The 116,827-nt window shown below is 37.9% G+C and overlaps 1 protein-coding gene, 4 long non-coding RNA genes and 2 pseudogenes across 6 annotated transcripts; 6 read left to right on the top strand and 1 right to left on the bottom strand.

The window, feature by feature from the left end:
• The first annotated feature begins 19,489 nt into the window (after positions 1-19,489).
• LOC142626327 (protein FREE1-like) lies at positions 19,490-25,326 on the top strand (annotated as a pseudogene).
• Positions 25,327-41,466: 16,140 nt separating this feature from the next.
• Positions 41,467-44,216, top strand: LOC142623255 (GDSL esterase/lipase EXL3-like; annotated as a pseudogene).
• Positions 44,217-51,859: 7,643 nt separating this feature from the next.
• LOC142624097 (GDSL esterase/lipase At3g14820-like) lies at positions 51,860-55,326 on the top strand. 2 transcript variants are annotated; one of them, XM_075797602.1, is made up of 5 exons: positions 51,860-52,187; positions 52,416-52,492; positions 52,623-52,847; positions 53,667-53,922; positions 54,995-55,326. In XM_075797602.1, the coding sequence occupies exons 1-5, from the start codon at positions 51,908-51,910 to the stop codon at positions 55,186-55,188; spliced, it is 1,032 nt and encodes a 343-aa protein (XP_075653717.1). In that variant the 5' UTR covers positions 51,860-51,907; the 3' UTR covers positions 55,189-55,326. The 2 variants fall into 2 exon arrangements, with proteins under 2 accessions (XP_075653717.1, XP_075653716.1); XM_075797601.1 differs by having other exon boundaries at positions 51,861-52,187; positions 52,416-52,546.
• A 3,428-nt stretch (positions 55,327-58,754) lies between these two features.
• Positions 58,755-81,992, bottom strand: LOC142623184 (uncharacterized). The gene is made up of 3 exons (XR_012842069.1): positions 81,749-81,992; positions 80,348-80,409; positions 58,755-58,996 (listed from the first exon to the last, which is right to left on the bottom strand). It is a non-coding gene; the product is annotated as an uncharacterized LOC142623184 (long non-coding RNA).
• Positions 81,993-92,803: 10,811 nt separating this feature from the next.
• On the top strand, positions 92,804-94,825 carry LOC142623240 (uncharacterized). The gene is made up of 3 exons (XR_012842086.1): positions 92,804-92,907; positions 93,600-93,834; positions 94,370-94,825. It is a non-coding gene; the product is annotated as an uncharacterized LOC142623240 (long non-coding RNA).
• A 54-nt stretch (positions 94,826-94,879) lies between these two features.
• LOC142623238 (uncharacterized) lies at positions 94,880-95,727 on the top strand. The gene is made up of 3 exons (XR_012842085.1): positions 94,880-95,033; positions 95,337-95,453; positions 95,542-95,727. It is a non-coding gene; the product is annotated as an uncharacterized LOC142623238 (long non-coding RNA).
• A 148-nt stretch (positions 95,728-95,875) lies between these two features.
• On the top strand, positions 95,876-97,080 carry LOC142623584 (uncharacterized). The gene is made up of 3 exons (XR_012842170.1): positions 95,876-95,988; positions 96,226-96,394; positions 96,701-97,080. It is a non-coding gene; the product is annotated as an uncharacterized LOC142623584 (long non-coding RNA).
• The last annotated feature ends 19,747 nt before the right edge of the window (positions 97,081-116,827 follow it).

Genomic DNA, 116,827 nt, shown 5'->3' on the forward strand with positions numbered 1-116,827 from the left:
TTTGGGAAAATTAACATTTGAAGTTATCACATTTAAGAATCAAACAGAAACTTGGTTAAGTGCAGTCCTCGGACCATAAACCTTGTGGAAATTGATGTCTTGTCATTTGATAAACAGAACCTTAGTTATGCCGGGTCTTCGGACCTCCTACTTTGGGAAAATTAACATTTGAAGTTATCACATTTAAGAATCAAACAGAAACTTGGTTAAGTGCAGTCCTCGGACCATAAACCTTGTGGAAATTGATGTCTTGTTATTTGTTAAACAGAACTTTAGTTATGCCGGGTCTTCGGACCTCCTACTTTGGAAAAATTAACATTTGAAGTTATCACTTTTAAGAGTCAAACAGAAACTTGGTTAAGTGCAGTCCTCGGACCATAAACCTTGTGGAAATTGATGTCTTGTCATTTGTTAAATAGAACCTTAGTTATGCCGGGTCTTCGGACCTCCTACTTTGGGAAAATTAACATTTGAAGTTATAATTTTTAAGAATCAAACGTAAAATTGGTGAAGTCTTATCGTCGGACCACAATTTTGATCAAGGTTATCTCCTTATTATGTCTGGATGTTGATGCGTTACTGTTTATTAAACTCGGACCTTAAGTTCCATATCTTTAAGTGTTAAGCAATTTTGTGTAAGGAATGGTCCTCGGATCTTACATCCTACTAGAAACAGTGTTGTGCATTGTAAGGGTTTAATCATTATATGAAGTCCTCTTTTCTTTTCAATCAAGGCATTGTTTAAATATATTAACCATGTCACTTTTTATTAAATCTTTAATGATGTACATAAGATTATGTGAAAGTTATGATTGTGCAATCCTTGGAGTTAGATTTGTTTACTCTGAGAAATTTTGGTTATGTGCTAATGGCAATATTTATAACAAATACAAAGAAAAAGTAAAGTAAAGTATAACAGATACAACCCAAGTGAAAAGCAAATGAAATTGTTCTTCATTAATCAGTTAAATATGCATTACATAGATAATTCAAAAATGGAAAAAGAGAAGCCCTAAGCTAAGTCCTAAGCTTTTGGAGGAGGCTCATGCTGAGAGGTACTAGTGCCCTCGGTCTTTCTCAACTCCAGCTCAAAGGGAGTCAAGATCTGCTTTCCCTTATCTGCTGTCTCCGTTGGCGGGACGTTGGGTTCAACTGTTTGGCTTAAGTCCTTCTCTGCATCCCCTCCTCCTTCCTTCTCTTTGTTGGAACCAGAAGGTTCTGTAGGATCAGGAATTTGCTGTGGGACCACCGGAGGTAGGGCAGGAAGAATTGTCTCAGGGGTAGGAGTAGCAGCAGGAGCCTCTTCAATCTCCTGTATTTCTAGGGGAAGCCAAACGTTCTCGGACTTCCTCAAATCCGAAGATTGGGGAACTCCTGCTGCGTTTAAAGCTTCCCCCCATACTTTTTGACAGTATTCGCGGCATAAAGCCGCGAACTCCTCTGTCAGCTGCTCCTCGGTGGTTGCTACCCCTTCATCAAAACTTGCCTGCTTGGCAGCTTGAAAAGAGAGTTGGAAGGAGCTGGCTTCTTCCTTCATCAGCGCCAGTTGCTTCTTCAGATCCGAGCACTCCCTTTGAGCTTGGGAGAGCTCTTCATCTCTTACATGAAGGAGCTTACGCTGTCCTTCTATCTGGGTCTTCATAGTCTTCAAGTTTGACTCGACCCCATTTTTCTCTCTCCTCAGATCTGACACCTCCGAGGTCAGCTTCTCGTTCTCAGCAAGGGCTGTACCCAAGGACTTCTCAGTCTCCAACCTAATTTCGAGCTCAGTTCTGGCTACTTTCCGAGTGTCTTCAATAAAATTTTCAGCTACAAAGACCTCCTGAATAGCCTGTAACAAAGTATGATGGAGTTAGGAATAATAAAAAACAAACTTACCTATAAATATTATTAAAAGTGGAATCTTCCTAAAAAAGGAGAAAAACTTACCAGCGCTAAGTCTCTTTTTAGTGAGAGGAATAGTTGTGGCTGACCCATCTTTTCCAAGGTCTCCATGTCCTTGGGCAGCAGAAGAGGGCGTTCCAAGTCCTCGGCCAGGTGGTGGGCGTGGCCTTGTTGAACCGCCCTTATACTGGACTGGCAGGAGATGGGTGCGCCGTCCAGCTTTAGATCAAGGGACCAGGTGGTCGGTGCTCGGCGCACTTCAGCCTCGTCCCTGAATTCCCCGATTTCAACCGAACGGGCTCTACCCTTGCCCTTGTCCAGCTTCTGTTGCTGGGCCGATGGGAGTTGTTGGCGTGGTTTCTTGGGGTTTTTATTAATCGTCCCCTCATTATCCCCCTTCCTCTTCTTCTTGGGATCCTCGGCTGGCAGTTTTGGCTCAGGTGGAGGAGGAGGAGGTAAAGCTGGGGGAACTTGGGACGTCCCCGTTTTCTTTTTATCTGCAACCTTGGCAGCCCTATTGGTGAGGAGACCCTCCATTCTTCCCATGTCTTCTTCAAATTCGTCCTCGGGAAGGGCAACTACAAACCCTGCAATTCTAGAGGCCTCGGTGGCTTCTTCCTCCTCGTCGGAAAGTACCACAAACTGGTTCTCGCGAGGTCTCTCGGTGTCTTCGAGATGGAATTGATCTATCTCGTCGTCAAGAGTGTGTGAAGAAGACACCTGCTCTTCTGGAATGACAGTTGTTTGTGAATGCACAGCAAGGGGGATTGCTGCTATAGGCCGGTTGTACAAAACGGTGTTGGGAGCGTCCGGGGGTTCGCGGTCGTCCAGAAAGTGGGGCCGAGCTACGTTTATCCTCCTTCGTCTTTGGTCGCCCGCAATTATGGCGCTCTTTATCTCCTAGAAGTCCGAGGAAATGGGATTGTACCCTAGAATGAGGTGAGCAGCCCGGAGTTGTAAGTCTTCACTAACGAACACTTCAGAGCGAAGTACTCGGTTTAGATCGGCAATGTTACAGTGACTCAGACGAGGACGCACGTGCTGCTTATCTGCAAAAAAGACGTCAAAACAAACAAATCTGGTCAGATTCACACAAATATTTAACAAATTTAAGTAAATATGAATACGCATTTCTGTGTGTGTTAGGAGAAGTTGTGTTGTGGGGAGATTAATCCTACGGCGTCGCACCTGGATCCCCCCACTCAGGCGGGGCGGTGGAGGCCGTCGTGCCGGTTCCGGACACGATCAAGTAGTCGTCCTTCATGCCTTTGTTTGATTTGGGCGGACGGGAGATTAGCCTAACGGTCGGGACCGAGATTTAATATAATAACCTACCTTAGAAAGTTTATGGGACTCATATAGGAACACGACATCGTGCCATGTGAGGTTTAAACCCATCTGCTCGTTGAGAGCATCTACACTACCTAGAACTCTAAAAACGTTTGGGAGGCATTGATCGGGACACAACCGGTGGTTGCGAAGGTATTCCCTCATTACGGGTTTCATTGGAAGGGTCATCCCACCCTCTATAAAGGCTATCATAGGGATGATAACCTCTTCCTCTTTCCTAGAACCGGCCACGGCTTCTGCCGGGCAATATTTTAGTCCTACATCGCTGGGAATACGATATTTAGCCCTAAAACCCTCCATCCCAGCGACGGAATCAACTAGACACTTAAACCTACCCATTAGAAGAGAACGAAAGGCTAAACTTTAAAGAAAAAAATGTTTACGAAGACAGCCGAGGACTGTATCCGAGGAGAAAAGGTTAAGAACAGAGAGAGCAAGAACTTACAAAGTTGGAGGTACGGGTTTCCACGGTTTTCTGGTAAAGAATGATTGTAGGTGTTTTGATGGGATTGATCCCTGATGAATTAAATGAAGGCGCAGGTTCCCGAAGCGTCACGACGTGCGAAAAGGCGGCCTCAAAATTATATTTGTCCCGCCTAAAATTTCGCGGAGTAATGAGGGCCGTTGGATGCCCATCTCACCGTTGAACGTGAGGGACAAAGTGTAACTGGCAATATTAAATACGCGCGTTGTTCAAAATAAAACCGCCAAATGGCATCTTCTGGGACGCGAAACGATTTCCACACGTACCATTACTAACAAAGTGAGTGGAGTAGGTTCTCGTCGGATCAAAACCCTATTTTTCTCCTCGGACGTTGAAAATTAGAGTTTTGAGGGGCTATTGTGGGGGGCTAAAAGATCCTGATGAGAATGTGGGCCTTTTGGGCCGTGTTAAGGAAGGCCGACCTGCTACTGGGTTTAGAATTTGTTGGTAATATGGGTCGGCCCATACGCCGAGGGTCCGAGGATCCAGCCGAGGGTGAACTTATCCTCGGACGGACACCGAAGAACTCGGGGTTTCGCAATAAAGATTAGGGGATGGCACGGTTAAAACCAATGGTTAAAAGGGGTAAACCCTAGAATGACCCAGAAGCACTGGTGTTGAAGAAATGTCAAAGATAAAGGCTGCTACCTCCACATTAAAGACCCTGCACCTACCACCCTGGCCGCATTGATGGGGAAGTGACACCTGAACAGTGGAAGAGAAACTTCTGGTTACTATTCAAAGGCAGTGGGAAAAGAAATATCTAGGTTAAAGGGGAGGTAAAGCAACACGTGTAAAAGGTATTCAAGAGAGTAGTATTTAAGGAAGAATCTAAGACAGAAAGAGGGGGATCGCCCTCTTTGTAACCTAAAAGAAAGAGAAAAAAGAGAGAGAGAGAAATTATATAAGAACAGTTCTCGGCTTACGTCCGAGCAGATTGATTTATAGCATTCTTTGTTGTTTTTAAGTGTTTATAATCTTTAGCTTGCTATTTAATCCTCAAACACTTCTAACCTGGGTTTCAAGCCCACACTCTACAAATTACATTGTTTAAGGCTCGTTGGGCCTGAGCCCGTAACTGTTCTTGGGGCCAGGTGCAATTGTGCACTTACAGGTATAATACTAGTATAAAATAAAAGTTGAGTTTAAAAGTCATGATTGCGCCAAGTGGCAACTCTCACTAATTAGAAAATTAATTTTATGTTATTTAGGATATATTTCCTCAAATTAAGGGATACTATTAACAATTGTTTAATTTAGGTAAAACTTTATCATTTAAATTTCAACAAATTTAAATTCTATTCAAACTAAAAGTCTATTATAAAAAACACAAAACTTTAATTCCAAACAACAACCCAAGTTTTCTTCATAAAAAAAACTACATTTTGACTTATATCCCAACTAAAAGTCTATGATCAATATTATAAGAAAAAATCATTAATAAATTAATTTTTTATTATATAATTCCTCAAATTAATGGATAATATTTAGCAATTGTTTAATTTAGATTAAACATATCATTTAAACTTCAACAATTTTAAATTATATTCAAACAAAAACTTTATTATCAAAAATTCTAAACTTAAATCACAAACAAAAACCCACGTTTTCTTTCTAAAATATATAAACAACCTTTTGACTTCTACTCTAACTAAAAGTCTATTATCAACATCTTAGGAACAACTAATTAGTAAATTAATTTATATGATTTGTTATGATATATTTTCTCAAATTAAGGGATAACATTTAAAAAATATTTCATTTAAATAAAACTAAAACTCTGTCATCAAAATTTTCTAAACTTAGATACCACATAACTCACGAATCATATCTGTAGAGGCATTGGGCCCAGTAATTTATGAAGGACGGCCCAACGAAGTCTTTTGGGCTAGAAACCCAAATCCGAAAACATCAAAATGATCGTGGAGTATTTAAATGTCCCAAAAACGCCCGAGGAGTAGATTTGTTCTCGGAATATTAAGCCGAGGACATAGGAAGAGAAGTTTAGTGCCCCCGAGTTAGGTTATAAAAAGTCCTACAACTATGGGGATACACGGTATACGTGGAGGACAATAGAAAGAGCGGTGGAATGTCTAAAATAAAGCTGCTACCACCGCCCATACATTAAAAGCTCTGTAACTGATACGCTGACTGTATAGATGGAAGGGTGGGACCTGAGCATAGGGTTTGGAACTTGGTCCCTAATCCCAGCGGGCTTTAGGGAAGAATGGATGGGACAAGTATCCAAGGATCAGGATTGCAACCAGAAAGTGGAAGATGAGGAAGAGAAGAAAAAGAATATAAATAGAAGGGAAGGCATACGAAGAAGGGGAGGCTTTTTTGAGAAAGAAAAAGTGTATGATAATCAATATTTGTATCCAAACTTGAGAAATACTATTATAAACTATCCTCGGAAACAGTCCGAGGAGGAATTCTCAGTCTTACTCTTTGCAAACGATTCTTTGTTTTTGTTCCATTGGGCCCAAAGCCCGTTCTTTTTATAATTGTCTAAGCCATCCTTGAAGTCTAGATTACAAACCCATCCTCTACAAATTCATTGTTAAGAAAGGCCTTTCAAGCCCATTTCCTCCCAGTCGTGGTTTGGGAAATTGAATTGTGTCCTTACAATTGGCGCCGTCTGTGGAAATTTAGTCTTTAAGGAAGTTTAGGACATCATGGTAGGATCAGGACCACAACGCAGCGCGGAGTCCGTGGGCTCTTAGCGTGAGGATCAATCCTTGCATCCTGATCACGGAGAGAATCGAGAAGGAAGTGTACATACTACACACACCATCAGAAGTGCTAGTCATTCGCAAGGAGGAAGCAGAGTTCCTTATGAAAGAAATGCCAGGGCCATGCAGAAGGAGATTGACGGCCTAAAGAGGAGATTGCACCACGAGAGGCGAAGGAGAACTCCTCCGGTCTCTGACCCCTCTTCGGAAGGATCCGAGGATGACAATTACGGGCAGAGATCCAAAACTCCCCCAGGTGAATATGTCTCTTCCGAAGAAGACAATCTGCATGGGAGGCGTGGCAGAGACTACCCCCCTAGGGGCTTGGGAAATGACGCAATGGGAAGAGCGTTACACCAAATCTCCAGGTCACCCTTCACGCGCAGATTGGAAGAAGGGAGGTTGCCTTGGCGCTTCACACAACCGGCCTTCACTCTTTACAATGGTCGAACGGATCCAGTGGAGCACGTAAGCCATTTCAGCCAGAGAATGGCAGTGCATTCCAGGAATGAAACTTTGTTATGCAAGATTTTTCCTTTTAGCCTAGGGCCCGTAGCCATGAGATGGTTTGACGGCTTAAGGGCAGGCTCCATTGATTCTTTCAAAGAGCTTACTAGAGCATTTGGTTCTCGCTTTATCACGTGCAGTAGAGTTCCTCGTCCATTGGATTCTTTACTATCCATGGCCATGAGGGAAGGGGAAACCCTGAAAACGTATTCGGACAGGTATTGGGAAATGTTCAACGAAATTGACGGAGACTTTGACGATGTAGCAATAAGGACCTTCAAGGTCGGCCTACCAACGGAGCATGACTTGAGGAAATCCTTAACGAAGAAACCTGTCAGAAGCGTACGTCGACTGATGGATCGCATCGACGAGTACAAAAGGGTTGAGGAAGATCAGCAGCAGGGAAAAGGCAAGGCGAAGGTTATCCCACAAGAAAGGAGGGATTTCAGGTCGGACAGATACAAAAACAATAGGCCTGCGCGGGATTTTTCCAGGCAGGCTGGTCACATACCCCCACAAGTGGTCAACACCGTCTTCAGGGAACCGGTGCAGCAGCTGTTGGAGAAAATAAGGCATGAGCCTTTTTTCAAATGGCCAAATAAAATGGCAGGGGACCCTTTGAGACGCAACCAAAATCTCCATTGCCATTATCACCAGGAGAGAGGTCATACCACCGAGGATTGTCACACTTTGTGGAATCATTTGGAACAATTGGTTAAGGAGGGAAAGCTGAAGCAGTTTCTGTACCAACCCAACGGGCGAGGAAACCAATCAGGAGGGGCAAACCACGATGGTCCTTCATCGAGACCTCCTCTAGGTACTATCAATGTCATTTTTGCAGCACCTGGTAGGACTGGCTCAGCTCCTTTCAGAGTAATGTCGGTGGCTCGAACATTGGCCGAAGAGTCACGGGATCAGCCGAAGAGGATTAAGACAAGTATCCTGCCAGTCCTAAGTTTCTCTGAAGAGGACAAGATGGGGACAATCCAGCCTCATGATGATGCCTTAGTGGTAACCCTCAGAATAGGGAACTATGATGTAAAGAGGGTAATGGTTGATCAAGGCAGTGGCGTAGATATCATGTACCCTGACCTATTTAAAGGCTTGAAGTTAAGAGTTGAAGATCTTATGCCATATGACTCACCTTTGATAAGCTTCGAAGGGAGAGCTGTCGTTCCGAAGGGACAAATTAGACTGCCTATGCAATCAAGTCCAGAGGTGGTAGACGTAGATTTCATCGTGGTCGATGCTTATTCTCCCTATACGGCTATTGTGGCGAGACCTTGGCTGCATGCGTTAGGGGCTGTTTCCTCAACCTTGCATGTCAAAGTCAAATTTCATTCTGGAGACCAAGTGGTGGAGTTACTTGGGAGTCAGTCTGTGGCTCGACAGTGTGTCACGACTGCAATTCTGCGTCGACCAAAACCAGACTCCTCGGCCTCAGCTAACGGAGAAGCGTAGCAATCAAAGTCTCTTGCCACAGCCGAGGTAGATGAAGCGGTATGTGAAGAATTGGAGAAAATTCTCATAGACGATGATCCTGAGAAGTTCTTCCAGGTTGGAGTTCAATTGCCGCAGGAAGAGAAGATTGAGCTGATTTTATTTTTAAAGAAGAATATGGATGTATTTGCTTGGAACGCGTATGAGGCCCCTGGGGTTGATCCGAACTTCATATGTCATCATTTAAAGGTCAATCCAACTGTAGTACCGAGGAGGCAACCACCTCGGAGGTCCTCCAAAGAACATTCCGAAGCCGTAAAGGAGGAAGTGCTCAAACTCAAAGAGGCAGGTGCTATCAAAGAAGTGTTTTATCCTGAATGGTTAGCCCATACGGTGGTGATGAAGAAGAAAAATGGGAAGTGGAGAGTTTGTGTAGACTTCACAGATTTAAACAAAGCTTGCCCGAAGGACTCATTCCCAATGCCTCGGATTGATCAATTGGTTGACGCTACTGTTGGACATCCTCGGATGAGTTTCCTTGATGCTTTCCAAGGTTACCACTAGATACCCTTAGCCGTTGAGGACCAGGAGAAGACTGCATTCGTCACTCCAACAGGAAATTATCATTATAAGGTAATGCCCTTTGGTTTGAAAAATGCAGGGGCTACCTACCAAAGGATGATGACGAGAATGTTTGAGGCCCAGCTAGGAAAAACTATTGAGGTATATGTGGATGATATGGTGGTAAAGAGTAAAGAAGTTTCTGTACATCTAGAAGATCTGAGCAACACTTTTCAGAAGCTAAGATAGTATAAATTGCGGCTCAACGCCTCTAAATGGTCTTTTGGTGTGGGATCGAGCAAGTTTCTAGGATATATGATGACTCACCGGGGGATTGAAGTAAATCCTGCTCAGGTTAAGGCAATAAACAGCTTACACCCACCTCGGAATCCTAAAGAAGTGCAAAGACTAACAGGTATGACTGCTGCTCTCAACCGATTTATATCTCGGTCCGCGGACAGATGCAGACCTTTCTTTCAATTATTGAATAAATGGAAGGGTTTTGAATGGACCGAGGAGTGCGCGGTGGCTTTCCAACAGCTAAAAGAATATCTCTCGCGACCGCCAGTTATGTCTCGACCGGAAGTTGATGAAATTCTGTTCGCATATATCGCAGTGGCTAACCATGCAGTTAGTTTGGTTCTTATCCGAGATGACAATAACATCTAGAGACCGGTTTATTATGTAAGCAAATCTCTGCACGAGGCCGAGCTGAGTTATTTGCCACTGGAGAAAGCTATTTTGGCAGTGGTACATGCTACACGAAGACTTCCCCATTACTTCCAGTCTCATACAGTTGTTGTTCTTACACAACTCCCTCTTAAATCAATTCTGCGAAGTGTAGATTACATGGGAAGAATTGCCAAATGGGGAACTGTCCTAGGAGCTTTCGATATCAAGTATATGCCTCGCACCTCTATAAAGGGACAGGTCATCGCGGATCTTGTGGCGGAATTTGCTGAACCTTCGTTAGAAGACTATCAAGAAGGCATGGGTAAAAAATCAGTAGGCATGATTTCGTGTGAAGGGCCTCCATTATGGAAAGTCCATGTTGATGGAGTAGCGAATCAGAGGGGATCGGGTATAGGACTAGTTTTGATATCCCCAGAGGGAATTACTTTTGAGAAATCTTTGAGATTAGGATTCTCGGCCACCAACAACGAAGCAGAGTATGAAGCCGTCCTCGCAGGGATGAACATGGTTCATAAACTGGGAGGAAAGACGGTGCAAATGTTCTCGGATTCACTATTGGTGGTAGGCCAAGTAGAAGGGAAACTAGAAGCAAGGGATTCCAGAATGCGAGAATACCTAACCCAGGTCAGGTATATGCAATCTAAATTTGAGTCTTTTTTACTATTGCATGTATCCAGATGTGGCAATACCCATGCCGACTCATTAGCCACGCTCGCAACATCCTCGGCACAAAGTCTACCACGAGTTATCCTTGTTGAAGATCTGTTGAAACCCACTAGGACGGACGGTAACTCCACTCAAATTCTCCAAATTAGGACTGGGCCTACTTGGATGGATCAAATAGTAACATTTCTCAGAAATGACATCCTGCCTGGAGAAAAAGCTGAAGCAGATAAAGTTCGCAGGAAAGCCACTCGTTTCTGGTTATCCGAGGACCAGAAATTGTACAAACGTTCCTTTTCTGGACCATATTTGTTATGTATACACCCCGAGGCAATGGAGCTACTTTTGGAAGAGTTACACGAAGGGATTTGTGGAAGTCATACAGGGGGAAGGTCTTTAGCTCACAGAGCCCTTACTCAGGGCTATTGGTGGCCAAATATGCAGAGAGAAGCGCAAGATTATGCAAAGAAATGTGACCAATGTCAAAGGTTCGCTCCAAATATACATCAACCAGGGGGAGTCCTGAATCCTCTATCTAGCCCATGGCCTTTTGCTCAATGGGGCTTGGACATTGTCGGACCCTTCCCCAAAGCAACAGGAAACAGACGGTGGCTTCTCGTAGGAACAGATTATTTCACCAAATGGGTTGAAGCTGAGCCATTATCAAATATCAGAGACGTGGAAGCAAAAAAGTTTGTATGGAAGAATATCGTTACCAGATTCGGCATCCCTCATACTCTCATTTCAGATAACGGTTTACAATTTGATAGCAAAGCCTTTCGGAAATACTGCTGTGATCTGGGCATTACGAATAGATATTCCACTCCTGCTTATCCCCAAGGAAATGGGCAAGCCGAGGCTGTCAACAAAGTAATAGTGAGCGGACTCAAAAAGAGGTTGGGTGACGCCAAGGGGAGGTGGGTGGAAGAACTGCCACATGTCTTGTGGACGTATCGAACTACACCACGAAGATCCACAGGTGAAACACCCTTCGCCATGACTTATGGGGCCGAGGCAGTAATACCCTTAGAAACTGGGTTCCCAACCCTGAAGAAAAGCTCATTTATTCCAGATAGCAATGATGATCTATTAATGAGAAACTTAGACTTAGTTGAGGAACGGCGAGAAAACGCCATGGTTCAACTAGCTTATTATCAACATAAGCTCAAGCAGGGGTATGATTCTCATGTGAAACTTCGACCTCTTGGACCGGGTGACTTAGTATTAAGGAAAGTTCTGGGCACGACGAAGAATCCTGCGTGGGGAAAGTTGGGGCCCAACTGGGAAGGACCTTATCGTATTACTTCGATCGCAGGAATAGGGGCCTACAATCTGGAAGATTTGGACGAACGTGTTGTACAACGTCCCTGGAATGTAAATAATCTACGAAGGTACTATTACTAAATAAAAGGCACTTCGGCCGTTTTTTGTTGTAAACTACATTACATTCATTATCTTCGTTCGTCTAAATATCAAGCTGAAGCTTGGTATGCCTGGATCCTCGGACCACATACCTCGTCTAAATTGATATTCTTTACTAAGTGTTAAACAGAACCTAAGTTACGTTTGATCCTCGGATCATCTACTTTGGGAAAATTAACATTTCAATTTATTAGTCTAAGTATCAAGCTGAAGCTTGGTATGCCTGGATCCTCGGACCACATACCTCGCCTAAATTGATATTCTTTACTAAGTGTTAAACAGAACCTAAGTTACGTCTGATCCTCGGATCATCTACTTTGGGAAAATTAACATTTCAATTTATTAGTCTAAATATCAAGCTGAAGCTTGGTATGCCTGGATCCTCGGACCACATACCTCGTCTAAATTGATATTCTTTACTAAGTGTTAAACAGAACCTAAGTTACGTCTGATCTTCGGATCATCTACTTTGGGAAAATTAACATTTCAATTTATTTATCTAAGTATCAAGCTGAAGCTTGGTGTGCCTGGATCCTCGGACCACATACCTCGTCTAAATTGATATTCTTTACTAAGTGTTAAACAGAACCTAAGTTACGTCTGATCCTCGGATCATCTACTTTGGGAAAATTAACATTTCAATTTATTTATCTAAGTATCAAGCTGAAGCTTGGTATGCCTGGATCCTCGGACCACATACCTCGTCTAAATTGATATTCTTTACTAAGTGTTAAACAGAACCTAAGTTACGTCTGATCCTCGGATCATCTAATTTGGGAACATTAACATTTCAAATTTATTTATCTAAGTATCAAGCTGAAGCTTGGTATGCCTGGATCCTCGGACCACATACCTCGACTAAATTAATATTCTATACCAAGTGTTAAACGAAACCTAAGTTAGGCCTAGACCTCGGATCATTTACTTGGGAAAAATTAAACACTTCTTTTCTTTTTGTCAAAGACGTCAGATCTTTGCATATCTAAATCAAAAGACTATATGCCTTATTTTTACATAGTTCAACTAGAGATCCAAAATGAAGAATCAAATACTTAAATGCGTCATTTAATGTAGTTCCCGGCACAATTAAACCTTCCTGGATTATCAATTTCAATTCAAATTGTTGCTATTAACTTTGGTAAAGAACAAAAAGATGGTATTTATGGAATGATATGATCAAAACAAAGCAAAAACAAAACATTCGTACTTATATTAGATTCCAAATAGTACTTTTTCAATCACACTTAGAAATTACACTTAAAGATAAAATAAAATAAAAATAAAATAGAGAAAGGCAGCAAGGATTCATTGTTTCAGCTTGATCTTCAGAGGGCCTTTGGGGTCTTTAGGAGATGGAAACTGAACCGAGGACTCAACGGCAATTCCTTTGCCTTTGGGATCATCTATCAAGGTTATTGGATTAGCTTGATCACCCAACTCATCCTTCGAAGATTCCTGAAGGTCACTTGAGGGCTATATGTCTTCAAGCGCCTTTTCTTGTACTAGATCAACTTGCTTAGGAGCATCTTCAGGAAGAGTTGAATCTCCAGCCAAATCACCCCCTTATCCTCGGATGATCCCTAGGCAGCTTCTTGGGCAGCTTCAGGAATGGTAGAAGCTCGAATTGCCGGAGGATAGTAGACACTCTCCGCTTTCCAAAGAATGGAAGAAGCATCAACCCCAGCTTGGGAAAGTGCCTCATTCCACACTTGGAGGCAGTAATGCCTACATACCTCGGGAACCTGAGCCTTGAAAGTTTCGGTGACCTCCTTCACACCTATATCATAACCGTCTTGTTCGGCTTGGTCCCTTGAGATCTCGGCCTCTTCTTTTGCTTTATCAACCTTTTTCTTCTCCTCAAGGGCTTCCTCTTTGCCCTTGATGGCTTTCTCTTTGGCCATCTCAGACTCGTTCAGATCTTTCTTAAGATCCTCAACGAGCCTTCGTGCTGCTGAGAGGTTATCCTCGGCTTGATGAAGCATTAGGCATTGATCCTCGGCTTGTTTAGTCGTTGTTTTCAGATCAGCCTCTAAGCCCGCCTTATTACTCTCGGCCTTAGCCAATTTTGCTGTGACCTCCTGCAGTTTCTTCTTGTGAAGGTCCGAGATCTTTTGGGCGGTTTCACGCCTGGCTTCCTCGGCCCTCAGAGACTTGTAGGAACTGATGGCAATCTCTTCTGCCCTATGGGCAGATTGAACGGCCTACGAACAAAACACATAAAGTTTAGACACGTATATATATATATAGGAAATAAAAACAAAAGCCAAGGTTTTTAGAGAAAGAAAACTCACCATTGCAAGCTCCTTCTTCAAAGTCATGAAGACGGTGTGGTCCCTTTTCTTTCTAAGCTCAACCATATCCTCGGGGAGTAACAGCGCCTGCTCCAATGCATCTGCGACGCATGCAGCTGTCCCTTCATCGAAATTTCTAATGGACGCATCCACGGTAATGACCTCGTCGTCCATAGACATGTCAGGAAGCCATACAAGGGCGCGCACGGCCACCTGTTGGTCGGTTCTTCTTTCCGACCTAGTCTGCATGGTACGGGCCTGCATTCCACCCTTTTCCACCTCGGGCTCCTTGGAAACAGAGCCCTTTCCTACTTCCACCACTTCCTTCCCTTTCGACTGATCCCTTTTTCTTTTGAGATCAGCTATGTTGGTGCGTTGAGTTTGGGAGGATGGGGGAGGAGGAGGAAGCCTCGTTTCAGGGCCTTTGTCAGCACCCTTTTCTTGAGTCCGAGGGCGCACCTCTTTTGAAGGTTCTTGGACTCTAGGGCCCTTGTCAGCGCCCTCAATGACATCTTTTAGGCTGGGCTTAATCTTTCGTTGAATGCCCATATTGTCAAGTTCTTCAGTAGTAACCTTTGAGATTTGGGTAGAGGTGTCGAGGATGGAAGTTGAATCTTCAGGAGAGTAGGGTTGATTAAAAACCTCAAATTCGTCCTCGGAATCTGGTACCTCAACTATTTCTTCTTCTTCTTCTTCCTTTACAGTAGAGTGGGAAGACGCAGCTTCACCAGAGGTTAATTTTGTGGAGAAAGGAACTGTGGGAATCCCAACTAGAACAAATTGTGGTGGTTGGATTGGTTGGGTGACCAAAGTACCTTGAGGAATGGTAGTCCCCTCCGGTAGCAAGAAACCCTCAACGGCAACGCTAATCCGAGGAAGACGAGGATCGTGGGCTTTAATCACGCACTTCGGCGCCTGAAAAGCTTTAGATATCGGAGTGTAGCCGAGGATCAGATGAGCCGCACGGAGTTGGCCGTCGGTATGCACGAAGATCTCGGCTTGTAGGATCCTATCCAACCGCCCGAAATCAACAAGGTTAGGATGACGATCCGCTGCGTGTGGATCTGCAGAGTTATCCAAGTAAAAGTGGGTAAGAATAAGTAAAAAGCCGAAAGATAATAGTATGTAAAAGAATCTTCACCTGGAGTCCCTTCCCTTGTCGGGCAGGGGAGGCCGTCGTGCCAATTTCCTGATACGATCAGGAAGTCGTTTTTTAGGCCCTTATTTGATTCAGGCAGACATTGAATTAGCCTAACTTCTGGGTATCTAGACTTTAGGTAATATTCATCTTTTTTGCTTAGGTAATGGAGGTTATAAACCCAGTTCACGTCGTGGTAAGTGAGCCCTAGGTTCATCTTCTCATTTAAAGCATCTATGGAACCTAGGATCCTAAAGACATTTGGGGTGCACTGGGTGGGAGCCAATCTAAAGGCCCTAAGATAGTCCCTAGTAATAGTTCCCATGGGGATTTTCATTCCCCCTTCGATGAACGCAATCATCGGGATTACAACTTCCCCCGTTTTTCTTTTTGTATAATACTCTTCCTCGTTACAGTACCTAATGGATACATCCGAGGGAATTTTGTACTTAATCTTAAACTGCTCCATTTTTTCGTTTGAATCCACCAGGGACGCAAATCTACCCATTCTTTTTGAAAAAAGGAGGTGTGAAGAAAACTAACTACGCCGAGGATGAAAGATACAGTGAAAAAGAGAAGATGGGAAGGAAGAGAAACAAAAGAAACAAAAAGCTGATAAGGAGGGGAAAGAGTATTGAAGAACTTACTTTTAAAAAAAGAAGAAAGCACGGTCACCTCGGACGGGGTACTTGATAGACAGAGAGAGAGTACGGGGAGATGGAAAGTGTGGCAGGTGTAGTGTGAAGAATTTTGAAGAAAATTAGTATTTATATGTCAAAAGGTGTTTTGAAGCGGGCGAATTCCCGCCTCAACACAGGAATCGCTCTCGACCGTTGGATATGTGTCATATCAATGAAACGTGGGGGACATAGAAGCGCCAATAATTAATTCGGGGGCGTTTCGCATACCGAAGCATCGGGAACACGCGATGGGTAATTCAGAAGTTATTTCCGTGAGCAGTATTCCAGGATTCTGCAGGGTAAAAAGGTCTTTTAAATCGAGATCCTATTTTCCTCCCGAGGTGAAGAAAAATAAAGAATCTCGAGGGGCTATTGTAGGGGCATTGGGCCCAGTAATTTATGAAGGACGGCCCAACGAAGTCTTTTGGGCTAGAAACCCAAATCCGAAAACATCAAAATGATCGTGGAGTATTTAAATGTCCCAAAAACGCCCGAGGAGTAGATTTGTCCTCGGAATATTAAGCCGAGGACATAGGAAGAGAAGTTTAGTGCCCCCGAGTTAGGTTATAAAAAGTCCTACAACTATGGGGATACACAGTATACGTGGAGGACAATAGAAAGAGCGGTGGAATGTCTAAAATAAAGCTGCTACCACCGCCCATACATTAAAAGCTCTGTAACTGATACGCTGACTGTATAGATGGAAGGGTGGGACCTGAGCATAGGGTTTGGAACTTGGTCCCTAATCCCAGCGGGCTTTAGGGAAGAATGGATGGGACAAGTATCCAAGGATCAGGATTGCAACTAGAAAGTGGAAGATGAGGAAGAGAAGAAAAAGAATATAAATAGAAGGGAAGGCATACGAAGAAGGAGAGGCTTTTTTGAGAAAGAAAAAGTGTATGATAATCAATATTTGTATCCAAACTTGAGAAATACTATTATTAACTATCCTCGGAAACAGTCCGAGGAGGAATTCTCAGTCTTACTCTTTGCAAACGATTCTTTGTTTTTGTTCCATTGGGCCCAAAGCCCGTTCTTTTTGTAATTGTCTAAGCCATCCTTGAAGTCTAGATTACAAACCCATCCTCTACAAATTCATTGTTAAGAAAGGCCTTTCAAGCCCATTTCCTCCCAGTCGTGGTTTGGGAAATTGAATTGTGTCCTTACAATATCATATCATATACTATATATATAATAATGAAAATTGAGTTTAGAAACCGTGGTTGTGCCAATGACTACTCTCACTAATTAATTAGTAAATTAATTTTATATTATTTATTAGGATATATTTCCTCAAGGTAAAGGATAATATTTAAAAACTATTTAATTTAGGTAAAAGTTTATCATTTCAATTTCAACAAATTTAAATTCTATTTAAATTAAAAGTCTATCATAAAAAATTATAAACTTTAATCTTAAACAACGACCCACATTTTCTTTCTTAAAAAAAAAAAAAACCTCATGTTTTGACTTTTACTCTAACTAAAACTATTTTAAGAACAACTAATTAATAAATTAATTTTTTTTATTTGTTATGATATAATTCCTCAAATTAAGGGATAATATTTAGAAATTTTTTAATTTAGATAAAACTTGTCATTAAACTTCAACAAATTTAAATCCAAATCAAACTAAAAGTCTATTATCAAAAATTCTAAACCTAAATCCCAAACAACAACCTACATTTTCTTTCTAAAAAAAACATCATTTTGACATCTACTCGAACTAAAAGTCTATTATCAACATTTTAAGAATAATTAATTTATATTATTTGTTATATTATATTTCCTTAAATTAAGGGATATCATTTAACAACTATTTAATATAAATAAAACTAAAAGTTTATCATCAAAATTTTCTAAACTTAAATACTAGATGTATGTACCTTTGACTTTAAAATCAAGGGAAATAATTGTAATATCTAGTATATATGGAGTAAATCTCAAGTGATTTTCGGAGTTTAAAAATTAGTCGATTGGGTTTCATCTTGATGGATAATTAAGTTATAGACTTATAGCTAGTGTATTAAAAACTACTTTTCCCATTCTATTTGTGTTTTTGTTAAGACAAAATAGATGCTAAATAAAAACTTTTGAGTAGGGCTGTCAATGTTTGGCCCAACCCGCGAACACGTAACGAACTCAACATGGGTTTTTGCGGGTTTGGGTTGGGCCTTAATAGGTTTGGGTCATAAACGGGTTGACCTGAAAGCGATACGATAAGAAACGGGTCATAAACAAGTCAACCCGCAATAGACATGTTTGACATGTCAATTTATTTGTGTCAATCCGAAATGACCCATTTAACACAACCTATTTAAAATAAATATTCATTTTATTTTAAATGTGTCAAATACTTTTTATATCCAACTCATATTTTAAACTTAAAAAGAAAAGTAAGTAATTATATAAACTTACAATGGATATAATTGGAAATTGAAACTTTACAAATCCTAGATCTCTAAATCCTACAAATCCTAAAACTCTAAACCTTAATATATTTTTGTAAAGAACTTATTTCTAGATAGATATTATATGTTTGTTGAACTATATTATTTTGAATGTGGGTTGAAGACTTGAAGTATATACACTATTTTTGGGATGTAAAATAAATTTATTTCTAAATAGATGTTATATTTAATATTAAGCAAGTTAAAATAAGTTGGGTAACATTCGTGTCAACTCAACACAACCCGTTTACTAAGTGTGTCAAGTGAGTTGAGTTAGGTCAACCAGCCTTATTAACAAGTCAGGTTAGGGTTGAAGGATCATGACACGATTATTAAATGGGTCGAGTTTAGGTTGAGTCATTTAGTCGAATACTCCTATCTCAACACGACACAAACTTGACACGCTAACCCGAATTGACACCCGTAGATATTGGAGCGGTAGTCAATTGGGAAAGTATGGTAATTCAACATGGAAAACTTGCAAATTAAGTTGATTTTCTGTCATTCTTGCACATGAGATATCTAACAATACAGAGATGATCTTGATGTACAATTATTGTAGTACCTAGACAATCAACTCAATTTTATGAAAGTAACAACTGTTATGATCACTCATGCATGGTTTGCGGTGAATTTGTGTGCAAAGTTGGACCCTCAATATAGTTTTGGATACAAAAAGTTGGTTTGGCTCAGTTCTTTTGCGAACTTACCTTTTGTCCTTCTAAACATTAATTTAATTCAAAAAAAATATTATCTTTAAATTTAATTGATTGATGATATTGTCATTGATTTTTTATCATCTTTAAATTTTACAAATATAAAGAATATAAAAAAATAATATAACCTAACGGTAAATTTATTAAAATTTGTATCAAATTAAAAAATATCAAGTGATATAAAATTACTTAAAATTATATCAGATATAACTTGAACCCGATTCCCTAAAAATTATTATATGTATACGTATATATTTTTTAATTCTTGGCAATGACGAGTTGAAATGCTTACGGTGTAAGCAAGTTTCGGAAAAATCCACAACGTTCAAGGAATCCGAGTATTGTTCTACAAACCAATTGACTATCGCCACGTCTTCAATATCTAATAGCTCAGCCTAGACCCGGACTGGGCAGTCAACGAAAATTGGCGCGAGTCGGTTATAAACGATCAAATCCGTGTCTCTCTCTCTCTCCATAAAAAAAAAAAAAAATTTCCGTGTCTCTCTCTCTCTTCTCTTCCCCTGAAGCTTCAACCTCACTCTAAATTAATCAAATTTCAGAAACTCAAAAACTTTCAAACGTTCAAATTCCTCATTCTTCAATATAACCAAAAGCGCAAAAACTCGTTGTACTTGAAGAAAATTCATTGACTTTTTCTTTGACTTGATTTGATTTGATTAGAATTTCAAAGATGCAACAGAGCGACATCAACAACGCTTCAAATTACCAATACTATCAACCTCCTCACTCCCATTTCCAAAACCCTAACCCTAACCCTAACCCTAGCTTCGATCACGATCTCAATCCAATGCCTAATACGTATGCCTCTGCTCCTCCGATTCCATATTCCGAAGCCGATTTTTCCTCTGCATACCCTCCATATCCCATGAATCCACAAATTTATGATCCTTCGAGCTATATTCACAATTTTGATCCCAATCCGCCATTTTCGGATAACTCGTATTCGGCCCCATACGCAAACAATTTCGCACCATCGACGCCGAATTACGATGAGGTTATGGGTGGTAGAGTTTATGCTTATGATGGTGGTAATAGTGCCGGGTCTGAGGACTCCGGTAGGTTAGCTTTCGACGATTATGGACGGCCGATAAATATGTCGGGTCCGGAAGACCGGGTTGGTCAGGGACATTCGGGTAAGGTTATCAAAGCAATCCCGAAGACGGAGATGGAGGAGGAGGAGGATGTGAAGAACGGTGTTCGGAAGTTTCGTGTGTAGGTGTTGGCTGAAAATGGTGGGCAGAGCGATATGGATGTGCTTTGCCAGGTTTGTTTGAATTTAATTTTAATCTCTCTAAGTGTTTCTTTATAATCTGTGTGGAAAATTTGAATTATGCGTTTATATGTGGAAAATGTTTGAGCAAAAAGTTTATAACTTGAGAAATTTATCGAATTGACTAATCCTAGTGTTGGATTTTGGATTTTGATTGGTATATTATATGCAAGGATTTGTGTGAATCTCTGTTTATCCATTTACTGTCGATTTAAAAATCGGATTATCATGTTAGACTTCTGATTTAGTTGACGACTTCATTATAGATTGGCTAATCGTGGTGTTGGATTTTGGATTTTGATTGTTGTATTATATGCAAGGATATGTGTGAATCTCTGTTTATCCATTTACTGTCAATTTAAAAATCGGATTATCATGATAGACTTCTGATTTAGTTGATGACTCCATTATAGATTGGATTGGATGGAATCCGAATGCTTGATCCTGCCACCAGTCGGACATTGAGAATATACCCACTTGAGACAGTGACGGCATGGGAAGTAAGTTGGTTGCTTTAGAGATTTTTGCGCGAATGGGCATTTGCTAACTTCAAAATAATATCTTGAAGAATTTCTTTGGGACTTAATTGCCTTCTCATATAGGTTATTGATGCATCAGTCTTTGCGTTTTGGGCCAAAAGTTCTATTGACATGGAACCAAGATGTATTGGGCTGTATTCAAACAGCTACACTACAAATGCCATTCTGGACATGGTGACGGCAGCAGTGGCTCAGGTTAGGGGATCTGACAGTATTTTTTTTTTTTTTTTATACCATTTAACATTGTGTTTGACATGGGCATAAATACAAGGTGATTGTTTGTATAAGACCAAAGAAAGAGAGCGAGATGCAATGATTTACTCATGTAAGCTTAAATTCACTCTCTTTACTGTTAAGCAGCTCAAGGAGATGGGTGGAAACAACAAACCTTCCAACTCTTTTAAGGTGTCTGACCACTTGTTGGAGAAGAAGAAAGGCTTTGGTGATTGGATGAACTTAGTAAAACCAGGGAATGAGGAGAAAGATCATTGGGTAAAAATTTACTCCTGCTTTCAACATTTTATGAATTTGCTGAAGATATGCACGGTCTTACAACCTGCTTGCATGCTAAGGCCAGCCTATTACATTCTCATACCAATATTATTTGCATATTTGTTTAGAATCTTTCACATGGTTTGAAGTTAATTATACATTTAAGCTCCATTTTTTTATTTATTACAAAATAAATCAATCTTGTCAATCAACATGCATTTACAGGAAGTGGCTTGAGTATGATGTATTATTCTTTTATTTGTTGTCATTGGCAAAATCTTGTTGTGTTTTGTTGTTGTTGTGCCTGTATGTTGTTTTTCTCCCCCTGTTACACGTAAATTTGAGGTCATTTTATCCTGTTAACTGGGGTTGTGCCCAAATTTGTGCTTGTTAATGAATTTCTTTACAAATGATTTTTTTTTCCTATTAATGTGCATGTCTGAATATAGTTTTTGTTTTGCATTAATAATCAACCTCTGTTGATATTTTAATTCATTATTTCTCTTTTTCCTTCTTTTCTCAACAGGTTCCTGATGATGCAGTCAACAAGTGCTCAGCATGCAGCTTAAATTTTGGAGCTATTGTGCGAAAGGTTTTAGTCATTACCAATTTTGTTTACTGCCAGTGGCAGGTTTTGCTTGGATTAATACTCATGCTTTTTATACACGATACTTATAGAACCTTTTCCCATCTTTAGCATCACTGCAGGAATTGTGGGGATATTTTTTGTAATATGTGTACCAAAGGTAGAATTGCTCTCACTGCAGATGACCAAGCTCCACCTGTTCGAGTGTGTGACCAATGCATGGTATGAATTTGTGATATTATTGGTTCTCCCTTTCATAGTGTTTTATCTAATTTTCCTAATCATTTTATTGAGAAACAGTTGGTTTAATAAATCAAATGATGTTTTAAAAAAATTATAAGGATTTGCTGATAGTATATTATGTTATGCTCCATATATTATGTTATATATGGCAGTATTAAAAAATTATAAACATGGCTCAAGGTCTAAATGAAGTATTTTAGAAATTAATGGATGTATAACAAAAACTGTGTATCAAAACTTTATAAATATGTAGTAAGATTAAAAAATATATGTTAATCTTGTTTGACCCTTTTGTTCTATTTTCTGCCCTTTAAATCTCACAGATTTTTGGGTTAGGTTTTGCTTTTCTGAACTTGTGTATAGTGTTGCTGCAATTGTGAACCTAACACCCTTGTAAAACCATTTTAAGTTATATTATGCCATAGTGGTGCAACCATTGCTGTTTGCTTCTCATGGACTAAACCCCAATCCTGAATCTAGTCAGCTTCATCACAAATGCCCCCTTCATGCTGCAATTTATTTCATGAATTCCATCTCAATTGGCACGTTCAACTCATTTCAAATATTGTATTTTTTGGTGTTCTTTTACAGGCTGAAGTTACTCAAAGGCTGAGTTATGGGAGGGAAACATCTGAAGGAAATGCTAGAATGCATAGTCACGAAGATCTTGCAAAGAAGCTTCAGGTGATATGAGATTGCAGTATTGCTGCAATATCTTTGCTTCCATTTTGATTTTGCATTTTTTTAACCTTAACTTGAAGCCTAGGAGCAGTTGGGTTTTCTTCTTATTTTGAGGTTCTTTATAAGTTGCCTTGTGCAACCCTCTACAGATGTTTTTCTTACAACTGAATGGTTGATTTCCAAAGTTTCCTCTAGAGCAAGGTAGAGGTGACTTTTGTGTTTCAAAGCAATGGTTGCATTTAAGAAAGAAATAATAATTGTGTAGTAGACTAGCAGTCATGTCTTACAGTTGGATTATAAGTTCTTGCCAGTGGGAACTATACTTTTGTCTTCTTGCCATAAATGTAGTAGTGTTTTATAATTAAATTGGCTGTTTCTGTTTATAATGCTTAAATTATGAGGATGATAGGAAGTGCATCAGTATTAATAGATCACTAAGCAATGCCAGCTAAATCAGTGGGAAATTTCAGTTCATGAGGCTGATTTAATATGATACAGATATTATCAAGGAGTAAAGCTTTCATGAAACCATGATTGGGCTGAATAGATACTTGATGTACCTTTGTCTTCACAGTAGCGTCTTTTGTATTCAACTGACATCAATTGTGCTCTAAAAATATGGAATCAACTTTGATAACTCATATTTGTTATGTAGCATAGAGAAAGTGATGTCAGAAAAGAAGTCACATTACCAAATTTTGAATGTGTGAGACATTACTTTTGAATATTCATGTTTACTAATGCATACTTGTTTTTCATGTGGTTTGTGATCTGTAACAGGAGGAGATGGGAAGAAATCGCAAGACATCAGGTAGTCATCATTGTTGAAAATTTTGTTATAAGAAGTAGCAATGTGGATAGCAATCTTCTCTTTGTTCTACTTAAACAAAAACCGGGGTTAGGGGGGAGGGGAATGAAGGTCGAGGATGGAAAATGAGAGTTTTCCCTTGTTTGGTGTGGTGGAAATGAGGGAGGACGGAAAAGGGGGTGGGTGGAGTTTTCCACCTGGGCCCATCAAGAAACCTTCCTCTTAAGAGTCTATTTGGGATCCATTTATTTTGTTGAAATTGAAAATTTTTCGCTGAAAGTATCATAGATAAAGGTAAAAGTTAGCTGAAATAGTACAGTGAAATCTATGAATAGTACCAAAAGGTGCTGTAGGGCCTATGAATAGTAACAAAAATAAGCTTAATAGTAAAATATGTTGGTTTTTTAATTTGGAGCCAAACACACACTAAATTGAGAGGAAAAATGGGGAAGAAAATGTTTATTACATGGACTTTACAATTTTGCCCCTTTAAACTATTGATGTAATAAGGTATAATTGTAAATTTATTCAAATCTTATTTTCTATCCTTTTACTTTTTGATCCTCTCTACATGAGGGAAAATTTGAAACATTTTATATCCTTACAGTTTTTTATCATTCCTACATTTTTTATTTGCTCACTTTTCCATTCTCCCAACCACACAAGGGAAAATTGAAACAGTTTATGTCCTTTCACTCTTCTATTATTCCTACATTTTCTATTTTCTCACTTTCAATCCTCCCAACCAAACAGACCCATAGGAAAATGTTCCTCCACTCCTCTGTTGGTGGCACCAGGCAGGGTTCATGGTCCAAGGCCTACAAGATATATTGATAGTTTTCTAGATTTCTCTACTATCTGATCTATACAAATTTGGCCTCAGATCTATTTGGTGAAATATTGTTATTCCAGATGGTTGTGTGAAGCATAATTTGTTGGTCATCAGGCTTAATGCAATCATTAGTTCTGTGTCTTTCAAAGTATCTTTCATCTGCCCACTAAAGTATATGAACTTTTACAGGTTTAAAGTCTGATGGACCTGGGATGCAGATGAGCGAGGTTGCCTGTCCAATTTGCACTGTCCATTTGAAGGTTCACTATCCTTGCCACTTTCTTATTGCTGATTATTATCATGTACCTTTGCCCTTTATTAGCTTCTCTTTTCTTTTCTTTTTTCCCCCTTCTTCCTTGATGAAAGTCAAACTGCTTTCGTCAAATGGTTGTTTTAACTTCTAAATATTTTAATAGATTGTGTGGTAAAGTTTTCACCTCTATTTTGGCAATAATCTTGAAGTGTTTCCATTATGTGAATGCTTTCTTCAGGTTCAGGTTCCGAGCTCTGGCTCTGAGACTATAGAGTGCAGCGTTTGCCAGCATCCGTTCCTTGTGAGTGCTCATTAGCCAGCCATGCCTCTTTAATTCTTGACATCAATACCGACTGATATACCACAAGAGTTCATACTCCATACTTTCCTCGTATGTAGTTAATTTTTTCAGCCTTGTACTATGTATATTTTGTTCGATAAAAGTTATCAATTTCGCCCCATAGCTATTTCTGATAGTGTCCCTGTATTCATTTTGAGATCTTTGTTCTTTACTCTTTCGAGGGTTGTATGAATGATAACGTATATTGTTAAATTATTTTTTATTTATTTTTGGCGTTCAATGTTGGAGTCTTTTGTGTGTGGATACATGTCTGCCATTGGATGAATGAATTTGGTAGCTCCAGGTTTTTTTCGAGTTAAACTCACCACTCGACACTGGGCCGAAGTAACTCTCACAATCGACACTGGGCCTAAGAAGAGCAATGGGTATTGGTGCACTTTTAGGCCTACAAAAGAAACCAATCCAAAAATGAAAACAAAATGATGCATTTTCTAGCGGTAAAAACAACCAGTGTAGTTCCTTTTAAGAGGAGATGAATGAGTGAGACAACTTACTAATAACAAAAACAATGAATCCGGTGATAGTAAAGTTACAAACCAAAATGAGCTCTTCCAGAGTGATTTCTGATCAAAGGGAACTTTATAAGTGATTGGAGGGAGAGAATGTGACCAATCGTACACAAAGGAGGGTAGAGCGATTCCTCTTTGTTGAGCAGTAGCTGATCTAATAATAATATGTAGGTCTCTGAATAGAATCCTCTTTGTATATTACTTTTTATTATTGCTTTATAGATTTGGTGACTTATTTGATTTTGTGGTGTGAACGGTGAACCATCCGAATTGTGATCGCATAAGTTGGTTAATTGGTAACAAATTGATAAATTCGTGGCATACTAATCTTTGGGGTCTAATAAGATTTTTCAAGTTTCACTATGATGTTTTTCAATCTATGAAAGCTGGAATTATTGCCCCAGAGAAGTTGAATACAGATCTAATGGGTAAGAGACTGGGAGGGGTGAGGTTCGTACGGATCAATCGAAATTGTCCTGATGAAAGAACCATTTGAAAAAAAATAAGGGAGGTAACACTTTCTTTTTTTTACCACTCACTCACAGTTAGCTACATCGTATAGTTGTGAAAATAGGTGTAAAAGTAGCTGTGGCAATAAAATTTTGAGAGGAACTTTGTAGCCAGGGCCGACTCAACAAATTTGGGAGCCTTAGGTGAAAAGTTTAGGCAAGGCTTTTTTAATTGTTTAAATATTAACTAAATAATATTTATTTAACTTTTGATTTTTTTTTTTTGATTTAGAATCTATTTATCATTCTCTTTGAGATGCAAATTTATTAATTAAATTTTTACATTCAAGTTTCATCAACATTTCCTTTTACCATCACTTAATTTTTTATTAAACATTTATAATTAAAATAAAACATGATCTATAATAGAAAAATTATAAATTTTCTGGAATAAAACAAAAATTTAAGTATAAAACAATAAAACCTGGCTTATCAAAACACAATTGCAACGTTAGAAAATAATATGATCACTTTACATTCTAAACCTACACAAATAAAAAAAAATTTATCACATAACTTAGCAAATTAATTTTAATATAAAATATATTATCCTAAACTTATAATTTTATTAAATTAAGATAACACTCCTAAACTTAGCAAATTAATGACTTTCTAAATGGATGGAAAAAAAGCAAAAAAAAAAAAAAAAATTACTAGATAGTCATAGTCTAGATGTAGTCATGTAGGTTGAATAAATAGAAGCACTAAAATAAAAACAGGAGACCGACCAACTCAGTATTAACTATTAAAGCTCGAATTAAAACAAAAAATATATAAAAATTAATTTTCAAAAATTGCTTAATTGTAAGAAATGTGTAACTATAGTCTACAATTCACATGGGTTCTAATAACTCCTACAGATTGACATGATAACTCATAGCATAAAAAAAAGTGGAATGCTTCCCAGCCATAAACATGTACACTTTGGACTTTGGAGAAAAATATTAAAATTTTTAAAAGTCTAATAAAAAGACCTGTGGTGGTGATTATGACTTTTTTTTTTAAAAACCGATAAATTTATTCAAGAGTAGTTTTGTAAACTTATATATTTTTATAAGACAGAAAAGACAATAAAAGTTTGACTTTTTAAACAGGACAAACAAAGTGGGACGAATGGAATAATATGTTAGAAATTAGACACTATTTAACTTAAAAACTTAAATCTATGAGTTTAAATTCAATCATATTTAGTTTCTCCAAAAAAAAAAAAAATCAATCATATTTATATTAATTTCTCAATTTTTTTTTTTAAATTTCTACCATGTAGGAATTTCACTTATTTGTGTATGCTAACAAAATTCATCTACTAACTCAACCATAAGCAAAAGATCAACGACCATGAGACTTACTATCTATTCACACACACACATACACACACATACACATATGTATGTATATATACCGTTCTTACCAAAGTCTTATTCCTATGATGTCAAAAGACTCAAAATAGTGCACGTTACTACTAATTTTTTATGAGTTTAGTTAGCAGTTGCCTTTAAGAAATTTGTTAATAGACAATTTTAGAAAAAAATTGATACTACTTTCACGTGAAATATAAAAATGTGTTAAAAAGATTAATTGCTTTTTTATTTTTTCATATAAAGTTTTTAAAAAATATTTCATAAATTAATAACTTTAAAGAATTCGTTTTTTTTTTTTTCATCTTATATATATGATCTAAGCATAATAAATAATGATTGAAATCTTTTGTTATGCTACTAACCAAAATTTAAAGAAATCTCCACCTTACACCTAGTTTTGTTCCATTAAAATCAGGGCCATCTTCACTATTAAAAAAAAAGGATTTGAGGTTTGAAAAACAGCTACTATTCACATTGCCCATTGAGCCTCCAATTGATCTAAAAATGTTAAGGTGATCAATTACCTATCCAACCCCTAGCATAAAATTTAAATGAATAAATGAAGGTGCCCGAACAAAATTTTTGATTTGTTAACAAACTGTTTTAAAAAGGTTTTTAAGTTTTTATATATGCTATTTTTATGAAGTTTTTGCTATTTTTAAGAGAATGCCATAGTTAACTGTCCTCTTGAGCACAATTTTTTAGGAATGGGGATGGCTTGGATTTAAGTCCAATATCTGTATGGGTCAGCCAGTTACGGTTAAAGAGTGACCGGTCTCACAAAGTTAATGAAAGTAACATAAATACTAACAACCTCAATTTCTCTAACCATACAAACTTAAATGTATAGTGATTCGAAGGATCGTAGCTTGATGTAACACATTTAATTATAGTAGTAGCCCGAATGCTGTCCAGCGGTATTATTAAAGCTGCCAACTTTTTTTTTTGCTAAACAAAGGTGCCAACTTATTCGATAATGAAAGCAACATAAATATTGACATACATTTCTCATACGGTACAACCTTATGAGTGCAATTAGTGAATGTATATCCAAATAAAGATTGTCAAATGTAGTAGGATTCAATAGCAAAATTGAGCATAAAAATCCAGTATTGAACTTGGATTTTCTTGCTTTGATACTGTAAGTGCACAATTGCACCTGGACCCAAGAACAGTTATGGGCTCAGGCCCAATGAGCCTTAAACAATATGAATTTGTAGAGTGTGGGCTTGAAACCCAGGTTAGAAGTGTATGAGGATGAAATGACAAACTAAAGATTGCAAGTACTTGGAAACAAAAAGGAGTAATGTAAATAGGCCTCCTCGGACGTAAACCGAGAGCTGTTCTTATATTATATCTCTCTCTTTTTCCTTGTTCTTTTTAGGTTACAAAAAGTTTCATCCCGTTTCTGTTCCAGGTCCCTCCTTAAATACTCCTCTTTTTAATACTTTATCCACGTGTTGCCCCCCAATTCCTCCCTTAGCCTAGATATTTCTTTTCTTAGTGCCTTTGAACAGTAACTAGAAGTTTCCCTTCCACTGTTTAAGTGTCACTTCCTCATTAATGCGGCCAGGGTGGTAGGTGCAGGGTCTTTAATGTGGAGGTAGCAGCCTTTACCTTTGATATTCTTCCAACATCGGCGCTTCTAGGACATTCAAGGGTTCTCTCCCTTTAACCATTGGTCTTGACCGTATCATTCCCTAATCTTTACCATGAAGTCCCGGGTTCTTTGGTGTCAGTCCGAGGGGAAAAGCATCCTCGGCTCGGTCCTCGGATCCTCGGCGTATGGGCCGACCTCGAGTATCAACAAGCCCTAAACCCAAGAGTAGGTCGGCCTTCCTTAGCAAGGCCCAATGGCCCATATCCCTATTAAGATATTTTTACTCCCCACAATAGCCCCTCAAAACTCTAATTTTCGACGTCCGAGGAGAAAAATAGGGTTTTGATCCGACGAGAACCTGCTTTACACACTTTATAAGTGACGACACGTGTGGAAATCGTTTCGCGTCCCAGAAGATGACACTTGGCGGTTTCATTTTCGAAAACGCGCGCATTTATTATTGTAAGTTACTCTTTGTCTCCCACGCACAACGGTGTGATGGGCATCCAACGGTTCTCCTCACTCCACGAAATTTTAGGCGGGACAGACATAATTTTCGAGGCCGCCTTTTCGCACGTCGTGACGCTTCGGGAACCTGCGCCTTCATTTAAGTCATCAGGGATCAATCCCATCAAAACAACAACAATCATTCTTCACCAGCAGAAAACCGTGGAAACCCGTACCTTCAACTTAGTAAGTTCTTGCTCTCTCTAGTCTTGACCTTTTCTCCTCGGATACAGTCCTCGGCTACCAATACAATCACTCTCCCTTTTAAAGTTTAGTCTATCGTCTCTCTGTAATGGGAAGATTCAAGTGTCTAGTTGATACCGCCGGCGGGATGGAAGGCTTTAGAGCCAAATACCATATTCCCGGCGACGTAGGGTTAGAATGCTGCCGGCAACGGCCGTGGCTGGTTCTAGGAAAGAGGGAGAGGTTATCATTCCTATGATAGCCTTCATAGAGGGTGGGATGACCCTACCAATGAAACCCGTAATGAGGGAGTATCTTCGCAACCACCGGTTGTGCCCCGACCAATGCCTTCCAAATGTTTTTAGAGTTTTAGGTAGTGTAGATGCTCTAAACGAGCAGATGAGTTTAAACCTCACATGGCACGATGTCGTGTTCCTATATGAGTCCCACAAACTCTCTAAGGTAGGCTATTATATGAAATCTCGGTCTAGCACCGTTAGGCTAATCTCCTGTCTGCCCAAATCAAACAAAGGCATGAAGGACAACTACCTGATCGTGTCTGGGAACTGGCACGACGGCCTCCTTGCCCGGTTCGGTGGGGGGATCCAGGTGCGACACCATAGGATTAATCTCCCCACAACACAACTTCTCCTAATACACACACAGAAATGCGTATTTGTATTTACTTAAATTCGTTAAATATTTGTGTGAATCTGACCAGGTTTGTTTGTTTGATGTCTCTTTTGCAGATAAGCAACACGTGCGTCCTCGTCTAAGTCACTGTAACGTCGCAGATCTAAACCGGGTACTTTGCTCCGAGGTGTTCGTTAGTGAAGACCTACAACTCCGGGCTGCTCATCTTATTCTAGGATACACCCCCCTTTCCAAAGACTTTCAGGAGATAGAGGACGCCATTATTGCCGGCGACCGAAGACGAAAGAGGATAAACGTAGCTCGGCCCCATTTTTTGGACGACCGTGACCTCCCGGACGCTCCTGACACTATTTTATACAACCGGCCGATAGCAGCAGTCCCCCTTGCCGTGCACGCACAACCAGCTGTCATTCCAGAAGAGCAGGTGTCTTCTTCACACACCCTTGACGACGAGATAGATCAATTCCATCTCGAAGACACCGAGAGACCTCGCGGGAACCAGTTTGTAGTGCTTTCCGACGAGGAAGAAGAAGCAACCGAGGCCTCTGGAATTGCAGGGTTTGTAGTTGCCCTTCCCGAGGACGAATCCGTAGAAAACATGGGACGAATGGAGGGTCTTCTCACTAATAGGGCTGCCAAAGTTGCAGAGAAGAAGAAAAAGGGGACGTCCCAAGTTCTCCCAGTTTTACCTCCTCCTCCTCCTCCAGCTGAGCCCAAACTGCTAGCCGAGGATCCCAAGAAGAAGAGGAAAGGGGATGATGAGGGGACGACTAATAAAGAGCCCAAGAAACCACGCCAACAACTTCCCCCGGCCCATCAGCAGAAGCTGGATAAGGGCAAGGGTAGATCCCGTTCAGTTGAACTCGGGGAAATCAGGGATGAGGCTGTAGTGCACCGAGCACCGGCCACCTGGTCCCCCGATCTAAGGCTGGACGGCGCTCCTATCTCCTGCCAGTCCAGCATAAGGGCAGTTCAACAAGGCCACGCCCACCACCTGGCCGAGGTCCTAGAACGCCCTCTTCTGCTGCCCAAGGACATGGAGACCTTGGAAAAGATGGGCCAACCACAACTATTCCTCTCTCTAAAAAGAGACTTAGCGCTGGTAAGTGTTCCTCCTTTTAACAATATTTATAAGTAAATTAGTTTTTGTTATTCCTAACTCCATCATGCTTTTTTACAGGCTATTCAGGAGGTCTTTGTAGCTGAAAAGTTTATTGAAGACGCTCGGAAAGTAGCCAGGGCTGAACTCGAAACTAGGGTGGAGACTGAGAGGACCTTAGGTACAGCCCTTGCCGAGAACGAGAAGCTGACCTCGGAGGTAGCAGAGCTGAGGAGAGAGAAGAATGGGGTCGAGTCAAACTTGAAGACCATGAAGACCCAGATAGAAGGACAGCGCAAACTCCTTAAGGAAAGAAATGAAGAGCTCTCCCAAGCTCAAAGGGAGTGCTCGGATCTTAAGAAGCAACTAGCGCTGATGAAAGAAGAAGCCAATTCCTTCCAACTCTCTCTCCAAGCTGCCAAGCAGGCAAGTTTTGATGAAGGGGTAGCCACCACCGAGGAGCAGCTGACAGAGGAGTTCGCGGCTTTATGCCGCGAATACTGTCAAAAAGTATGGGGGGAAGCTCTAAACGTAGCAGGGGTTCCTCAATCTTCGGATTTGAGGAAGTCCGAGAACGTTTGGCTTCCCCTAGAAATACAGGAGATGGAAGAGGCTCCCCGCCGCTACTCCTACCCCCGAGACAACTCTTCCTGCCCTACCTCTGATGGTCCCACAGCAAATTCCTGATCCTACAGAACCTTCTGGTTCCAATAAAGAGAAGGAAGGAGGAGGGGATGCAGAGAAGGACTTGAGCCAGACAGTGGAACCCATCGTCCTTTCAACAACGACAGTGGATAAAGGAAAGCAGATTATGACTCCTTTTGAGCTGGAGTTGAGAAAGACCGAGGGCACTAGCACCTCTCAGCAAGATCCTCCTCCAACAGCTTAGGGCTTAGCTTAGGGCTTCTCTTTTTCCATTCTTTTCTTTTTTTTTTTTTTTTTTTTTTTTTTTTTTTTTGAACTTATCTATTGTAATGTATATTCAATTTGATTAATAAAGAACAATTTCGTTTGCTTTTCACTTGGATTGTGTCTGCTTTTACTCTATCCCTTTTATTGTACTTATTACAAAAGTTTCCCATTAAGTCATATCAAAAGTTTCTCAGAGTATAAAAATTTAACTCCAAGGATTGCACAATCGTAACTTCCACATAATCATGCGTATATTACTAAAGATTTAATACGAGGTGACATAGTTAACACGCTTGAACAATGCCTTGATAAAAAAGGAAAGAGGACCTCATACAACGATTAAGCCTTTATAATGCATAACACTGTTTCTAGTAGGATGTAAGATCCGAGGACCATTCCTTACACAAATTTACTATATACTTGAAGATATAAAACTTAAGATCCAAGTTAATAAACAGTAAGGTATTAACATCCAGGCACAATCAGAAGTTAAATTTAATCAAAGTCGTAGTCCGAAGATAAATCTTAAACAATCTTTCGTTTAATTCTTGAAAATTGCAACTGTAAATGATAAGACATCAATTTCCACAAGGTTTGTGGTCCGAGGACCATACTTAACTAGATTTCTGTTGGGTTGTTCAAAACAATAACTTCAAATGTTAATTTTCCCAAAGTAGGAGGTCCGAAGACCCGGCATAACTAAGGTTCTGTTTAACAAATGACAGGATATCAATTTCCACAAGGTTTGTGGTCCGAGGACTACACTTAACCAAGTTTTTGTTTGATTCTTAGCAATTGTAACTTCAAATGTTAATTCTCCCAAAGTAGGAGGTCCGAAGACCCGGCATAACTAAGGTTCTGTTTAACAAATGACAAGACATCAATTTCCACAAGGTTTGTGGTCCGAGGACTACACTTAACCAAGTTTCTGTTTGATTTTCAAAAATTGTAACTTCAAATGTTAATTTTCCCAAAGTAGGAGGTCCGAAGACCCGGCATAACTAAGGTTCTGTTTAACAAATGACAAGACATCAATTTCCACAAGGTTTGTGGTCCGAGGACTACACTTAACCAAGTTTCTGTTTGATTCTCAAAAATTGTAACTTCAAATGTTAATTTTCCCAAAGTAGGAGGTCCGAAGTCCCGTCATAACTAAGTATCTGTATAACAAATGACAATACATCAATTTCCACGAGGTTTGTGGTCCGAGGACTACACTTAACCAAGTTACTGATTGATGCGTAAAAATGGAAACTTCAAATGTTAATTTTCCCAAAGTAGGAGGTCCGAAGACCCGGCATAACTAAGGTTCTGTTTAACAAATGACAAGACATCAATTTCCACAAGGTTTGTGGTCCGAGGACTACACTTAACCAAGTTTCTGTTTGATTCTCAAAAATTGTAACTTCAAATGTTAATTTTCCCAAAGTAGGAGGTCCGAAGACCCGGCATAACTAAGGTTCTGTTTAACAAATGACAAGACATCAATTTCCACAAGGTTTGTGGTCCGAGGACTACACTTAACCAAGTTTCTGTTTGATTCTCAAAAATTGTAACTTCAAATGTTAATTTTCCCAAAGTAGGAGGTCCGAAGACTCGGCATAACTAAGGTTCTGTTTAACAAATGACAAGACATCAATTTCCACAAGGTTTGTGGTCCGAGGACTACACTTAACCAAGTTTCTGTTTGATTCTCAAAAATTGTAACTTCAAACGTGAGAGCTAGCCATAACTTTGAAATATTAATTGACAAAGGCTTATTTGATTAATAATAATACCTTCTAAGATTATTTACATTCCATGGACGTGGTACAACTCGTTCATCTAGGTCAGCTAGCCTATACGACTCTATGCCTGCTATTGAAACAATGCGATAGGGGCCTTCCCAGTTAGGTCCTAGTTTACCCCATGCTGGGTTCTTAGAAGTGCCTACAACTTTCCTTAATACAAGATCACCAGGTGCAAGTGGCCTTAGCTTCACGTGGGCATCATATCCTCGTTTTAGCTTCTGCTGATAATAAGCCAATTGGACCATAGCTGCCTCACGCCGTTCCTCAAGTAAATCAAGGTCTTTCTCTAGAAGTCCCTGGTTATTCTCGGGGCTAAAAGAACTTGTCTTTAGAGTAGGAAAACCAGATTCTAGTGGTATCACCGCCTCGGCTCCATAAGTCATAGAAAATGGTGTTTCTCCAGTGGACCGGCGCGGTGTGGTCCGATATGTCCATAGAACATGAGGGAGCTCTTCTACCCATCTGCCTTTCGCATCATCCAACCTCTTCTTGAGCCCATTGACTATGACCTTGTTAACGGCCTCGGCCTGCCCATTCCCTCGAGGATAAGCTGGGGTAGAATATCTATTTATGATACCCATGTCACCACAATATTGCCTAAAGGCGTTGCTGTCAAATTGAACGCCGTTGTCTGAGACAAGAGTGTGCGGTATGCCAAATCTAGTAACAATATTTTTCCATATAAATTTCTTGGAATCAACATCTCGGATATTGGCTAATGGCTCAGCTTCAACCCATTTAGTGAAATAGTCTGTTCCCACGAGCAACCATCTTTTGTTGCCAGCAGCTCTCGAAAATGGCCCGACAATGTCCAGGCCCCATTGTGCGAAAGGCCAAGGGCTAGACAGAGGGTTAAGAACCCCTCCAGGTTGGTGGATATTAGGGGCGAACCTCTGACACTGATCACACTTTCTGGCATAGTCCTGAGCCTCCCTCTGCATATTAGGCCACCAATAACCCTGAGTCAGGGCTCTATGGGCTAAGGACCTTCCCCCAGTATGACTCCCACAAATTCCTTCATGCAATTCCTCCAGCAACGATTCTGTTGATTCAGGGTGTACACACAACAAATACGGTCCCGAAAAGGATCGTTTGTATAGCTTCTGATCCTCGGACAACCAGAAGCGCGGCGCCTTTCGACGCACCTTTTCTGCTTCAACTTTGTCTTCGGGAAGGATGTCATTTTTGAGAAAAGATATGATCGAATCCATCCAACTAGGACCAGGCCTTATTAAATGGATGCGAGGTGCGTTAGTAGCTATAAGAGAAGGTTCTATCAGATCCTCAATGAGAATCACCCTTGGTAGACCTTGAGCCGAGGATGTGGCCAGTGTAGCCAAAGAATCTGCATGAGTGTTTCCACTCCTAGAGACATGAGCTAAGGCAAATGAGTCGAACTCAGCTCGCTGACGCTTGACCTGGGCCAAATATTCCTGCATTCTGGAATCTCTAGCCTCCATGGTCCCCATGACTTGGCCGACCACTAATTGAGAGTCCGAGAACACATGGATTTCCTTGCCACCCATCTTATGTACCATTCGCATGCCTACCAAGACTGCTTCATACTCGGCCTCATTATTAGTAGCCGAGAAAGCCAATCTCAAAGATTTTTCAAAGACAATTCCTTCAGGGGACATTAGAACAAGTCCAACGCCAGACCCTTTATGATTAGCAGCCCCATCCACATAAACTTTCCAAGCCGAGGGCGATACGGCTGTGATCACACCAACTGATTTTTCACCCATGTGCGCTACCTTTGAAGTTTCTTCTAACAATGGTTCAGCAAACTCTGCCACCAAATCAGCGAGGACCTGACCTTTCACCGAGGTGCGAGGCTTGTACTTAACATCAAAGGCTCCCAAAATGGTTCCCCATTTTGCCACTCTGCCAGAATAATCAGCACTACGCAACACAGCCTTGAGCGGCAACTCGGGTCAAAACAACCACGGTATGAGATTGGAAATAATGAGGAAGTTTGCGCGTGGCGTGGACTACGGCCGAAGTGCTTTTTCCAAGGGCAAATAGCGCACCTCGGCTTCATTCAAGGACTTACTAACATAGTAGATCGGCCTCTGCACTCCATCTTCATTCCTTATAAGGACTAGACTCACCGCATGAATAGCCACGGCCAGATAAGCGAATAAAACCTCGTCCACCTCAGGGCGAGATAAAATGGGTGGCCGAGATAGATATTGCTTAAGCTGTTGGAAAGCCGACTCACAATCCTCGGTCCACTGAAACCCTTTCCACTTGTTCAACAACTGAAAGAAAGGACGGCACCGGTCAGCTGACCGAGAAATAAATCTGTTCAACGCAGCAATCATTCCGGTCAATTTCTGAATCTCCTTTGGGTTCCGAGGCGGCTGCAAACTTTGAATAGCCCTAACCTGCACTGGGTTCACCTCTATGCCCCTATGAGTGATCATATATCCTAAGAACTTTCCAGATCCCACGCCAAAAGAACACTTGGAGGCGTTAAGGCGCAACTTATACTTCCTCAGCATTTGGAAGGTGTCGGCCAAATCTGTCACGTGCGAAGGTACCGTCTTACTCTTTACCACCATATCATCCACGTATACTTCTATGGTTTTCCCCAGTTGCTGTTCAAACATTCGGGTCATCATTCTTTGATAAGTAGCCCCAGCATTTTTTAACCCAAATGGCATGACTTTATAATGATAGTTCCCCGTTGGAGTAATGAAAGCAGTCTTTTCCTGATCCTCTAATGCCAAGGGGATTTGGTGGTAACCCTGAAAGGCGTCCAGGAAACTCATCCGAGGATGTCCGACAGTAGCATCTACCAATTGATCAATCCGTGGCATTGGGAATGAATCTTTAGGACAGGCCTTGTTCAGATCAGTAAAGTCTACACATACTCTCCACTTGCCGTTCTTCTTCTTAACGACAACAGTATGAGCCAACCATTCAGGGTAGAAAACTTCTTTGATAGCCCCCGCCCTTTTGAGTTTAAGAATCTCTTCCTTCACAGCCTCAGAATGTTCTCGGGAAGATCGCCGAGGTGGCTGCCTCCTCGGAACAATGGCCGAATTGACGTTTAGATGATGACAAATAAAGTTCGGATCCACACCTGGAGCCTATTAGGGTCCCCATGCAACTACATCTAGATTATCCTTCATAAATTTCAACAACTCCATCTTCTCTTAGTGTGGCAATCGTATGCCAACTTGAAAGAACCTCTCTGGATCGTCGGTTATTACAAACTTCTCTAACTCCTCGCAAACAGCCTCATCTTCTGTCATCGCTCCAGGTGCCTCCGGAGCTGTTAATTGCTATGACTCCTGGATGGGCAAGGTTGATAACTCGACTTCGACCGACGAAATGCGCGGCGGAGATGCATTGCCCGGCCACTACCCGACCGCCGAGGATTTCCTCAACATGTTCCCCCGAGGGAATTTAACCTTAACGTGCAAGGTAGAGGAGACGGCTCCCGGGGCGTGCAGCCATGGCCTGGCGAGGATGGCTGTATATGGAGAGTACGCGTCAACCACAATGAAATCTACTTCAACCGTTTCTGTGCCGGATTGAACGGGTAAACGGATCTGTCCTTTTGGCACAACGGCTCTCCCTTCAAAGCTAATAAGAGGTGAGTCATAAGGAGTTAAATCTTCCAACTCCAACCTTAACCCCTTAAATAGATCAGGGTACATGATATCTGCACCGCTGCCCTGATCTATCATCACCCTCTTCACGTCATAATTCCCTATTCTGAGGGTAACCACAAGAGCATCGTCATGGGGCTGGATAGTCCCTACTTTATCCTCCTCGGAGAAACCCAAGACAGGTAAAGTGCTCTTTAATCTCTTCGGCCTGCTACCCACATCCTCGGCCTGCGAATGGGAAACCGCCATAACCCTAGTAGGACCTGAGCCTGTCCTACCAGGTGCAGCGAAGATAACATTAATCGTCCCCAATGCTGGCCGAGATGAACTATTCCTCTGGTTGTTTGAACCAACTTGACTGACTTGCCCAGTGGGCTGACACAAGTGCTGCTTTAACTTTCCCTCACTGACGAGCTGCTCTAGATGGTTCCACAGGGTTCGACAGTTCTCAGTAGTGTGACCCACATCCTGATGGTACTGACAGAAAAGGTTTTGATTTCTTCTCGCAGGGTCACCTGCCATTTTGCCGGGCCATCTGAAGAAGGGCTCTTTACGAACTTTTTCTAATAACTGATGCACTGGTTCTAGGAACACAGTATTTACAGCCTGGGGTGCTGCCGAGCCGGATTGTCCGAAGTAATCCTTCCTCGGCTTGTTGTTGTGATATCTGTCCGACCTGAAATCCCTTCTCTCCTGCGGGATAACCTTCTCCTTTCCTTTTCCCTGTTGCTGGTCTTCCTCTACCCTTTTATATTCATCAATACGATCCATAAGACGACGTACGCTGCGGACGGACTTTTTCGTCAAAGACTTTCTTAGGTCGTGATCAGTAGGGAGGCCTACCTTAAAGGTATTTAGCGCCACCTCATCAAAGTCGCCGTCTATTTCATTAAACATCTCCCAATATCTGTCGGAGTATGCTTTCAGTGTCTCCCCTTCCTTCATGACCATGGATAGCAATGAGTCCAGTGGCCGAGGGACTCTGCTACAAGTAATGAACCGAGAAGCAAACGCCCTAGTTAGTTCCCCAAACGAGCCCACAGACCCCGACTTGAGACCGTTGAACCATCTCATAGCCACAGGTCCCAAGCTGGAGGGGAAGACTTTACACATCAAAGTCTCGTTATGAGAGTGCACTGCCATCCTTTGGTTGAAGTGACTCACGTGCTCCACCGGATCAGTCCGGCCATTATAGATGGTAAACGTGGGCTGGGTGAACCTCCTGGGGAGCCTCCCCCTCTCAATCCTACGTGAAAACGGAGATTTAGAGAGTTGGTGCAACGCCCTACTCATGGTATCGTTGCCTAAACCCCTAGGACGAAGCTTCTTACGTCTGCGGATTGGCTGGTCGTTCTCCTCACCAGAGGATGTTGCACTGGTGGGGGAATATGACCTTGAACCGTAGCCATGTCCCCCATCCTTCTCTGAGGAAGAACTAGATGAGGACGGGGAAACCTTACGTTTAGCACGGCGTAACTTCCTCTTCAAACGATTGATTTCCTTCTGCATGGATTTAGAGCCCTCATCGTGGGTAGTGCTACCCCCTCCATGAGTATGGCTAGCCCCTGGATATTCTGTATGGACGCTTCCCTCACGATCCCTACGTTGTTCAAGACGTTCGAAATGATCTTCAGGTTGTGATCCTTGTGACTCTGCATGATGAGAGCCTAAGCCTGCCATAATATCCCTACTACTTCTAGACTAGATTTCCCACAGACGGCGCCAATTGTAAGTGCACAATTGCACCTGGACCCAAGAACAGTTATGGGCTCAGGCCCAATGAGCCTTAAACAATATGAATTTGTAGAGTGTGGGCTTGAAACCCAGGTTAGAAGTGTATGAGGATGAAATGACAAACTAAAGATTGCAAGTACTTGGAAACAAAAAGGAGTAATGTAAATAGGCCTCCTCGGACGTAAACCGAGAGCTGTTCTTATATTATATCTCTCTCTTTTTCCTTGTTCTTTTTAGGTTACAAAAAGTTTCATCCCGTTTCTGTTCCAGGTCCCTCCTTAAATACTCCTCTTTTTAATACTTTATCCACGTGTTGCCCCCCAATTCCTCCCTTAGCCTAGATATTTCTTTTCTTAGTGCCTTTGAACAGTAACTAGAAGTTTCCCTTCCACTGTTTAAGTGTCACTTCCTCATTAATGCGGCCAGGGTGGTAGGTGCAGGGTCTTTAATGTGGAGGTAGCAGCCTTTACCTTTGATATTCTTCCAACATCGGCGCTTCTAGGACATTCAAGGGTTCTCTCCCTTTAACCATTGGTCTTGACCGTATCATTCCCTAATCTTTACCATGAAGTCCTGGGTTCTTTGGTGTCAGTCCGAGGAGAAAAGCATCCTCGGCTCGGTCCTCGGATCCTCGGCGTATGGGCCGACCTCGAGTATCAACAAGCCCTAAACCCAAGAGTAGGTCGGCCTTCCTTAGCAAGGCCCAATGGCCCATATCCCTATTAAGATATTTTTACTCCCCACAGATACTATGTTATATTAACAATTTTTTTTTTGAATGTGTAAGCTATTAAAAAATAATAAATTTAATTGTTTAACTATAGTTATAGCTATTCATCCATTAAAGCTATGATGTCATGGGATACCCTAATCGAGGTCCCAAATCCTTTATAATATGTTAGAAATTTGACACTATTTAACTTAATACTTAAATCTATGAGTTTGAATTCAATCATATTTAGTTTCTCAAAAAAAAAAAAAAAAATTCAATCATATTTATATTAATTTCTCAATATTTTTTTTAAAAAAAAATTCTACCATGTAGAAATTTCACTTATTTGTGCTTGCTAACAAAATTCATCCACTAACTCCACCATAAGCAAAAGATCAAGGACCATATGACTCAGTATCTATTTACAGATGTGTGCATAGTTCTTACCAAGGCTTGTTCATGTGACGTCAAAACGATGCATATTGCTACTAATTTTTTATATATGATCTAAACATAATAAATGACGATTGAAATTTCTTGTTTTGCTATTAACCAAATTTTTTTTAAAAAAATCTCCACATCACACTTACGTTGTATTTGACTCGATGTTAAATGTTTTACAAGTATAAAATATTTTCAACTATTTAGTTGCGTTCTATGAAATACACTAAAAAATAGTTTTAGTGTTTGACTTGCATGTAAAATTGTAGTTGAAAATTATTTAGATAATTTAGTAATCACCCCACAAAAACCCAGCAACCACCCCACAAAAACCCAAAACCTTATCCATGCTGAAAATTGATTTTAGTTTAACCTGGTTTTTTTACCCACTCAAACACCCTTAAGGAGTAAAATATTTTACGTAAAGTTTTTTCACCCGAAAGAGACACACTCCTACTTTTGTTCCACTTAAATCAGGGTCATCTTCTCTATTAAAAGAAGGATTTGAGGTTTGAAAGAGAGCTACTTTTCACATGGCCTATATTCTGCTAACATAACGAAAGTACATAAATACTGACATTTCCCTACCTATACAAGTACAACCTATTGTGAGTTACGAGTCCAATAAATAGGCTACACGAGAGATAGTCATGTGAATGCAAATTACAAGTTCTACACTGTCAAACAAGATTTAATACTTCTTTTTTCCGTTCCCCATAAAACTCTTAATTATAACACAATGCAGTTTCCCTCATCAAAACCTCTTTCTTGTTCCTATATAATTATTTTCTCAATCCTCCTCGTGCTCAACATTTTCCATAACACTACTGGCAGCACTACAAGGCTGCCTAAGAATGAAACAGTTCCCGCAGTAATAATCTTTGGAGATTCAATAGTGGATACAGGCAACAACAACTACATTGAAACTGTGGTTAAGTGTGATTTCCCACCATATGGGAGAGATTTCATCGGTGGAAAACCAACTGGAAGGTTTAGCAATGGAAAGGTCTCAGCAGATTTTGTAGGTAGTGTCTAGCATTCACTTTTCGTTTTACTGCTGTTTCCCATCATATATAGTACTTTTTGGACTTATTGTAGAGTCCTTACAGCAAGTGAATTGGAACAGTCCAGGAATCATTGTAATTTTATGACCAACATCCAAAATTTACAGTTTAAATTAACCTCCCCCTCCACCCCCAAAAAAAGAAAAGAAAAGAAAAACCTTTTGAGGATCCAATACATAGTACAGTTATATCAATCACCATTTCACATACATTGATTGAATGCTCTATAATATTTTTTCCTGAAAATTTCTTGACACAAACTTTCAGCTGAAATATTTGGTGTTAAGAAGATTCTACCGGCTTATCTTGATCCAAATCTTCAGCTTCAAGACCTCCTTACTGGTGTTAGTTTTGCCTCTGGCGGTGCAGGATATGATCCTCTCACTGCTAAAATTGCGGTAACCTTCTCTCTCTCTCAACCTCTTTTTTTTTTTTTAGTCCTATATATTGTAACAATTACTTATTGTGATTTTCTTTTCAATGATCAGTCTGTCTTATCGTTATCGGATCAATTAGACTTGTTCAGAAATTAATAAAGAAGATAAAGGAAGCAGTAGGAGAAAGCAGAACAGCTACTATCCTGTCAAAAAGTATATCCATAGTGTGCACAGGGAGCGATGACATTGCAAATACTTATTTTAATACACCGTTTAGGAGAGCCCATTATGATATTCCCGGATATACTGATCTAATGGTTAGATCAGCCACAAGTTTCTTGCAGGTATGTTTATAAAGACACAATGCCATTGCAATTTGCAAACATGTACATTAATTTGGTCATGCATGGCCGTACTTGGATCTTAGACAAACATGTCCAGTAAATTTAAGTGTGCTGTGCATTAGCTGACATCGTCAAGCTTTAATTTGTGCCAAAAAAATATAATGGGCAGGAACTTTATGGACTAGGAGCAAGAAGGATTGGAGTATCAAGCGTACCATCAATGGGGTGCGTGCCATCACAGAGAACAGAGGCTGGAGGCATACTGAGAGGGTGTTCTGAGTCTGCAAACCAAGCAGCAATTCTCTTCAATTCAAAGCTCTCCTCCCAAGTGGATTCCATCAATAAAATACTTCCAGACGCTAGGCTTGTTTATTTAGATATCTATAACCCGTTGCTTGCCATCATCCAAAACCCATCTCAATATGGTAATCACCACCATCATTTTTTAATAGTTTTGATTCACTTGGATATTGGGTATTTTATCCAATGCTTCAGGTACACAATTGTAATACAAAAATAGTGAGTCTAATCATCTTCCAATTCATGATGGGAAAACTCTCATTAAACACATCTTTTATACATTTCTTTCTTTTATCGTACCACATAATATTATATATGTGGCTGATCTTAATTAATATGTTGAAAATCTATATAGCTGAAAAAAATATACCTTGCATCGGGTATATGTTTTCCCACCAGCCATGAGAGAGGGGAAACATATACCGTATACCATTGTTATTAATACCGTTTCGGACCCCGTTTCGGTTTGTCTAGTGGAATGGAATATTTCGGTACCGGCCGATTTCGGCGTACCGTTTTAAGGTGTTTCGGGTTCCTAAAAATTAAATTATATATATTCTTGTAAAACATAAAATTGTCAATTCTAATAAATAAATAACTAAATTTCAAATAATACAAATCATTACTCATTACATAAGCCCATAATAATTAATAACTAATAAGCCAACAAAATTTATAACATAATATTAGCCATCAAATAATAAATTTTTTTTTTTTTTTTTTTCCATAGGCCAAATCACGTACCGGCCGGAATTCACATCTCGGCCGGAATTGGCCGGAATGGCCGGAATGGACCGGAATGGCCCGAAATTTGGCCCGAGGTGGAACGTTAAGTATCTCGGTACCGGTTTGCATACCGGAACGAAAAATTCCGGCCGTTCCGGCCGGAACGGAACGGAATCAATAACAATGCCGTATACGAGTATATCTTCTCTTATAACCGACCTCAAAACTTTGAAATTAAGGTTTTGTTGCTGTTATTGTATCTTACCACATGATTTTGGTTTCTCAAAAGTTGGTATGTCAAATTGTACTAACATGAATTGATAATTTAGTAGGTGCACTGTAAACTTAATCCAGTGACGGTAGATATAGGGGGTTATTTAATGAATTTTTTTTAATCCTTTGCTTATGGATTTAGGATTTCAAGAGGCAAACAAAGGATGCTGTGGCACAGGGAACATAGAGGTCAGCATTTTATGTACCAGTTTTTCACCAGAGACATGTACCAACGCCTCTGAATATGTATTCTGGGACAGTTATCATCCCTCAGAGCTGGCCTCTAAAATCCTTACCACAATAGTCTTGGATGACTGTATCTACAAATTCTTCTGAGGGTAATCTGTCAAATCTCTTTCTTGGCCAGTTATTATTAATTAGAATTTGAAGTGAGTCCAATCTATGTTATTGCTATGCTTAAATTGGGACTATGTATTAGTATTTCTGCAATGTTCCAGTCTGTCAAAGGATTTTATACATGAGGTTCTCATTTCATGAGGGCAGCGATACTAATTATCAGTATTTCTGCAATGTTCCAATCTACTAGATTTTTCTTTATTCATGATCATGAAAATGTTAGGTAAACTGAGACTGTGTCAACAATTCTGCAATGTTCCAGTATGTCGATGGATTAATCTATACATGAAGTTCTCTCAGCTTCAGGAGGAAAGTGGTTTTTAAACATTTGAATAAGTATTGAAATTATCTACTAGATTTTTCTTAATTCATGTTTATGCTATGCCCCGTCATGTGCTTTGTGTGTAGGTGGTAGTAGTAGGCTAGTAGCATTTCTTACGCTAGTGTTTGAGTGGGTGACGTGATTATGCAAGAAGATTAGTACAATCACATTTAGAGCCAAGAGATTATCTTGCAAAAAGGAATTTACACGAGTTTAAATTTAATAAGAGCACTTAGAAAAGGTTTTTAAGGTTTTAGATAAGAGACGTAATTAAACCTCCTATTCTGCGATACTTTGCTAGTTAAGCCAACATGAAACACCGACAGACCATTAATTTGTCTAATATTATACTAAATCAAATTTATCCAAAAAGCTTACTAAATTGAAAGGATTTAATTGACTCACTCTTTTTGTATACTATTTTTAGATATTATGTACCATCATGTACATACCTTTGGACTAAGGGGGCCATGGCCCCCCTTGGCCCCAATAGAGTTTAAATCCTATTGAATTTTAAGGATTTAATTGACTCACTCTTTTTGTATACTATTTTTAGATATTATGTACCATCATATACATACCTTTGGACTAAGGGGGCCATGGCCTCTCTTAGGAGTCCAAATCTTCTGTCCCACTTTTCCTGCTCCACTCTATACTCCACCAATAAAAACTTGCCACGTGTTCACGTAATTAATTAAATACTACTATTAAGTAATAACGGTAGCATTAATAAGTCAATAATGATAGTATTTAATTAATTAGGTAAACACGTGACAAGTTTTTATTGGTGGAGTATAGAGTGGAGCAGAAAAAGTGGGACTGAAGATTTGGGCTCCCCTCTTAGCCCCAATAGAGTTTAAATCCTATTAAATTTTAAAATTTTAAGAATTTGACCTTAAAAAATAAAGAATTGGCAGGCTAAAAAAACAGTCTTTTAAGGATTTTTTTTAAAATTTTAAAAATGTAATGTCTTCTAAAAAAAGAAAGATTATAAAAAGATTATATGAATTTTATAAAAGTTCCACTTAAATTCATTATTTTTATGAAAATACTAAATGAAAATTTTTTAGTGGTTTTAATATAATTCTATTTAAGGCATGTGGCTAAAGAAAATACCAAATAAATTACATATTTAGCATGAATAATAAAATAATATTTAAGGTTTTTTAGGTTTTGCCAACCCATTTTCAACAATGCACTCTCAAATCATGTGTTTCATATCCTTAGTTTTCATTATTTTATTGAGTACTCAATTATTTTCATATATTTATTGCCTTTTTATTTATTTATTTTTTTTACTTTCTAGAATTTAGTTTATTGATCTTTGACTCAGGACTGAACACAAAGTTACATAAGATGTCAATAGAAAAGAGATTCGAGTTTTTTTTTTTTTTGTGAAATTGTGTATATTGTATGTATAGAAGTGTGAAACAATAATTTCCCAATTGAAAGTATGAAGTATCATTATGTAACTTTCTAAGGTAAAAATGGACTAACAATTGAAGTGACAACACAACTAAGAGAGATGAGAACACGAAAATGGATTGGGGAGTGCACTATTTACCTATATCTCGTAATCATCATAAAGAATCAAAGATGACTACAAATTGGACATAACATAAAGAATAATTATTGTTTCACATTTCTTGACCTACACAATTTATACACAATATCTAAACACATACATGACATTTAGATATAATATAGGCAAAAAACCCATTTTAGTCCCTACATTTCCACCCGATTTCCACTTTGATTCCTAACTTTTTTTTCCATTGATTTTAGTCCCTATCTTGGAAAATACGTTTTGTTTTAATTCTTGACGTTACATCAGAGATGAAAATTGCACAGCTGGCAAACGAAAAAAATTAAAAAAATTAAAATAATGCCCATAAATGCCACGTCATTTTTTAAAAACAAAAAATTAATTTGTAAATTTTAACTAAATGAAAAAAAAGGAAAAAATTGAAATAAAAATAAAAACCCTGAAAAGTAAGAAAATTCAAAACCCAGAAGGAGAACAAGAGCAAGAACAAACCCAGAAAATTCATAACACTGTCACTACCAAACCACTGAGATTCATACCCAAACCCACTACCGAGCCACAAACAACCACTAAAATCCATACTCTTCAGTTTTGAGAGACCCACGTAAGACCCAAGGTCCATACCCTTCAGTTCTATTGAGCCACAAAACCCACCAACTAAACCAACCCAACAACCATCGAAGCCAACCTAGACAGCATCGAATCCAACCCGGCCAACCCACCCATGGCGAGCCACAACCACCCCACCCACGACGAGCCACGACCACCTCACCCATGGTGAGCCCGACTATCCATGAGCAGACACTAGACCACGGCAATTTGAATCCCACCTACCCAAAGCCTCCATGCTGATTTGTGCCACGCCGATCTTAGGCCCAAAAGCCAATATTGAAAGAGAGGAGAAGCTTTCAAGGTGAGAGGAAGAGAGGAGAGAGCGTGGCAGAAAGAGAGAAACTCTGAAAGTGAGAGGAAAAGAGAGAGTGAGATTAAAAAATAATTTTTTGGGTTTGTTCTTGTTCTTGTTCTCCTTATGGGTTTTGAATTTTCTAGGTTTTTGAATTTTCTTACTTTTCTGGGTATGGTGGATTCCGGAGTGTTTGGTGGTGTGGGGGTTTGAAATATGGGTTCGAATTTAATTTTTTGGGTTTTAAATTTGCTGGGTTTGTGTTTTGTTGATCTTGTTCTTGCTGGGTTTTAAATTTGTTGTTCTTGTTGGGTTTGGTTTTTATTTTTGTTTTTAATTTTTTTATTAAGTTAAAATTAATAATTTTTTTTTTTTTAAAATTTAGATGCTGATGTGGAAAGCCACATGGACACAATGGGCATTATTTTAATATTTTTAATTTTTTCCGTTTGCCAACTGTGTAATTTCCGTCTTTGATGTAACGTCAGAGACTAAAAAGAGACGCATTTTCCAAGATAGGGACTAAGATCGGTAGAAAAAAAAGTTAGGGACCAAAGTGAGAATTGGGTGAAAATGTAGGGATTAAAATGAGTTTTTCACCTATAATATATGAGGAGTGTGAGACATTAATCAAAGCCTAACAAATATCTTCTCCTTTCCGTGAAAGTGAAATCAATAATTTACACGAAATAAATAACGCTAGTGTCATATAAAATGGTATAACTTGTATCACAACTCGTACACGTATTAAGATAGAGTGATAAATATATGTCTCTACCAGGGCCGGCCCTAGACATTTTGGGGTCTAAGGCAGGAACTAAAAATGTGGCATTTTTTATACCTATATATTAATTAAATTAATATTTATTTAATATTTTTATATTATAATATATCTCATTTAAAATCTATTTTTCTTGGTTTTTGATATGCAAATTGACTAATTAAATTTTTGTATTAAAGTTCTTCCAACATCTCCTTTTCAATCTATAATATAGCTAATTCATTTAATCTTTCTTGGGACATTGTTGATCTTAGATATGATTTTATTAATTTTAAATTTGAAAAACTTCTTTTTGCAGAAGCTACAATAACAGGTATTGAAGTTCATTATCAAGATTTGTTGTATTGCAAAATTGAACATCATTGTTATCTTGCAATTGTATCATTTCATTATCTTCTAATTCTTTGTAGTGAATTTCTTGCTCATTTGTGATATTTTCATCTAAATTTTGTGTTATATTTTATTTATTACTAATAACAAATTTATCCATTGATCCTTTTTGAGACTCAATTAATTTTTTTTTCTTTTTTTAAGTTTTTCATATCCAAATGCATATTTTCTAGTAGACATTTTTAATCAAACAATATATTTATAAAGACTAAAATTAAAAATAACTTTCAAGTGTAGAGTAAATGAGAAATAGAACTTGATTTATATGAAAAATATTGTTGTAGTTTCGCCGAACAATAACAAATTTTTAGCAATCTTAACCTGCATAAATAAAAACTTATTTAATATATTACCACTAATTAAAAAAAAATGTATATATATAAAAAAACACAAGATTAAAATTAAAAAAAAAAACACAAGCATAACAAAAATTTAAACACAACTATAACATTAGGCTTATTAATTTATAATACCCACCCACAAAAAAAAACACAAAACAAATTACAAATCCTATGTATAACCAAAAAAAAAAAAAAAAAAAAGAGGCTGAATCAGAAATCAGAATCATTACAAATGCAATACGGCAGAATCATTAAATAAAAAGGCTGAATCACTAAAAAACAAAACCTTGAAGCTGAAGGCCCAAAACTTGAACTTGAAGGCCCAAACCGGACCCCAAAATCCAAATATCTAGACTATACCTAATTATTTATACCTGATTCCTGAAGATTGAAGAATGAATATCAGAAGATGAAGCTCACGGCTCACGGCTCACGGCTCACGGCTGTACTGATGAGGGAGGCGGAGAGCAGAGCAGATTCAGAGAGGTGGCGAGGCGGCGACAGCGAGGCGGACTGTACAGCTGTACTGACGACGAGGGAGGCATCGAGGCGGAGCCGCGGAGGGCGGAGGCGGTCCTGTTGAGCTTGAGCAGAGCAGATGAGAAGTGAATCAGTGATTCAAGTGAAGTAGTGAAGTTAACAGGGGAGTGAATGAGAGACAGAGTACAGAGAGAGGCAGAGAGCAGAGAGAAACTGAGAAAGGTAAAATAAATTTTTAGGGTTTGAATTTTTTTTATTTGTTTTGATTTGTGATTGTAGTTTAGCCGGATGATTTTTGGTTTGTCCAGATACAATGTTTACCGGATTTGGTAATTAATCTGATACTAATTTTTTTTTGGTTTAAATCTGATACTAAATTTTTTTTAAAAAAATCTGATACTAATTTTTTTTTCCCCCTACTACCCTTATATTTTAAAATTTGAGGCCTCCCTTTCCCTTGGGCCTTAGGCAATCGCCTATCTCACCTAAGAGAAAGGCCGGCATCATCACACCTTTATTATTCCTAACTCAAATTCATAACTCATCACATGCATGAGTTATGGCATAGATGGTACCATTTTATGCGGCACCCGCTCGAATTAATGCCATGGATATCAGTAGCCTCTTGTCTCCTGCTCATTAAATTCACCATATGCGTAGATAATTTGGGTTGGGTGGACTGTACTGTGGGTCAAGCCCACTTCTTTGTCAAAGCTCATTAAATGAGATGGTCTTTTAATCCATAATATTAATGTCAACATGCTTTTTTGCATTGGGAAGTTGTTTTGGGCTTGCTCTAAAATAGTTGGCTAAAAGAAAAAATAGTTGGCCACATTTATGAAGATGTGAGTAATCAGTAATGGCCTGTGCGTGTCTAGTGCGCTGGAGAAGAAGGAAAAGGCCGAAGAAATAAAAGAAAAGTCATTATTGAACATTTTATTACACGCTAACCATGTTTTTAGTGTATTAATTAACATGACTCTCACCCCGGAGCCTTATAAACTGGAAAGCTATCATTCCATTTAATTCATGAGGCGATAGTAAAGATTAAGGGTTATGTTAACGAATATTTTTAGGGTCTATTTGGTTGGAAGGGTGAAATTGTGAGAGGATAGAAAAAATTTTAATTTTCCTCTTTTTGGTTTGGTTGAGAGTGAAAATTTGGAGGAGTAAAAAAGTTGAGTTTGTATAAATTTACTCATATACCCCTGTTAAAAAATTATACATAATTAAAATAAAAAAGTGACAAGCAACCCTAAAAAAAAGCAATCAATTAAATTTATTAATAATTAAAAATCACGTCTAGTTAAGCAATAAATAAATAAAAGAGAAAAGAAAAGAAGAAAAACAAAACAAAGCTCCATGGCATAGCTCCAGAAAATTTAAAAAAGGAAGAAGAAGAAGAAGAAGAAGAAGAAGAAGAAGGGCAAACGCCAAATAAAGCAAAAACTGTTTTTTAAACAATAGAAACGTTAAGTAGCCAAAGGCTATTTAAGAAAAAAAAAAAAAAAACAGCAACGTTAAGCCCCTGTGCAACCTGTATATGGTCATTTTTGTGGTTTAGCCATCATATTTCTACCACTAAGTTTTCTCTCCATTTTGGGAAGAAAACCTTTTGATAAGTTCAAGGATAAAACACCGTCTTACTATTTATTTTACTTCTTTTCTACTCAACCAAACACACTGTCAAAAAGTTTTATTTTCTATTTTTTCCCTAGAGTTTTCCATTCACCGTATTTTACCTCTAAACAAACACACTGTTTGAGTAATTGTTAATAAACCATAATAGAAAAGTTTTTACATCACTTTCATAGGAAATATAAAAAACCGTCAATAATATTTATTTTTTTATCATTTTCTCAATAAAATGTTTATAAAAATAGTTCCTAAATCAATACCCTTAACATTTCCCAAAGACCTAAAGATGAATTAAGGGAACTGTTAGCTGGTGTCTTAAAACAATTGTTAATAAATCATTTTATAAAAGTTTTAACATTATTATTATGAAAAATATAAAAAATATAAAAATAAATTAGTAATTTTTTTTTATTTTGTCATAAAAAATTTCTAAAAATATTTCCTGAACTAATACCCTTATTAGATTCATTTTTTTACCTTTATACTTTAATCCTTAAGACTTTCAAAAATTTTACCACCACAAAGTGACAGTTTACCTGGCTCCTTATAGCAGAGGATTCCAATTCCTAGTGCTCCAAAATCCACACCGGGAATATGTATATAAAATGCCAAAATGGATTGTTCTTTTAATTTTTCATGTCCGCACTCCACACCCTCCCTCATTCAACTGAAATAGGCGCCGCTTAACGAATTTGACAACTTCTTCTACCTTACCAAAATAACAAGAGCACGTAACCATGCGTGCACTCTACCTTAAAATTCTAACAACTACAACATACTATTTGCGTCCATTAAGATGCTGGCAACAAACTCAGGTTTATGGTGAAAGTTTCAGCATTTACAATTTTATCACTGATTTTTTAGAATTTTCTGTTGAAATCAGAATCCAAGCTCGAAGGTTCATCAATGGAGAAAATGAAAAACATGCAGAGAGAGAGAGAATGAACATTATAGAGCTTGAGAGAAATGAATTCTGTGTATATTAAATATCTTGCTCTACTTCCTTATATACCAGAAGCAGAGTAAATAACTGACCAACAATCAAGTCAACCTATACAATCAATACAAACATGACAAGTGCCAGATACACAACTAACTAAATGTGCTCTGTAAACTACACCGTTTAATGCTCTACAACACTATACTACTGTAGCTTAGTACTGGCTGCTATACACAAAAAACAAAACAGAACCACTAAACTAATATCTACAAGATATTCCAACCTTTAACAAATATCTACAAGTCTCAAATATCTACAATCTACAAGATATTTAACATTTTCTCTTTTCGTTGTTCTTTGTAAACTTGAAGAAGAAAGTAGATTTTCATATATTAGAATGAACTTCCAACCTGGAAATTCTGTTTCTTCTACTTCATTCATTATTTTCTCTGTCATTATATTTTTCCTTAATGATGGATGTGCCATGATACTACCTAAATATGAAACAGATCAAGTTCCAGCAGTTTTTGTATTTGGAGATTCAATCGTGGATACAGGAAACAACAACCATATCAATACTTTAATAAAGTGCAATTTCCCTCCATATGGGAAAGATTTCCAGGGAGGAATACCTACTGGAAGGTTTAGCAATGGAAGGGTTCCCTCAGACTTCATAGGTAGTCCCAAAACTGCTCTAGCTATTAGATTCTGCTAAATGGACTAGCCTTTTATTACACATGCTATTAATTATTGCTGCACATAATTAACTAGCTAGTTAAATACAACTATGCACAGTCTGTGAAAACACGATTTCAGTCTATATACATACACACAATATATATGTGATAATCATTACTCTTACACACAAAAATGTAGATTTTAAGAGATTTTGAAACATTCTTCAGCTGAAGAATTAGGTCTCAAGGAGCTCTTGCCAGCTTATTTGGACTCAAACTTGCAACTTCAAGACCTTCTTAGTGGCGTAAGTTTTGCCTCTGGTGGTGCAGGATATGATCCTCTCACATCCATGACGATAGTAATTCTTGATCTTCCCTTTTTTTTTTCTTATTTTAATTCTAAATTTCATGACTAGCTTATTTCTTCTATATCAGTCTGCCTTATCATTGTCAGATCAATTAGAGATGTTCAAGAATTACATAAAGAAGATAAAGGCAGTAGCGGGTGAAGACAGAGTGGCCTCTATACTATCAAAAGGAATATACATGTTGAGCATAGGTACTGATGACATGGCAAATACTTATTTTGTCAGGATGTTTCAGTATGATATCAATTCTTATACAGATCTAATGCTCAATTCATCTTTAAGTTTCTTGCAAGTAAGTTTCTGAAAACATAAGGAGAATGTGATCTAGATACACTTTATTAGAAAAATTGGCTAGCAACTCATGGCCACTATTGAATGTTAGCTAGCTTTGATATATCATGTTAATCATATGTTAAGATAGATGCGGAAGTGAAAGTATAAAATAGAGAACACAAGAGTTCCGTGGTTCAAACCGTCTATGTTCACGGAGGAAACTCTTAATTAAAGATTACATTTTAATTATATGAGTGTAAAATAAATTTTGTGTTACAATAAACCTAACATGAGAATATATAGTAGGCTATATCCTAAACTAATCATAAATTAATTATGGTTAATAGACTTCTAGTACAACTAGAGGCTTGACTTGCACACAAAATAGGATTGAACTTGGGCCTATATTATTGGGCTAATATATCTTTAATAACATCCATGTAAGTGCTCGAATGTAAAGAACTAAAGAGCTTGATTCAGTTTACATACCTCTGATGCTCAAGTGCATTGGTCTTTCCAATTCAAAATTGCAACTCATAATTTGTATTCAAAATTGCAACTCTAATTTGTAGCAAAATAGTGTGGACTAGAAGATGTGTACCAAAAAAATAAGAACAAAGTAGCCAAATTAATAAGAATTTACAAAAGAACTATCATCTATATATTAACATTTTTTTTTACGTTGTTGGTAATTGTAAGTCTATCCATAGAAAACAGACCATTTCTTACCTGAAATTATGAGTAAAAAAACTTACTCTAAAAATCTAAGGGGAGGAAAAAGAAAAAAAAAATTATGCTATTTCATGATGTTTGACGGGTTAAAGTAAATAATTGGCAGGAACTCTATGCATTGGGTGCGAGAAGGATTGGAGTGTTAAGTATACCAGCAATAGGGTGTTTGCCGGTGCAAAGAACACTGAGAGGAGGCTTACAAAGAAGTTGTTCAGTGTCTTTAAACCAAGCAGCAATTCTCTTCAACTCCAAGCTCTCCTCTCAATTGGATAATCTCAACAAAAAGCTTCCAGCAGCTAAACTCGTCTACATGGATATGTACTATCGATTACTTAACCTTATCCAACACCCTACAGAACATGGTAATCATCATCATCATTATCTTTAATGCTTGTGATTCACTTCAATGTTGGGTCGCCTCTAAAAGTTCTTTTTCTACATCTCCAAGTCACTTCTTCTACCTTTGTCCAAAACGATCTGCTCCTTCATTGGCCATTTCTCCTTGCACCATCTTTTCACAGCATTACTGCTTAGGTCGTTCATGTGTTTTGCTAGAGATAGTAGTCATATAAAGTTTCTTTTTCTCACATATACACTGCAAACTGGTTAGTCTAGCCGCATATTCCCCAACATAGTGCCAGGGAACAAAATAGGGAAACCCTAAAAACACCATACATCAGCTTATCTCTTATCTTTTTTAGGGTCTTGTTACAATTGCTCCCAATCTTTAGGAAGCATTTTTCATTTGTTTATTGTTTTCTATGTCCTTGTAATGGTAATAAATAAAAGGGAGAGTTTTGAAAAGTGAAATAAATAATAAAAAATGGATGAAGAAATTATATATAAATGAAATACGGTTTAAAATAAGGAATCTGATTTAGGTGAAAAGAAAATGTGATTAGCTAAAATAGGAAAAATGGGTTTGTATGCTAAATTAGAAAGAATTTTTTAGGTAAACTAATGTCAATGCTCTTTGTTGCCTCCAATCACTACATCCAATTAAGGTGGTCAACACACCCACATGGTCATAGATGCTCACATCAACTGGCTGAAGCCTTGGTCCACACAGTTTGTGTGGAAAACATTGTGTGGGAAACCTTACTTTGATACCAATTTGGTCCCAAAGAATACGAGTCTCATGAGGTCGAAAATCATATGCAAAGAGTTTGTTTTGAAATGAAAGGAGCTAGACATCCTCTATTTATAAACATTCAAGCACCCTTTCATCAAGAGTTGTAACCCATTTGGAAGATTTCAAATCTAGAAACAAACACAACCCTCTATAAAGTTATACTTATATATAACTAGGAGACGAACTAAAAAAACTAGTTAGATGATGCCTTACAATACTAACAAAAACATATGCCAATGTAGATATAATATGCTAAGAATAATTTGCATTTTCTTTTTGTTGATCATTACTTATGAATTCAGGATTTGAAGTAGTGGATAATGGATGTTGCGGCATGGGAGATTTTGAGGCCGGCTTCTTATTTTGTGCTTACAATCCAAATACATGCAAGGATGACACTAAATACATCTTCTGGGACAGTTATCACCCCACTGAACAAGCTTATGCCTTGCTAACCTCTCAGATGATTGAGAACACCTTTCATAAATTTTTCTAAGAGACATTCTCTTTACTTCATCCTATTCTAATTAAACTGCTTATAATACAAGTTTTATTTATTTATTATTACCTATGTCACTGTAATAAAAGCGATTTTTTTTTTCCTATTTTACTTGTGATGTAACATGCCCTTGAATGTACTCATTTGGATCTTTCTGTTGATGAACTTCAAATGAAAATATTTATGATCAATAAGTGCAACTAAATATACCCTTTCGTTTATTATAAAATGAAAATATAGATGTTAATATACCAATGCCTATTCTAATTAAACTGCTTATAATACAAGTTTTTATTATTGAGCAGTACTATAACTACAAATTATTTTACAACATTTTTACAAACTGGAGATGTGTTCAATTTCTTATTGGTTTTCGTCTAGACCCACCATTAACATTACTTTTTCATTTACCAAAAACTATTCACCACATTAGCAATTTGCATAATTTTTTTGTAAAAAAGTTTGTATCTCTAACATTATTCTTTATTATTATTATTATTACCTATATCATTGTAATAAAAGCGATTGTTTTTTTCCTATTTTGCTTGTGATGTAACATGCCCTTGAATGTACTCATTTGGATCTTTTTGTTGATGAACTTCAAATGGAAATATTTATCAATAAGTGCAACTAAATATACTCTTTTGTTTATTATAAAATGAAAATATAGATGGTAATATACCAATGCTTGAAGATAATATTTCACTTTTTAGTATGTAACCTTTTAAACAAGGGTAAAACCTAGTTACAGTTATTTAGGTGTTGTATTATCTTAGATCACTTAGTTAAATTCAACTATATGACAATATTGGCCAATGTAGTGCAAGCAATGTTATCTTCCTCCAAAGACAATTAAATCTATCTATGTGACTTATTGACTAATTTAATTAAATAATGATATTAATTGAGAAACCTAATATATAGCACCTACAAATTAAACTATACCTAATTTTTGTCCTTGAAGGAAGCTATAGTATCTTTTCCTTGAAAACCATAAAAGTTACAAAAGACACCTCAAAGCACCTCAATTGGACAACTGAACATGCCTCAGGTAACTATTTGGTATATCTACTATACGACTGTTAACTAGAATATCTATGGTTAACTAATTGGCTGCTGGGGAATAGTCAAGGCCATACTCAATCGAAAAAGAATATTAGCCAAAAAATATTTCAAGTAATAATTGTAATTATGGAGTCTTCTAATTGGATTGCAATGCTTATTGGATTAACTCATACATTCTATCAAATGGATTAACTTATGATACAATCTTTGGGTATAACCTTAGCTAGTGTTAATTTAAAGATGTGAGTGCTTTCCAAGTAATTTTTAATTTTTAATTTTAAAATATCCTTCCTTTTTAACAAGAGGCAAAAAAAAAAAAAAAAAAATTTATCTTGTAGGATTTATCTAATATTGTTTATTACATCCTTGTATTAAAATTAAACCAATGAGATTTTGACATCTACATAATTTAAATTAATTTTTAAGAACGATTCAAAATAAATTAACCGTAATCACATAGATTTAACCCTAATTTACAAAAATGCATGTTAGCCATTAAAACTTTATGTGGCTTGATATCTTTTGATTCAGTGATCCAATTTGATCATTGTAAACTTTGATGTTAATCGAACGGTCATATTGATGGTCTTACTCCTAAAGTATTAATGATTATCATTTTTGATTAGGGTATGTAATAGATTAATGGGGACCTTTTTGATAATGCTTGTTGTCGATAACTTAACATTCCAAAGATGCACTAACTTAGGATAAATGCCTTGCTTCGACCAATTAGATAATGAGTACATGCATGTTAAAAACATAACATATAATTTTTTTTTGGCAAGCCTAGCAACATAATGCACAAACTTGAGTTTTAATTTGATACAGTATCATAAAACCAACTTAGTGATAAGATTTGTTCAAAATGTTACCTAGTTGATCATAAGAAAGAATGGATCATTGTTATGAGGAACTATAAAAAAAGATGGTGACAAATAAAGTAACAATTGATCTCAATGTATTTGGATGAAAGATTTCATTGTGTGCAACTATATTGTACTCTGATTATTGTAGTAGATAAGGGTGATAGATGACTAATTTGAAAAAGTCAATGTAGCTATAAAAGCTTAGAGGTAGAATCAACAGGGTTGTTATTGTATACTCCAAGAGTATGCTCCCTTCCTTTAACAGAGGGGTGGGCCCTTGGGCCCTATGGTGGGTGAGACCCACCCTTCTCTATGTGTGTGTGTGTGTGTTATATATATATATATATATATATATATATATATTCCTCAATACTTGACAACTAATTGACCTGGATTTTGACATAGGTCTATTTAATTGACCTGAATTCATTTTGAGTTATAAGGAGAGGGAAAGCATTGCCTCTTGAAATGTTCATGCTAGCCACATTATTTATTGTAGCAGATACTAGATAGGGGTGATAGATGACTAATTTGAAGAAGCCAATGTAGCTATAAAAGCTTAGAGGTAGAATCGACAAGGTTGTTATTGCATTCTTCGGGAGTATGCTCCCTCCCTCTCACACAAGGGGAGCCCCTCCCTCTCTTTAGTAAAGTTGAAAATATCTAAATATATCTAACTACATATATGTAATATGTTTTAGGACAGTGTCTATTCCATAATCATAATGCCAGGAATTTCAATTCAAAAAATAAATTGTGTATGCTGTGGTTTGTGTGCAACAAGATATGTAATTGTGTACTAACAATTAATTATACTTTGGCTAGGTGCTTACAAACTTTGTATGCCACAACACACCCCACTAAATCATGAAACGACGTTGTATGGAGATGTAAAACCGAGGCATTTTTGGCTTGTCCTTGAAACGTTAACGAACTTCCACGTACCAAATGACACGTACCCACGCAAATATAACAACCTTCTCTGACGACTCATCCTTTCTTTTTCCTCAAACACACTGTTAGGAGCTTTGCAAGTTGCTGATGAAGGCATGAGGAATTGGAGTGCTTGGACAACATCAAGCCAGTCACTTGGCTTAATGTTTTCTTAAGATACCAATGGCTTCTCATGCCTATCTAGTGAAGCTCCTAAATGCTCTTGGAGGGGGACAGACTCGATCTCCTTGTTGCATTCAGAATGATGAGCATAAGGAGGGGCTGCATGTGGAGGCACCTTACTCCACATGATGCCCCAAGGCCATGATAGTGGTGAGCTATGGTGGGCAGAGATGGTTCGGTGATGATGAGCAACAGCAGGTGGTGCTGACCCAAGGTGATGGTTCATGGCATGGTGGCTTGGCTGGGTTGCTTTTTGTGTGGGCTTGGTGGCTTGTGTGCGGGCTTGGTGGCTTGTGTGCAAGGTAGTGCTGGGCTGCTGTGATGGTGTTAGGCTATGCAAGGTGTCACGACCCAAACCCGATACCTGGATTTGTGACCATGACCGGCATGCTAATATCAAGCTTAAACCTGATATTAACAAGAACCAACTTAACTTTTAACAAAAACTTTTACAAAAGCTTCCCTCTTTCTTTTTAGTCTTGTTTCTTTACTTAAAAGATATAACTTTTCACTTGACATTCAGAGCATCTACACTGTACCAAAAAAATAACATAATCTACCGGTTACTAAAGTTCTAAATTTCACATAATACATCTCTTAATACTTTAAGGTACACAACTTTCATTAGATCCTAAAATACATCATACTACAAAGCTAAACATCAAATTGCTAATTTGGGATCTATGCTTTTAAAACTAAAACCAGCTCCTTCCAAAACTCGACTAAGGCTTCCTCTGCTCCAAAATAAAACCTGTTGACTGAAAGAGTGGAAGGGGTGAGCGACACAGCTCAGTAAGGGTAAGATACATAAGAATTTAATAAGAATGCATGTAAATCAAATCATTTCATTTTACGATTACTCTGATAGGAGAACATCTTTTCATGCATAGTATTTTATACTATTCATAATAATAACTTATACTTTTTTCATAAGAAAATAATTGTTCTCCTTTTTCTTATCAGAATAATATTACCAAAACCTTTCAGGTTGAATTTCTTTTATTTCTTACAAAGTCACCAAATATAATATTGATTGTTTAAAATCATGTGTGTGTGTATATATATATATATATATCCAATTATTTTGAGTATTATTATTATTTTGGTTATTTTCATGGATATATCTCCCATTCCCCATATTTTGTTTTACATCTACTTTATGATAACTCTTTCATTCCCATTCATTCATTTCTTTATATGTTAATATTTCATCATCATCTTTTGTCTCCATCTTTTAACTTTATACCATTGGTAGGCTGAGCCTCCTTCTTCACCCTTTTGCTTATTATTCTGTGATTATTGGTCCGAATTAACTCTTGCATCCCAGTTATCTGCTTCTTCTCTACATCACTTCCTCAATGTTTGAAGGTTATGCTTTCCATGGGTGGATGGCTGGACCGGACAACTTCCTTAGTATCTTCTTTGGTCCAACTTGTTTTGGTAATGACACAAGACTTTTTGTGCCATTCAAAATGGTTCTCAAAGTATTCAAAGAAAGGGAAATTACTAGATATCTTTTTCATGACTGCTTTCCATCCTTCCAAAACTTCTTTCTTTTGCTCTCTGGTATGGTTGGCTCTATAGGCTTCTCTTTTGACTACCATGTTAAGACTATAGAACAAGTTTATGGAATAAACAAGGAGTACAAAATGTGCTACTTGTTAACTCCATCCGCCCTAATAGAACATAGGAAGCAAGGACATAACTTCCTACACATAGGTTTAGTCCAGGTCGGAGTTAGACCTCTCATCAGAAAAGGGTTGAACAGTTCAATCCTTATGGCCCTTAGAGATATTCGTCATATTAGGTTTAATGACAGCCTCTTAGGAACCATAGAAACTAGTCTTAGTAGTGGACTAGTTCATTTTAATTGTTTCCCTGATTTCATAATTTTCCTTCATGATGAACATGTCATGGAAGCACTCACACTTAATATCAAGACCCATGGAACCCTCATGGTGCAGGGAACCAGCCAGATAGCCTTGATATATAGAGTTTAGTACAAGTGCATGAGAACAAATCTAAATGTCCAAGCACCTGACAAGAAAAAGATGGGAAAAACCACTCTCATTCAAACCACTGACCCTAGAGCCAAGATTCAGGTACCTAGAACCTTGAAGTGGTCTGAGGTCACGTTTCCCACAGGTTGGACTCTAGAGAATTGATAGGTCAAAAACATATTGACCCCTTGTAATGAATTAAGTTGATTAATTAGCTAAGTTATTAATTAATCAAGTTAAAATGCAAACGCGTGGTAGCACAAACAAATCACCAATAAACTAAAGTATGCAGCGGAAAATAAATAACACAGTGATTTGTTTACGAATGGGGAAAACCTACACGGCAAAAACCCCACCGGGTGAATTTAAGGTCACCACTCCCGAAACTCCACTATTATCACAACAAGCGGTTACAAGTAAAGGAATTCTAAGTACCTTACCAACCTACAGTTGAACCCTTACCCCAATACCCAATTGGACTTGTTCTGTAGTGACAGTTTCTCCTTTCAATGCACGGCTCCTAAGTACGTGACTAACCAATTGCGCGGATCCCAGTACGCGACTTCAATCACCAACTAGAGAAGATTTGTTGGCTGCAAAGTTCTTCAATTCATCCACACGATGAAGATCAAGAAGATGCTTGGTTACAAAACCCTACGGTGCAAAAACACAACAACTTCTTCACAAGAGAGATGAACTAGGGCAAGAACTTCGTTTTAAGTTACAATGTGCATGAACAAGGAATTCTCAATGCTTGTGCAACTTGCCACACTTTGACGGCCCTTAAAATAATCCTTTTATATGTCTAGGGTTAGGAGAAAAGAAGGCCCAAAGACACATCCACGGATTAGAGTTAAAACAGAACTAGGAATCTGTTTTTCTTAAATCTCGACAGCTACAAGTGTCGAGGTGCTGTCCTGCAGTTGTCGAGCCTCGAGCTAGAACAGCTTCTTAAAGCTCGATAGATGCAGCTGTCGAGCTAGTTGTCGAGCCTTAATGAAGAGCACTTCTCAACTAGTTTCTTGGACAGACTTGCATGGTTTTAACACTTGATCTTGAAACCTTGTTTCTTGAAGCATTAACCTCATCCTAAATCTACCCAATTACAAGTAAAGTGCGTTTTGACAAAGGATAGGCCAATTACATAAATAATGAATGACATATGTTCTAAACAAGTGAAACACATATGTCCTAACAAGAATGAAAATCATCCTCTCCAGATCCAAAACCCAGCCCAGAATCCAGATCTAGATTTTGTTCAACAACTAGCCAATGGTACGGTTAGACTAAGTTTTGATCAGATTAGATTCAGAACCCCTTTGGATTATGATGAATCTAGGTTTAAAATACCTTTAGATGAGTTAAGGTTTAGATCTCCAATAGATCTACACCAACCCATTAGATAGTCACCTATCCTTCTTAGAGATAGACCTGCATCCCAGAGTAGCTCAACCAGACCTTTGGCACCATTCCCAAAGTCTAGAAGAGATTTAGGTTTAGAACTTCAGGGTTAGTACACCTTGCTACACAGCCAAACAGGATTCAGTTGTCAATGAGGAAGACAATCGTGAACAATCCCCTCCATCCCCATCTGGGACTGATATGGAACAATCATTTCAGTTCAATAACGAAATTCTAAACATTACAAGTGAACTATGGAGTGAATATCATTTCATAGGAAACACAGGAAGAATTTCAGTATTTACCACCAGGCCATATTCCACCACCATCAATCTCCAGAGGATTGGTAATTGCAACCCCAGAAGGTTCATTACTCGAGGAACGAATCTAGACTATGAACCCTTAATATACTGTGGCCTTTGCAACCAGTATGCCATCCATTGTAAGCATGAGTACAATTATGATTCCCCATGGGATCCCTATGATAGGTATCCATCTGATGCCCCCTCCACAGACTAAGCATTCAGGAGAATAGGAAGGAAGCTCTTAGGATTGATCAGATCATCAATCAGCTCCATAAGGACTTTTACCCTCCAGTTCAAAGAATGGTTACAAAGTCTCAGTCTAGTCTAGACTTCATCTAGGTCGCCAGAAAATCTAGCAAGGAATTAAAAGATCTTGCCCAACAGCTGCTTCTCCGATCAGAACAGCGAGTCAGAAGAAAAGGTTTCTCCTGCCTCTTTAGAAGCCTTGGTAAACCGCAATCTAATTAACCCCTTCCAGGATTCACAAGATCCCTACGATGGTTACAATTTGGATAGTGATTAGATTATTTTGATTAGCACCAGTCACTACTCAGGATAGGATTATTCAAGATATGATTCCAATCTAGTTACTATTCAAGAACAGCACCAGTCACTGTTTTGAACAATACCCACACTCAACAGAATTCCAAACAAGTTACTATTCATCCACAGTACCAGTCACTGTAGATAAACAGTACCCCGAAAAAGTAAGGAGACAAGACACTATTCATGAACGGTAACGGTTACTATTCATGAACAGTACCATACACAAGATTCCAGAAGTACTATTTGCTTTCGGTGGAAAAGGTTTTCACCTTCAGTAAAAGCATTTTACCTTCTGGATTTTCAGCAATCTTCAGAGGAATCCAAGGCTCCATTTAGCTATATAAGGCAGCCAAGGCCTTATTCTTCAGCAGGTCCAATTTTAGGAAGAGTTCCAAAATTCCTCCCTTCTTATTACAACCCTTAGTCTTGTAATCAGATGGCAACCCCAGTTTACATTTGTATTACCCCAGTCAGTTTTTACAACTGTAACCAGATGGCCTCAGTCGGCCTTTCCTTTTGTTATTATATGGCCCTAGTCGGCCTTCCCCTTTGTCTGTAACTTACCCCCCTTTTAGGAGGGTAGTTGGGAACATCTAGAACTGGTAGAAGAGTAACTTCTAAACAACCTATTCATTGTTCTAGATTAAAAGCTTAAAACAAACTATCACAACCTAATCACCTTTATCCTCAAACTTCCGAATCTAACCTTAGATCTGAAAGCAAATAGTACTTTTGGAATCTTGTGTATGGTACTGTTCATGAATAGTAATAGTTACTATTCATGAATAGTGTCTTGTCTCCTTGCTTTTTCGGGGCACTGTTTATCTACAGTGACTAGTATTGTGGATGAATAGTAGCCTGTCTAGAATTCTGTTGAGTGCGGGTACTGTTCAAAATAGTGACTGGTGCTGTTCTTGAATAGTAACTGGATTGGAATCATATCTTGAATAATCTTATCCTGAGTAGTGACTGGTGCTAATCAGAATAATCTAATCACTGTCCAAATTGTAACCATCATAGGGATCTTGTGAATCTTGGAAAGGGTTAATTGGATTGCGGTTTACTGAGGCTTCTGAAGAGGTAGGAGAAACCTTTTCTTCTGACTCTAGCTGTTCTGATCGGAGAAGCAGCTGTTGGGCAAGATCTTTTAATTCCTTGCTAGATTTTCCGGCGACTTGGACGGAGTCTAGACTAGACTGAGACCTTGTAACCATTCTCAGAACTGGAGGGGTAAAGTCCTTATGGAGCTGATTGATGATCTGATCAATCCTAAGGCCGTCCCACCATTTTACCAAGAATTCTCTATTTAGTAGATTAGTATTGATGGTATAGCTCCACATGCTTATCCAGTGGATCCTGTACATGACTGTCATATGCAGAATTGCTGGAAATTGGGAACCATGACTTGAAGCTTTGCATCTTGAGTCAAAGTACCTTAGGGCATCCTGTAAAGGTTCTGGGAAAATCTGTGGGATTGATCCAAACATCTCCCACCATTTGAGGAACCATGAAGGAATCTGACAGGAGAACTTCTTGTCAAACATCAAGAACCATGAATGGTCATAGTTTTTATTATGATAAAAGAGAATTTTCTCAAAGGTGTCCATGTAGTCATAATAACTATAATGGAGTTCTGAACTTGTGAGAGACTTGAAATCCTTGAGTGTCTTTAACAAGGAGGGGTGCTGTTCTCAATCTTTGCAACTGATGAAACCTGTGATGATGAACTTATGATAGAGGACTACTAAGGGGTCTCCTCTGTTCATGATGTTTTCTATTCGAGCAGACTTTTCCTGGATGAGGATGCTCTTATAGAACTTGATATATTTCTCTGGGTGTTTTGGTAAGAAATGCCATCCCTATGGCAAAACTTCCATGGCAAGGGCAAGGGGGTCTGTTATATGAACTAGGTGTGGTTCAATATAAGAGATATGCTGGATGAAAGATTTCTTAACATAAGAAGATCTTCCTTTCTTGGTTGGGCAGAAAGAAGGCTTTTGGGATTGGATGGGGCCAAAAGGTTCTTTGATTGTGTATAGGGAGATTTTTTTTGGAGGCCGGGTGGCTGAAGCTGAAATGTAACTGGGTTGACCATAAGGTGGCCTCTCATAATTTGGTTTTGGGATTGTAGAAACCAAATAACGACTGGCAATAGTTGAAGGCGAGGCTGGGGCATACTAGCCAGGGTTCTTTGCCTGAATAGGGGAGAATGGTACTAATTGGCTAGGGGTGATTGGTACAAGTTTGTTAGGGTTCTTTTCCTGACTAGTACCACTAGGGGTTTGTTGTTTAGGAAATTTTGGGGGTTGGGGTTGTACTGGTTTCTTTTCGGACATCCTGGTTGCTGTTTTGCAAAAATTGATAGGTTAGGAAATCAGGAATGCTGTTCTGGTTTCCTTCTATGATTTCTAAATCAAAGTTAAAAAACTAAAAGGATGGCTTGCCATTGTGCAAAATTTTGTTTTGATGCAATATTTTGAACATCTTTTTCCAAAACATGTTTTGCAGATTTACAATCAATCCTTATTAAAAACTTTTGATTCAAAAGATCACCTTGAAATTTTGAAATGCATAGTACTATAGATAATATTTATTTCTTAATAGTACTATTATTAATCTGAGTGGGAGTCCATATTCCTGAATGAAAATAGACTATCTGTTCAGGGGAATCGGGACTGACATGCTGGAGGAGGATGCCACCATAACCTATGTTAGAGGCATTTGTTTGGACAATCTTAAAGGAATTGACAGAGGGAATCCCTAAACAAGGAAGTGTCTTGACATATTTTTTGATTTTCTGGACGACTGCTGTGTGATCTGTAGTCCAAGGAGGTGGATTTGTGTGAAGTCTATCAAAGAGAGGTTTGCATTGCTGCCTGGGGTTTTGATAGAAATCGAAAATGTAATTGAGAGATCCTAGAAATCTCTGAAGCTGGATAGCTTGATCTATAAGTTTGATGACTCCATGATGAATGTCAAAACCTAAGAGCCGAACTTTAGTTTGGAAAAGTTTGATTTTTGGGGCTGAAACAACAAGGCCATTGAGCTTGATGGTATGGAGAAATGCTCTTAGGTGTTTCTGATGTTGTTCCAATGATTCTGAAAAAATAAGTACATCATCAATGTACACAATTGCATGGCTGGAGAATGGATTGAAAATCTCATTCATGATATTTTGGAATTCAGAAGGTGCATTTTTTAGACCAAAGGGCATTACGTTCCATTCGTAATGTCCAAAGGGTGTGGTGAAAGCTGTCTTATACCTATCAGACTCTTTTATTTGTATTTGCCAAAAACCACTCTTCATGTCAAACTTACTGAAAACCACAGCTCTACAAAGCCTATTGACTAAGTCTTTTTTGTTGGGAATTGGGTACCTTACCCATTCTAAGACTTTGTTAAGGGGCTTGTAGTTGATGACTAGCCTAGGAACACCTCTTTCTATCTCAGCATTCTTTTGGACATAAAATGCTGAACAAGACCATGGTGATCTAGACTTTCTAATGATTCCATTGCTAAGGAGGTCCTCTATTTTTGCTCTGCAAGTATCCATGAGTTCTTGGTTCATTTGGATAGGTCGAGCTTTGGTAGGGATGTCCTTTTCCTGAAGACCTTTGACATATGGGAGAGCTACCTCCTATCTCTTTCTATGCCAAAAGGTTGTGGGTAGATCAGAGCAGATTTCCTACTTAAGTTTTTCCTCAAACTTTCTGATCTTATCCTGGATGGTTTTATAAGTTAGTTGTTCCTCAACTTTCTTGTATCTCAATTCATCCTGCAAGTGCTTAAGATGCCGGGTCTTGGCACTAATCAAATTCAGGGTCTTGGAGACAGAGATTTCCTGGAGGCTGCTAATTTCTCTAGGTTCGGGGCCCCTAAGAAACTCAAACTTGACTGATTGGCCAAAGGGATGGGCAGTGAGACCTTCACTATCCACTGTGAAACAGTAGAGCAGACATAGAAAAGGGTTTCCTAAGATGACCCTATCTGTCATGTTCTTAACAAGGACAAATGTGGTTTTGAAACATATGTTGTCCTGACAAACATGGGCTTTTGGGAATTTGAATTCAATTTGCAATTTTCCACCACTTGCAAATGTCAATATCTTCGTAGTCTTCTTGAAGTACTTGGAGGGAATGATTCCTTCTTGGATGCAGTTGAGATCAGCACTTGAATCTATTAAGGCTATGACCTCAAATTCAAAATCTTTGCTGATGACAATCCTGACTTTGGAATGCCATTTTTGGAAGTTAATCCTACTGATGGTATCTAAGAACTTCTCACTAGATGGTTCTTGGACCATGTCTGCTGTAGGATTAAGAGATTCATCAACTTCTTCATCAGAAGGATTCTGAAATGAGGGACCTTCCTCATTGCCTTAATGAGAAGTATTTTCCAAATGTTTCACTCTTTGATCAAGGAAATTGTGATCAACCCTAAGAATGGTTAGTTCCTGCTTGAGGGTTCGAATCTTAGATTTTGTTTCCTTAACTTCCTTTTGAAGGTCGTTGATTATAACTTCCTTCTTGGACTTGGTGAACCTATTGTAGATCTTTTCTAAGTCTACTTTGGGCTCCGGGATCCTTAGTTCAGGTTTATTGGTTTCCTTAACTAAGGTTTCATGGAATTTGGTAAGCTTCTAAGCTTTGACTGGGTCATCGATCTATTCTATGAGATCTAGGATGAGCTCTTCTTGCTTACTGAGAACATTGATAGTTTTGTTCCTATAACAACTATCTTTACATGGTATGGGTGCATCCAGGCCACTAGAGGTACTAAAAAAGGCTCTAAAGGGTTCAGAGGATGACTGGTATAACTGTTGGATCTCTTGGTCACTAGAACTACTAGAAGTCTCACTTTTCGAGTGGTCAAGTTCTAACAACTTAAAGATCTCATCCTTACTGAGTTGGTCATTAACAAGGGTGTTGATAAGGGATTTGGCCTTAGCTCTACACTCTTTTCTGAAATGGCCTCTCTTTCTACAGTTGAAGCATTTTCCTGATGCTTTTGGAATGGGTTTTCCTGTGGATTTGGATTTTCCTTTCTTATAGAAATCATCATGACTATACTTCTATTTTCTATAATACTTGGCTGATGTTTTCTTCCTATGGAATTTCTCAGAGGATTCATTTCCTCTGTATTTGGATTTCTTTTTGGAAGGGTTTATTGAGGGTAAGCCATACTGTGTACAGAAGTTCCCTACTTCGTACTTGGCTTTGTTTTTGCTGGCTTGGCTTTAGATTTTCAAATCTCTACACATCTTCATTCCTTCACTTCGGATGGCGCTAGAGATGTCTTCATAGTTTAGGTTATCATAATCTATGACACCTAAGGGGCTGCAAAGGGTTTCTTTGACTTTCTGGCCAAAGAGTGTGGGTAAGCCATTGATAAACTTCTCCTTCCAAAACGGAGAGTTACAATCGCTTCTGTGCATGACTCGGGTAGTAAAGACATCTTCATACCACCTGTAGTCACCTAAGGTTTTACATCTAAGGTTACTTAACTGCTCGTAAATCCTAGATGTGATATTGCTGGGTTTTCCTATGAAGTGTTTCATGATCGTATAGATCAGGGTATTTACTCCATCAGGAATTCCTCTTCCTATGCGCTCATCAAAGATGGGGGTTCCTTCCTTATCTTTTTGGATTGCATTCTTGATGTCTTCCTTAGACTCTTCTATTAGGCAATTGTTCAACCGTTGCAGAAGTTTTCCTGTAAATCCTAATGCTATGAGCTCTATGACCTCTGTATAGGGACGTCCTTCGTCCAGGTAGTTATTGGCTACCATGGTCATATGCTGGATTTTGTTTAGGATTTCTTATTCTGATAAACCATCTATGTTCCATTCATAGAGTTTACTAGAGGATATTGAGAACTAGTTGCTAACATTCCTTTCCTCGAACTGGAGGTCAGGAGGTGTTGGTCTAGGATACCAATTCTTGGTTAGGCTAATTGGACTTACTTTGGAGTGGTAAAGCCTTTTTACCTGAAGTTCTCTAAACTGGTCTTCTAGTTGTCCTATTTCTTTGTTAGATTCTTGTGAGGCTTGACTAGAACTACTAGAGGCTGTGTGGACATCTAAAACCTTAAGCTGTGGGGTTTTCCTAGGCGAAGGGATGACTGGTTTCAGCTTCGCTAGTTCCTCAAGCTTTTGGGTAACGATCTCTAAGGCTGTTGGGCTCCTAGAGGTTGTTCCTAAAACATTAAGTTGGGGATTCTTGCTGGTGAAGGGGTGACTGGTTCCTTCTTCACTAATTCCTGCAGCTTTTGGGTGATGATTTCTAAGGCTGTCTGATCCTTAGGTTTGAGGCTTGTATGCCTAGTTGTGGGAAGTTTGACTAAAGGCTTTTCTAGGGTTCGGATAGGCTTGCTAGGGCTTCCTGGCTAGAGGATAACCTTGTTCTCAATCCTATCTTCTATCCTATCAAGCTGTTTTCCTATGACATCTAAATATTGGTTGGTGTAGTTGTTTTGCTCTATCACTTTCTTAACTGGTTTTTCCTCACCAGAGAGAACCTTGAAAGGGGAGGCAACTACATTACTTCCTCGGTGTTTAAAGGTTATGCTTTCCATGGGTGGGTGACTGGACCAGACAACTTCCTTAGTGTCCTCTTTGGTCCAACTTTTTGTGCCATTCAAAATGGTTCTCGAAGTATTCAAAGAAAGGGATATTGCTGGATATCTCTTTCATGAATGCTTTTCATCCTTCCAAAACTTCTTTCTTTTGCTCTCTGGTATGGTTGGCTCTATAGGCTTCTCTTTTGACTCTGTTTTCTTTAGAATCAAACTCCTTTCCTAAGGCTACTAGGTCAGGGGTGAAGTCTTTCCTATTTACCATGAGTTGGTGATCTATTGGAGGGTACTGGGGTTCTTGCTGAAATGGTTGTTCCATATCAGTCCCAAACGGGGATGGAGGGGCCAGTTCTCGGTTGTCTTCTTCATCGACAACTGAGTCCTGTTTGGCGGTGTAGCAAGGTGTACTAACCTGAGATCTGGTCTTACATGTCTCAACAGTACACATCTGCAACAAACTTTGGGGCTAAACACAAACAAGAAGAAGCAGATAACTAGGATGCAAGAGTTAATTTGGACCAATAATCACAGAATAATAAACAGAAGGGTTAAGAAGGAGGCTCAGCCTACCAATGGTATAAAGTTAAAAGATGGAGATAGAAGATGATGATGAAATAGTAACAAATAAAGAAATAAATGAATGGGAATGGAAGAGTTATCATAAAGTAGATGTAAAACAAAATATGGGGAATGTGAGATATATCCATGAAAATAACCAAAATAATGATAATACTCAAAATAATTGGATAACTATGGCGGTGATGCCTGCTAACTTGATTGAAAGTAAAATGTAACTTACAACTTCGACCGGCCAAACTATACAACCAGGAAGATTTTCGAAAAATTATGGTTTAGAGACCACACAGAGCTCGGTTAACAAGTCTCACAGGTATATTTCTACAACAAACTTTAGGGCTAAACACAAAAATAAGAAGAATCGGGATAACAGGGAAGCAAAAGTTAATCTGAACAAATAATCACAGAATAACAAATAGAATGGTTAAGAAGGAGGCTCAGCCTACCATTTACAGATGTAAAAGAAGATGATGAAATAGTAACAGATGTTATCCAAGTTACTTTGATATTATAATTATTTTGAATTATGTTGATGGATATATCTCCCATACCCCATATATTGTTTTACATCTATTTCATGATAACTTTACCATTCCCATTTATTTATTTCTTCATCTATTACTATTTCATCATCTTCTTTTACATTTGTAAATGGTAGGCTGAGCCTCCTTCTTAACCATTCTATTTGTTATTCTGTGATTATTTGTTCAGATTAACTTTTGCTTCCCTGTTATCCCGATTCTTATTAGTTTTGTGTTTAGCCCTAAAGTTTGTTGCAGAAATATACCTGTGAGACTTGTTAACCGAGCTCTATGTGGTCTCTAAACCATAATTTTCCAAAAATCTTCCTGGTTTGGTTTGTCAGCCCGTGTAGCTGGGGAAGGCATTGAAGGGTGACTTACTTTGTCTGTAACTTACTTTAGTCTATAACTTAGTCTGTAACTTTAGTCACCCTCAATATCACTATGGCCTTAGTTTGTAACTTACCCCCTTTCTGGTTGGACAAATTTTGTTAATTCAAAAGTAACTTCACCTTTGAATGATAAAGGTGACTAGGTTGTAATTGTTAATTTAAGCTTGTAATCTTGAACTATGAATAGGTTGTTTAGAAGTTACTCTTCTACCAACAATAGATGTTCCCAACCATCATCCATCCCAGAGATATCAGCAGATGTAGGAATAATTAATTTGGAGTCTTATGAGTTATCCGATGTAGATCTAGACATAAGAGATTGGAATATCCCTAAAATAGCCACCAACCAAATCTATAAGTCCTCATGGTCTTGGAAGAGAGCCTTCAAGACAGATTATCATGTCAAGACTATAGAACAAGTTTATGGTATAAACAAGGAGTACGAAATGTGCTACTTGTTATCCCCTTCAGCCATTCAAGCACATAGGAACCAAGGTCATAACTTCCTACACATAGGTTTAGTCCAAGTTGGAGTTAAACCACTCATTAGAAGAGGTTTGAACAACTCAATCCTCATGGCCCTCAGAGATGCTCGTCACATCAGGTTTAATCCTCTTGCCCTAGCCATGGAAGTTCTACCACAAGGATGGCATTTCTTACCAAAGCATCCAGAGAAAGATATCAAGTTCTATAAGAGTATCCTTAGCCAGGAAAAGTCTGTTCAAATAGAAAACATCTTCAACAGCAGGGACCCCTCAGTAGTCCTCTATCATAAGTTCATCATCACAGGCTTCGTCAGTTGCCAAGATTGGGGACAACATCCTTCTGAATTACGGATCCTCAAGAACTACAGATCTCCCTCAGGCTCAGCATTCTATTATAGTTATTATGACTATATTGATGCCTTTGAAAAAGTTCTCTTCATTCAGAACCAGAATTACAGCCACTCATGGTTCTTAATGTTTAGCAGAGACTTCATTGGTCAACTTCCATCCTGGTTCCTAAAGTGGTGGGAAATGTTTGGATCAATCCCTCAGATTTTCCCGGAACCTTTACAAGATGCCCTAAGGTACTTTGATTCAAGATATAAGACTTCAAGCCATCACTCCCAGTTTCTGGTAATTCTACTTTTTTCCCAAAGATTCAGAATCCACTATATTAGCAAGTGGGATTATAAGATTAAAACCAATCTCTTGGATAGAGAATTCTCAGTAAAATGGTGGGACAATCTAAGAATTGAACAAGTCATCAACCAAGTCTATAAGGACTATCCTCCTCCAATCTAGCAACCCATTGCCCACAGGACAAGATCTCAGTCTAGCCTAGACTCCGTCCAAATTGCTGAAAAAACCAGCAAAGAATTAAAAGAACTAGCCCAGCAGCTAATGGCCCACTCACAGCAGCTAGAATCAGAAGAACAGGTTTCTCCTACTGTTTCAGTAGCTTCAGTTAATCACAATCCAATTGATCCTATTCAGGATTCCCAAGATCCATATGATGGGTATAATTTGGATAGCGATTAAAAAGCATCCTGACCAAGCAACTCAGGATAAGGTTCCAATCCGGTTACTATTCAAAATCAGCACCAACCACTGATATGAACAGTACCCGCATCATAAACAGTACCAGCACTCAGCAGATTCCCCGACAGATTACTATTCATCCAAAAACGACAGATGAGCTTCACCATCAAACATTGCCAATCGTTATTTGGTTTCAACAATTCCAAAACCAAATTATGAAAGGCCACCTTATGGTCAGCCTGTGGTATGGGTTGGATTCCAAGGGGATGGATTGGTTCAAAGCCTTTCAAAAAGAAGTTTGCACTGTTGTTTGAGATTCTGATAGAAATCTGGGATATAGTTGAGAGATCCTAGAAATCTTTGAAGCTGAGTTTTATCTAGGATTTCATCTGGAAACTTATCTGCAAACTAGATAGCTCTATCTATGGGTTTGATTACACCATGGTGAATATTAAAACCTAAGAAACGAACCCTGGTTTGGAAAAGTTTGATCTTGGGGCCTGAAACCACAAGACCATTGAGATTGATAGTATGGAGGAATGCTCTTAGGTGTTTTTGATGTTGTTCCAAAGATTCTGAGAAGATGAGTACATCATCGATGTACACAATTGCATGGCTGGAGAAAGGATTAAAGATCTCATTCATGATATTTTGGAACTCAAAAGGTGCATTCTTGAGACCAAAGGGCATTACATTCCATTCGTAATGTCCAAAGGGTGTGGTGAAGGCTGTCTTATATCTATCAGACTCTCTAATTTGTATTTGCCAAAATTCACTCTTCATATCAAACTTGCTGAAAACTACTGCTTTACTAAGCCTATTGACTAAGTCTTTTTTGTTGGGAATTGGGTACCTTACCCATTCTAAGACTTTGTTAAGGGGCTTGTAGTTGATGACTAATTTGGGAACACCTCTTTCTATCTCAGCATTTTTCTGGTTGAGATGAACAAAATTAACAAAGTAAGTTACAGACTAAGGTGACCATGGTGATCTAGAGTTCCAGACTAAGTTACAGACTAAATTTTGTTTGACCATCTCTGAACCGGAACCTTTATCGGTTGAGGTATTACAAAAGTAAAGGGGAGCCATCTGATTACAATGCTAAGGGTTGTAAAGAGGAGGCAAAGCTGAGTGAGGTATTTTGGAGTTGCTCCTAAAATTAGACCTCTGAGGTATTCTGGAACTCTTCCTAGAATTGGACCTGCTTCAGAAGAAATAAATAAATGGGAATGGTAAAGTTATCATGAAATAGATGTAAAACAATATATGGGGTATGAGAGATATATCCATCAATATAATTCAAAATAATTATAATATCGAAGTAACTTGGATAACTATGGTGTCACTGCTGCCAACTTGATTGAATGATAAAAAGTAACTTACAACTCCGACCTAACTCCGACTTGGACTAAACCTATGTGTAGGAAGTTATGACCTTGGTCCCTATGTGCTTGAATGGCTGAAAGGGATAACAAGTAGCACGTTTCGTACTCCTTATTTATACCATAAACTTGTTCTATAGTCTTGACATGATAATCTGTCTTGAAGGCTCTCTTCCAAGACCATGAGGACTTATAGATCTGGTTGGTGGCTATTTTAGGGATATTCCAATCTCCTATGTCTAGATCTACATCGGATAACTCATAAGACTCCGAATTAATTATTCCTACATCTGTTGGTATCTCTGGGATGGATGATGGTTGGGAACATCTATTGCTAGTAGAAGAGTAACTTCTAAACAACCTATTCATAGTTCAGGATTACAAGCTTAAATTAACAATTACGACCTAGTCACCTTTATCCTCAAACTTCTGGATCTAACCTTTAGATCTGGAACAGGAGTATACAACAGTGAGATAGACACCTAATCTGTGAACTCGGTTACCTACCGTACTTTCTTCCAAAATGAGGACCACCCTTCAACGCCTTCCCCGGCTACACGGGCTGACCAAACCAAACCAGGAAGATTTTCGGAAAATTATGGTTTAGAGACCACACAGAGCTCGGTTAACAAGTCTCACAGGTATATTTCTGCAACAAACTTTAGGGCTAAACATAAAAATAAGAAGAATCGGGATAACAGGGAAGCAAAAGTTAATCTGAACAAATAGTCACCGAATAACAAATAGAATGGTTAAGAAGGAGGCTCAGCCTACCATTTACAGATGTAAAAAAAGATGATGAAATAGTAATAGATGAAGAAATAAATCAATGGGAATGGTAAAGTTATCATGAAATAGATGTAAAACAATATATGGGGTATGGGAGATATATCCATCAATATAATTCAAAATAATTATAATATCAAAGTAACTTGGATAACTATGGCGTCACTGCTGCCAACTTGATTGAATGATAAAAAGTAACTTACAACTCCGATCGGGCCAACTTGGCTCTGACAATCCTTAGACTGTCCCACCATTTTACTGAAAATTCTCTGTCTAAGAGATTGGTATTGATTTTATAATCCCACTTACTAATCCAATGGATTCTGAATCTTTGGGTAAAAAGTAGAATTACCAGAAACTGGGAGTGATGGCTTGAAGTCTTATATCTTGAATCAAAGTACCTCAGGGCATCCTGTAAAGGTTCCGGGAAAATCTGAGGGATTGATCCAAACATTTCCCACCATTTGAGAAACCAAGAAGGAAGTTGACCGAAGAAGTCTCTGCTAAACATTAAGAACCATGAATGATTGTAATTCTGATTCTGAATGAAGAGAACTTTCTCAAAGGCATCAATATAGTCATAATAACTATAATAGAGTGTTGAGCCTGAGGGAGATATGTAATTCTTGAGGGTCCTTAATTCAGAAGGATGTTGTCCCTAATCTTGGCAACTGACGAAGTCCAGCCTAGATTATATCCAGATCGCTAAAAAATCTAGCAGGGAATTAAAAGATCTTGCCCAGCAGCTTATAGACTAGTCAGAACAACTAGAGACAGAAGAAAAGGTTTCTCCTGCCTCTTTAGAAGCCTCAGTAAACTGATGCCCAATTGACCCCTTACAGGATTCACAAGATCCTTACAGGATTCACAAGATCCTTACAGTGGTTACAATTTGGATAGTGATTAAAGCATCCTGACCAAGCAACTCAGGATAAGGTTCCAATCCGGTTACTATTCAAAATCAGTACCAGCCACTAATATGAACAGTACCCGCATCATAAACAGTACTAGCACTCAGCAGATTCCTCGACAGATTACTATTCATCCAAAAACGACAGATGAACAGTACTCCGAAAAAGCAAGAGGACAAGTCACTATTCATGAACAGTAACAGTTACTGTTCACAGACATAATCATTCAGAATCACTATTGCTTTCGGTGGAAAGAGTTTTCACCTCAGTAAAAGAAAATTCACCTTCCGTGATTCTAGCAATCTTCAGATGGCATCCAAGGCTCCCTCCAGTCTATATAAGGCAGCCAAGACTCCATTCTGAAGCAGGTCCAATTCTAGGAAAAGTTCCAGAATACCTCAGAGGTCTAATTTTAGGAGCAACTCCAAAAATACCTCACTCAGCTTTGCCTCCTCTTTACAACCCTTAGCATTGTAATCAGATGGCTCCCCTTTACTTTTGTAATACCTCAACCGGTTTTCACAACTGTGATCTCATGGCCCCAACTGACAGGACAGGACCATGGTGATCTAGACTTTCTAATGATTCATTTCTTAAGGAGGTCCTCTATCTCTGCTCTGCAAGTATCCATGAGTTCTTGGTTCATTTGGATAGGTCGAGCTTTGGTAGGGATATCTTTTTCATTGAAATCTTTGACATATGGGAGAGCTATCTCGTGTCTCTTTCTATGCCAAAAAGCTGTGGGTAGATCAGAGCAAACTTACTGCTTAAGTTTTTCCCCAAACTTTCTAATCTTTTCTTGGAGGGTTTTGCAAGTTAGTTGGTCCTCAACTTTCTTGTATCTCATTTCCTCCTAAAGGTACTTAAGATGTATGGTTTTGGCACTAATCAGGTTTAAGGTTTTGGAGACAGAGTCTGCTTGGATGGTGTTAATGTTTCTAGGTACTGGTCCACTAAGAAACTCTTTCCACCGAAAGCAATAGTAATTCTAAATGATTATGTCTGTGAACAGTAACTGTTACTGTTCATGAATAGTGACTTGTCCCCTTGCTTATCCAGAGTACTGTTCATCTGTCGTTTTTGGATGAATAGTAATCTGTCGGGGAATCTGCTGAATGCTGGTACTGTTTATGATGCGAGTACTGTTCATATCAGTGGCTGGTGCTGATTTTGAATAGTAACCGGATTGGAACCTTATCCTGAGTTGCTTGGTCAGGATACTTTTTAATCGCTATCCAAATTATACCCATCATATGGATCTTGGGAATCCTGAAGAGGATAAATTGGATTGTGATTAACTAAAGCTACTGAAGCAGTAGGAGAAACCTGTTCTTCTGATTCTAGCTGCTGTGAGTAGGCCATTAGCTGCTGGGCTAGTTCTTTTAATTCTTTGCTGGTTTTTCCAGCAATTTGGATGGAGTCTAGGCTAGACTGAGATCTTGTCTTGTGGGCAATGGGTTGCTAGATTGGAGGAGGATAGTCCTTATAGACTTGGTTGATGACTTGTTCAATTCTTAGACTGTCCCACCATTTTACTGAGAATTCTCTATCCAAGAGATTGGTTTTAATCTTATAATCTACCTGCTAATCCAGTGGATTTTGAATCTTTGGGAAAAAACAGAATTACTGGAAATTGGGATCAATGGCTTGAAGTCTTATATCTTGAATCAAAGTACCTCAGGGCATCCTGTAAAGGTTCCGGAAAAATCTACAGGATGCATAGGAAAGGATTTCCTAAGATGACTTTGTCTGTCATATTTTTGACAAGAACAAATGTGGTTTTGAAACACATGTTATCTTGGCAAACATGGGCTTTTGGAAGTTTGAATTCAATCTGCATTTTACCTCCACTAGCAGATGTCAATCTCTCCTTAGACTTCTTGAAGTATTTGGAGGGAATGATTCCTTCTTGAATGCAGTTAAGATCAGCACCTGGATCAATTAAGGCTATGACCTCGAATTCAAAGTCTTTGCTAATGACAATCCTGACTTTGGAATGCCATTTGTGGAAGTTAATCCTACTGATAGTATCTAAGAACAATTCTTTGGAAGGTTCTTGGGTAAGATCAGCTGTGGGGTTAACTGTTTCTTCATCATTAGAAGGGTTTTGAAATGAGGGACCTTCCTCACTGCCTTGATGAGAAATATTTTTCAACTGTTGGACTTTCTGAAGTGCATCAAGCTCTTGCTTTAAGGTTCTAATTTTACACTTTGTTTCCTTGGCTTCTTTTTGAAGGTCGTTGATCTTAACTTCCTTCTTGGATTGGACAAACCTATTGTAGATTTGTTCTAAATCTACCTTGGGTTGGATCCTAGGTTCAGTTTTACTGGTTTTCTGTACCAAAGGCTGGTGGGTTTGGCTAGGCTCTTGAGACTGGACCATGTGGTCATCTACTTTTATGGTAAAGGATTTGATTCCACAATTTTTTCTGAGATGGTCACGCTTGCCACAATTGAAGCATTTTCCTAGTTTCTGTGGAACACCATTTTGAAGTTTTTTAGCCTTGCTATAGGCTTTTGAAACTATCCTTAGCCGAGGGGCTTTGCTATTACGGTTTTCAAGTATTTTCATTTTCAGATGTTTCCATTTGGCTTCTAGGGGTTCTTTCTCTTCTTCTGTGTCTGAGGAGGAACTGCTAGAGCTTGTATGGATATCTAAAACCTTAAGCTGACTTGTTGAAACTAGTGAAGGGATGACTAGTTTCTTCTTCACTAGTTCTTCTAGTTTCTGTGCTACAATTTCTAAAGCTATTTTGTCCTTAGGGTAACTGAGACTGGTGTGCCTAGTTGTGGGTAATTTGACTAGAGGTGGATGGCTGGACCTGACAACTTCCTTATTTGCATTAGGTCCTTCTATGGTCCAAGCTCTGGTGAGAACACAAAACTGCTTGTGCTGGCCAAAGTACCTTTCAAAGTATATGAAAAAGGGGACATTATGGGATATATCCCTCATGAATGCCGTCCATGCTTCAAATACCTTTTCTTTTTGCTCTCTGGTGTAATTGGCTTTGTAGGCTTCTCTTTTGACTCTGTTTTCCTCATAACCAAATTCCTTTCCTAATTCTCCTAGGTCAGGAACGAAGTCTCTGTTTAATACCAGAAGCTGGCTATCTATGGACTCTTGCTGAAATGGTGGTTGTTCCATATCAGTTCCAGATGGGGATGGGGGGGATTGCTCACGATCGTCTTCCTCATTGACAATCGAATCCTGTTTGGCTGTGTAGCAAGGTGTGGTAAGCTGGGAATTGGTTCTAACTTCCTGGAACTGTACACCTAGATCTCTTCTAGACTTTGGGAATGGTGATCCTAGAGGTCTGCTTGAGCTACACTGGGATGTAGATCTATCTCTAAGGTAGATAGGTGACTGCCTATGGGGATGGTGTAGATCTATTGGTGATCTAAACCGAGATATATCTAGGGGTGGTCTACACTCATAGTCTAGAGGAGTGCTAAGCCTAGATCTGTCAAAACTTAACCTGACCATGCTGTCAGCTAGTTGTTGGACAAATTCTAGATCTGGATTCTGGGCTGGGTTTTGAATCTGTAGAGTATGGTTCTCATTCTCTAAAGTCCAATTGGTTGGGAAAGTGACCTCTGTCCATTTTAAGGTTCTTGGAACCTGAATCCTGGCACTAGGGTCAGTGGTTTGGATGAGGGTTGTCTCACCTTTCTTTCTCCTATCAAGTGCTCCAACATTCATGTTCGTTCTCATGCACTTGTAGTATACTCTATATGTCAAGGCGATCTGACTGGTTCCCTGTGTCATGAGGGTTCCATGGGTCTTGATATTGAGTGTGAGGGCTTTGATAACTGTGTTGTCATGGAGATAGATAGAAAAATCTGGGAAACAGTTAAAATGGATGGGTCTGTTGCTAAGACTGGTTTCTATGGTTCCTAGGAGGCTGTCGTCGAATCTGATGTGACGAGCATCTCTAAGTGCCATGAGGATTGAGCTGTTCAAACCTCTTCTGGTGAGTGGTTTCACTCCAATTTGGACTAATCGTATGTGTAGGAAATTATGTCCTTTGTCTTTATACTTTTGGATAGCTGAAGGGGATAACAAGTAGCACGTTTCGTACTCCTTGTTTATTCCATAGACTTGTTCTATGGTCTTAACATGGTAGTCTGTTTTGAATGCTCTTCTCAAAGACCATGAAGACTTATAGAATTGGCTGGTGGCTACTTTTGGGATATTCCAATCTCCTATATATATATAGTCTTATTACAAAATAGTCATTTTGACTTAAATAAGATAATTGGTAACTTTATCTTACATTAAAAACATCTTAACAAATAAGAAAACTTTTCTTTATAAACTTCTTCTCATAAAATATTATAACTTTTATAGTCATAAAACTTAACATTTCTTAAAGAACTAATTTTTGGTGACTTATTAACATAAACTTATACCTTTATCAAAAGCTTTATCTTTAAATAACACTAAAACCTTTTCATCAGATTCTTTATCTTTAAAGCACAACAAAACTTCAGAAACTTCTATCTTTAAAGAACAACTTTTCTTTTCATCAAAAACTTCTTTTCATGAGAGCTTTTAACTTTTCATAATGCATTTAAAAAATTTTATCCCCTCATGATCAATAAAATAATATAGCTGTTCATAACATATTGGTTAATCCATATCTGATAAGTCTGTACTTATTTCGGAGGCTTCTAGCACCACTGTGCTAGGCATCTAGCATTCCCCACAATGCCAGGTATTCCCGAGATCACATCATAATACATATCTACAACTATGGGTGTAGGTTGACATCCTCCACAAGTTGGCCGTAACCAACGAGGGCGGGTACAGTAGAGCCAGTCCCACTTTTAATGGCCAATCAAATAACTTTTTCCATGGAAAGTCAGTAATTAAACCCCTATTGGTAGAGTTCAGATCATTAGAGGACATAACCCAAAAACATTTCATTCTTATGTATCATACTGAAATTCATAGTTTGCATAACATTTCATAATAAAATCATTTCCATTGTTTTCTTTAAACATCATGTTCGTGGAATTAGTAATAGCATCAATATGCTTAAATCATATACATAAAGTTTCAAGAACTCACGAATATATCTTTGTCTGAAACATGATTATATGTCATATCTCTAATCACAAACTTTTTTAATGCATAATATACTTTAAAATAACCTCATGACTTACCAAATGCTCATATAACTTATCTCTTACCTGAAAGTAGAGGAACTGAGAGCCTACAGTCGAAGGAGCTTAAACTTGAGTACTGGTAACACCTAAATCAAATATCAAAGTTTATTACTATCAATTACTCCTTATCATAAACTTACGCATTCATCTCAAAACCTATATCTTAAAATAAAGGAAATCCTAATCTCACCTCAACGACGTTCCCACAAACACAAAATACATTCATCAAACAACATGCTCACATTAATCTCATATCTCTAAATCATAGAGAAACCAACATTCTCACATTAATCTCATATCTTTAGAAGAGCCAACTTCATTTCAAAAGGTGCTTTGAGATTAGAGCAATAATGCATGCGTAAACATAAACTCTTTTAAGTATGGTCATGTAATTATATACACTCACATGGCAACACATTGAACAAGATAGCTTCATAAAAATAACAATCAGATGGTTTAGAACTCCTCCTTTGAGTACTAAACCTTGAACCAAGTTACACAAAATTTATCTATGATTCTAGACATACTAAATGATAAGCATATTAATTTATAGTTCAAAACATTCACCCTAACTTTAGAATTAAATCCTCAAAGTCAGAGTTATCATTTACTGTTTACTGCTCATTTCAGTGGCATATACCCCATTTGTAAAATACAAAAGGGCTATCTAAACACATCCAATCCTCATACAATTTTACAAAGACACTCCTCTGGATGTCTAGTAAAGGCCATATCAATTTAGGAGTCAAAGAATAAAACCATGATTTACTAAAAATCATACAAGACAACATGCTCAAATATGTCCTAACAGAATTTCATACAACTTAGAAATTAAACCATTATTTTATATAAATCCAAGTGCTGTGAGACCACTTCCATTACAACCATATGTGTCTTAGCATTCATTGGAATTATCCCTAGCATCTAAATCTCTGTATACAATTTAATACATAATTTATCATGCATAAACACAGAATCTGTCACAGAGGCAGCTTTGAAACGTTTTTCTTGTAAAATTGTAAAATGATTGCAAATAGTCTTATTATCATATGAGAATTTTTATGCACTCATTAGACATGTTAGAAAAAACTTATATACAATAATTTAACCATTTAGAGAAAAATCAAATACAAAAAAAAAATCCCAGTAGTAACATCAAAAGTACTCATCCCAACTTTTTCTTACTTTCTTAATCATATTTAATCATTAATTAGTAAAAACCCTAATCTACCTTCAACAAATCACCAACACAGATTCAAAGCTTCTTAAAATAGTATATATATATATATATATATATATATATATATATATATATATATGGACTTACAAATTCATGATTTCCTAATTTTATAAACCACAAATTTCATTACTAAAATTTCCATGAAGAAATTATAGATTCTAAGGTGAGAGTAGCTAAACCCTTACCAAGTTTATGGTTCTTGAGGGGAAAAAGAAGTAGAATCAATTTTGCATGAAAGGATTTCCCTTTCATAGTGGTTGAACCCAAAAGTGTGAGAGGCATAGAGCTTGACAGAATTTTTGAGTCTTCTAGTTTTCTTTGAGAGAGAAAGAAGAATTGAGATGGAGCCTTGTCTTTCTTTTGGTGTGTGGACCCGTGAGTTTGACAAAGGAGACTCAAGAAAGCTCCTAGCTCTTTCCTTAAGAGAAAAGAGAGTAAAGTGAGGTGAAATTTTTGATTTGTGTGGATCCGTGTGAATAGAGAAGGCTTCTTGGATGTTCTAGTGTCTTGAGAAAAGCCAAAGAAGAATGAGGTGGAGTTTATCTATTGCATGGCCAGCCAAGTCTTGGTCTTTGGGTTTGTCAACATGCATTAAACTTTGGCATTATGTGTTGAATTTCCATTGGTTGCAGGTGTGGGTGGAATTTCTACTATAACATCTCATGCATCATACTTAATTAAATCACCACTAACTATGCATCTATTAACTTAAACCACTTAATATAATTTTTATACATACTAAGTATATATTCATAATACAATTAGCCATTCAACTATAATCTTTACAATTCTTATTCAAAAGCATTATAAAATAATATATTTATTAAATACTCTTATATTGATTTTAGAAAGTAATTGACTCAAATAATAATTAACAACTTGAACACATAGGTTAACTATAAAGTTGGGTTAGGGTGTTACACAAGGCATTGGGCTGGTTGGTGCTGGCAGAATGCTTGGACTTGTGTGTGTGGGCTGATAGCAGTTGCTTGGTGGGCTGCATATAAATATGCTGTGTGGACTGTGATGTTGATGAGTAAGGCTTGGGCAGGGGCCAAGTTTCTAAAACGTTATGGATAATCATGTGAGGGCTGCTGGAGCATGGACAGAGGCCTCATGATGTGCTGAGTGATGGGCTGGCATGTGCAGAGTGTGCAACAGCAGTTACCAGTCAGTTCCTAGCTTGCTGGAGGTCCAGACCTGTTGTGTAGGGGCTGGAAACGTGGAGAGCAGGCCAAGACATCATCAGCTGGAGGTGTTCTAAGTTAGACCACATGTGGCAGCAAGTCCTGGACAGGAGGCAGTCACTTGATAGTAACTGCCGTGACAGTTATTTTTGTGCATATAGCCTATGTTGTTGGGGTTGCCAACAGTAGAGAATGTATTATTGCCTTAGAGAATTTCGTTTGTATTTTCTAGGCTTCCTTTGTACTTGAATAATGAATAATAAAGGTTGGGGGTTGGTGCTCTATAAATACTGTGTGTGTGAATTCCTTAATAATTCTGTTTTGAGTGTTCTTGCAGTGTATGTGAGTAGTGTATTGGCTGAGACTAAGGGATGAGTTTAGATTGGGCTGAAACGCAGTGTGTCTACATTTCAGCTTTTTTTTTTTTATTTTTTATTTTATTTTATTTACGCACACATATCACTGTTCATTGGCCATGAACAGTGATTTTGGGCCAATAAATAGTGATTTTAAGCATGAACCGTTAAAAAATTATTTTACTACAGTGTTTTTTCAGTTCTAAGATTATAATTTAAAAGAAAAATTCACCCTGAGACACCCACGCAGCTCTTTCTCTCTCTATCTCTCTTTCTCTCTGTGCGTTTGCGATTCCATTTGTTGAATCTGTGCGTGATTTGTGTTTGGAACCTAATCTGCTGCTGCAACAATGTCATTCTTGGATTTTGAATTGTACTCTCTCATGGCGGCGCCACACAAAGCCTTGTTCAAAATAGCCGTGATTGTAAGCTCTATCTCTATCTCTGTTTAGAATTTTGTTTCTGGATTCTGGTTTTTTTTTTTTTTTTTTTTCCCGAGAAAATGCATGCAGCGAAACGTAATCAAGGTTTTAAAAGTCAAATTTATGGAAAGAAAACAAATCAATATTTAAACGTAGAATCTAAGCTTAATTTTCCTCTTTTTTCTTACAACCGAACGGAGGTTTAGGATATATGAAATAAAAAATTTCCCAAAATTTTCAAATTCAACTCCATTTAGTTGCTCAGAAAATAATGAAAGAAATTAAAGAAATCAAAAGAGCTGAATTAAACGAAACGACGAAAATGTTTCTGTCATTTGTGCAACAGAGCTAAACGGTAGTCGTTTATTGTAAATCATAGAATTTTTTTTAAATAACTATAAAATCCAAACAATATTATTAGTTAGCCAACGTTTCAAACAAATTTGGTTTCTAACAAATCGAGTCCAAAGGACTCGATTTTGGGCTTGTAAATCAAGTATATTGCACTCGGTTTTCCTGTTGCGCCATCAGTTGAGGTGGATGAAAGAGTCCACGTAGACATAAAAATCGAGTTTATTGAACTCGGTTTTGGGTCATACAAATCGAGTCCAAAGTCCGGCCCACGTCAGCTTTTCACAGTCAGGTCATGTGACTCTAAAGGAAATCGAGTCTACTGGACTTGATTTCTGTTTAGCTGTCCACGTGTCCCAAACACCCAGATCACTCTCACCAAAACACTCTCATTTGCACACTCAAAACCACAGTTCACACTCATCCCTCACTCTCAAAATCACAAAAATTCAAACACTCACTTAGTCTCACACCGTCTCTCTCACAGTCTCTCACTCTCACTCTCTCTCTCTCAAACACCCAGACGCTCAAACCTACTCAAGCACGAGACTCTCTCTCTCTCTCTCTCTCTCTCTCTCTCTCTCTCTCTCTCTCTCTCTCTCTTTCTCTGTGATTCTCCTCTCAACTCATTAGCAGCTCGGCCTCATCGGTGGCTCATTTTGTCGTCGTTGGCTCCTTTCCTCGTCGGACTCTGACCCACCATCTCTGCGAGCCCAGTATCTTTTCGAGCCTTGTTGGGTCATTCACCGTCTCTCTCTCACTCTCAGGTAATTGATTCTAAGTTCCTTGCTTCTTTTTTTTTTTTTTTTTTCTTTAAAGGGTTTTGTACATATAGCTTCCTTTTAAAGCTTGTCATTACAAGTTCCCTGGGTAATTACCTTTACCGTCTCCAGTTGGTCAAGAAAAGGAATGGCTATATTCATGTTTACTAGACACTTTAGGAAATGGTTTTTGGAGAAAAATTCAGCCTTTAACATTCTTTAGTGAGAAAAAAACTTAGTGGGTAGTTTGTCCCTTTGTCCTATATTTCTGGGAATGATAATGTAAAGTATATGTCCTACAAGAGAGAAGAAGTAGTGTAAATGGTTGGCCATGGAATTTTCTGGCATTGGGAAAGTAGAGAGGAAAAACAAAAAAGGATACATTATAATTTTGTGTTTGTCTTTTTCATTATGGGAGGAACACAAAGAATCTTCCTTGCTTATTCCTGTGAAGTTGTATCTTATGCATGTCTAGGGCTATGTATGTATGTCTAGGGCTATGAAGCTGAATAGTGTTGTTTGATGTGATCTATTGTTCAATACTTGCCTTTCTTGTTTTCTTGTTGTGATGTTGTGATGTCCAAATGCATTTACCTCCTTTATTCGTTTAGAGCATAATGGGCCGGGATAAGATCCCTTCCGATTCCTCCAATTTTTATTTAAATCTAAGACATGTGGCATTCAAAAATCAAATAATACCTCCTTTATTAAGAAAAACAGTGGGAAAAAATGGAGAAAAGTATCAAGGGAGAAATGAAAGTGTTATATGTAACTAGGGGAAACCCATCTTGAGACTGAAAAAGCTAGCATGCCTTACATTCCTTCTCTAGTTCCTATTGAATTCCAATCTTTATGATGCATTTGTTTGGAATATTAAAAAATAGGACTAGGAAAATCTGGTAATTCACACTTATCATTATTCATTAACGACATCATTAAAAAATAATACATTTTATAGCTATAATTATTAGACTATGGTTTCTCAAAAAAGAAAAGAAAAAAGACTAGACTATGATTCATCATAATGACAATTTCTTATAGTTAAATTGAATGAAAATAAGTTTGGATTAATATAGATTGAATAAATTTATAACTTACAAGGATGTTTGGCTGCTAGGAGTTTACATGGTTTCTTTTGGGCTTTGTTAGGTAAATGGTGTTAGTGGATTGCCATGGAGAGGGGTAGTTTAGGGAGAAGGGTGGTAAGTCTGAAGTATAGAAAAAAAATTAAGGGAGGTGGACTCCTAGACGATGGGCTAAAGGAATAGGAACAAGTGGGAGTTTCCAATGACTTTTTAAGGCTGGAGATGGGGCTAAACTGCTGCCTTTTTTGGGTTGGGGGGGGGGGGGGGAAGGTGTGGATGTGTGGTGTGTTGTGGTGTGGTGAGGTGAGATGCAATAGTTCCCTTGATTTAAATCCTATTTCTTCTTGTAAGAGAGCACTGTGGCTTTTGCATGGGATTGTTTGCTGCAACTTTAGACTTGCTTGGCTGGTGTGCTAGGGGGTTGAATCAATTAACACTCTTTTTTCTTTTACATGTTGTACAAGGGTATGGTGTTGAGACGGTGTAACACATAGGAACCAAGTAGGACTCTTATGTTTAAGGTCCAAACATATTATTAAGGAAAAATCATTAGAGATGTATGAGAAACCCTAGTAAAGTTTCTTTTTTTGTTTAGACTGCAGCTTTGAGTTGTATTCTGAATGTTGAGAATTGGTGAAGTGTAAAATGTTTATTATTGGATGGTCCTACTTGTCCAAAGGGATGAAGAGACTGTGGACCATTTACTTTTACGTTGTTCCATTATTAGCGCTCTTTAATTGTTGGGAGGAGTTTGTTTGTTACATAGTGTTCATTTTTTCTTTATGTGGAGTATTTTTGTATGAAAAAAATACATGGGCATTTTAGGGCATGAGAAATCCTTGGGAGAGACAAAAATTAGATTTCTAAGAGCTTTATTTTCTTAAGTTTAGCTGCATCCTTGGCTAGCTGCTTTGGTTCTTTTAAGGATTTTATTATGCTCTAAACAATTGAACTGAATTGTATTTTCCTTTTTTCCTCCCTTTTTCATGAAAGGGTGGTTGCCCTTGGAATGCTCCCTTTGCATTTTGGCTGTCCCTTTTGCACATTTTAATCTTCTAACTTAATTTTTGATTGGTAATTTATACACACTCTGCATGGCTTACAAGGGGTGGAGGTCCCATTTGAGCTAAAGTTTATTGGAATTTAAAACTTTAATTCTACTACTTTTCTAAAAAATAAATTTAATTTCATAATCAAATTATGTGGGCTTTTGCTATCCTAGATAATAACAAATTATTATACAAATATATTTACTAAAACAAAGATGCAATCAAACGTGTGAATAAAGAAAAACAGCACCAATGAAAATAAATAAAGAAAACTGAGTCCGAACACAAAACTTAGATGAAGTCCCATGCTTCATGTTACTGTTTTGATAGTTGCTATAGTGAAATCGAGTCTAAGAAACTCGAACTGTTAGTTTGCTAATTAGTTTGAAAACGATGTTAACTAACGAATATGTTTGAAAATGGGTGTCTTATGCTAATTTTCTCCTTTTGGTTTTGTTTTTGTTTTAGGGAAATTGAGTGTTAAAGAGTCGAGCTCACATGGAACTCAAGTTTATATTACTCTTGACTCCTTAAATTTCGTGCAGTATGGCTGCCGTTGCTGCTGAGATCACTAATGAGTTCGAACTTGGTCCCATGGAGGGTTCGGCGTTAAGGTTTCTAAAAGAACCTCGGTCGTGTGCTGTTTGGGAAGGCGAGGTAAAATTAAAACCGACCACTTACTGAATTTCTATATTCTTTTCTTATCCTTTTACATTATGTTGATTTTTTTTCTCCCATTTCTAAAATTCTAAGTTTGTCAATGGTATTACTAGCTTTGAATGCATAGTTATGCCCATTAGTTGGGTTGAGTTAGATTGGTTGACTGTTGCACACCCTTACATAAAGGTTGCACTTAGATAATTAAAGACATTACCATTGATAAGATTTAGAGAGGTTTGACTGTTTCAGTCTTTTAGCATTGGACTAAGATAACCAAATTGAATTGTGAGAGCCAAAGAGAATCAAATTTTGATGTATGTATTCGTTGTAAACATGGTGGGTAATGGGTTGGATTGCTATTATGACAATGTTTACACTAGCATGCACGGCATAAGTAGCAGGATAAACGGCTAAAAACAAATGTATCAAGTGCATTGCATCCTTTTATTTTTCTCCTGTTGTTGCTTTTTTTTTTGGGATGATATTTTAATTTCCCTTGACAACCGCTTTATTTTTGTTTATTGGGATCAATAGCTATAATTATATATACAAAGGTTCTGGCATATTGCATCTCATCACCATGGTTCTATCATGTGCAGGATCTGGGGGCACTAAAATGTCGTGGTCGTAATGACGAGTTCTGAAAACGACGCCCGATAGTGGTGGATGATCGTGTCCTCGACATTGTCAAGAGAGTTGCATTAGAGGGGTTGCATAGGATTCCACCTAGAGAGCTTGATCCTAACTTGATAACGGCCTTCATTGAGCGATGACGGCCTGAAACCCACACCTTCCACCTGCCACATGGTGAGACAACGATCACCTTACAGGATGTTGAGGTTCTTTTGGGGATTCCAATCGATGGTGAGGCAATTGTTGGAACAACTAGCTTGACATGGGCTGATGAATGTCAGAATATGCTTGGAATTGCTACTGATCGTGTGGTGCTTAATGGATAAAGGATCCTAATTAACAGGCTACTTCAAAAAGTTGACCAAGGGTTGCCTGATGGTGCAGCAGAGATGGTTGTGCATCAGTATGCACGGTGTTATGTTCTAGCACTCCTAGGGGGCACAATTTTTGCCGACAAGTCTGGTGATAAGGTGCATACGATGTGGTTGCAGATGTTGAGGGACCTTCGCAATCCACCTCGGTACAGTTGGGGGAGAGCTTGCCTTGCATGGCTGTACAGAGAGTTATGCAAGGCAACCGACAGAGGTGCCAGTCAGATTGGTGGGGCATTGATACTGGTTCAGTATTAGGCATGGTTCAGATTCCCTTTTTTGTGCCCAAGGATGGACCTCCTACCAGATGATGCATATAGCCCACCATTTGCACCTTCTCCATTGTCCATTAAGTAAGTCTCTTCCTTCACCGATTCTCTCTATTGGAAATAAATCCATAATTTTAAACGACATGACACATTATTGGACATAGAAAATAAAATTCCATACCTTAATATTTCTCAAATTTAGAGATGTTAATAGGATTTATTTATTTATTTGTATATATTGTTTTACAACCACTGAGGTTATATGTTATGATTGATGTATACAAGTGTTATTAATTTATAGTTCCACCACTAATCATGTGTTTAGATAATCATTTATTGGTATAAAGTTAGTGGTATGTAATGTTAAATTTTCGATTGTAGGACCGTGTGGGTCGATACCACGAAGAGTAGCCCCCCCCAAATCTGTCTGGTTCGATACTATCAGCTTCTAGATTCTATGCATCCCAACCAGGTACCCAAATTGTGTTTCTTCTATTGTTTATGTCTATTGTATATTGTTATAACTGTAAAATAGCGCATAGTTGAAAATAATGGAACATTGCATAATGTGCTGCCATTTTATTTGGCTATTTCAGGTGGTGTGGCAACTATATGAAGCTGAATTAGGCTACCTGCCTGTGTTCTGTGTCGCAGGCAGGGACGTGTGGACGGCGAGGGTGCCGCTTGTATGTTTCTGGCTAGTAGAGAAACATACACCGGACCGTGTTGTTTGTCAGTTTGGGATGGTACAAGAAACCCCCCCATATGTTGATACTGACGACGCCCTTCATGCCATAGACCTGAGGGGGAAGATCAACGTGAATTGGAGGAACAAACATGCTGGCCATATCCAAGTATGGAATAGTCGAGCACAATTACTATCTACGGGAGCACGACTAGAGGGTGATATGTCGCCTGATCATCCATACTTTGATTGGTACGATAGGGTGACTTGGAGGTTCATTGACCACACTACCGTTGCACTTCTTATTATGGTAATTGCTTCGACCTTTCTTTTCAAATTTTGTTGCGTATCACCATTGTTGTGTAAGATGTACTAATTGTATTTATTTACTTGCAGGTAAAAAGTCACAAGCAGATGTTGACGCATTATGCAAAAGGCAGTCTTGAGTACAAGCAGATTACAGCTGTACTTAAGGCAGTGGAATGCCTTTGCCGTATAACTGCCCAACTTCCCTTGGAAGAAACCGATAGGGCAAATCCAGAAGCGCCAGAAGATACTAGACAACCAAGCACGAGCTCAACTCCTGCCAGCCATAGCCATGGTCAGCGTGGTGCACCCCATCAGGTTGTAAATAGGCCGGATCCCCAGCGTGCTGCACCCCATCAGCCAGCCAGTAGGCCAGATCGCCCTCCACCCCCACATGCATCTCCTGCCCCAGAGTTCCCTCGACCTCCATATGCATCTCCTGCCCTAGAGTTCCCTCCACCCCCACATGCATCTCCTGCCCCAGAGTTCCCTCGACCTCCATATGCATCCCCTTCCCCAGAGATCCCTCCACGTACTACTCATGCAGTTCCTGACCTAGAGATCCCTCGACCCACTGCTCATGCATCTTCTCACCCCGAGATCCTTTCACCCACCCCACGTACTTTTTCTGACCCTGCTCATCTTTCACTTACTCCGCCATCCTTTGATCTCGGCTTAGATTTCAGTGAGACCCCTCTTGTCATGCACACTCAATCTCCCTCGTACAGCGTTGGTCATATAGACCATGTACCACCCCATAGTGACTCCATGTCATTCATGCCCACTCCTAGACTACATACAACTCCTATGACTACGAGCCTCACTCACATTTCGTCCACTACACCATCCTCCCCCGTAGTTGTAGGATCTTCAGTTGTTGAGAGTCAAGCAAAACAACCAGTTGTGCATGTTGAGAATGAGCAAGGAGTTGGGTTACACTCACCCCCACAAGGTCGGCCTAAACGCATAAGAAAAGAACCTCCTTGTGGGACAGGCGGTCACAAAGCAGGACACAAGGCTGGCCCCACAGTATGAATGAAACTTACTAGCTTTGAATACTTTCACGCCTACTGTTATGGTTGGTATAGAATTCATTTAATCCATTGTTTCTTTGTAACTTCGTCTTTGTAGCAACGCAAGGAGCCTGATCAAGGAGATGTGGTACCCCCTCCCCAACATACCAGACACTATACAAGATAGCATAAGCGTCAAACGCATTAGGGTCAGCACGCCATTAGGTTAGCACACCATCTGCCTACAAATGGTGTTCAATTACTTTTTTTGTGTTTAATTACTTTTCAGTTTTAAAGTTGATTTTATATTTATTATGCTTGTATTATCAAAAACTATATACATTTTTACTTGTGTTGAGGTTGAAGTTGCATCAATTGGTTGATTTCTTTAGTTTACTTATAAATTTGAATGCACATATAACTGAATCATAGAGTTGCTTTTGATGACAGTAGAGAAGGCCAATCTGCTAATATGCTGAAGAAGGCTGAGAGGGAAAGGCTAAGTGAGCTTCAAAATTTGTTGGAGCATTGGGCTGTATCACAATTTGCTCATCGGAATCGCATTTAGGTTAATTGATGCAAAGCTTCTATCTATCTATAATTTTTGTTGCAATGTATTGTTTTCTTTGTCTCTATCTCTTCCTTGGTTCATCACTGTTCTCACTGTTCCTATTTTTCTGTATAGACTTTGTTCCCCCTTGTCTTGTGAAATTGGTATATGTGGGAGTTGGGACTTGAATAATGTTCTTACCTAAGTGGTATCAGCAAGTCCTTGGGTGGTGGACTACAAGAGCCCCTAGAGTCACTGGGGTTTTAGATAATGCTTTGGCTGCTACTGAGGCACGGTGGAGTCCATAAAAAAACATGACCCAGAAAACGATTTTTTTTTCCTCAATACTATATATTAGTATTACATTTTTTTTTTTTTTTGAAAATAGCAACGCTTGGACAAGTCCACACCGCCAATTTCCTAGGCCAAACTACTTGGATTAAATGATGGAATAATGGATGGAGTCCACATGTCCACCTCTTTGCTTCTTCATTGTGGTTCATTTTGTTGGACTACTTTTTTTTGGTACCACATTTTGTTGGACTTTGAAAACATATAGACCAATCATATCCATAGTCTCAGCCAAATCTATTTTCTGCACCAATAGTGGCTAGCGCAGAGAATATTATAACTGTGCATTTTGTTAGAATTTAATGGAAATTGTTAATTGAATAATTGATTGGGATTGTACTGAAGGAAGCCAAACATAAATACTAATATACAAAAAAAAAAAAAAAAAAAAAACCAAGGGATGGAGAAATGCCAAAAAGGATAACATGTGGGTTTTTGTGGCCATCACCTAAAAGTTTAGTTAACCATGTTTTGTTTCCATCTTCATTTTGTGGAAAGCCAAATGAAGGAAAGCATGTCCCACCACAGTGTAGGAGTCACTTTGAGTTGGACCCAATATCTGAAAATTTTCCCTTAGGATTGTTATTTGTTAATTTTATCACTACTAATTAGACAAACTGAAACCCTTGGATGAAAGATTTTCTTTGTGGGTCCACTGCAATAAGATCATAATAATTAGCTGTTTAAAATCCTTTAATCAAAGCCTATTTGGCTTCAGATTATTTATATGGCTATGAATTTTGAATGGTAGATGTATGTTTAATGAATTATTATCGCATTGAGCAAAGAATAACTCATTGAGTTATTATGAAAAAAAGAGTTATTATTATCTACCTAAGCTTGGTTATATTAAGTGAGAAATTTAATTGCAACAGCACCTAACCATTAGCTGGAAAAGAGCCATCAGAAATATTGTGGCATAAGGGACAAAGACAATTTTCTCACCCTCTTTTTTACTGCATGTAGCAGCCATATAGATGTACCTTAAAACAAGCAAGACACACACTGAGGGGTACTTGTTTTTGTTCAAATTTACATTTGCTTGTCTTTTTGGCTTCTTTTTAACTGTCTATATACCACTGGACAACTGTGGCAACATGTTAGTCACAAAATTCTGACTTGGCCACTATTTATTGGCCACTATTTATTGGTGGTTTCTGTAGTCCTTAGCAAGAGAGTTGTGCTGGAATTCTACTTATCAGGAACTTTGTGAATGCAAGAAATTTAACTCCTTGAAAGAAACGGCCTGGGCTGGAGTTGCATTCAATCTCTTTCTTTACATGCTTGCCAGCCATGTAAGTTGATTAAACAGCTTAGTATTTGGTTTTATACCAGGGATTGTACTTTCTTTTTTTTCAAAATATATTTTTGCTTAGAAGATTCATTTTACCTCAGTTTTACCTTTTTAGCTTACTGTCATTGTAAACCTGACTTATGTCCCGATCTGTGCTTCCTTTGCTTCTTAATTTTGTTTATGACCATAACATGTAGCTGTACTCAAATAATTTCTTAGTCATGGATATGTTGTTTGATTTTCACTCTTGAGAAGTTGAGATGTCTAATGATGACTAAGAACTTGTATGACTTGTATGCACACATGTATTTAAGCCAGTTTTTCTACAAGCAGGTGTAGAATAGGTTTTACTGAAGAGTGGTAATATGTTAATGAAACTATAAAAGATTGAGTTGTTTATGGTCCTATATTTTTCTTGAATACTCAACACTTGTGGGATTAAAGTTTTATGTATGGGATGATAGTGTGTACCAAAAAAATTAAATTAAAAATAAAGAAAATTATAGTTAATAAATTTCACCAGTAAAAGGCATTACTCAAATTTGATTATAAGACATTCTTGACTAAAATCGAGGTGGATACTCAGTTTAGCTCAATGTGTGGCTTAAAATTATGGGATGAAGCTCACTTTTAGTTCTTCTTGGGGCTGAATTGTCTGCTATGTTATGATGAATTCAGCTTGTTTTGAAATAGACATATTTGCAATCCACAACTACAAGATTGGAGGAGATGAGAGTCAAAAGGCGGGATGCAGAACAGTGGATGGCACACCGTTTGCTCCCTGAGGATTTGAGAGAGGATTAGGAGGTATGAACAATACAAATGGCAAGAAACTAGAGGTGTTGATGAAGAGAATCTGCTTCAGAATCTTCCCAAGGATCTCAGAAGGGACATAAAGCGCCATCTCTGCTTGGCTCTGCTCCTGAGAGTGAGTTCCTCCACCTTTACAACTTTTTTCCATATCATGTTGCTGGGAGTAAGAATAGTATTGTTCCACTTGTCTAAGTAATTATTAGGTAGGGTTCATCCTAAAATATACTGTAGGGACAAAGGGCTAGTCTATTTGGTGTGAACACTACATGCAATCCCCGATCAAATGGCTTGACAATGGAAAGCTTGCTACCAGTTGGGCAATGATTGATATTTATTTTATTTTATATAAGAATTTAATTTATATTTTGCTTTTTAAAAATTTATATTTTTTATTTTTATGTAATCTGTTAAATTGTTATTTTTCTTTCCTACTAGGTTTATAATCTATTTACTTGTTTTGTTAGAAAGTATTTCCTTTTTAGTCTCGTTTCTTCCTTGATATAGCTTGGGAACCCTATTTGAAGGACCTACTGTTTAGTATTGATATGATTGACTTGATCAATAAAATATCTGTTGGAATTCTTCCAATATCTTGGTGCTGATTTCAGGTAACCCTTGGTGCTAATGTCAGGGTTTTTCAATTTTTTCAGATGTTGGGTGCTGATTCCTACATTTTATCCCCCTTTCCAGTACTTGGTGTTGGTTTTTAGGTTGTATCCCTGTTTTCACTACTTGGTGCCAATTCCGACCAACATGAGGTGTCGATTCTTAGGTTATGAAATTCAATTGCACTGATTGCATGGATTGATGGCTATCCTGTGAACTCAAGTCTACCCCAAAATGAAGCTGCGATAGCTGCTAATTTCTAAACAAGGCCGAACAACTTTATGCCTAATTAACATTTTGAGCTTTAAGGTTTGCTATTAATAACTGTGTTACTTTATCTTGTAACCCAAAACACCCACTAGCACATTTTATTACATTCTTCTCCTGGTTAAATTTATGTTGAATATTTGTTTATACATGTCCTGAAGTCATCTGATTTGCTACAATCTCAACTAAATATAAACTTCACTTGTCGAAAGCTGATGTCAGTTGCTGATACTTTCTCCTTAGTGCTGTTCTGCTCTTCAATTTGTTGGGCAAATATTGGAAAACATCAGAAGCTAATGGCAATTGCATCTGAATTTGAAGTGTGGTAGTCAGTAGAGGAGTCATTGCTGCATGTATATAAGACTCCAATCTGGAAAATAGGTGACCTCATCTGCTGCAACAATAGAAGGAGTTCTCTAAGACCTGACTTAGATACTAAAGGTATACCTTCTGTTATTGTTACAGTTTTTACAGTCATATTTTACTTGTAAAAGAATAGCTTCAGATTATTTAATGCCTTATCCTTTGTCATTCGGTTTAACCATTGACATTGTTGAACATAAAGAAATGTGTTTTGTGTGTTTTGTGTGTTTTTGTGTACCTTGTGATGTTATTGTTGTGATAGCAGAAGCTCTAATACAGATTTGGTTGGCTTGGTTGGCAGCCTTTCATATGCAGTAGTATGCACTTGCATATGAGTTCTTCTTTAATGTGGTTTCTATTGCTCCTTTGTTATTTTTCCAGCTTTGTTCATTGGTGTCCTTGCAACGTTACACAAAAGCTTTATCCACTCTTCAAAGAGCTTCACTAGTGGAAAAATCAAGGCAAAAGCCGCAAGAGAGGATGAAGGTTTTGTGTGAGGTAGGTGTCTTTTCTGAAATTGTGATGGATTTTGTTCTTACTGCCGTATTCCTTAGTTGGACATTTTGGTCCTTGTTTTCTGTTGCAGGCTTTGAAATGTAACAATTATGATTCTGAACCTTTGCTACGTTCATGTGGCATTTCAATCAGTACCAGCTTCACTCAAGTTGATGGCCATGTTCTGCCAGCTCCAAGGGTATTCTCTTTTATGTCATATTGAAGTGGGCTCCTGATTGTGTAAATAGCCTTTGATTGAAATTAATAGCCTTGGAAAGAGTTTCCCCAAAGCAGAAGGTATTTAGGTTTTCCCCATTGGACGGTTTAAGTTTATCCAACTTATGTAATATTATTTTTCTCTTTTTTTTTTTTTTTTAGCAAGTTCTCTTATATTATTTTACTAACCAATTCTGGTTGAAATTTGTTTAGGTTGTTGACGCTCCAGAGATATTGACAATTATAGAAAAAATCCCATATCTTTCAGAGTTTTTGAACTCCTTGTACGAGTGTCAATATAAATCATTTTTTGTGGCTTTTGGTAAGTTGAGATCTAATATAGCCCATAATCTTATACATATCTGTACAATGTTAAAAGAAATATGTTCTTTTGGTTTCTCTGCATGGTCTGATTTCTTGCAACACTCTGAGCTCCTTGGTGTTTGCTTATGTGATATGGTATAGCTATAAGAGCTAGTCCTACGAATACCAATTAATTTATTTATAACTTGTTCAATTCTATATATAACTTGCATATTCTATTACATTTCATTTTCAGCTGGCCTTACGGAGCAAATAAAATTGGACCGCTATTTGCATCCACACTTTCATTACTATATGAGGGAGGTCAGAACTGTGGTTTATTCCTAGGTTTTGGAATCCTATAAAAGTGTTACAATTGAAGCAATGGCTAAGGGATTTGGAGTTACAGTGGAGTTTATTGATTTGTAAGTACATAAATTTATTGATGCTCTATTTTAGATTCTATCTAGCAGCAGTATGTTTATGCCATACACACATTGAATAAAAATTATATGTAAATTGAAAATAGATTTCACTAGTTTCAGTGAAATTGAATAATAAAATGAATAATCAAAAAATATTTTTTGATAGGATTTGAGATTTTCTTGTCCAATGCATTTTTCTTGTTTATTATGTATAGTATATTTTTAAAAGGGTTTGAGATTTTCTTTTGAGACGGTGGTGTGTTTAATTGTCTTTTTAATCCACCTTTTCTCTATTCTCTATTACAGGGAGCTCTCGCGTTTTATTGCTGCAGGGAAGCTTCATTGCAAGATTGATAAAATGGCAGGCGTTCTTGAGACTAATCGTCCAGATGCAAAGAACGCTCTTTACCAAGCAACTATTAAGCAAGGAGACTTCCTATTAAACTGGATCCAGAAGCTATCTCGTGTGATTGATCTGTGAAGTATTATTTGATTTTCAATTTGAAAATGATGCCAAAATTTTCACATTTCAGAGGAACACAGAGCATAAGGAAGTTCTGTTGGATGCCTTTTATTCGTGAATCTGATATTAACTTATCTGTAACTTATCAGCAGATTGGTTCTTTCCAAGTAGCTAACATGTAGCTAACATGAAAATACAAGCTACAATTCCTAGTTTTTTTAAAATTATACAAATGCTTCATATATTCTCAGTATGGCACCTATTGCACGATTAATGTGCCCTTCCCTTGTTAGAAAATTGAAAGCATCAGGTCACGACATCATCGATAGAACAAATAATACTTGCACCATTGCAATTGCATGATTATATATAAAATAAAAATGGAAACAAGGTCATTGCACAATTTCTTTCCACTAGCAATTCATAAGTGGAATTCCAATCCCTACCTTTGCAATTATAACAGAGATTTAGAAAGTAAAATATCAATGAAAGGTAGAGAGCAAAACTTTGACTTAGGCTTTTATAAAGGTCACACCCATCATCACAAAACAAAATCTATCTCAGCATTTCTTTTTCTAACTTTCCAAATCTAGCAATTCCAGACCACACCAAGGCCAGTGCAACTTTATGTAAATTGTGCGGCAGCAGGAAGCCATTAGCATTATAGTTCTTCTTCCAGAACTAACAGTTCAGAAAATAACTAGAAATTTAAAAAGTTAAGATGGAGAAGGGCTTAACAAGAAGCACCAATGCAAATGAGTAGAGCAACTAATGAAAAAAGATTTATAGTTACTTATCAAAAAAACAAAAAAAAAGACTTATAGTCTCAACAAGAAGCACCAACACAAATGAGTATAGCAGCTAATGGAAATAAGTAACAACTAATTGAAAGACAAAATTAAACATTCATAATATCACAATCTAGAAACAGGTACATTGGATACAGAATACTTCAATTATAAGTGCATTCAGTGATAAAAGAAAATAATAATTGTACCAATACAACCCAGTACTAAGTTCGAATACACAATAAAGAGAACCACAATTTACATCTACAATGCCATTCCAAAATCGAGTATCTGCATACCTGACAAAAATTGAAATATTGTCATTAGATACCAAAAGCCAAAACAAAGGTACTAATCTACGCAACTTGGCTAATTGATACAATCATGTCATTTTATATAAATGTATCACTTACCTAGTTTGGGTCATTATTGCTTGTTGAAGCCCCATGGGAAAGCAGACATCTTCTATGGTTATGCCCATGTTGATGACACAGTCCACAGCTCTGCTTTTGTTGAATCTCCCCCAAGTCAGAATTTGGCATTTTGCTTCCCGGTTTTCACCGGACCCCATCCATCTCATTCCGTATCCTAGACTTCATAGGTTGACCTTTGGCCTGCAACAAGTCTTGGTCAGGCACCCATTTTGGACATTCCACATCCCTCCATAATGACTCTGACTTTGGCACCACAAATTGGTGTGAGTAGGTGCGAATGGCGTTCTCCAAACTATAACATTGGTCAATATATGCAGTTGCATCTTGCCCCAAGTAATGAAGAACTGTAATTGCATGTGAACAGGGGATCTTTCGATTTTGCCACTTTCCACAACCACATGTTCTGGTCAATATGTTTATTTTATGACTATGTTGTCCCCCTCCAGAGTTATGGATGTTGTATGCAGTCGTTACTTGATATATACCATTGACATTATTAAACGGCCTTACTTGGTGTGTTTTAGATTTTTTCAGATTTGCATCAAAGATTTCTAAGGCATATTTACTGCACACCTTGCCCTCCAAGAGATCATGAGTAATTTTTTTGTGTCGATCATGGAAATACGCGACAAGTTTGCTCCAAGTGAATTCAACCATTGCAGTAATGGGCAGGCCACGGGCACCTTTGAGTACTCCATTGAAGCACTCCGAGACATTGGTTGTCATAGCCCCATAACGGTATCCAACATCATGTAGCTAGGTCCACTTGTCTATATCCTCTTTCATTAGATATGTGTATGGCATGATGGATGAGTCGGGTTTCATTTACCTGTTTTTTGGTGGCTGATTTCTTCCTATGGGCCTCGATCTCGGCTTCCTTGATAGGTTGCATGTACAACTCAAATTTAGCTTCCTAAGTAGCATACCCTGCTTTCAAGGCCAATGACTTTAAAGTGGCGTCCTGAAAATGCGTGTTGAAGTTGCTAGCAACATGTCGAAGGCAATATCTATGGTATACTCGTTCTCGTCCATCATCATCTCTAGGCCAGTTTGCAATTGCGTTTCGAATACCCTTATGTTGGTCAGAAATTATGCAGATGTCCTTATTTGCTATCACATCCCCCACTGCAAACCTAACGCAATCTAAAAACCACCTCCAACTAGGCCCTGACTTTTTGTCCACAACAGCAAAAGCGAAAGGCAAAACCTTGTTGTTGGCATCAGTGGCCATTGCAATCATCAACACCCCTCAATATTTACCATACAAATGGGTCCCATCAATACTGATCACTGGCTTATAATGTCTAAATCCTTCAATGCAAGAAGCGAAAGCCCAAAAATACATATCGCAATATTGTAACACCTTCCTCCCTCGATTCAGTGAGATACTAGTACTGGGTGCCAGCTTCTTGATCCAAGTATGCTAACAACAACTTTTTCAACCTTTCGTAAGACTCTTCCCAATCGCCGAATATCTTTGCAATAGCCCTTTGTTTCGCATCCCATATCTTATAGTAAGAAAGCTTATGTTCATAATACTTCCCTTTGATGTAATCTCTAAGGTGTTGAATTGTTGCCGTGTGATTTTCTTGCAACGTTGGAACAAATTCTGCTGCAAGAAAATTACAATCCATCATTCTACCATCAAGAGCCATGCCAAGGGTCATACAACTGTGAGGACCCCCATAAGATGTGACCCTCCATATTCCCTGTTTAGGCTTCATGACTGTCCCAACGTACCACTTGCATGACCCATCCATGCATTTCACATACAATCTACTTTTGGTCGACCTACTAGTCATAAAGTTTCTGTTATGCTTTGTGGTATAAATTGTTAATGCACGTTTCACCGCTTCTTTATTTGCAAAAATCAACCTCGTACAAAAATTCATGTCCGCATTCCAAAAAAAAGCAAATGCTTGCTCACCAACTTCAAGATCAACCATATTTTCCCAAGTATTTTCATAAAATGATAAGGCGGGAGGTTCATAAATGGGGGTCACATTTGTAACATGCTAAACTCTAACAGTAGCGTCTACATCATCTTCATCACATTCATCCATATCATCAACATTAGGATTGAAAGTAATTTCATGGTCATCAACACCCCTATCAAAGTCACCTTGCTCAATCCTCTCTTCGTACTCATCTCTATCGTCAAGATCTTCCCCAACATAGTGTTCGTCTTCATCTTCAACTACTGGAAGTGTAGAGGATTCACCTCGATGTGTACAAAATTGATCTTCATATCTATTGTCAGGTTCGCTCTCAATTGTTCTTGGTGTCTCTTGAAAAGGGGGTGTATAGCCTCCCAACGTGGTGCATTAATCATCTAGGATTGCAAACTGTAGAGATATAGTTGTTTGTACAATATCCTCTGCGCCGACTTCCGCACGCGGCTCCAAAGTGACGTACAACTCAAAATTTGCTACTTGTTCCCATTGACGCATCTTGTGAAACATGAACTTCACATGTTTGTCTTTTGTTATCGCCATATATTTGTAATTAATGCATTGATTGAGGACTTCATGTGGAGAACGAAAAGTAATATGTATGTCATGCAAAGCAGGGTTCAGTTCCAGCTCTTCCATAATTTTTATCTTCAAATCACTCAAGGTCTTTAACTTACGGCGTATCATCATATAACAACACTGGATACCCGGACCTTGAAATGGAAATCTGTCATAAGGGTTGGCATTGCTAAGGGATCCACCGTAGTATATATTTATATAGATCATTATCAACCTATAGATCATCAATTGCAATTGTGTTAGTGACAAATTTATAACTCTCAATCAACATCAATCACAAAACTCTGTGTATGACATGCCAACAATACTAACCTCAACCAAATTTGCATATACGCACATCCAAATCATTCTAGAGGCATGACTTTCAAAACCTATTCAAATAAGATATGATGAACAAAAATATTATATCAACTAGTTACCCATTGAAATCTTTGTTACAAATCTTAAACAACTATATCTTGAAATAATTTATGCTAAAAAGACTACAAATGGGTGTCTTAGGTATCAAACTCATAATCCATTTCATACCAATGACAAAAACCTAAAAGTACTAAATATTCCTAACAATTGATCACAATATTTAGTACTAAATATTCTCGATATTAATTTTTTTTTTAAACCTAGCATATTATTAATCACAATATTTACACTAACAAAAAAAAATATTTCCAATATGTTGTAATGACATAATTAATCATAATATTTGGTACTAAATATTCCCCCAATACTAATTATTCCCAATAATTTAATCACAATATTAAATTTTTTTAAAAAAACTTAGCAAATAATTTAATCACAATATTTACACTAACAAAAAATAAACAAATATTCCCAATAATTAATCACAATATATATATATATATATATATATATATATATATATATATATATATATTAAAAACTTAGCAAATAATTTAATCACAATATTTACACTAACAAAAAATAAACAAATATTCCCAATAATTAATCACAATATATATATATATATATATATATATATATATTTTTTAATAACTTAGCAAATAATTTAATCACAATATTTACACTAACAAAAAAAAAATCCCAATAATTAATCATAATATTAATTTAAAAAAAACTAGCAATTAATCACAATATACTAGCAAATAAATTAATCACAATATTTCCACTAACAAATAAAAAAAAATTACCTAATACGTTCTAATTGTTTCTTAAAAAAAAAAACCTAGCAAATAATTATAATATTAACTAATAAAAAATATTTTTAATATTGTATTACCTGTGAGAGATTGTTGTTAATGTGACAAATTGTGTGAGACTTGAGGAATGTGAGTGTGAGCTTGAGGGTGACAAATTGTGTGAGGCTTGAGGAATGTGAGAACTTGAGGGTCAGTTGAAGAGGATATGAGAATGAGAGAGCACATATCTGTGAGCCGGGTAAAGGGGGGAAAAAGATCCCAGTTGGGACCCACACAACACATGGATGGGCTGGGGACCATTCACAGAAATTGAGTTCAATAGACTCGATTTTTAAAAGCAAATAAATCGAGTCTAGTTTACTCGAGTTATGTCCACGTGCCCGAAAAGCGGTGGGGACCCAAAATCGAGTCTACTGGACTCGATTTCCTTTAAAGTTTCACGTGCGCACGTGACCTTAGTGTGAAAACGTGGTAGACTTGGAAATTGGAAATCGAGTCCAAATGACTCGATTTTTCTGACCCAAAACCGAGTTCAATGAACTCGATTTTTGTGCCTACGTGGACTCCTTGTCCAGCTCAGCCGGTGCTACAATAGGGAAATCGAGTACAAAGTACTCGATTTATAAGCCCAAAATCGAGTCCAATGGACTCGATTTGTTAGAAACCAAACTTGTTTGAAACGTTGGGTAACTAATAATATTGTTGGTATTTTTTAGTTATTTATGAAAAAACGCCTAAATCATACCTAAAGCTAAAGGCAGTCAGGACTCAGGACTGATTAGTAGTTTAAGAGAAACTATAAACGGCAAACGCTTATTGTAAAAGCTTTTCTATGTTACCAATTGTGAATATTGTTGTAGAGGAAGCTTGTTTTTGATTGTTTACTAATTAGACTTATGCTAGAGAGATAAGTCCTTAGTTTGATTCATTTTCTTGTATAATTACTCTATAGCAAAACTTGATTGATCCTCTATGGGTGTTGTCTCTTTGAATGAATCTGGGATTATCCATGTTGTCCAATTAGATAATAGCAATAAAAGTGATAAATTACCTATCGTTCCAAAAGCTTAAGCTTTTAAGAAATGGTAGATCTAATTATTTAACTCTAATTCTAACAAATCCCTAAGCATATTCGAACACGCTCTAATTTATAAGGGAAAGAGTTTTCCTTATTTTTTTTGTTCTGAATACATGGATAGCAGTAGCACTTTGTGGGGTTTCTATGATTGTGGAGTTAACCATGATAGGTTGTTTTATTCAAACAAGTGATTTTTCTGCAGGTAATGGTAGACATCACTAACCAAGGAGTTTCATGTAAGCATCAAAATAGATTTTTCTTTTGCATTTTTGGATTAAGTTTTCTTTTTTTTATAACATGTTTTCGACTTTGGCTGAATGCAAACTCTGATATTCCATGTTTCACAGTAATAGAGTTCCATCATAATGCTTAAAATGTATTTTTAGCCATAAGCATTTAATTTTTGGTCCTTTTCATTTTGAATTGAAGCAAGTGATCACCAATGAGCTTTATCTCAACTCGCACTTCATCTTCTCATAATAATGGGATGGAGTGTGAACCCATCCACTAGTTACATGTGTAACTTACCAATAATGCACATCATAATTTTTCTAATGGGCTTTGCTTAAATGGAACTTTCTTTATTAATAAAAATGGGGTGGAAATTGAGGTCATGGAACAAGTCTCACTTAATGCATTTGTAATGTGTGCCTTGTCATCCAGAATACATTCATCATTATTCATGGCATCATTTTGAAATCCACGAAATCCACTTCAACAACTGTTCCAAACAACTTCATAGTGCGTTCTTCAACTCTGGTTATTGATATTCTAAACTTACTGGGTAGAGAGTGAGGTCATGGGATTAAGTCTTATTAGGAGCATGTATGACTTTCCAATAAAAAAATTTATGCAAACAGCAAACCCACTTTGACAATTGTACCAAACAAGTCCATAATGTGGTTTTTCAATGCTGGTTATTGGTATTAACTTCTAGAGATCTTTCATTGTAGTCGTCAAAAACTTTCTCCAGAGAATGCAATCATTGCCATCCATGGATGATATTTATTTCATCCAGCTTAAAAGAACAATAAATTCTTCTTCTTCCTTTTCTTTTGGTCTGTTGTGACTTGTGAGACATATTTGTTTCTTTAGTTGCCTTCAATAGAAATTGTTTATGTACATTCTTTAACATACACGATCATTAATGTTGCCCTCATGTTTGTTTGTAATTCTACATAGTGTCCTTGTTTGTAACAGTAACCTCAAATATAGATATGGAGATGCATGTTACTGCCGCTATAATTGCACTATCATATTACCAAAATTAGTTATCAGATAGCTCAAAGATTTAAAGTCATTTAATTCACATGCTTGATCTATATTGTTAAGTGAAGTCAAGAAGGGGCTCTATGATAACTATGCAGGGATCCAGTCTCTTAGATCAAGATAGAGAAAGATCACTTAATGTTTGGAACTTTTGAGTTACCAATCCGGTGTTCATCACATATTTTTTGTTGAAAACTATCTGACATTTTGCTGAAGTTATCTGCATTCACTGAAATGATATTTCTGGCTTGGTAAATTTTCAACTAATTTACTAATATGTAGTATGCCTACTTGTCAGTTCTATATTTCTACTAACCATAACATAGCTCTGTTAATATGCAAATCAGAAATGGCCTGGCTGGATAGCTGGCTCCTATTTAATAATGATTGTTTAGTTGGAGATGCAAGTCCTAGCTCTTGTTGATTTGGTTTCTACATTATCTTTTTTGCCCTGCTTTCTTCTTCCCTTTTAGTTTTGTTTATATAAATATATCCACAGTTTATGCTTATCTTACATTTGCTTTTGAGTTTTCCCATTTAATGCAAAACATTGACAAAATGGATCCATTTTAACCCTGTATTTTTGCTAGTGTGTAGTGTTGTTATGCTTTTGCCTGACATGTCTGGAAGGGAGCCTTTATATAAGAAGTATTCAAAGGATTCTGCTTTCTGAAAATTCTAGTTTATATTTCTTTTTAGAATTTCAGTCAGCGCCGTTCTGATCATTGTTTTGTTTTTCCTTTCCTTTCCTGCCTTTTGGGTTCCAGGGAATTTGTATTTTTCAGTTCACTAGTCCTGAAGGAATTTGAAAATTACATCAAGAGTGATACAAGTGTCTTACCCTGCATTGGTGCACTGAGAGAGGTCTAGATCTTCATTTTGTTATTTTATTGTTCTTATTAGATGTAATTTCTGTAGTTTTCTCTTTGAAATATATTGTGTGCATTCTTTTTTTCTTGGTTTATGCAGATGAATTTGGAGTGCTTTCCTATGGATAATCAGGTATTTGTTGACAACATCTCTTCTTTCAGTTCTCCTGATGCTATGTCAATCAATGTGCCTCATATTAATTTTAGAGAGTCAGCTAATCTGTTTAGTTTTAAATTTCCTTTTTTGCGACACCATCTTCTTGTATTCAACTCGTGAATACTGTACTAAGAAAATATTATTTATATGAGAAGTTCTGATTTGCACAACTTTTGGTGAATTGTGTCCAGAATTATCTATCCAGATTATACTTCAGAATATTGGGTTTCATTTTCTTCTCCTGACTGTAATCTTGTTATTGCTGGAAATTTCTTCTTAAACACTTCTTCTACACCATATAATGTATGTTGTGTTCATGTTCTCCTCACTGCATCACAACCTATAATGTATCGAGGTTTGCAGAGTACTGAAGTTTCTGCAAATACTTTTCGGGAGCCAATTAGGCTGCCCATTTTAATTAAGTTTTGCTTGCTAGGCATGGTGATAGATGGTCCTCAAGTTAGAAGACTGTCTTTAGTGAATGGTCAATGTTTAATCATGATTGTTATTAGCATAAGCTGAAGTCTCAGTTGCTGGTGATTCTAAGACATGTTGAAACTGTTATTACATTGAAGCCAGGCTTTACACTTCAATGCTTAAATAAAAGTGAAATTTGCAAAATATGTATGTAAACTGTAAGGTTCAAAATTTCAATTTACTTTACAGCAGACACTTCCGTCCTCAAAATTAACCACCAGAAATTTTTACATGGAGTCATGGACCATATAAGAATTAGCTGTTTGATACTATTGAATCCAGTGAACTCCTGCCATCTTCCTCTGTTATGAACCTAGGAAATACAAACTATCTTAAATGAGAGATGCAATGATTTACTCATGTAAGCTTAAATTCACTCTCTTTACTGTAAAGCAGCTCAATGAGATGGGTGGAAACAACAAACCTTCCAACTCTTTTAAGGTGTCTGACCACTTGTTGGAGAAGAAGAAAGGCTTTGGTGATTGGATGAACTTAGTAAAACCAGGGAATGAGGAGAAAGATCATTGGGTAAAAATTTACTCCTGCTTTCAACATTTTATGAATTTTCTCAGGATACACATGGTCTTACAACTTGCTTGCATGCTAAGGCCAGCCTATTACATTCTCATACCAATATTATTTGCATATTTGTTTAGAATCTTTCACATGGTTTGAAGTTATTTATACATTTAAGCTCCATTTTTTTATATATTACAAAATAAATCTATCTTGTCAATCAACATGCATTTACAGGAAGTGGCTTGAGTATGATGTATTATTCTTTTATTTGTTGTCATTGGCAAAATCTTGTTGTGTTTTGTTGTTGTTGTGCCTGTATGTTGTTGTTTTTTTTTCCCCTATTACACGTAAATTTGGGGTCAATTTATCCTGTTAACCGGGGTTGTACCCATTTTTGTGCTTTTTAATGAATTTCTTTACGTATGATTTTTTTTTTCTATTAATGTGCATGTCTGAATATAGTTTTTGTTTTGCATTAATAATCAACCTTTGTTGATATTTTAATTTATTATCTCTGTTTTTCCTTCTTTTCTCAACAGGTTCTGGATGATGCAGTCAACAAGTGCTCAGCATGCAGCTTAAATTTTGGATCTTTTGTGCGAAAGGTTTTAGTCATTACCAATTTTGTTTACGGCCAGTGGCAAGATTTGCTTGGATTAATACTCATGCTTTCTATACACGACACTTATAGTGTTAAATATTAGCATTGATACACCATGTTGAATATGCTATTATGGATGCAGAAGCGAAAACATAAAGTATAGAACACAATAACACAAGAAGATTACGTGGTTCAGCCTAACGGCCTACATCCACGGAGGAAACTCTAAAGGGCTACATCAATAATATATTAGAGTGTAGAACAAATCCCTGTGTTACAATGAACCATAACATGTGTATATATAGTAGACTAAACCCTAAACTAATAGACTTCTAGTACAAGTATGAAACTTGGCTTGCACACAAAGTAGAATTAGGCTTGGGCTTATGCTAATGGACTATATATCTCTAACACCCCCTCTCAAACTCAAGATGGAAAATTGATGAAATCTTGAGATTTGATTAGGTTGAAAAGATCACTTGAATGAAGTTTGGCTCTGTGACGGTGGCTTGAGAAAGGCAATGGTCTTGCAGTGTTGATGCGACTTCTAACGGTGACATGACTATACCGGAGAATTTTGACGGCAGTAGTGGAAAACCAAAGAAGATGAACGCAGCGAAGAAACACCGAGGAAGACAAAGATTGCTCTTAATACACCGTAAGGACAGAAAATCATGGCCATAGGAAGGCAGCTCTGATACCATGTTAAATATTAGCATTGATACACCATGTTGAATATGCTATTATGGATGCAGAAGCGAAAACATAAAGTATAGAACACAATAACACAAGAAGATTACGTGGTTCAGATTGCAACAAGCAGAATCCATAAGCCAAGAGGAAGGAGACATACCGGACAAAGCTGAGAGAGAAGAGGAATAAGATGCATTACCAACCATACGAATGACATTGGCGATGATGTTTTTAAGGTCATCTGTGGTCATGGTGAAAGTGCGACCTGAAGACTTAGACTGTGCAAAGACGGGAGCCATTGGTTGGACACTCTCAATGTTAGCAATAGTGGCAGAAGAACTTGAAACAGCTGATTTATTGCGCTGAAAGCAAGTCTCAATATTATGGCCAAAACGTTTGTAGAAATTGCAAAAGCGTTTACTAGATTGTCTGCGATGATTGTTGCAAAAGGAAGAAGACCTGTCCTTATTCTTCATTTAGAAGCAAAATATGCAAAAATGAAATCTACGCGAAAAACTGAGTAAGGAGAACCTGGGCCGCAAAAAAAGTCAACTCCAGAAAAGTCAACGGTCAACGGTCAAAGTCAATGGCAGGCTGACGTGGCAGGTTGACGTGGCAGATGACGTGGCAGCTCGGTTCGGCGCGTGGGCGCGTGAACTGCAGTGCAGAGACAACTAGCGGTGCGTGAGGGCGCGTGGAGACTCCGATGACTGTGAGGTTTTCACGAAAAGATAGATCGGAGCAAGACGATCTTCGTGGTACCTTCGGAAAATTTTTCGAAGCAATATTCACGGCGGTGCCGAAAAAGGCAGAGGTCTTTGCAGTGTTCGGACTCCTCAACGGCTGCTGCAGGTCCGGAACCTAAGGACGATGTCTGGAAGACTCGAAGGTTCAACGGCGAAAAGCTGCGGCAGTTGTCGTGACAGCGGAAGCAATATGGAGAACGGAGTTACACCAATAAAGACAAGACTGCTAAGAAAAGGTCAGAGCAGTGGCTCTGATACCATGTTAGAAATACAATATTATTCAATTCAGTATTTCTAACATATAGATTTTCCCATCTTTAGCATCACTGCAGGAATTGTGGGGATATTTTTTGTGAACGTGTACCCAAGGTAGAATTGCTCTCACTGCAGATGACCAAGCTCCACCTGTTCGAGTGTGTGACCAATGCATGGTATGAATTTGTGATATTATTGGTTCTCCCTTTCATAGTGTTTTATCTAATTTTCCTAATCATTTTATTGAGAAACAGTTGGTTTAATAAATCAAATGATGTTTAAAAAAAATTCTAATAATTTGCTGATAGTATATTATGTTATATATGGCAGTATTAAAAAATTAATAGCTCAAGATGCAAATTAGTATTTTAGAAATTAATGGATGTATAACAACAACTGTGTATCAAAACTTTATAAATATGTAGTAAGATTAAAAAATATATGTTAATCTTGTTTGACCCTTTTGTTCTATTTTCTGCCCTTCAAATCTCACAGATTTTTGGGTTAGGTTTTTCTTTTCTGAACTTGTGTATATTATTGCTGCAATTGTGAACCTAACACCCTTGTAAAACCATTTTAAGTTATATCATGCCATAGTGGTGCAACCATTACTGTTTGCTTCTGATGGACTAAACCCCAATCCTGAATCTAGTCAGCTTCATCACAAATGCACCCTTCATGCTGCAATTCATTTCATGAATTCCATCTCAATTGGCACATTCAACTCATTTCAAATTATTGTATTTTTTGGTGTTCTTTTACAGGCTGAAGTTACTCAAAGGCTGAGTTATGGGAGGGAAACATCTGAAGGAAATGCTAAAATGCATAGTCACGAAGATCTTGCAATGAAGCTTCAGGTGATATAAAATTGCATTATTGCTGCTATATCTTTGCTTCCATTTTGATTTTGCATTTTTTTAACCTTAACATGAAGCCATGGAGCAATTGGGTTTTCTTCTTATTTTAAGGTTCTTTATAAGTTGCCTTGTGCAACCCTCTACGGACGTTTTTCTTACAACTGCATGGTTGATTTTCAAAGTTTCCTCTAGAGCAAGGTAGAGGTGACTTTTGGGTTTCAAAGCAATGGTTGCTTTTATGAAAGAAATAATACTTGTGTAGTAGTCATGTCTTACAGTTGGTTTATAAGTTCTTGCCAGTAGGAACTCTACTTTTGTCTTCTTGCCATAAATGTAGTACTGTTTTATAATTAAATTGGCCGTTTCTGTTTATAATCCTTAAATTATGAGGATGATAGGAAGTGCATCAGTATTAATAGATCACTAAGCAATGCCAGCTAGATCAGTGGGAAATTTCAGTTTATGAGGCTGATGTAATATGATACAGATATTATCAAGGAGTAAAGCTTTCATGAAACCATGATTTGGGCTGAATAGATACTTGATGTACCTTTGTCTTCACAGTAGCGTCTTTTGTATTCAACTGACATCAATTGTGCTTTGAAAATATGGAATCAACTTTGATAACTCATATTTGTTATGTAGCATATGAGAAACTAAGCTATGCTAGAGAGAAAAAGTCTAGAGTCAATGTATCTGAAAAATATTATTCAATTCAATGATATAAAGTTACAGCTAATGAGATATTTATACAAGAGACTTTTCCTAACAAACTCTAACTAATCCCTAACTAACACAGTGGGAAACACTCCTGGAGTAACTGAATCTTTAGCATTCAACTAGTACCAAACACGTGTCATACCAAAACTAACACTCACTAAGCTATAGTCACGTGACTCAATTGCTGCACTTAACTCCTCTGTCCACACTAAGCCTACTGTGGCTTTACATCCCCCCTCAAGCTAAGGGGAGGAACTCCCATTAGATTGGTGAGTAGAGCATGAAACCGAGGAGAAGGGAGAGCCTTAGTAAACAGGTCAGCCAGCTGATCATGTGTAGAAATAAACTTAACAAGCATATCCTTATTAACAACCTTCTCACGCACAAAATGGTAGTCCACCTCGATGTGTTTGGACCGAGCATGAAAAACAGGATTAGAGGCCAAAGAAAGAGCTAAGACATTGTCACACCATAAGATTGGAGGATGATACAAATAGACACCCAAATCATTCAAAAGCATCCTCAACCGCAGAGTCAAAGGACAGATGCAAGAGCTCTATATTCAGCCTCTGTAGAACTCCTAGAAACAGTAGGTTGTTTCTTTGCTGACCAAGTAATGGGAGAATTACCCAAGAACACAACCATGCCAGTGATAGACCTCCTGTCAATAGGGTCCCCTGCCCAATCAGCATCACTATAGGCAGATAATGCAAGAGAACCTTGTTGAAAATGAATGCCAAGATGCAAAGACCCTTTGATATATCGCAAAATTCGTTTGGCAGCAACAAGATGATGAGAGGTAGGATGGCTCATAAATTGACATGCTTGTTGAACAGCATAAGAAAGATCAGGTCGAGTAAAAGTCATATACTGAAGAGCCCCAACCAAACTTCTGTAAATAGTAGGATCAGATAATAAAGGGCTGCTGTCAGGAATCAAATGGTGAGAAGAAGAACAAGGATTGGAGCAAGGTTTACAATCAAGCATCTTGAACTTGTGAAGAAGGTCCTGAGCATACTTGGATTGATGGACAAAAATACCAGTAGGAGTATATTCAAACTGTAGACCAAGAAAATAACTCAAAGGACCAAGATCCTTAAGAGCAAAAGGCCGCACCAAGCCGATGAATAATGGCAGTAAACAAAAGAAGAATTGCCTGCCAAGAATGATAATATCATCAACATAGAGTAAAAGGTAAACCACACAAGAAGAGTTGGATGAGAATGAACAAGTTACCGTCAACCTTAAGCATGAAATCCAAGATGAAATAAGTGAGTGGTAAAACTATTAAACAAAGACCATGGAGCTTGCTTAAGACCATAGATTGCCTTATGAAGGAGACACACATGATTAGGCCTTGACTGATCTCTATAGCCAGGAGGTTGAGCCATGTAAACCTCCTCTTGCAAAACACCATGTAAAAAGGCATTAGAAACATCTAATTGCCTTAAAGACCATCCAAACTGAACAGCCAAAGCTAAAATAATCCTGACAGTAGTGGGTTTAACAACAGGACTAAACGTTTCTCCATAATCCAATCCATACTGCTGAAGATAACCTTTAGCAACCAACCGAGCCTTCTACCTAGCCAGACTGCCATCACTGTGTCTCTTGATTTTAAACACCCACTTACAGCCTACCACATTCTTACCAGAAGGCAAAGGAACCAAGGACCAAGTATTTTGTTGCAACAAACTACTGAACTCAGAATCCATAGCTTCAACCCAATGTTTGTGCTTGGAAGCCACAGAAAATGAAGAAGGCTCAATGGTAGTGTAATCAGAAACAGCAGCAAGAGCCTTGGGCTTAAATATACCATTTTTGGACCTAGTCACCATAGGATGCATATTGACAGTAGGAGAAGCAGGCACAGGAACAGAAGAGGGTTGTAAAGAATGTGAAGAGGAAGAAGAAGAGACAGAATCAGAAGCCAGAGAAGGAAGATTAGTGAGAGGAGGACTAGGCATAGGAGGAACAACAGAAATGTGACTATCAGCCATGACAGGACTATCAGAGACCACAGATGCAGAAGTAGGTAAGGTAGTGACAGCAAACTCAGCAGGAAAAGAAAGCAAAGAATTGAACCAAACATCAGGAGAGTGAGGAACTGAAGAAGGCATAGAAGAGTTTGAAGAAGCTGAGACAGAAGGATAAGAAGGATAAATGGACTCATGAAAAATAGCCTGACTAGAGATATAAATCTTACCAAAAGCAACATCTAAACAAATATAGCCTTTGGACATAGGAGGATAACCTAGGAAAATGCATTGAGTAGACTTAGGATAAAGTTTATGAGAAGGGTAAGACCTAAGTAAAGGATAGCAGGCACAACCAAAGGATTTTAAAGCCTGTAAGGGTGGTTTCTTATGAAAAAGCTTTTCCCATGGGGAGACAAAATTCAAGACTGAAGAAGGAATCCTATTAATCAAGAAAATAGCAGTGCTAAATGCATAAGACCAGAAAGACAAAGGAAGATGAGACTGATAAAGCATAGCAAGACCACTCTCAACTAGATGCCTATGTTTCCTCTCAGCAACACCATTCTGATGAGGTGTATATGGACAGGAAAATTGGTGCTGAATCCCATTAGACAAACAGAAAGACTTGAATTTATGATTATCATACTCACCACCCCTATCAGACCTCAAAACCTTGATAGTAGTATTAAATTAATTCTCAACAAGGGATTTGAAATGAACAAAAACATTGAACACATCAGATTTATGTTGAAGCAAAAACATCCATGTGAAACGAGTAAAATCATCCACAAAAATGACATAAAACTTGTGTCCAAGTTCAGAAACAATAGGAGCAGGACCCCATACATCAGAATGGATCAATTCTAAAGGAAATGTAGAATCAGATACATGTTTAGGAACAGAAACCTTATGCATTTTAGCACTTATACAAGCTGGACATTGAGAACAAATGTCATTATTTACAGACACATGGACAGAATGAAAATCAGATAAAGCAGAATGAAGTATTCTGGAGCAAGGATGACCAAGCCTTTTATGCCAAAGCAAAGCTTGATCAGAGACAGCAACAAAACCAGTGGAGCTGAGTGATGAAGGAGAAAGGCTGGACATAGGTGGAATAGGATATACCCCATCTTTACTCAATCCTTGGTAAAGAATTTTCCCCGTAGGTAAATCCGCGAATTTGAGAACTTGTAGGCATCAAAATAACAAAAGGCATTATTTTGAAGGCACAATTTATGAAAGAGAAAGTAAGTTTGATGCAAGATGAGGAACACAAAGAATATTATCAAGCTTGAAATCATGAGAGGGAGTAACAAGCTTACCATTGCCAATATGAGTGATCGGTAATTCTTGCCCATTGCCCATCGTTACCTTGAATCATTACCAATAGTTGTGCCGATGAAGAGAAAGCCGAGCCAAGTCAGGAGTAACATGATCAGGATGCCCCGCACGTAAGCCAATGTGCATTCTGAGGAACATTAGCAGCAGCAGCCATAGAACTTGCAGCCATTGAAGCAAGCTTGGCTGGAGCATGTCTCCCCTGATATGCAAAATTCATTCTATGATAACAATCAAGGGCAGTATGACCATTCTTGCCACAGATTTGACAAGTTGGTCGTTGATTCTGTGATGGTTGAGGACCAGACTTAGGCTGAAACTGTGATGAAGAAGAACTACCAGGAGATCCAAAAAATGAACCTTGACTATTGCCAAAAGATCCATAGACTTGACCACCACCACTAGAGGAAGAATTTCCATGAAACTGAGCATAACCATTACCTCTACCATTACCACGACCTCTGTTACCATTGTTCTTGCCTCTGCCACGATTATTGAAATTACTGTAACCACCATTAAAATGATTCATAGACATGGCTAGAGATATAGATTCCTTGTAAGCAGAACGCTTCTTGATGGATCTTTCTTCAGAATTCAAAAGAGTATTCAACTCTTCAAGACATAGCACATCATTTCTGGTCCTAATTGCTGAACAGAAAGCATCATATTCGGTAGGAAGTGCTTCAAGTGTTAGATGAATCAGCTCCTCTTCATCTACACAAACAGCAACAGCACTCAATTTGTCACGAATTTCTTTAATCCTCTGAAAGAAAGAATCAATTGCTTCAGGTCCTTTCTTGATACTCATTAGCTCATCCCTCAAGCCAAGAATGTGAGAATGAGAGATAGAGGCAAAACGTTTCTCAAGAATCTTCCATACTCCTCTCCCTGATTTCTGCCCCACTGTTAAAGCAAGAATTGATGGAGAAAGAGTGGAATTTAGAAACGTGAACAGTGCTTGTTCACGATTTTTCCAGTGAACATAATCAGGATTTGCTTCAGTGGTATAATTCCCTGAGCTATCCTTCATGAATGGATCAGGAGCTCCATTGGAATCATCAATGAAGTTGATCAAAGAATAGGCCTCCAAGATTACTTCGATCTGGTGCCTCCAAACCAAGTAGTTATTAAAATCCAAATTTAGCTTACCATACTCGCCATATTAGAGAGAAGCAACAGTGATGGATTGATGCCATGATTAGAACTAGTAGAACTATTAGAACTTGAAGTAGCAAAGGTTGAACTTGCACTCGCAGAAGACGCCATTAATGGCTCTGATACCATGAGAAACTAAGCTATGCTAGAGAGAAAAAGTCTAGAGTCAATGTATCTGAAAAATATTATTCAATTCAATGATATAAAGTTACAGCTAATGAGATATTTATACAAGAGACTTTTCCTAACAAACTCTAACTAATCCCTAACTAACACAGTGGAAAACACTCCTGGAGTAACTGAATCTTTAGCATTCAACTAGTACCAAACACGTGTCATACCAAAACTAACACTCACTAAGCTATAGTCACGTGACTCAATTGCTGCACTTAACTCCTCTGTCCACACTAAGCCTACTGTGGCTTTACAGCATAGAGAAAGTGATGTCAGCAAAGAAGTCACATAACCAAATTTTGAATGTGTGAGACGTTACTTTTGAATATTCATGTTTACTAATGCATACTTGTTTTTCATGTGGTTTGTGATCTGTAACAGGAGGAGATGGGAAGAAATCGCAAGACATCAGGTAGTCGTCATTGTTGAAAATTTTGTTATAAGAAGTAGCAATGTGGATGGCAATCTTCTCTTTGTTCTACTTAAATGAAAACCGGGGTGGGGGGTGGGGGAATGAAGGTCAAGAGGATGGAAAATGGGAGTTTTCCCTTGTTTGGCGTGGTGGAAATGAGGGAGGACGGAAAAGGGGGTAGGTGGAGTTTTCCACTTGAGCCCACCAAGAAACCTTTCTCCTAAGGGTCTATTTGGAATCCGCTTATTTTCCTGAAACTGAAATTTTTTCGTTAAAAATACTGTAGATAAAGATAAAAGTTAGCTAAAATAGTATAATGAGACCTGTGAATAATACCAAAAAGTGCAATAGGACCCATGAATCGTAGCAAAAATAAGCTGAATAGTAAAATAAGTTGGATTTTTAATTTGGAGCCAAATGAACACTAAATTGGGGGGAAAAATGGGGAAGAAAATGTTTATTACATAGACTTTACTATTTTGCCCCTTTAAACTACAATCTTTTCTTTCCTCTCTTGATGTAATAAGGTATAATTGTAAATTTATTCAAATCTTATTTTCTATCCTTTCACTTTTTGATCCCTCTACATGAGGGAAAGTCTGAAACATTTTATTTCCTTACACTTTTTATCATTCTTACATTTTTTATCTGCTTACTTTTCCCTTCTCCCAACCACACAAGGGAAAACTGAAACAGTTTATATCCTTTCACTCTTTTATTATTCCTACATTCTTTATTTTCTCACTTTTAATCCTCCCAACCAAACAGACCCATAGGAAAATGCACCTCCACTCCTCTGTTGGTGGCACCAGGCAGGGTTCATGGTCCGAGGCCTACGAGATATATTGATAGTTTTCTAGATTTTTCTACTATCTGATCTATACAAATTTGGCCTAAGATCTACTTGGTGAAATATTGTTATTCCAGATGGTTGTGTGAAGCATAATTTGTTGGTCATCAGGCTTAATGCAATCATTAGTTCTGTCTTTCAAAGTATCTTTCATCTGCCCACTAAAGTATATGAACTTTTACAGGTTTGGAGTCTGATGGACCTGGGATGCAGATGAGCGAGGTTGCCTGTCCAATTTGCACTGTCCATTTGAAGGTTCACTATCCTTGCCACTTTCTTATTGCTGATTATTATCATGTGCCTTTGCCCTCTATTAGCTTTTCTTTTCTTTCTTTTTTCCCCCTTCTTCCTCGATAAAAATGTCAAACTGCTTTCATCAAATGGTTGTTTTAACTTCTAAATATTTTAATAGTTTGTGTGGCGAAGTTTTCACCTCTATTTTGGCAATAGTCTTGAAGTGGTTCCATTATGTGAATGCTTTCTTCAGGTTCCGAGCTCTGGCTCTGAGACTATAGAGGTAGCGTTTGCCAGCATCCATTCCTTGTGAGTGCTCATTAGCCTGCCATGCCTCTTTAATTCTTGACATCAATACCAAGACTGATATACCATTAGAGTTCATACTCCATACTTTCCTTTTATGTAGTTAATTGTTTCAGCCTCGTACTATGTATTTTTTGTTCGATAAAAGTTATCAATTTCGCCCCATAGCTATTTCTGATAGTGTCCCTGTATTCATTTTGAGATCCTTGTTCTTTACTCTTTCAAGGGTTGTATGAATGATAACGTATTTTGTTAAATTATTTTTTTTTATTTTTTTTATTTTTGGTGTTCAATGTTGGTGTCTTTTGTGTGTGGATGCATGTCTGCCGTTGGATGAATAAATTTGG

The sequence above is a fragment of the Castanea sativa genome, chromosome 2 (genome assembly GCF_040712315.1).
Source record: "Castanea sativa cultivar Marrone di Chiusa Pesio chromosome 2, ASM4071231v1".
Taxonomy (NCBI): Eukaryota; Viridiplantae; Streptophyta; class Magnoliopsida; order Fagales; family Fagaceae; genus Castanea; species Castanea sativa.

Excerpts from the sequence above, each read along its gene's own strand:
- LOC142624097 (XM_075797601.1), top strand. The coding sequence starts at position 51,908 with ATGAACTTCCAACCTGGAAATTCTGTTTCTTCTACTTCATTCATTATT. Across the intron at positions 52,848-53,666 it reads CATCTTTAAGTTTCTTGCAA|GAACTCTATGCATTGGGTGC; the intron begins GTAAGTTTCTGA and ends AATAATTGGCAG. Across the intron at positions 53,923-54,994 it reads CCAACACCCTACAGAACATG|GATTTGAAGTAGTGGATAAT; the intron begins GTAATCATCATC and ends TTATGAATTCAG.